Raw genomic sequence first — 144,179 nt, forward strand, 5'->3', positions numbered from 1 at the left:
AACTTAGCTAAAATGGACAAATTCCTTAAAAGACACAAACTAACTGAGCCAAGAAAAAATAGAAAACCTGAAGAGATGTAAACAAGCAAAGAGACTGAACCTGTAATTCAAAAAACTATCCAGAAAATCCATACCCAAATGGCTTCAGTGATGAATTCCAGCCCCACCCTGCAGTTGTACTGAGACATAATTTACATGTAACACTGTATAAGTTTAAGATATACAACATAATGATATCATATATGTATATATTGTGAAATTATTACCATTCACTGGTGAATTCTACCAAATATTTAAAGAAGAATTAACACCAATTCTTCATAAGTTCTTCCAGGAAATAGAAGAGAACTCTCCCCATTTTATTCTCTGAAGCCAATATTACACTGATACCAAAACCAGACAAATACATCTCGAGAAATAAAAACTACACCAACATCTCTTATGAATGTAAATGCAGGAATCCTCAACAAATACTAGTAAACGAAAACCTCTATCTGAAAAAAAAAGACATCTACAAAAAACCCACAGCTAACGTCATACTCAATGGTGAAAGACGGAATGCCTTCTCCTAAGATCATCCATGTAAGACGTCCTCCTAAGATGTCCACTGCTGCCACTTCTAGTCAATATTGCACTGGAGGGTCTTAGGTAAATAAATAAATAAATAAATAACATTCAGATTGCAAAGGAAAGAAGTAAAACCATCACTATTTGCAAGTAACATAATCTTGTTATGTTGAAAATCCTAAGGAATCCACTAAAAAACTATTAGAACTAATGAATGAGCTCAGCAAGGTTGCAGGACAGAAGCTCAATATACAGAAACAAATATTTCCATACAGTAGCACTGAGCAAACAAAAACATGAAATTCAGAACATAATTCCATTTACAATGGAATACAAAGTTACTTAAGAATAATTTTAGCAAAATGCAAAATACATACTCCAAAAATTGAAAACACTCTTGAAAGAAATGAAAGAAAACCTAAATAAATGAAAAGATAACCCATGCTCTTGAATTGGAAGACTTAATATTGTTAAAATGGAAATGCTCCCCAAATTAATCTACAGATTCAACACCATCCCTACCAGAATGCCAGCTGAATTTTCTGTAGAAATTGACAAACAGATCCTAAAATTCATATGGAAACTCCAGGGACACAGAATAGCCAAAATAATCTTGAAAAAGAAGAACAAAGTTGGATGACTCACACCTCCTGATTTCAAAACTTACCACAAAGCAAGAGAAATCAAGACATTGTGTTGCTGGCATAAAGCTAGTCATGTAGATCCATGGAAAGTCCAGAAATAAACCCATGTATACATGGTCAATGGAGTTTTCAACAGGAGGCCAAAACAATTCAATGAGGAAACAAAAGTCTTTTCAACAAATGGTGGTGGGACAACTGAATAGCCACACACAAAAGAATACAGTTGGATCTTTACCTCATATCACATAGAAAAATTAACTCAAAATTGATGAAAGAGTTAATGTAAGAGCCAAAACTACAATGCCCTTAGAAGAAAACATAGGGGTAACTCTTCATGACCTTGATTTGGCAATGGAGTCTTAGATATGACACCAAAAGCACAAACAACAAAAGAAATAGATAAATTGGGCTTCATCTAAATTTAGAAATTTTGTACTTCAACAGACACTATTAAGAAAGTTAAGGAAGACAACCAAGATGGCACAGTAGGTAAACACTGTGCTTACCTTTTCTCACAACCACATCAAAATTACGACTAATCTACAAAACCCCCATTGTTGAGAATTGTCTAAAATCAAGCTGAACTGGAGCCTTTCAACTAGGGACTTGCAGAAGAAGCCACCTCCAGACTAGTAGGAAGCGCAGAGACGGAACGGGCTGGTCCCAAACCCACATGTGACCATTAAAGATCGGGAGGGCTATTTTGGCTATAGGGATCCTCCAACCCCCTAAATGGGCGAAAGATCCCAGCCTCACCCCAGCCCAGGGTTCCAGTGCTGGGGACAGAAGTCCCCATAATTTTTGGTTCTGAAAAACAGCGGACTTGTGACTAAGTGAGACAGTGTGGCTGCACTCACAGGGGCTCCCCTTAAAGGAACTGTGCGTGTGGACTTACCCACCAAAGGAATCACTCGCTCTGAGCTCCAGCACTGGAGCAGCAGCTGGAAAGGTGGCAAGGACATGTGGAGGGAAATTGAGTTGTCTGGCTTGGGATAGGGGCTGGAGAGGTGGCTTTCTCCTGGACGGGAGAGCTGGTGGAGGCCATTGTTTCTTTGTTGAACCCTCCCCCTTCCCAGCATGCAAACACAGGTAGCCACCATTTCTGAGTCTCCATCATTTGTTCATCCTACCCTGGCAATTTGAGACCTGGTCCCACCCAACTTTCGGGCATATCCAGACTGCTTCCAGTGGCCGCTTGTCTTGGCTCAAGCTGCACTTTCCTAGGGTCTCTCAAAGGTTTGCGAACCCAGACAAGCAGCATTTGACTTGAGCGTGTCCTGTACTTCATGATGAGCAGCCCAAAGCTGGCACTAGCCGCAGCCGGCCTTGGTTTGTGGCTTGGCCTCTCAAAGGCACTTCCAAATACAGCACAGGTGGCAGCCATCTGCGGATTTCTTTCCGGCTCCCGTTAGGTGGCCCTGGGTGTAGCATGGGCTGTGGCTGAAGTAGACCTACAGTGGATCCCCTCCAAGGTGGTCCTAGGTCTGGCATCCCAGTGGCCAGCTTCAAAATGAGCTGGGGCATTACCTAGCTGTCTCCAAGTATGACACACCCAAGGGGAGGATTGGGCAGACACCAGAGTCCTGCTGAGGCAGATCCTGCTCTGTAGGATCAGCCCCTGCACAGCCATCCTTCCACTGTAGTCAAGGCCAGTCCTCACAACCAGTAAGCCCAAGGGTCAGTCCCTCACACTGATGTACAAACATCAATCAAGGCTCAACTACAAGAAGAGGGCACACACAACCCACACAAGGGACACACCTACAGCACGTGGCTCAGGTGACCAGAAAGACTGCGTCACTGAATCCCACAGCACACCTACTACATAAGGCCACTCTACTAAGATCGGAAGACATAGCAGCCCTACCTAATACATAGAAACAAACACAGGGAGGCAGCCAAAATAGGAAGACAAAGAAACATGTCCCAAATGAAAGAACAGAACAAAGCTCCAGAAAAAGAACTACGCGAAACAGAGATAAGCACTCTCTCAGACACAGGGTTCCAAACACTGGTTATAAGAATGCTCAATGTTCTCATAAAAATGGAGATGGAAACCATGAAAAAGAACCAGTCAGAAATAAAGGATACAATAATGGAAACGAAGAATACATTACAGGGAATTAACAGTAGATTAGATGATGCAGAGGATCCAACCAGCAATGTAGAAGACAAGGTAGCAGAAAACACCCAACCAGAACAGCAAAAAGAAAAAAAGAATCCAAAAAATTGAGGAGAGGTTGAGGGGCCTCCAGGACAATATCAAGCATACCAACATTCACATTATACGGGAGAAAAGAGAGAGCAAAAATTGAAAACCTATTTGAAGAAATAATGACAGAAAATTTCCCTAACCTGGTGAAGGAAATGGACATACAAGCACAGGGAGCACAGAGAGTCCCAAATAAGACAAACCCAAAGAGGCCCACACCAAGACACATCATAATTAAAATGCCAAAGGTTAAATACAAAGAGAGAATCTTAAAAGCAGGAAGAGAAAAGCAGTTAGTTATCTACAAGGGAGCCCCCACATGACTGTCAGTTGATTTCTCAACAGAAACTTTTCAGGCAAGAAGGGAGTGGCAGGCAATATTCCAGATGATGAAAAGCAAGGACCTACAACCAAGATTGCTCTACCCAGCAAGGCTGTCATTCAGAATTGAAGGACAGATAAGGAGCTTCCCAGACAAGAAAAAGCTGAAGGAGTTCATCACCACCAAACCAGTATTACAAGGACTCTTAGAGGGACTTCTTTCAGATGGGAGGGGGGTTAAGGATGGGTGAAAGGGGAAGGGATTAAGAAGTACAGTGGTCATGGGGATGCAGGTTATAGCATAAGGAATATAGTTAACAATATTGTAATAACTAGGTACGGTGCCAGATAGGTACTAGATCTATCAGGTGATAGATGGGAATGGGGTTGGGGGCAGGGTGAAAAAGGTGAAGGCATTAAGAAATACAAATTGATAGTTAATACAGTATGGGGAATATAATCAACAATGTTGTAAAGATCATGTAAGGTGCCAGATGGGCACTGGACTTAACAGGGGAATCATGTCATAAACTGTGTAGATGCCTGACCAATGTGCTATACACCTGAAGAGCTGAAGTAGAATAATATTGAATGTCAATTATAACTAAATATATAGGTATATATAGTCACGGGATGTGGAGTACAACATCAGGAAGACAGTCAATGGTATCGTAACAGCTATATAAGATGTCAGAGGGGTAGTAGCGGGGGGGGGTTGGGTTATCACTTTATGAGGGGTTTAAATGTCTATTACGTTGCTTTGTACACCTGAAACTAATAAAAAAAAGTTTTAAAAAAAGAGAGTTAAAAAGACACACAGACAGGGAGAAAATATTTGCAAATCGTATTTCTGATAAAGAACTCGTATCTAGAATTATATAAAGAACTCTTACAACTCAATAATAAAATTAAGTGACTCAATTTTTTAATGGACAAAAGAGATCTTATAAAAATAAAGAGATCTTACCAAAAGAGATCTTACCAAAATAAAATAAAAATAAGCAAGGGATCTGCACAGATATTTCATCAAAGAAGATGTACAGAATCCAATAAGCCCATGAAAATCATTAGCCATCAGGGAAATGCAAATGAAAACCACAATGAGATACCACTTCACATCCACTAGTATAACTAGAATCAAAAAGACAATAATAACAAATGTTGATTAGGTTGTAGAGAAATTGGAACCCTCATACACTGCTGGTGAGAAAGTGCAGCCACTTTGGAAAACAATCTGGCAGTCCTCAAAAAATTAAACATGGAGTTACCATTTGACAAAGCAATTCTACTCCTAGGCATAGATCCAAGAGAAATGGAAGCATACGTCAAAACAACAACTTCTACACAAATGTTCATACCAGCATTATTTTTTTTTATCAATTTTATTCTTTTGTCCCTCCATTTTTAATTCCCATACCCAGCCCCTCCCCTTCAGCAACCATCAGCTCGTTCTCTATATCTATGTATTTGTTTCTATTTGTTGTGTTTATTCATGTTTTGTTTTTTTAGGTTCCACATATATGTGAAATCATACAGTATTTGTCTTTCTCTTCCTGGTTTAATTCACTGAGCATAATATCCTCTAAAATCATCCATGTTGTCACAAATGGCAAGATTTCATTCTGTTTATTGCTGAATAATATTTTATTGTGTGTATATATATATATATATATATACATATATATAACCACATCTTTATCCATTCATCTATTGATGGAAATCCAGGTTGCTTTTATATCTGGGCTATTACTAGTAATGCTGCAATAAACATAGGGATGCATATGTCTTTTCGAATTAGTTTTTTTGTTATCTTCGAATAAACACACAGAAGTGGTATTGCTGCGTTGTATGACAGCTTTATTTTTAATTTTTTGAGAAATCTCCATACTGTTTTCCAGAGTAGCTGCACTAATTTGCAATCCCACCAATAGTGTAGGAGGGTTCCCTTTTCTCTACATCTTCTCCAGCACTTATTATTTGTTGATTTATTGATAGCTATTCTGACAAGTGTGAGGTGATATCTCATTGTGGTTTTAATTTACATTTTCTTGATGATTAGTGATGTTGAGCATCTTTTCATATATCTGTTGGCATCTGCATGTATGTCCTCTTTGAAGAAAGGACTATTCAGGTCCTTTGCCGATTTTTTAATTGCACCTTTTTTATGTGTGTGTGTTAAGTTGTGTGAGTTCCTTACATATTTTGGATATTAACCCCTTATCGGATGTATCATTTGCAAATACCTTCTCCCATTCAGTAGGTTGTCTTTTCATTTTGTTGATGGTTCATAGCAGCAGCATTAATAATAGTGAGAGGTGGAAACAACCCAAATCTCCACCAACTCAAGAGTAGATCCACGAAATGTGGTATATCCATATGATGGAATATTGTTCAGCCATGAAAAGAAATGACGTGCTGATACATGCTACAACATGGATGAAGCAAATTACAAAATACTATATATTAAATGATTCCATCTATAGGAAATGTCCATAACAGGCAAATATATTGAGACAAAAAGTAAATTAGTGGTTGGTTTAGGCTATGGAGTGGTGGTGAGTGGTGGCAGATAATTGTGTGGTCATAGTCAAAGAAACTATGTTTCTTTCTGAGATGTACACTCTAAGTGAGTGAATTGTATGGTATGTGTATTATATCTCAATAAAGCTGTTTTGTTTTTTTAAAGCAAATCCTAAAAATCAAAGTCAGAGGGAACAAATGAATGTAACTGTGATTCAAGTTAGTGACATGACCACAGAGAGAAATTTCCAGTGATTTAAAAGCCAGTAACCGGGCGGCCGGTTGGCTCAGTTGGTTAGAGCGTGGTGCTCATAACACCAAGGTCACTGGTTTGATTCCCACACAGGCCAGTGAGCTGCGCTCTCCACAACTACAGTGAAAGACAACAACTTGACTTGGAGCTGATAGGTCCTAGAAAAACACATTGTTCCCCAATATTCCCCAATAAAAATTTTAAAAAATAAAATAAAAGCCAGTAATTTTTGCTAAGTAATAATAACTTTATATCTCTCACGAAATACTGCCTAAAGACAAAAGGAACAGCAAAGGATTTTTTTAAAAAAACAAACTATTTTCAGTAATCATATTGTTAATAAAGTTGTTGTATTTCAAAACTATTATATGCTTAGTAGGATAAAGCAACTAAGTAATTACATTAATGTTGTTAGGAACCAAAATTTTCAATTTAAGAAAAAAGGACTCAAATATAAAGTTCAAGTAATAAGTGAAAATCTGTAATTTCAAATTTGAATTAGAAGTATCAATATAAATTTGATGTATTTTCTCTTAAAAATACTTATTTTCTAATTTTAATCACCAAAAGTCTTAGAAGCAATGAGAACACAGTTGCAATGAGCTCCCTTAGAGTTCAGGCTAAGATCTCTATGAAGTCCACCTCCTGGTAAAAAGAACCACGGCTCCTTGGAAAAAATGGCTGAATCCAAGTCTAAGGGAGAAAATATCTCAGGTAAATCTGGGGCATTTTGTTATGCAAGTTTCCTTTCTATGTGCTTTACTTGTATTCACTCATTTATTTCATTTTATAGCTGAGAAAACAGAATTAAATAGATTGCCCAAGGTCATATAGATACAGAGTGACAAAAAGCAAATACAAACCCAGGCTTCAAGGCTAGCACTTGGAAAGTTGCTCAACCTTGCTAGTAACCAGAGAAATGCATAGTGAAAAAAATGAGACTTTACTTTTTTATTTGGAGGGCAGAAGTAATGGCTGATAAATGATACTATGGTGAGCACTTAAAATTGGAACTCTTACACATTGTTGGTGGCAACTTAATTTTTTTAGAACATTTTTGGATCATGATTTCACCATACTTAATATATTTGAAAATGCATATATCTCATGCCCAGCAGTTCCACTTCCAGAAATTCTATATACATCTATACAATGAAACAATGTATAAACATCCACATTCATTACATTTCAGTTTACCACAGTGAACAAGTAGAAACAGCTTCAGCATCTCTCAGAAGTTTAGATACATAAATGTGCTTATTCATAAAGGGTGTACTGACCATGGCAATTCAAATGAATGAATTCGATCCATTGGAGAAACCTCAAAGTAATGTTGAGTGAAAAGTAAAATTTCCTATGAAAATTAGGAAATGTACAATTTGTACAATTGTACAATTTCAAATGTACAATGAAATGTACAATTTGACACTACCTATGCAAATCTTAAAAGTTCACAAAATACGCATATGTATTGTTTATGAACTTCTGTATGCACAGTAAAAAAATGTGTACCAATGGCCTATACTTACTTCAGAAGGCTAAAAAGGATGTTCTGTCATATCATTAACATTTTATTTACATTTTTAAAAAAGAGATATAAGGCAAATATGGCAAAATTTTAACAACTGTGGCATATAGATGATAGCATGTAGAAATCTCATGTTATTTTGTGTACATTTGAAATTTTTTATAATTAAAATGTTTAGCACAATATCTTATATTAGGCACAATTTCTTCTTCTTATTTTTTAAAATGAAGACTAAATTGCAATGTAGTAGCTTGGATTGGATCCTAAAACAGAAAGATATTAGTGGAAAAACTGGTGAAATGCAAATGAACTCCTAATTTAGTTAATGGTATTGCTGTGGTGTTAATTTCTTTGTTTTGACAAACGTACCTTGGTTATGGAAGATGTTTACATTAGGGGAAGCAGAGTGAAGGGTATAAAGGAACTTTCTGTGTTGTCTTTGCAACTTTGCTCTAAATCTAAGCTTATTTTAAAAATGAATGATGGTAGTATCAAATCAAATTTCATATATTTTCTCTAAATGTTTTGTTTTAACAGGAATCCAAGCCTTTTCAAAAGTAAGTTTTACGAGCCTATATATTTACCTAGTACCCTTTTCATGTCTGAGGAAGGATTATCTGTATGCGTGATCATGGCACTTCACCAGCGATGTAAATTTTGATGTGAGGTAATAGAGGGTGTCAAAAGAGCCTCTGAAGCAGGGATAGGCTCCTGTGGACAGGCAGCCTTTGAGACCAATATACCTCCTGGTTCCTCCTCACTTTTCCAAATACAACAGATTTTCCTTGAGAACCTAGGATATGCAAAGTATTTCGTGGTAGGGGCTAATTAGCTTAATATGAGTCACAGTGCTGTTAAATTTTGAGAAGCAATTCAGACGGCAAAATTTGGGAAAGGTTAAATTATAGTTCAAGATGTATAAATAGCAAGTGATCCTAAGAAAGCTGGTGATTTCCTGCTAAGTCAAATATAGAGGCTACCGTTCCTATTTGTTTTCAGTGAGAAAGGCTTTTCACCCTATCAGAGATCTGTTTTTTGCAGTGCACAAATTTAGTGGAATCTTATTTGCATAGAGCATTTTTAACCTTTCAATGTGCTTTTACCATCATTTAAGTTTCATAACAGTTGTATGAGACAGGAGGTTAGGTGTTTCCTTTTTCTCAGATGACAGAGAATGAAGGCTGGGGAGGTTGGGGATTTAAGGCCCTGTGAGGAGACCTCTTGAACACTTCTGAGAGTTTAATTTGCTTATGAAACACCTGGGGATCCTGTGAAGATGCAAATTCTGATTCAGTGAGGCTTGTGAGAGGCCTGAGATTCTGCATTCCTAACAGGCTTCCAGGTAATTGTTGGTCCCCTGGCTATCCTCCTGAGTAATAGATTAAACCATTGACATGGGCTGGGCATTAAATTCCGATGGTCCCCTTTCCCCGTGTGCACTTGGCAGTGCAGATGGACCTGAAGTTTAGGTTTAGCAAAAGAAACAGATCTCGTCTTGAAAAAACGTCCTGATGTTGTTCTCAAACAAGCAGAAATGACTTTATGGTTTCAGGATGGTTTTCATTCTGTGTCACCTTCCTTATGTAATCCATATGTAATTAACAGGTGGGTTATGCCGGAGTCACCAAGGCTGGAGCTCGGTGGAAACATGCTTGGATACTCCCAGTGTTTATTTATGATTTGGGTTTTGTCGGAAATTATAATCTGTCTTAATCCCAGATGCATTTGCACCTTGGAATCTAGTCCAAGAGCACTCCTGGCTGCCAGGATCTAAGCGTCCTTCCCAAGCTCTGCATGTCTGCATGGATGGCATTTTCTCAGACAGGCCCTGGGAATCTCCTTTGCACAATGTATGAGATCTTGTTTGGTAACCACGCCACATCCTAAATGCTAGTCAATGTCCTGTGGCCTAGCTGTAGAAATGTCCTTTGTGAAGAGAGAACAAGCTATTCCTTCCATGGACTGGATCTGGTCTGGATAGCACAGAGCCATTCTGGTTTCGTGGTCTGGTGTGAAGGGCACAGCATGTGGCATCCGTGCCCCTTCCTGTGCCCTAGGATGGGACTGGGGACAGAGGGCAGCTGACAGACCACAAGCACCTGTTCTAAACAAGCATGGCTATTTGACTTTTCCCTTATAACTGGACAGACTGGTGTGGTGAGTTGTCAGCTTTCTTTATAAAGCACTTTTTGGTTTTCTCAATGACACTTACTATGAAAGGTTCTCAAATATGACTGAAGGACAAATACCACTGTTGATATATTCCAAATGTCAAAACTGTCCTGGAAGAGTTTATTTCTGGGCAGACTGAATTCTGGTGCAGAGCCCAGCCATTAACCAGAGGTTACCAGGATTGGAAGAAGTTGGGATGACTGTTGTATCAAGGGTAGATGATTTTACAGGACATGTTTTGCTTTAAAGATTTTTCTAATATGATAGGGCATTCATTACTCTTTCAACTAAATGGTGAGCTCAACTAAAAAGGTGAGCTCCCCGTGTGTAAAGTTTCATACTAGCCTTGTGGGGTGGTTGACAGTAGATGAAAAAAAGAGTGAAATAGAAAAATATGGCATTACTTCATAAGGATTCCATACTCTGGCTGAGAAACTAAGAAACAAAACAAATAAACATGACAACATAGTAAACGCTACTCAACAATCCCAAAGAGAGTGTTTCCCACGGCAAGGAAAAACTTCACAGAGGAGGTGAAATATAAGCTGGACTTTGAAGGATACACAGTATTATAATGTAGGGAAAAATGAACAAAAACACTTAAAGAAAGCACAAGGTATCTGAAAAATGAAAGTAGACTCTTTGGGTTAGAGCAGGGCTATGGAGGGGAGCAATGGAAGTCAAGGCTGAAAAGGTAGGTTGGGCCGTGTTGTAACATGCCCTGAAAAATCAAAGCACAATTTCAATTTCAATCCCTATGGCAGTGGGAACCCACCGAAGCTCAGGAAATCTTCAGATTTTACCTTCAAGGAACACTCATAGAGTTTCATGAGACTAATATGTAATCTCCTGAAGTAAAAGACGACATTCCTACTGAATCCTAATTCCTTGGCACTCAACATACCAAAGAGCCAGTTTGGTCATCACGAAACTATTCTAATCCTTGCTCTGCCACAGGTTCATTGGTCATGGGAAAGATGACTTCTCCAGGGCATAAATCCCTCAAGTGTAAATTAAAGGAGTTAATCAATATCATTTCTAAAGTTTCTTCTAGCTCTGAAATCAATTATTCTCATTGTCTTGAGACTTTCTCCATAACAGGAAGAAAAACCTGTTATAAGCCACTTAATGATACTGAAATCACAGTTTTAATTATTTCAATGTGTAGGTTTGTTCTATCTGTACTCCAAAGCAGAAATTTGCACAAAGTCACACATGATTTACTTACCGAAACTGTTATAAAAAGCATCATGGAGGACACATGACTGCATTATTTTTGACTACTGAACTATCAAATAAGAATTTTCAACATTACAGACGAAACAATTTAAAACAAAGTACAGTAAAGTGATGGCAAATACTTTTTTAAAAATGTACTCTTCAATGCTACAGTGGATAACATTATTGATCTTTGTATTTTAGGACACTTTGCAATCATTCCTTGATTTCTATAGGGTACACTGGGTCGGGAAACCTTGTTTCTAGTTTCTGCTTCACTTCAACTAGCTCTGTGGGGACAAAGACAGCATTTATCTGGTTTCACTCCTTGGAAATACTCATTACAATTATGATCACTATTATCTTTTCCCCCACTACGGGCCTGAACGATACTTGAGTGCTGGAAGTCTGTATTCACAGCTCTATCTCCATATCCAGCATATAAGTTACTTAATATTCACTGAATAAATGATTTTTTTACATTTACCTGTAAATTGAGGCAGTTGGACAAAATTTCCCATATCCTTTCCATCTTTATAATTCTAATATGAATTTATACTTTGAATGATCTAAGTCCAGTTTAATTTTTCCCTTCAGCTTATTTCTGGCCTTTTACTGCTTACTAGTACTTTTACCAAATTAGGACATTTTCGTCCTAATTCAACTTGAAGATAAAGCAGTACAAAGCAGCTAGAATGGGACTATGTTTGACAAGGAAGGATTCTCTGAGGGAGTGATGTAGAATGTGTTGTTGAGCCCAACTCCTACCTCTTCAAGTCGTGGTTTGTGTCTAAAACAAGTAAATAAACTAAAAAGGGAGGTAAAGGGAAATTGAACTTTAGAATAATTTCTAAGTGTAAAATTTGATGATGTTCCAAATTTTACAGATGCGAAAGCACAATAAAATTCTGTTGACGAACCTCCCAAGAACATAATCCAGCACTACCTGGTAGTCCTTTGTGCCAACAACACTCCAGGAACCTCAGTGAGAAGAGCCACGGCCCTGCAGTGAGTATGTACATTTCTTTAATGTAAGTCACAGCCATTACAATGCATCCTGTTACAATGAAAATCTTTACTTATTTTGGAAGCCCACTCAATTATTTTGAGCAACATTATTCACAATGCAACACATACAATGAAATCACTGACAACTCATTGAAATATTATAGCTAAATTACAAAGAGTAATTGGATAAGGTAGACAACCCCAATAAAGCATTTCTTCTCATACTGTGCATTAGATGAGATAAAATTCAATTGGGAAAGGGAGATCAAAAGAACTGTGCTTCTTTCTTGAACCAGACTCAGATAATAATGAAATGAGGGTAAAGCCTAGGTGGGGAAGTATGTAATTCGTTGTGCTTTATATATTTTTCTTGCTACCTCTTCCCAGTTATAAACCTTACATCTGTGCGTCTGGATACTATTTACCTCAAGTACATCATAATACTAGGCATTCTTTAAAATCATTTTCTATTAACTGTAAGAGGTACACTCAGATAAGAACTCCGTAAAATCATTTTCTTTTAGAAGGCATCAAATATTCAGGGAAATTTATTTTTAAAGAATAAATCAAATAAGACATAACTTTCATTGACCCAAACATGCATAATCCATCCTTAATATAAAATGCTCTCAACTGGAAAATTACATATGAAATACAAAGGGAATGAACTTTACATATGTAAAACGATTGTTAGCTATGGCAACTTAACAGTCAGATTAATAGACATTGTATATTAGAAACACCCAACATCTTAAAGCCAATTATCTATAGTACACCAACGGAAACCGATATGGAATGGTTTGACTCAAAGCAAGGAATAAGGCACCTGCTATGAATTTAGAACAATAACTTTCATTTTTAAAGTTACAATAAAATAGAATTAGTTAACCAGGACACTTGTTTCAAAGAGGGAAACAAGTATAGAGATTGACTTCCTGGGTGAGAAAGGCAGGTAACAATGAAGACAAAAACCTGCTGGGCCCAGGTTGGCTGATTCTTTTCCTATTCTAAAGTAGTCAGATTCCTAAGTGTCCTAAACCACTCCTCCCCCTCACTCTCCCCCATACTTTGGGGTACCAGAAACTCTGAGGTTCACACTGTGTATAGACTAGGTAGCAGATTTCCCTTCTGTTCCTCTTAAAACAGCTTATTTTAAAAAGAAATATCCTGAGGCAATTAACAAAGCAAACGAGCAGCTTTCTTTCCAATTCATTAACACATAGACGCCGCTCAGGCTTTTTTCATCAAGTTATGATTCAGTATTTCAAAATAGCCAATACTTGCAATTTTCAACAGTACCAGAAAACCCAAAACCTGCCTTCTCACTCACCCTTACCATTAGTAAAAAGAAAGTCTGATCAACCATAACCTATAAAATCATGTAACAAAGGGAAGACTAAAGACTGATCCTTATCAGTAAAACCATTTAATTCCAGATGACACTTTACTATGACGTATCTAGAACCCTAACAGAATTTTAGTCTTAAACCTAGAAAAAGCATTTCCAAACTAAGTGTAACTTTTTAAGTTGATGTGCCTTTTTTGGTATTAAAAGTGCTACTAACATGCTGTCTTATGGCACATTGGACGCAACAATATGTCCCAATGAGGCATCCATTTTTAGTAGTATTTTTCCCTAAAATGTTATCTAGCATAGTAGACCCCTTTGATATATTAAAGTAATTCTGGTGAAATCAATGGTGACATAAACAAAACTTCCCTGACTTTACTCCACCATGATAGCTTTCAGTGAAACTGAAGTGACTAAGTTATAAAATGCTCAAACAAGTTGTCCTCTTATGGAATATTAGGTTAGTATATTCATTCATGCAAAATCCAAGGTACAATAACAGAAATAATGTTGTTAAAATAGACATTGTGGCTATAAGCGTCTCCCTTTACATTGAGCACTCAGAAGCTTTAAAATTTTTTCAGGTGCTAAAGATTGTGGGAAAACTAGGCTAACTGTGTAGTTGTTCCATTTATAAGCACCTTTATTACAGGACAGTTACATGACCCTATATGGGAGTGTGCTTTCAAGATATTGTAATAAAGTGCCTAGCTATATAAAAACCGTAAGATTTTGAATTTTAAATTAAGCTAATTGCATTTACACATTAGGGTTAACAAAATCTAGACCCTGCCTACACAGACTTAGTCTAATTATCTACATGGTACACTGTATTAATAACCACATTAAAAAACTTACTCTTAAATGACTGAATAAGTAGGGTCCACTACTGTAGCTTAAGAATCAAATTTTATTGCTTTATTCATGTGGTGCTTTTGCAAGGCACTGTGGTATGGACTAGAAAACTTGGAATGACTCGTGAAGAAACCTTGGAATGACACATGAAGGATGATATGAAAAGTCATTCTGAGGCAGGATGCATTACTGAATTGTTTTTAACCAGGGTATCAAACATCAGGAATGAGTTCAAGTTAAAATTCACAGGAGAATGAAAACATCTTAAGGTCAGTCACTTCACATGCCCATCCTGATACTTTGAATAATCTGGAAAATTGCTGTAAGAGAAAGAGCAAATATTAAAACATGTTTTGAATAAAATAGGTCTGGTAAGTGATAGATATTAAGTAGTTTGAGTCCAAGAGTACCCTTAAACAATTGCTTGCAAATGCCATGTAACTTCATTGTAATAAGAAATGAAGACAGGCCCACCTTAACAAAATGAGTAAATAAATATCCATTGTTGTTTTTTAAAATCTCAGCTTCTCTGAGATCCATGTCTAAATGTCCGAGTTTGAAGATATGTAATCATTTTAGAAAGAACTTAAACGGTGCCAAACCTAGTTTTTCGAGCACAGAATTAGTTAGGTTTATCACTAAGTATTAAATGTCCTTTGGAGGCCTGGCCTACAATATATATGCATGTTTCCTCATTCTCACAAAGCTGAAATTCAGTAATCTTTAGCTTATATAAATTGCTTGGCTCTTTGCCATTTATCTGGAAAGCTTCCAACTGGTACGTTCAGGAGACAGGCAAAGCGAAATGTTTAGGAGAAACCTCAATAACTGGAAGGTCAGAATGTGGAAAACTGAAACATGTACTTCAATATCAACAGCTTATATAATAAATGAAGAGAGGAAAGGCATTCTGTAATCCATTTGCAGAGGCAAGAGTCTATTACTCTAACAGCAGGCTGCTCTGATAACTAATTTTTCTTACCATATGTCAAACATTTCTTTTATTAATCTAAAAAATATTTGTCATATATTTAAAAATTACCAATCAGGCACGTTTTCTCTATAGTGAATCAATCCCTTGTATTACTTTACTTTTTAAAATATACCCAGTTTTGACATAAGAAGTTAGATTCTGGGACATGTTAAATTAAGTTCGAACATCCATATGCACAAGATGTTCATAAGCTTCTATTTTGCAAAGGAATTGATAATGCGGTTGCAAAAACAGTCTATCTCCTTCCATGAGGTGTTTTTGTTTTTTGTTTTGGTTTAAATTTCTTCCAACTTGATAATTACTAAGGACCTGACCTCCTTTTCTGATCTCCTGTGCGCACAAATCAAACTGGGAGAAGTTTCTGGAGCACCACCCTCTGTGCATATGTGGGACAAGCAAATTGGTTCAGATGAACAGAATTAAGTGGAGCTCCCGGCAGGTGGGCTGAGAACTACGCGGTTAAGATTCACCACTGAAGGGTTACCACGTCATCCCGAACCCGTCATCCAACACCCTACTCGACGGTCGCCCCCAAAACACTTACCAGAACCACAAACAACAAAAATGAAGAGAGCCAATAACCAGGGTCCTACAGACGCCTTCTCTTCGGGTGCATTTCTCTGCAAAAAGGAAAATCCACCGTTTCAAATGCAAAAAAAAACCCTCCGAACCAGGGCTCCCACAGACTGCACTCCGGGCCAAGTCTCCCCTCTGTTCCCGAGCCGCCCAGCTCCGGCACCCACCTCCCAGAGCCCCCCAACTTAGCGTCCACCTCGCGACCTCGGGCCCCCGGAGTCGGCGGGTCTGGGGAGCAGAACTCGACGCGGCCCGAGGGCTCGGGCCTCAGCCCCGGCTGCAGAACAGAGGAGGGTCCGCTCTTTCCTTACCGAGGTCTTGGCGACGTTGCCGCGCTGGGTGATGTTCTTGCTGTGCTTCTCGTTGGCCATACGGATCCGCTGCTTGGCGACCATCTTCGCGACGCTACCACCTGCCCAGCCACCCCTTGGACTCGCTCGCTCGCTTCCCGTCCGGCCGCTGCAACGCTCCGCTCCTGGTGCCCGTGTCGCCGGAGCGAGGTGGTTCTCAGGCGGGGCGCTAGCTCCGGTCGCTGGGCCTGGGCGCGGCGAGCGCGGGGGCTGAGCGCTAGCGGGGCGCGGGCCGCCGATTGACTGAGGACGCCGGGCTGACCGGCCGAGGGAGGCGGGCGCTCACGGAAGAGAGCAGGCCGCCGGGATACTCCTCAGACCGCCGTCGCCGCCGCCGCCGCCGGGAGCGTGGAGTGAAAGAGGATGGAAACGCAACGCAACAAGCGGACCGTGCAGCTCTTCGCCTCGAACTACTTCGGGTTCGGCTGCCAACGTCAGCACTGAGCCGACTCCACCCCGCGGAAGTGCGGGCTCCGCCTGCTTAAGAAGAGGGAGAGGGAGGGCAAGGCGGGCTCAGGGGCTCTAGCCCAACCCTCCCAAGCTCTATTAAGTGTGGCCCCAGAGCTGCGCGTGCGCGTTAGGGCTCCTTTACTGCCGCGCTCTCCAACCGGAAGTGAATTGGCCCCGAGGCTGGTGGCTCCGGAAACGCCAAGTCGCGGTCTCCACGCCTGAGGATACGTGTAGGGGCCGGGTTGGCCCTTGTGAACTCTGACCCGAGTACACGGGTTTCTTTTTCCGGGACAACATGGCGCCGTCCACGCCGCTCCTGACAGGTGAGTTCTGAACGAGCAAGGGACTGTCTCTTAAGAGCAGTTTCTTTTTGTGTCTTTGTCTTTGGGGACTACCCGAGAAGCCTTGGAGTCTGATCGGCCTTTTCTTGTTGATTGCGGAAGAGCCCGGGGGCCTTTCGGGTTTCTTGGTGTAGCGTGGCAATCGGAAGTCAGGCCCCCGGCCTCTGAGCCTGCATTTCCCCCTCCCTTTTGCCATCCATCATTCTTCCCTGCCGCTTCAAGTTCTACAGAAATAAGGAAGGGAGGTAAGAACAGAAAGTGCTACTTGAATTTGTTACCCTGGGTTTGCAATACTAGTGTTGCATGAACCCTTGTGTTTTGACAGACCTTGTTGACACTATGAAGTCATTTAGCTCTGTAATAAGGAAAAAATGTAAACCTGACCCAGTCAATTAGAATGACCACACAATAAAAACACCTCAGTTTAAGTATTGCTAAATTCTGTACTTCTTGCTTTAATGAAATTTGTAGGACTGAATAGAAAGAATAGAGCTTTGGCAGTGATGAAAGTGGTCTGGGATAGTAGCAGTGAACATCATTGAGATAATCTAGGAACCTTTGATGTTAAAATGGTTATGAGCATTTTAGAATTAGAACATTAGAGGATTCTTGAGATTTTGAAACAGTCAGAGTTTATAATGTTAGAGAAGGTAATTAATTACCTTAGTCTTGGACAATGTCAGGGAAGACTCTGGACTGGGGTAATGGCTGGGAGTCTCATATAGTGAGTAAGGAGGGGGAAGTTGGGAGGGAAAAGAAGGCTTTGATTAAGTCACTGGTAACTTAATAACTTATGTAGAAGGAAAAAAGAAGTCATTAAGAAAGATTGTTTACTTTCCAGGAAAGAGGTTTTTCTCCCCCCCCCCAACTTGAAATGAACTTTTAGCTTTGCACTTTTTGTCATTCTACATTTTAAGATCTTTGTTATTAAGCACCATGCCCACTCACATTCAGTCTGGCTACCACAGTTTATTCATCAGACATTTTATCAAATATTGACTATAATTTGTTAGATAATATGCCAGGCAGATACTATTTAAAAGTCATAATCACATAATTAAGTGAAAGTTTTTCTCTAGCTTCATAAAGGTCACTTGTATGCTATTTACAGTTTTGGAATGCTAACTGCGTATTTCAACTTTAATTAAAAAACAGTATATTTAAAATCTGATAAATGTTCTCCCCTTTTAAAATCTGTACAGTGGCTCCTCACTGCTTACAGATTTTAGCCTGTGGAACGCTTTATAATCCTTGAATAGCTCTTGACATTTATTTCCTTGCCACTCCATCGTATTTTGTACTCCTTCTGTATTGAACTGCTTATAAAACTCTTGAACAAACTATTTCTTCAGTCTAGGAGTATCCTGTTTCTCTTTATTTGGCTAACTTCTTTTAATCTTTTAAAATTCACTTCAGGCATCATTGCTTCGTAAGGGCTTTCCTCACTCTTCCCGGATATATTTTCCCAGGCCATTTTTGTACCTCATAAATTATTTGAATTTTTTTCTCACTTATAATTTAAGAAAATTATCTAGTTATTTAGATGCTTTTCTCCCTTGCTAGACTGTGTGAACTCCTTGATTGTGGGGTGGAGTCTTATTCATTCCTATCTTTTCAGTATAAGTACAGTGCCTGGTAAACAGTAGACACTCTTACGTGTTTAATGGAGGAATAAATTAATGAAAAATAATCACTTCATTTATAGTCAAATTAACCAAGAATGACAATTTTCTTACAATGTTTATAATCAAGGACTTTGTAAGAGCTTACAGGTTATCTAGTAAATCTACCTATGAATATTTTTATATTCATAGGTGCCCAGAGAAATTAAGTGGTCAGATTCACATGGCAAATTGGCAGAGTCAGGATTACATCCAGTCTTCCCACTTCATGTTCCTTCATTTTCCCAAAACTGGAACATACTGATTCATCTTTTTAGCATTCTTAGTATAGATATTTTAGTTAACAATAGATTATTTTACTTCCAGAATCTTTTTTAAACTTAGACTCATGGGATTTTGGAGTTGTGAAAATTTGGAGATCATCCAGTAAATTTTATTAGTCACGACTTTTAATTAGAAATGACAAAAAAAAACAAAGCAGGTGAAAAGGGAATTTTTATAGGAAACTTCATTTAAACCTTAAAGCTTCAGTACGGCTGCACGCAAGTATTCACATGACTCCAAAAATCTGTTTTCTTCCCTCCCCAGGCTCTTGCTTTCTTCTTGATTAAATTCATTCTCAAGCTAACATTCTGCATGGGAGCTCCAGGTTTGCATTCAACCAGTTCAGCAGCTGCAAAGGAAAGAGCACATTTTTGCCCGTCTCAAGGCTGGCTGTCATTGGCTTGGCTTGGCTCTAGCTCATCTTTGAATCAGTCAAATTTTAATCACATCACCAGGACTAAAGTGTACTCTCACCCTTGGATAGTTCCCAAAGGAAAATTAGAGTCCCCTAAAAAAAGGGGCCTGGATTCTGGGCATGTAAAACAACAATGGACTTACATGAAATCCATATTGTCTAATCATCTGGCCTAGTTGAAACCATTGAGATAATTTATTCAAAGTTGAATCATTTTCCTAAATTGATATGTATTTCAGTGGATATAAAGTTTGGAAAGAATATCATGATGATCACCATATCCCTAGCATAGGACTCTTGTTTGCTGAAGCCTAGTAGTTTTCTCAAATTAACTCATAATTTCAGGCCTAGAGCAATAAATTGTGAGTTTGTGGAGAGGCTAAGTTTTAAAAAGATATTACATATGTACAATATATAATGTAATTACTGTTTTCAAACAGTTATTCTGTGTGAAACCCTGGCATTTATTTGTTGCTTTAATGAAAAGAATTATTTGCATTCTAGATTTTTCTTTCTAATAGAACATGTTGCCAGATCCCTTTTGATTAAAAAGAGAAATCATTAAAATCAAGGAATCGTATCACGTCTCAATACACTGTATTAAGCTTGCTTCACGTTCTATTCACTATTTCACATTCAGTCACTTCTAATTAAAATGAATTCCTCATTACAAAGTCCTACGTAGAAAATATTGTTTCAGTTATTGAAAAGAGTTTGTTTTGAGTCCATATTTATTTTTGCTTTTAACTTGTAATACAGTTTCTGTTGTGTTACAAACCTGATTTTGTGTTTCTTCTAATAAACTTTGTATATCCATTTATTCAAATTTGTATAAAAAATTTCTCAAACTGATTAAATCCAGTAAAGTATCTTTATCGGTTCCAAAATGTCTTGCAGGTCTTTCAATAGTTATGCTTCTATGAAGGGAGACATGAAGTAAAATATTTGTTTTAAATAGTAGTTTATATGTATGAACAATACTATAATGACTTAATATGATTTTTACGATAAATTCAATTGTTGGTTCCCTAAAATAGGCGTATCATTTGTAAAACATCATATACAAAGACAGTTGTCTAATTTACTAGAAACCAATGGTATCAGTCTTTAAAGTAGTTATGTATGATGTGTACTTTTGTCTCGTGGGAAGTCTTTTCCTTTGTACAAAAATCTTGTTCTATTCAACTTTTGATTTTTATTTATCATTTTTGTCCAGTATTCCCATTCTTGAGAAATGTTGAAAAACTTTTAAACCAATTAAATTGGTTTAATTTTTTGCCACATTGTGAACAAAGCATTACACAAAATGATAGGCTTTTTAAAGGCCCTTAATTTTGATATAATTTAAGACTATAAGAAGTTGCAAAAACTGTGGAGCGTTTCCATGTACCCTGTACCTACCTTTCCCAGATGACATATACATTATTAAAACTAAGAAATTGACACTGGTACAGTAGCATTGACTGTATTTTGCCCTGTATAATGCTCACTTTTTTACCCAAATTTATGAGGGAAAAATAAGGATATGAGTTATACATGGGTAGTACTAATCCGTCTCTTTATAAATGTTTTTAAGTCTTTTATTTATACTTATGAGTTAAAAGTGTAACTCTAGAAATCGATAGTGATATCCGTATGCAAAAATACCCTGGAATACGATAATCAGTTTTGTTGAACTTACGATGAACTTGCAACGACAAAGAGTTCTTGGCCTTCTATGATGGCTAAATATCGTGAATTTATTACTAGTACATAAAATTTCTTGGGTTTTGTAATTATTCGTTGCATAAAATTTCTTATTCCATAATATGTCAAAAAATAAACGCTAAAATTCCTTTATAATACAAAAAACAAGTACCTAAATATAAACAAATAAAAATTTGAATTAAAAAATTAAAATAAAAGATTTTTTCCCCTGAAAGTTTGGGCCCAAAATGTGGGTGCGTGTTATACACAGCAAAATATGGTACTAAATTACAGTCCTTATTTGGATTTCGTGTGTGTGTGACTAAGAAAATGTATCACATGAGTAGATTCATGTAATCACCACTATCAAAGCGTAGAACTGCTTCATCACCACAAAAAAGACACAAACCTTCCAACTGTGGTCGTATGTGTATGTTACCCTCTTTCCAATTCTAACCTTTAGCAACCACTAATCAGTCCTCCGTAATGATAATTTTGTCATTTCAAGAGTGTTATACAAATGGAATCAGAATAGGTAACCTTTGGGTTTTTGTTTTTAAAGTGTTCTTTATTTAGAATGTGAACATGTGCATGTTGAAAAGCAGTTGTTAAGTTGAATCAAGATTTTTGCTTCTCCAAAACATACTAAAACCAGGAATTGAAAACCACATGAGACTGAATCTACTCGATCAGGAAAGACATGACACTTTTCACATTCAGTTTTCGGTCAAGTGTTGCCTTCTAAGATTTTGGGTCGATAATCTACATGAAAGAGTGTGGGTTAAATGGGATTCCCCACACACACACTTCTGTCTTAGTCCATTCGGGTTCCTATAACGAAATACCACAGGCTGGGTGGCTCACAAACAACAGAAATTTCTCACAGTTCTGGAGGCTGGGAAGCCCAAGATCAAGGCACTGACAGATTCAGTGTCCGGTAAGCGCCCGCTTCCTGTTTTCATACACAGCTGTCTTCCTCTGTATCCTTACATGGCATAAGGGGCAAGGGAGCTCCCCGAGAGCCTCTCTTATCAGGGCACCAATCCCATTCATGAGGGCTCTGCCCTCATGACCTGATCACCTCTCAAAGGCCCCACCTCCAAATTCCATCACCTTGGGGATTAAGTTTCAACATATGAATTTGGGGGGTGGGATAAACAAACATCAGTCTAGCAACTCCTTTGGGGTCTTTCACCTATCTTAGTTTGGGGTATAGGTATGAAACAGAAATTTTAGAAAAGGAAATCCTTGTAGTGGTTGCCCCAGATACCCTGAAAGTTCCCACTGCTGTGGCCAGGAGGCTTATCTTCATGGGTTCTGAGGTACAGCTGCCACTTTCGTGTATTGTACAAAAACTGAATTTTCCCCAAGTAAGCATTGTGGTCGGTGATAATGGCAAAATCAAGTGTAGAGGACCAAGGTCACTAGGTACAAGTGTCATGAGAATGCAAGAAGCTGAGATGAGTTGGAGGAAGCTTTTTTCTTTTTCTTTTTTGCAGTCACCTCAAGCATATGTTCATGGGCTAAGTTATGGCAGTAGAACGTGGTTGGATTGTATCATCCTATGGCATGTTTTCTAATACACTGCAGCTTCGTTGGGACTACACTGACAATGCACCATTCTGTTTTCCTGCGCTTCTATGTGAATATTGAAAGAGAGCTCTTAGTGTGTTCAGTTGCCACTGTAGCTTGTGGGAGGGGCCTCATTAAGCTGACAAAATTTTGTGTAACCTAGGAATAAAGGGAACTCCTCTAACTACTCCCTAGTTTGGGAAATTCATTTTTTAATAATCCCTCAAAGTAAATGTTTGTTAAACTTCAATTACAATATGAAGAAAAGAATGGCCTCTTCTAAATCATAATGGATTGTACGTGGTATTGCAGCAGATGATTTATTTGGTGATGAAAAATAGTACTGTTTTGCCTATACTGGAGAACAGTCAGAAGGCCAAGAAGGAATTGAGAATTTTGATGCTAATGAATTAAACTTCATAGTTTTAAAATCTTCTAAAAAACATTTTCTGGCACAAAACATTTTCTAAATGTCATTATATTTTTAGAATAGGTATTTTTAGTGTTTCATTTAAGGTGTAGCAATAAACTGAGCTTCTTTGAAGTCATTATCTTGAGTGCAGTGATGGATTCTTTTTTTTTTTTTTTTTTTTTTTTTTAAATCCAATGCCTATCTCGTGGAGCTAGGCAGGGACCAGACTGTATAAAGAGAGCCTCGTAAGCCGTGGTGTCAGGAATTTAGATTTTGATATATGCAGAATACTTTGCAAGGCTCCATTCTGTTCAAGGGCAAACTACCCTCAACAGTTTGGCCACTCAGCCCAGTGCTCTGCAGATGAGGAAATATCGTATCCAGTTGTATAATTTATTTGTGGATGTCTAACAAGAAAGTGATCGTTCAATTATGTGTTTACTTACCTTCATCTCTCCACTAGATTGGAAGGTCCGTGAGGGCACATGTTGTTCATCAGTGGTTCTTTTATTTTCATTCTAACTATAAAATACTTACTTTGAGACCGTACATTATATTACTTTCAATCTCTGAAAGCTGCACGAGTTAATTCTCAGATGGAATATTAGTGTTCTGAGAACTATCCCTGGAGAAAGGAAAGAAAATGTGGATCAGAGTTGGAGCCAAGAGTGGCCCCTGTCTACCAGTTTTTGCTGTTTTCCCAGGAACCAAGAGAAGGGTAGATTTGTGAACAGCTGGCAGAAAGCAGCTATAATCGTGGCCGTGGACCTCCGTACAATTTTTCTTCTTTTCATCTCTTATTGCTACTAGCAAGAACTCTAGCTGATAAAATAGTAACTCGTCACCTAGTCCTGTCAGTTTTATCTCCTAAATACTGAACACTCATTCTCCACTTTCCATGTTCACTGCCCCACCTTAGTCCGTTTCCTTAATCTCTCCTGTGGGATTACTGCAGAATCATCTTGAATAGTCTCTTCACATCCACTCTTACTCCCTTTCAGGTCATTCTCTACAGTGTATCAGATTGACCTTTTGAAAATGCAAATCTAGTTTTAGAAATTTGCTTAAAACCCTTTTGAAGTTTCCCACCATTCTTAGGCGACAGACCAGTATTGCCTAACTTAGGCCATGAGATTCTGCTTGGTCTGTGCCGTTTTCTTCTCCAGCTGTGTCGCCTTCCAGCCACACAAGCCTTATTTACATTCTTCTGATGCTTCCTCACCTCTCTTGCCATGGAGTTTTTGCACTTGTTACTGTTCTCTCCGCTTGGTAACTCCTGTTCATCATGCAGATCTTAGCACACAAATGACTTACTCAAGGACACATTCCATAACCTTCCATTTTTAGATCAAAACTCTGTTATTCACTCTGTTAGCCCCCTATATCTTTCCTTTGTAGCACTAAACACAGTTAGAGAATTCCATATATTTGACTAATTATTTGATTAATAAGGCCAGGGACAAGGCGAATTTTCCTCCCTATTGTATCTCCGTTACTCAACGTAGGATCTGGGAGGTAGTTTTTCCAACTAAGTATTTGTTGACTAGATGAATTGAGTTGGTTAAGCCTTAGAAGCTTCTAATTCAGCCACTTTCAAAAGTATACTCTGGGTGGTAAGCACACGAGTGATATATAGATGATATAGCATTGTACGCGTAAACCTATGTAATTTTACTAAGCAGTGTCACCCCAATAAATTTAGTTAAAACAATAAAAATAAAATAAAAATAATTTAAAAAGTATAATCTAGTTCTATAGATATTTTTGCTTATTTAATCTTGAATTTTATTCCCATTTAATATTTCAGGATATTAGTGTCATCGGGGGCTTTGTAAATAAATGTGTCGAATCCCACTTGCTCTCTTAGTTTGATAAATTATAAATATATTAATAATGCCCTACATTTTTTAAGAACTTTGAATACATACTACATTTTCATGTCATTATTTTATATGAAGCACACAGCCACTCTGTGTTCTAATGTTTCCATTTTACAGACTAGGGCACAGATACAGTGATGCAGCCAAGGTTCCACAGCCTTAGGAATGAAAGTCTGCCTTTGAGTTCAAGTCCTTTCTATTGCAGCACCAACTACCTTTCACTGATGGCAGTTAACATTTTGAGTTTTTATTTATAAAAGTTGCTTGAGAGAGTAAGCAGATGCAACCAAGATTGAATTTAGGCGCAGCTTTTAATTCTGTTTCCAACATCCATACATTCTGAAAATGAGGTTAAAATAACGTGAAAACATAATACTGAGATCACTTTGTTTTTCCATTTGAATGAAGGAATGTAAATATGAATGTTGTATCTCAGTGCACACACATAGATTTCTTGTAAAATAGATAAACGTGGGTGTATTGAAATAGTCTTACAGACTAAATGAATGTGCTTTATTGAAAAAGAAATAAGGGGTATTACCTGTCTTAGTTTGGGCTGCTATACCAAAGTACCATAGCATATAAACAACAGAACTTTATTTCTCACAGATCTGGAGTCTGGAGGGCTGAGATCAGGGTGCCAGCCTGGTCACGCTCCGGTGAGGGCCCTTTGCCAGATTGCAGATTGCCAACTTCTTACTGGATCGTCACATGGCAGAGAGAGCGAGCTAGTTCTCTGAGCTCTTTTAAGGGCACTAATCCCATTCGTGGGCGCTCCATTCTCACATCTAATTAGCTCCAAAATAATATCCCACTGGGATTCGGGTTTTAGCATAAGGATTTGGGGAAGATTTATTTCTCAGCAGTTATGTGATTTCATGCAATAGGGTAAGAAAACATCCTTTTTAATGCTAACATCCTGTAATTCTAAGACATGTTTAATCCTGTAGCGTTTTTAACGCTAACATCCTGTAATTCTAAGACATGTTTAATAATTTCATTAATATTTTGACTGAAAGCTTTTTAAGACATATGTGATAACTGAGTATTAACAGAGTCGTGGTTCTCTCCATTTCATTTCTTTAGTCCGAGGATCAGAAGGCCTGTACATGGTGAACGGACCACCACATTTTACAGAAAGCACAGTGTTTCCAAGGTATGGTTTGTTTTGTTGAGTGATGTTACAGGGGACTATATAATACTTTGTAAATTATGTTGTTGTTGTTACAGAACAAGAAAGAAAAAGTTCGGGTAGGTTCTAGGAACATATTGTAATTAATCGACGGTGGATAGAATGCATATTCTCTATCAAGAAAAATAAGCTTTAGATTTGAAAATAATAGCCTAAATAAGCATGTTTAGAAGAAAAGGTATAGACAATCGTATAATTGAGTTCAAGCCTCTAGCTTGGAAGAATTTTATCTTAGGAAATAAAAAACTTGCAAATATGATAGCCAAACCACTGCCTCTATTTTCATGAAATCACAAAGTGAAAAGGGTAACAAGAAAGGAAGGAAATATGGGAAAAATATATAAAATATAAAGCTAGACAGATATATATTTCTCAAAAAGAATCAATGAATTGGTAAACCAAAAATGAATCAAAGTGATTATCTATAGAGGGAGAGAGAGTTACAGAATGCAGGGGACATGTCTGTGAATGAACGTTGGTATATATAGTTTTGACTTTTGACCATGTTATTTTAAATTTTAAAACAAAATGGAAGCAGGTGAACCTAGCTTTATATTAAGTTGAAGGCATAACCATATGATGACCTGCAAAATTCTTAAATGCATTCAATAATTTTATTGTTAACAGAAAATTGATACTGTCATTTTTAAATCTACTTTAGGATAAAACAAATAAATAATTATAATAATGTCATTAGGAACCAAGATTTTCAGCATAACAGTGAAGGGATAGACTTACATATATCAATATGAACTCATGTTTTTGTTTTTTGTGGGGTTTTTTGTTGTTGTTGTTATCATAAAATCACTAGTACTTCCTAGTTCTGTCCATTGAAAAGGTCTAGAAGCAGTGATAACCTAATAATAGTGAATACCTCTGCCTCACAGATTGTGATCTCTGAACACCATTCTTCACTCTTACTTGCCAAGAGTAAGAAAAGAATTAACAGGAACCAGTTTCTTAGAGAAGTGGTCGATTCCAGGTCTGGGACAGAAAATGTACAAGTTGAGCTAGAGACAGACATGTGGTGGCAGCAAACAAGGAAGCTATAAAAGACTAACAGAGTTTTGTTAAGGAATCACAGGAGTCAACTTGAAGAGTTCACACCAGCTTATTGGGAAAGTCTGAGCATTAGAAAGAATTATGAATAAAAGGATTAAGATATAGCAAGTTTATAAACACTCCCCCCAAAGTCCCCCTTCTTCTAAATTTTATTGGTCACTATTAAAGGTTGATGTAGTCCTTGGTCATTTCCTTGAAAATTCATCAAGAAAAGGGAGGAATCAGCATTTATCTTGCCTTTCCCATACAGACTTTTTCAAAGTAACCAAATTGTTGGTGAGGAAAGCTATTTTATAGAATTCCAGTTAACAAAAGAGAAGGAATGATGGCACTAGACCAGGGGTGTCCAAACTGCGGCCCGCAATCCATTGTTAATTGGCCCGCAGCAAATTCCAAAAATATATTTAGTTTACTTCAATAAATCAGGTGAGGCAATACGTACTTCACCTCGAGTGAGTGGCCCGGCTGTTTGTGTATTTTACCACATATGGGCCTTGGTGAAAAACGTTGAAAAAAGTTTGGACACCCCCGGACTAGATAATCCTTATTTTATGATCCTCAAGAAGACAGGTATCAGTGGTTCTCAAACTTTAGCATGCGTCACAATCATCTGAGAGCTTTTTAAAACACAGGTTGCTGTTTTCTCCCCAGATTTTCTGATTCATTAAATCTGGGGTGGGCCCAAGAATTGGAATTTTGAACAAATTCCCAGGTGATGCTAATGCTCTGAGTCTGAGGACCCCACTTGGAGAAGCACTGACCTAGGCTAATGCTCATCAGAAGCTACTGAAACTGGGGGTGGACTGTTGGTAGGGAGCTCTATAATCAGGCTGACGTCACCTGACTCTATGGACCAATTTCTTATTAGACCCAGTTCTCTAAAACCTTGTTACAGGAGGTGTGGGCCATACTGGGATCACCTTGAGCCAGCGCAGAATGTAGCATCTCAGTCTCTAACCAGAATCAGAATATTAACCAGACACTCAGGGGATTTGTATGTACATTAATGTTTGAAAAGTACTGCTCTAGAAAACAAGAAGTGTGTCAAAGCTTTTGTGCTGCACTTCATTGAGGTATGCAATCCCAAGACAGTAAGAAAGAAGAGACAAGGGAATGAGGCAAAGAAATGAAAGTGAATATAACATGAGATGCACTGAGCTGCCCGTAGATTCCTGGAATACAGCCAGGCTCCAGGTTGCTGGCTGATGCAGAATGTCTCAGAGAGGCTATATGGAACCACTGTGTCTCCAAACAATCTGTGGTGGAGAAGAAGGGTAAGATATTTATGTTCTGCCACAGTGTATCTTGGTCTGTTCGGGTTGAATCTGAATGCCAGAGCTTCTTCCTGCTACTGCGGTAGGCATAGTGGGAGCCATGCTGAAATGGGGTCCTCACTCCTGGAGAGTCTGAGACAACAGTGGTGGTGGGAGATGAGGTAGCCAGGCCTCTTCACTGATAGCTGACACGTGGGACAGGGAGGCCCAGGGACTCTGAGGAGGCACATAACGAGTCCAGTGCAATCTAAGCATCACTAAGAGTAGAACAAGGAGACATTCATTCTGTGTCTCCTGGTGAGTTGGCAGTAGGAGCTACATGGTACTTACCATCTATGAAGATTTAAAAAAAACTAAAACAAAAACTGGTTCTAATCAAGCTTTTAGATGAATGGTTCTCATACTTGGCTGTACATTAGAATGACGCGGGGAGCTTTTAAAAACCCACACATCCAAGTACTGGGTATTAAAAGATAGTAAGGAATTATTGTTAATTTTTTGAAATGAAGTGGCACAGTGGTGATTGTTTTTTTAAAATGTCCTCATCAGTTAGAGATGCATACTGAAGTAGAGAATAAAATGATATACCATCTGGTTTTGCTCTAAAATATTCTGGCATTAAATTAAAAGAAGGGAGTAGATTAAACAAATTTGGCCATGAGTTAATAATTATTTAAGCTTGGTGATGGGTTCATAGGTGGCTTATTCTTTTTGTCTATTTTTGTCTATATTTGAAATATTTTATTTAAAAGATTGTACCACAAGGAAATAGACAAAACTTCCCATTGCCAAGAATAAGAAAAGAATTAAATTCTGGATACTATAGTCTAGTCAGCTTACCCTCAATCTTAAACACAATTCTAGAATGAGTTACTGAAAGGACAATTTAAAATCATTGCGATAAAGGGGTGATTATTAGAATCAAAATGAGCTTGCTAAGAACAAATTGTGTTAAGCTTATCTCATTTCCTTTCTGAGTAGAATTTCCATACACATCAGAATAGAACTATGAACATGATTTTAACAAAGTACTGAGAAATGACAACGTCTTTTGGTTGGATGACGATAATGACAGAGTTGTCATTGGTTAAGAGCTGTGAAATCAGCTGATTAGTAAGTTGATTTTAGTTTGAGACACGGACTAGTGGATCTTGTCCAGAGCTCATTCAACACTCGTATAATTTATTTAGATGATAGCTTACGATAATGTTTTATAATGTATACAGTCCATAAATCTGTAAAAAATGACTATTGTTTTATTTTATTTATTTATTTGTTTATTTTCCGGGGGAATGACTAATGTTTTAAAAGAGAAAATCAAGATGTAAATAGATCTCAGTAGGCTGGAATAATGAGCCAAAACCTGGGTGGAATTTAATATGATAATTGTAAAGTTCTGCTTTAAGGTTCAAAAATGAGTTGGGGCAGCCGGATGGCTCAGTTGGTTAGAGCGTGAGCTCTCAACAACAAGGTTGCCAGTTCAATTGCTGCATGGAATGGTGGGCTGTGCCTCCTGCAACTAAGATTGAAAATGGCGACTGGACTTGGAGCTGAGCTGTGCCCTCCACAATTAGATTGAAAGACAATGACTTGGAACTGATGGGCCCTGGAGAAACACACTGTTCCCCAATATTCCCCAATTAAAAAAAAAAATTTTTTTTTTTTTAATCAAAAAAACAACCACCATGAGTTGCACAAGTATAGGGTGGAGGACATTTTGCTCAAAGCTGTTTATTATTAGGGTGGTGCAAAATAATTGCGGTTTTTGCAATTATTTTTAACCTTTTAAACCACAGTTACTTTTGCACCAACCAAATATGAGGAGAATAATAATATTGCAGTAACCAGAAACTGAGTATAAGCCACCATTATTGCGTGATTGCAGAAACACAAATGTCATCTTCAGATGAATTAATGCAAAGATAGCAAGTATCTAGTCTAAGAGGGGTTACTGGTCAGTTCTCAAGCACTGTTATTTAATAATTCAAATATTTATTAGCCATGAAGTTCTGATCTAATGTTGTAACTATACATATGGACACTACATGTACACACATACACATTTCTGTTTGGGTCTTCATTAGTTGTTATCTCCAATTCAGAGAAACAGTACTTAGAGTTTTGATCATTTGATAGAATATTGCCAAGAAGTCCGATTTTCACGTCTGTTTTATACAGAATCCTGCATCTGCATAATTATTTAATGGGAAGATCCTCTTGTTACACATTCTGTCTACACATGAGAAACTGATGGAAGGTGTTTGCCCTTCAAATCCAGGAACACTTCTTGGCCACCATTGTTTTGTTATGCAGATGGTTTGGGTCATTCTTCACAAAGTATCCATTTTGAAATCCTTCAGCCCTCTCAGTACCCAGGCTGAAGGCTGGTAACTTGCACATTCATTCACTTCCGTTTTTGGGTTGTCACACATACTAGATATTCACCCAAAGGGCTGTTTTTCTTTCTTAAGATTGATCTGTTGACATAAAATCAATTTCTAGTTTACTTTCCAGTAGTTGCATTTTAAGAGAGAAAGTATTTTGGTAGACTAAAATATTTTGAATTATTTTCTAAAATTTATGTAAGTTCTTAGTCATTAAATTGTAGTAAAATTGTGGATTTTTAGAGAAGTATTAATGCTTATTAATTTAAACTTTTTTTTCTTGTCCTTTTCAGGGAATCTGGGAAAAATTGCAAAGTCTATACCTTTAGTAAGGATGGGACCTTGTTTGCCTGGGGCAACGGAGAAAAGTTAGTGTCCATTTATGTAACAGTTTATGTATGTCACGAGTTTAAAGCATAACTGGCATTGTTTGAATATGTATTTGGGTCTTATTAATAAAGTTCATCTTTTAATGTCATGATGCAGTTAGGTATTATGTCCAACATAGTTTCCAAAGTTGTTAGTTTCTGTGTATGTGCCATGACTTGTTTGAATTATTTAGTTACTTCGAATTAAAAAGTAATATATGATAAAGGGCATTAATTTAATGCTGAAGAAGCTGAGAGGTTGTTTTAAATAGTGTTCTAAGTTATTGGTTAGGGTTACTTAAGTTCTGCACTAACATTTAGAGAATAATTCTTTGCTTGTATACTTTGGATTTAAATACTTTATATCTTTGCTGTTAAACTAATAACAGTTATCTACAGTTATTAGTTTTATTGTATATAAAAGTATATCATCTAAGTATCTGCAAGTTATTCAAAAGTATGTTTAGTATAGCGTATTTTACATAAAATAACCATATTACACAATTGGTCTGCAAAAAAATAAGTTTTGATTAAATGCTCATCAAGAAATCCAGTCCTTGTTAATTTTTCCATAGTCACTATAACATTTCATTTCACAGAACTAGGAAAATGCCCGAATATTTGTTGCTTGATTTAAAGTTATTTTTATTGTTGTTTTTACCCAATGTTTTTCACCTACTGTGGTAATGTATTCTGAAGTCTTTCAACTATCAGGTCAGATTGGATCAAACACATGATTTTTTTAAAATTAGTGCTAAAAAGATTACATTGAATTGATTTACTTTGTGACTATAAATAGCTGGCAGATTGGCTTTTATGGTTAAATATATTGTTTTATTTTATATTTTTAAGTTATTAAATCCAACCAATAAACTACTACTCTTAAATTACTAAGTATATAATCATATTGGGGCTTATCCATGTTGACTATCTTAATCTCAGCCGAAAAGAAAGGATGTACTCAAATTTTCTTTTTGTGTGTGTGTGTATGTGTGGAGGGTAACCTATTGTGGGTATTTGGGTTTTATTTTTTAAAATCCATATTTTAGTTTATACTATTTGAGTAACGAGTTAATAGAAATTTACTGTCTAATGGGACATGCCATACTTCTTTTCATTGCCTCTTACCTTTTTGAGGTATCTCTGTTCTACTAGCTAAGATTTGTTGAGTAAGTCTGTTTTTACCTTGGCAATTATTATTAATTATTTTGTATACTTTATTCATATCCCCACTTGGCTATCTATTGGATTCAACTCTGAATCCTTCTAATATGTCCGCAAATGCTGTATCTTTTTAATACGTGTTTTCTATACCTGGTTCTAGCATTTATTTCCTTAACGTGCTGTAGCCACAATGATATGTAATGTTCCTGGGGCAAGAGAAACAGTTGTAATGTATTGATTGTGATCTTTGCTGAGTTCATAGTTAACTAAGCCAGAAACTTTAATTGATTTTTCATTAAATATGTGGTTTTTTAAATTAAAATAAGTACCCTTCGTTAAACTAACAGTAACTCTTAAAAGTTATCAAAAACAAAAAAGAAAACTTCATGTAATTCTAAAGTGTGTAATTTACAGTAAGTTGTAAAAAAATCTCGTGTGTGTGTGTGTGTGTGTGTGTGTGTGTGTGTTAAAACAGTCTGCAGTAATCATTTGTTACCAATTTCTGCTTATCCTAACCCAGTGTCCTCAAACTTTAGTAGAACAAAGTAAGTTTAAGCAATTTTTGGAATAAGATGGAATATCTTTTTTTTCTTTAACCCCAAAGAGTACATAAGAGCAAGTCAGCCAAGCTAGTTTTAAAGCTTGACTCTGGCATTTATCCATAATATGATCTTGGGTAAATCATCAAATCATTTCATTTTTCTGAGCCTCAGTTTCACCATTTGTAAAATGGAGGTGATGATGCCTATCTTATAGGACTGTTGTGAGGATTAAATCAGAAAATGTACGTAAAGTGGTTAGACCATGGTACATAGCAAGCATCCAAAACAATGGAAATTGCTTTTATTATACAATTGTGATTTTGTTATTATCATACCACAATGATTCTTACAGTTCCATCTTTTGGAGACTGCGTCTGAGATTTTAATAGACATCAAAAGTCTCTTTGCTGACTTCCTCAGCTACTACAGCTTCCATTTACTCAAATTTTAAAATATACTTTTGTTTTAGCACCTCTTTTCTCTGGTTTGATATACCTCAGCTTTTCTGTAGGTTAGCTCTGTTCACTTAAAAGCCTATTGTTTCCTTTTCAGCTGAAGGTAGAATTATCTTTTGTGTCTTTCTACTAATTTGATATTATTTCTCAACACCAGCCTTATCTAGGGGCCTTTTGGTAAAATGTACACTGTTTTTTTTTCATTAAGGTGTTTATTGGGTATTTTCTAGAACTAACCGAAAATTGATTTTCATGAAAAATGAACACATATGAGTGATCTGTATTTAAAAAGGGGTATGAATGTCTCGGGTAGTGCTGGCTATTGTAAAACTGTATTCCGTTGCTGAAGTAATTTCTTTTGAAACCAGAATAAATATTTTCAATGTCACTAACAAGGGACTGCTGCACTCCTTCGACCTCCCAAAGGCAGTTTGCCTTGAGTTCTCGCCAAAAAACACTGTCCTGGCAACGTGGCAGCCTTACACTAGTAAGTATTTTCCAATTATAACAACATTCGAACAGGACCAGTTCAATTCAGTGGGAGAAAAGAGTTTACAACCTTGTAGGAAAGTATTCTAATCTTTATGATAGTAAATAGTGTGTGAATATTTTAAACCGACAATGAATCTTGTATTCCCCAAATACAATGGACTTGAAATAATTTCAAAGTATAGTAAGTGAAAAGACCCATCATGAGCTAGAGGAAAAGAAAAAGCCAAAATTTAGAAAGTAAATAACCACTGAATAGAGAAGATCTCAAATATTAAGAGTAATAATAACCTTTAAAATAAAAAACATTTTAAATAATCATCATAAATGAAAGAGGAAGTACAGTAGACACAACATCTAAAAAATGTGTATGTTATGGCAAAGAATTGGAAATGGTGTGTCATTTTCTAACACATTTAGAGATATAATAATACATTATATGAACATTTTATATAGCTGTGCTTCATAAATGAGTAATAAAATATTGGGGATTGACATAAGGGTTTATTTGAAGAAACATTTTCAAATTATGTGTGGATATTGTTGAGTAAATATATGATCATTATTCCTTGTTGGGTTATAAACCTGAGTTCTTCTCGTAGGCATGGACTCTAATAATCTTATTTTTCCAAATAAAAGGGAAATTGAAAAGCAGCTGAGAATCTTGAGTGGTTTCATATAACTGTGTGCATGTGTGTGTGTGTCTTATACATACAAGCTTTCATAGTAAGACAAATTAATCCATTTAACAGCAAACCATGTCTAACTTGATAAACAAGAAATCTCTTAAGTATTCTTAAAATCTGTAGTAATTAACTCATTTCAGAAATGCTGAACTTTTGCTCAGACAGCTGCCATATTGTCATGGCTTTAGGAATGGGAAATTAAATCCATAATTAAAGCTAATGGGGAAAGTTGATTTAAAGCAACTCTCACACTTGATAGTTTATGATCTTGTTCAAATTTTTTCAAAGAATGAAAATTTTTTTACTAGTGTTAGGAGACAATTATTGTAAAAAGAAAATATTGTTTTTATTGCAGCTTCTAAAGATGGCACAGCTGGGACTCCCAACCTACAACTTTATGATGTGAAAACTGGGACATGTTTAAAGTCTTTCATCCAGAAAAAAGGGCAAAATTGGTAAATAAATGCTTTAAATATTAATTATTTAGAAAATATTTTAAATATCTTCATTGTATAATGTTTATTTCTTTGGTATTGGTTTAGAATGTAACTTGTCAGATCAAAATCTAGATCTGAGGATTTTGTATGTAGGAATGTAATAAACACTTGATCTTTTGTTTAGTATTTGATTGAAAAAGAACACTATTTTTCTTATTACATGTGGTAACTAAAACTATTAGTAATTGACTTAACATCATATTATAAGTATTGTTCCTTAAATAGTAAACAATATCGCAAACTTTTACATGATAACATGTGATGTTGCAATCTGTCTACATGTTTTTTTATATTCTTTCTTTCAATGTAGGTGTCCATCCTGGTCAGACGATGAAATTATTTGTGCCCGAAATGTTAGCAATGAAGTTCACTTCTTTGAAAACAACAATTTCAGTATGGAAAGATTTATGAAATAATTTTATTATTTACTATAAACATAGAATTTTCCAAAATACTCAATATTAATACATTGCTATATGTTAATATATAATATAAATAATTGTTATATTAATTCATTTGAATAACTTGTCAATCTAAATGCTAGTGAAATTTTATAACACGAAGATTTTCTTTTATAACTTTTTAGTATCTAATAATTTCTGTTAAATTAAAACATTTAAATATCTCTTTCTGAATTTATTTGCTATTGAAATTCTGTGATACAAATTTTTTGATGTTTTACTGTGTAGAATTTCAAACACAAAAGTAGACACCTAGTCCCAATAACCATCAAACCGATCCTACTTCGTCCACCTATCTTCCATCTCTCTTATTCTGCTATAGCAAATTCTAAAGATCATATAATTTTACCTGTAAATATTTCAGTATCTCTGAAGGTTAGGACTCTTTAATTTTTTAAATTTAGACAGAAGACCATTATCACAGATTATAAATTACCTGTCCAGTGTTTAAATTCCTAATAATTGCAAACATTATATATTTTTTTAAAATTCAGGATCCAGGGGATGGCCAGTAGCTCAATTGGTTAGAGCGCGAGCTCTTAATGAGGTTGCCAGTTCGATCCCTGCATGGGCCACTGTGAGCTGCACCCTCCACAAGTAGATTGAAACAACTACTTGACTTGGAGCTGATGGGTCCTGGAGAAACACACTTAAATAAATAAATAAAAATTAAAAAAACAACAAAAAAACTCAGGATCCAAAACAAATTCCTCACTTTGCAATTGATTGATAACATCTTTTAAGTTTTTTTTTAAGCTATAGGTTACCTCTCCATCTCCTCCCCTTGCAGTTTATTAGTTAAACAAGGTTACTTATCCGATACATCTTCTCATGGTTTGAATTTTGCTATTGTATTCCATCTTATAATTTAAAACGTTCATCTGTCCTCTGTTAGTAGCTAATTTGAATCTAGAATTGGTCAGCTTCAAGTTCTTTTTTGGGAAGATGAGGGCAAGGCTGTATCATGAGCCAGTATTCAATTCTTTTATCATGAAGCACATACTGTCTTACTGTCTTTAAGTTTTTAGGATTAGCTGACATTAATGTTCACTGCCTAGATCCATTATTTCATGAGTGGTTGCAAATTGGTGATATTCTGATTACCCTCCTCCCCTCTCGTTTATTAGGTGTACTACTTCTACAAAGAGAAATTCCCCCATCTACTGTTTGGTTACCTAGTGGTACCATTTACATAGGAAAGGCAGGATAATATTCTTTTCCTTTATCACTTTTAATATGATGAGTTCTTTCTCTAGCAATCTTCATTGCAACCACCCCCCTTTTCCCTACACCCCCATTATCATGAACTGTAGATTTAAACGTATATGATATGTTTCAATCCATTGCAATTATTATTCTTATTGATGCTCAAATTATCCTAGCCGTGGTCAATTAGTCTTTAATGACTTCTTTGCTATATGGTAACCGAAGGTGTTCTAGGATTATCTTGTATATTTTCCACTGTACACCTAGAATCAGCCAATTCTTCAAGATACTCTGATTCCTTTTAGTGAGAAATGGCATTTAGAGACTACAGTCTGGGTGTAGGAGGTTCTTATTGCTACTGGGTTAATCATTGTTTCTAGGCCTTTTTTTTTTTTTTTTTTAAAGATTTTATTGGAGAAGGGGAACAGGACTTTATTGGGGAATAGTGTGTACTTCCAGGACTTTCTTTTTTTCTTCCAAGTCAAGTTGTTGGCCTTTCAATCTTAGTTGTGGAGGGTGCCATTCAGCTTCAAGTTGTTGTCCTTTCAGTTTTAGTTGTGGAGGGCGCAGCTCAGCTCCAGGTCCAGTTGCCGTTGCTAGTTGCAGGGGGCGCAGCCCACCATCCCTTGTGGGAGTCGAACTGGCAACCTTGTGGTTGAGAGGATGCACTCCAACCAACTGAGTCATTCGGGAGCTCAACGGCAGCTCAGCTCAAGGTGCCATGTTCAATCTTAGTTGCAGGGGGCGCTGCCCACCATCCCTTGCGGGACTCGAGGAATCGAACTGGCAACCTTGTGGTTGAGAAGACGCACTCCAACCAACTGAGCCATTCGGGAGCTCAGCGGCAGCTCAGCTCAAGGTGCCGTGTTTCATCTTAGTTGCAGGGGGCGCTGCCCACCATCCCTTGCGGGACTCGAGGAATTGAACTGGCAACCTTGTGGTTGAGAGCCCAGGCTCCAACCAACTGAGCCATCCGGGAGGCAACTCAGCTCAAGGTGCTGTGTTCAATCTTAGTTGCAGGGGGCGGAGCCCACCATCCCTTGCGGGACTGGAGGAATTGAACTGGCAACCTTGTGGTTGAGAGCCCATTGGCCCATGTGGGAATCAAACCAGCAGCCTTTGGAGTTAGGAGCATGGAGCTCTAACCGCCTGAGCCACCGGGCCACCCTCTAGGCCTTTTTTTTTTGTTTTTGTTTTTTTATCTTATCTCTATTGCCTTTTGCCGACACCAGAAACCTGGTTCTCTCGGATACCAGGGGTGAGAGTTTGAGAATATCACATTCACATAATTACTCATTTGCTTTGTTCCACATTAACCACACAGTGTTCTGAGAATGACAATACCAATAACATGATTACTGAAAATGATTGAAAGAAAAAGTTTGGCAGTTCCTTTTGTTCTTAGCCCATTAATGACTGTACACTTTTGAGTATATTAAAGAAGAATAGGAGTTCATAACTCTGTTCACATGTACCAAAGATGGCATACAGGCTGATTTGAAGTATTATTCAATCATTATAGCCATACACTTCGTTTTCCTGGTTTTGAGACTCATTTCTGCCCCATTGATTTTGTGCTCGCTTACTTGCTTATCTTACTTGCCTCTTTGTGAGCATGGCCAAAGGAGGGAAACTGCTATTTGGGCAGTTTGGTATGCTGCTTTGAACAGCTATGGATCTCTGACTTTGAAAAAAAGAAAGAGTAATAGCTCTTGATCCCATTAACGAGGGGAGCAGTATTGTTTATAACATGGGTTCTGACTGCCTGGCGCAGAGTTAGCACTCAATAAATAGCAACCATTTTTACTCGTGTTGTGATCTTCATTATCATGTAATTAGTTACAGAACTTCCATATCCACATTCTGCAGTAGCAGGCTAGAGTCCTCTTTCCCATCTAATGGGCTTTATTTCAGAGGTTGAAGAGAACAGGCATTTATTGAATACCTACTATGTGTCTGGCACTGTGCTCTTAAAAATCAATCACTGGGAGTTAGGTATATAATCCCATTACTTGCCCAGGGTCACGCAGCTAGGAAGTGACTGAGTAGGAATTGAAGTGTAGGTCTGTTTTGCTTCCAGCCCGTGCTTTTCCCAGTATGTTGCTCTTTCTCACCTACATGAGGCTACAATGAGCAGTATTAGTGTATAGTTATATTAACCTTTTATAACACATTCAGAATTTAACATAATACTATTAACTTCTCTCATTAATCTAAAACCATTTACTTTTTTTTAGATACAATTACAAATAAATTGCATTTGCAAAAAATTAATGATTTTGTGTTATCACCTGGACCCCAACCATACAAGGTAATCAGCTATGTTTTTGTCTGCTCATGTGGAATATTATGAGATTAAACTTTTTTTTAGTCTTTAGTGACTGTAAAAAAAAAAGTCCATCTTAGATTAAATACTTCAGGAAATTAAATAACGATTTACATCTATGTATCTTAGGTGGCCGTCTATGTTCCAGGAAGTAAGGGTGCACCTTCATTTGTTAGATTATATCAGTACCCCAACTTTGATGGACCTCATGCAGCTTTAGCCAATAAAAGTTTCTTTAAGGCAGATAAAGTTACAATGCTATGGAACAAAAAAGGTATGATAAATATATTTTATCCCTCATTTGTTAATCAAGTATTGATTTAGACTTGTATTCCTGTATTCCTGTGTGTATAGGAAAAAAAGTACCAATGCTTATGTAATGAAAACTTACATGGCTCTGTTACATTTTTTCATGTATTTTTTTTTTAATCGCCATTAGGTTAATTTGTGTTTTAAATCTAATTAAAGATTTTCCTGTTACAGCTACTGCTGTGTTGGTAATAGCCAGTACAGAAGTTGACAAGACAGGAGCTTCCTACTATGGGGAACAAACGCTGCACTACATTGCAACCAATGGGGAGAGTGCTGTAGTGCAATTACGTGAGTATTTCAGCAGTCTTCCTGTGATAAAAATGATGGTAAGAAATACTGTGCCATAAAAGTGATGTCACCGAAATTCTTGATCAAGTGCTAAAACTCACATATCTTATAACCTTTGAGATAAACTTCCTCTTAAGAAACTTAAAATCATCTCCAAACAGACCTTATTTTGACAGGATTTAGTTCTGCTAGCACTTAATTAGAGAGCTTGCTGAGTGAGGTGATTCCATTATAGTTGTTCTCTTGGGACTTATTTAACTTGTTAGGACAGTAAGTTCATCTAGTAAGGTTAGCACTGTCTTCACAACTGAAGAATATGGTACTGCATTTTTTGTTTTGATGAGCTAAATGATTAGGTTGGTGCAAAAGTAATTGCAGTTTTTGCAATTATTTTTAACCTTTTAAACCACAATTAGTTTTGCACCAACCTAATAACTGTAAAATAATACAGTCTTAAAATTCTGGCAACTTCCTAATTTTTTTATTTTGAATAAAACGTGTAAAAGGTAACCTTCCTTACAAAAAACTATGTATTCCATTGAAGTTAGAAACAAAACAAGGTTGACTCCCCGTTCTACTATTATTTAACATTTTGAAAGACCTAGTCAATGTAACTGATCAAAAGATAAAGTATATAGTTAGTTGTACAATGAGAAATCAAAATCATCCCTGCTCATCTAGATGAAGTCACAGTATAAACAACAGCCACTTAAAACCCATACTGGAAGGAAAGATTCCATATTGCAGCAACAAAAACAAGAAATATATAGAGCTGATGGGAAGAAAACTTAAACTGAGGGACAAACTGTGACCTTTAACAAGAATTTTATAAACATGTCATTTCTCTCCAAACTGATCTATAATTAAATTAAAATGCCAGCAAATTGTTGTTGTTTTTTTAAAATTTTTTTTTGACTGGGTAGGCTTGTTCAAAAGTTGATACTGAAAAATAAACATGCAAGAATGTTTTGAAAATTGCAAAAGAAGAGTAGGGCAGGGGGAGTTCTGACACAACTAGATATTAAAATATAAGACAGTTGTAATTAAGACAGTTTGGTTCTGGCTTATGGATAGACAGATAAATCAGTGGAACAGAACAGAATCCAGAAATAGATCCAGACTTGTGTAACTTCTGATACATAATAAAGTCAGCATTTGAATCAGTGGGGGAAATATTGATTATGTAATATATGGTATGGGGACAGCTAGCTAGCTATTTGGAATAAAAAGTTAATAATGCTGCCTCTTCACCAAAATAAATTTCAATTGGACCAAAAAAATATAGTTAAAACTATGGAACTAGAAAAAAATATTTGAGAATTTGTTTTTTCTAATTTTAAAGTGGAGAAAGACTTTCTAAACAAGGCATAAGTCATAAGGGAAACGTGATAAATTTGAATGTGTAAAAATTATAGATTTCTGCTTGGGAGAAGAAAAGAAAGTTAAGCAAAACAAACAAAAAATTGGGGAAAACGTTTTTTAGACAGGCAAAGAATAAGTGTGAGAAAAGGTGAACTCTGTTAATATATCAAGTAAATCAATAAAAGTCCAATAACTGGAGAGAAAAAATAGGCATGAGACAGTAAAAAGTAGTCCACAGAAAAAGAAATGAAATTATGTGTAAATATATTAAAAGGTGCTTAGCTTATAATAAAAGAAATAGGAAGGAGAACAAGACACAGTTTTTCACCTTAGTAGGCTGGCAAAGATAAAATATGAAACTACACAGCATGAGTAAGAGTGAGGGGGAAATCTGTACTATCAAACACTATTGATAGTATAAATTGGTACAACTTCTTTGAAGGGCCTCTTGATGGTATGTTTTCAAGTAAATGTATACGCCCTTTGACCAGGCAGTTTCACTCCTAAAGATAGATGTATTTGAACACTCACAGTGGAGTATATGCAGCAAGGTTAGTAATAGAATACAGTGCAACTGAAAAAGAATGAGGTATCAATAAATGATTGATTGAATGAATGAATGAATAAATGAGGCAGATCTTAATGTGCTTATACGGAAAAATCTCTAAGCTAGAGTATTAAATGCAACAACAAGGTTTAGAACTTTGGGGGTTTGTGTGTGCGCGCGCTCTCTTAAGAGATACTTAATTTCAACGATAACATTCTGAAAGGACATCCAAGAAATCTAATCTCGCCTTTATGTAGAGGGACTTATTTTTGTGGCTTGTCTTTTTATATAGTTTATGTTTTTACTACTATGTGCATATATTACTATCTCTTTGAATAAAAACTGTTTATTAATAGTAGTAATAATGCTGCTATGAACCCACATTGCCAAAGTGTAAAAGAAATAATTAAGATTCATTTCTGGTTCTTAAATAAATTTATGGTTACATATTACTGTATTTCCCCAAAAATAAGACTGGGTCTTATGTTAATTTTTGTTCCAAAAGTCCAAAAGACGCATTAGAGCTTATTTTCAGGGGATGTCTTATTTTTTCATGTACAACAATCTACATTTATTCAAGTATAACAGTCTACATTTATTCATGTACAAAAATCTACATTTATTCAAATACAGTCATGTCGTCTTTTTCTGGAACGTCATAACTCTCCAAACCCCGAATTCCGGCTTGAATTTCTTGCGACTCCATTTCCTGTAGAACCATTGTCCCCAATCACTCATGTCCAGCAATAGAGCTCCCCTTAAATGAGCACTTCTTGTCCATGTAGCCTGATCATAGTGCATTGACAACATAGCTGTCAGTGAGTTTATCCCATGAATTCTTCACCCAAGTCACGACCTCTTGCAGGCTAGGCTTCACAAAGTTTCTACACTGATTTCTCTCTATTCTATTTTCAGTGTAGTCATTGATTTCCATGTGCAAGTGGTCCTTAAATGGCTTGTTTATTGACATATCAAGAGTCTGGAGACAGGCAGTCATTCCTGCAGGAATCATAATTTGATCTATTCTTCTCTCTGCAAGGAAGTTCTTCATGTCTTTAGTGCTGTGAGTGCTGGCTGAATCCCAGACTAGCAGACCGCTTTGGCCACCTCGCAAAACAAGTGGCAGCATTAAATTGACCCACTTCCTTATAACTGCTGTGTGCACCACGCTTTTTTGTTTTTAAGAACATAAATGCCTAAAACACGTTCAACTTTATCTTTCTTGCCCTTAGTGATGATTAGAGGTGGGGCTTTCTTTCCATCCAGACGAATTGCCAAAATACAGGTAACACATGCACTTTTGTAACCAGTGGAGGGTATGTAGATTGACAAGGCACCCCTCTGATTAATTGTCGTTTGAGATACTTGGTCCATAAACACTGCAGTTTCATCCGTAGCAATCATGTTGGAAAGTTGGCATTTAGAAAAGTCGATGCCATCAACAAAGGACTTGAATGCAAATGCACGTTTTATAACTTATAACTTCAGTATCTTCCAGCTCGAACAGTGTTCTCGATCTTAGAGACAGTTCATATCACTGAAGGAAGCCATCTAGCCAGTGTTGTGATGCTTTGAGTTCTTCTGGGGATATTTCTAACTGTAGTGCCATTGCAAAAGCAAATGCTTGAATATCAGCCCTGCACACAACCAAAGCCTTTGCTCTCCTGTGAGCAATCCATTCCCAGATGATTTCTTCCAGTTCAGGAAATAATGGTTGCCGACCTGATCCACACTTGGGCTTCTTAGCATTTCCCTCGTCCACCTGTTGACTGAGGTTATCATACTCTGCTCACCATTTTCAGACCATTTGGAGATCCAACTTCTTCTCTTTGCAGAAAGCCATAAGATTCTTGCCCCGGGAGTCCTCCACAAGTCCTTTCTTGTACTTGATGGAATGGCGTTTTCATTTTGCAGTCATCTTGTCTGGGGGTCAAATATTATTCCATTTAAATCTGCCGTTAAATCAAGTGTTAATTGAGGATGTATGAGACAGTAGTGGCACCAAAAATTATGACAATTAAAAATGATGGTCTACACAAAAGCGACGAAAAATTGCAGGCACCAAAATTCAGAAAACATTTTTTTATTTCACACGAGTGCATTAAGTACATCGTTACAACACACGACGTACTGAATTATGAAAATTCATATTAGACACAACCACATCGGTTCGTTATCAAGTGTGCACATTATTCATGCCTTGTGTCTGTACTCCGAGTGGTCATTCGGCAATAAGTCTCGAGTTCATCTGTTTACATAGGCGTTTGCCTCTCGTCCAAAGGCGCCCACTTGGGTATTTACAAATACTTAATTATAATTTGTTACCATTTATTTTAAGTATTAATGTCAATATTATTTATATTTAATTATATATTAATATTATTATTTTATAATTCAATACGTCCGTCATGTGTTGCAACGGACATACTAAATGCATCTGTCTGGCTGATGATCTTAACTGGGGCTTATTTTTGGGGTAGGGCTTATATTACGAGCATCCTGAAAAATCATGCTAGGGCTTACTTTCTGGTTAGATCTTATTTTCGGGGAAATACAGTAATCTCTAGTATATTACAGAAAAATATTTTAATTTTTGACATACCATGAAATTTTTTTATTTTTTTACTGTCTGACATGTTTATGAGTGTCATATGATTATAGTTTGTGCTAATAAATATATTCATGTAATTGTTTATTGCTAATTTGAGTTTTGTATTCTTTTTCTAGCAAAAAACGGCCCCATTTATGATGTAGTTTGGAATTCTAGTTCTACTGAGTTCTGTGCTGTTTATGGTTTTATGCCTGCCAAAGCAACAATTTTCAACTTGAAATGTGACCCTGTGTTTGACTTTGGAACTGGTCCTCGTAATGCAGCCTACTATAGCCCTCATGGACATATATTAGTTCTAGCTGGATTTGGAAATCTGAGGGGACAAATGGAAGTGTGGGACGTTAAAAACTACAAACTTATTTCTAAACCAGTGGCCTCTGATTCTACATTTTTTGCTTGGTGCCCAGATGGTGAGCATATTTTAACAGCCACATGTGCTCCCAGACTACGTGTTAATAATGGGTACAAGATTTGGCATTATACCGGCTCTGTCTTACACAAGTATGATGTGCCATCAAATGCAGAATTATGGCAGATTTCTTGGCAGCCATTTTTAGATGGAATATTTCCAAAAAAAGCAATAACTTACCAAGCAGTTCCAAGTGACTTACCCAGTGAAGAACCTAAAACTGCAACAGCTTATAGACCCCCAGCTTTGAGAAATAAACCAATCACCAATTCCAAACTGGTAAGTAAAGTCTTAGTGCTTTGGTAGGAAAAGCTTTTTCAGTGTGTGGAGTTCTCTAGATTGTTTCCTCATGCAGGTTCTTGTGTTATTTGGCACCTGATTGGAATATACACTCTAGGGGTGGAAACAGTGGAGAACCTATTGCTGAAAAGGGTGGACAACTCATATTGTTAAGTTGAAAAAGTAGTTAGTTTAAAACAAGTAACTGAATATGTCATATTGGTTTGTAGATCGTTGGCTCAAATTGAAATGCCTGTCAGGCCAGGTTGGTGATGTAAGGCAATGATGTCTGGGAGAGAATGGCAACAGGGAGAGAATGTGCCATCTTTGAAGGCCATGGCTACCCCACAGCAGTAGCTGCTTGTTTCCATAGGAGATTTGAGGCCCAACTTGCCAAAATGTTTGATTTCTTTTTTTTAAGACAAGAAGTCTGGATGCTTATGTGAAATTTATCAATTTCTAAAAATGCTGTTGTTCAAAGAAAACACTTGTTTTCCTTAGGCCATCAGCCCACCTCTATTGTAAAGTTATGACCAGAATATTGGTCAGATTCTTATCTGCTTTAAAATGGTAGCATTTCAGAGCTCAGGAGAAAGCATTTATAAATGACCTGGGTTTCCGTGATGATGTTAAGAAATAAAGTTGCTCTGTAAGTCTTTCTGTTATTAGAAAAGTGACGGTATTGTAGGTATAAACTGGGGCTTCCAAGTAAATGGGGATATGTAGTTCCTTAATTATTAGGCTCTCGGGAAAGTAAATACTTTTCCAAGGTACAGATACTCCTGTGCCTCCCTTGTATAATACCACTTCTAACCCTCTCGAAAAAACAAAAGAACAACCTGTCCTCATGAAATGTAGTGGTGATCTCTAACTTCTTGACTTCACTGAAATGTTCCGTTTAAACATTTTTGTCATATTAAGTTATTTTGTAAATATATATAAACTTATATAACAAATTAAGCCCTATTTATGATATTTGTATTAGATCAGAAAAGAAAGTATATTGTATGCTTTAGATTTGTCCCATCAGTGTACTGAAATTTTCGTTACCTAAGATAAAAACAGGAGTAACTTACCGCAGCCTATCCTGCAATCTAAATATGTGTAAATTAGCACAAAAGAAACTTTGAATTGGTGTATATTTTAATTCTCTGATCCATAAAACTAATTTTTTTTTTTTTATGAGAACATTTGCATTCTACTCTCAGCAAATTTCGGTTATTCCATACAGTATAATTCCCATGTTCTATATTACATCCTCCTTGATCCTGTACTTAATTCACCTTCCTGTTGTGGAACGTAGTTGATAGATGGTTGTATAAATATCTGATGATGGAATCAATTGTCTGGTTTCATAAAGTCTGACAAGTTACTTAGGTTTTTGTAGGCCTCTTTATTATGTTAATCCTGGATTAATAATTATGCAGTTATCCCTATTTCATCTATTTTCTAATAGTCTGTTTCAGTGTTTCTATTTGCTTTTGTTTTTAAATTCTGGTATCTGATTTTGCAAGTCAAGGTCTAGCAAATAATTCTTTGTGCAAAGAAAACAAATGAGGGAACTGGGTTTCTGTTGGCAGTAGTCAGATCCAAAAAGATTGCAGAAGAAGCTGTTGTTGATGTCTAACTTTATAAGAATCATGTGTCAGTGGTAATACTAAGAAAAGTTCCATTGTTTCAACAACACCAAAGTGAATTTTGCCAGCTCTTATTTGCCAGGTAAATAATCTGAAAGATAACTATCAACTAATAGGAAGTACATCATTAAATCCATGCTGACAGTTGGAGTGTGTCCACTACTAATCAGAGTTTTGAAATATTTGCCAGTGATTTTAAAATAAATTGGTAAAATAAGTTTATCTGTATAATTTGTAATATATGTTTTTGAAAACATGGACTCTATTTCAAAATTGTTTATTTTACATTTTCCGTAGCACGAGGAGGAACCACCTCAGAATATGAAACCACAACCAGGAAATGATAAGCCGTTATCAAAAACAGCCCTTAAAAATCAAAGGAAGCATGAGGCTAAGAAAGCTGCAAAGCAGGTATTTGGGGCACTAATCCCTTCAAAACAAAACAAACAAAATCAGTTAAATTAGCGTTAAGCCTGAAAGTCTTGAAGTCCGAAAGATTTGACTGTTATAAAATGTGGTTGGAATTAGACTTAGTCAGAATGTCTTTCTTTTGTGTTTGCCTATGATTTTTTAAGTATTCCTGTGTATATAATGTGAAATTAAGGAAACTGGACATGACTTTAAAACCTGAAACCCTAATGGGATTATAGAGTATGTTATTTTCTATAGACCTTTTTGATGGAGACTTTGTGAAGTGTTTGCTTTCTTGAAAACATGTTTTTGTTAAGAGAGAACAAAAAGTACATGACTATAAAGCCATTTTGTCACGCAATATTGTGTTACTATAGGAAATTATTCAATTAGAAATCTAAGCACCAGAAGTACCCAAACAATGGAATTGTTCTAAACTGATTTTTATATGATTTTGTAGTTGAAAAACCACACTAGTGTAATACTTGACAAATTGTGATGGTGTGATAGTGAGATTAGCTGGGCTGGGAATATCTGATTAGCGGTGACGACATATTTGAGATTCAAACAATGTGGTTGTGCGGGTAATGCTTGATTCTGACAGTTTAGGTTGCTTATGTGTTTTGGTAGACAGTTGTTTTAAGGTGTAGAATTGCATTATGTAACCATATTCTGCTAAAATCTGGGTTTAAAAAAATCAGTGTGCTCTTTTGTAGTTAATATATTTTATCTCCAGAAATATCTTTAACATAGCTCAAGTTAGGTCATTCTGAGTAAAATGATCCACTCCATGTATTACACCTGTGTAAAAATAGAACTTGTCCTTTCCTCATTGTGGTTAGAGACCTCTGTGGGCCCTGTGTGTTACCTTATAATTACTAGTAGGTAAGAGTCCGTTGTTTTTTTCCCAAGCTATTTTTTTTATAGCTGATATTTTTTCTAATATAATTAACAAAGAAAAGTTTTAACGTGTACAATGTGATGATTTGATACACATATACATTGCGAAAGGATTCCCCCAACCAGGTTAATACATCCATCACCTCACACATTTATCTTTTTTGGGGGCTGAGAGCACTTAAGTTCTACTCTCAGCAAATTTCATTGATACACTGCAGTACTATCAACTGCAGTGTTATACACTATATATACCGTGTTATACACTATATACTCAGACTTTATTCATCTTATAACTGAAAGTTTGTATTAACCTCTCCCCACTTCACCCACCCCCCAGCCCCTTGCAACACCGTTCTACTCTGTTTCTATGAGTTTGACTTCTTTTATTTGGATTCCACATATAAAGTGATACCATGCCATATTTTATCTTTCTCTCTCTGGCTTGTTTCATTTAGGATAATGCCCCTGGTTCATCTATGTTGATGCAAATGGCAGGATCTCTCCTTTTTTAATAGTTGAATAATATTTCACTGTGTGTATAGATATATTATCTTTATCCATTCATCCGTTGATGAACACTTAGGTTGTTTCCATACTTTGGCTATTATGAATAATACTGCAATGAACATGGGAGTTCAGATATCTTGAGATTATAATTTTGTTTCCTTTAGGTATATACCCAAAAGTGGGTTGGTAGGCCATATGGTAGCTCTATTTTTAATATCTTGAGGAACCGTCATACTGTTTTCCAGAGTGGCTATACAAAATTCCTTCTAATAGAGATTTAAGGGCCTTCTAAAACCCACTCATCTTAGAATCCTGTTTATAAGTGATAATTCTTCCTTTTATCAGATCTTTTTAGTATGACCATCACTGGTATTGAGCTAAGGTCCCTTTGTAATAAAATATTAGTTGTTTATTTTGTATGTTTTTCTGGTATTTGAGCACATAAAATTTGGGTCAGTGTTCATAGAATTAGTATTTCTTATTTAGAAAAATCAATATTAAAATATTTGGACTTTAAGAGAGAGAGAGCCCTTATGGTTGGTTTCTTTTTTTTATTTTGCTTTTTTTAATATTTTATTGGGGAATATTGGGGAACAGTGTGTTTCTCCAGGGCCCATCAGCTCCAAGTTGTCCTTCAATCTGGTTGTGGAGGGCACAGCTCAGCTCCAAGTCCAGTCACCGTTTTCAATCTTAGTTGCAGGGGGCACAGCCCACCATCCCATGTGGGAATTAAACCGGCAACCTTGTCATTCAGGGCCCGCGCTCTAACCACCCGAGCTATCCGGCCACCCTTCTGGTTGTTTTGAAAAAATAATCTATGCCATTATTGTAAACCATAATGATTACAAAAACAACCAACCATGCAATTACCCATGTGTGTTACTTACTAAAGATGATATTACTGACCCGTTATTTATGGAGTCGCTCTTTTCGTGTTTTCCCAGTGGTGGCAAAGGTTTTCTTTTCTTTTTTTTTTTTTTTAAGATTTTATTGGGGAATGGGACTTTATTGGGGAACAGTGTATACTTCCAGGACTTTTTTCCAAGTCAAGCTGTTGTCCTTTCAGTCTTAGTTGTGGAGGGCGCAGCTCAGCTCCAGGTCCAGTTGCCGTTGCTAGTTGCAGGGGGCACAGCCCACCATCCCTTGCGGGACTCCAGAAATTGAACGGGCAGCCTTGTGGTTGAGAGCCCACTGGCCCATGTGGGAATCGAACCGGCAGCCTTCGGAATTAGGAGCATGGAGCTCTAACCGCCTGAGCCACCGGGCCGGCGCCGGCAAAGATTTTCTACTTGCAAGATAATCCTTTCACTGTGCACTTTGAGACAACTGGCTGGAATTAGTAAAAATTTTGGTTGTGTGATAGAACACAGGTAAAGGGTCCATGACAGTATCTCACCTTGACCACACCTTCTCAGCCCTGACTCTGACGTAAGTAACCAAGGATAAAGAAGTCAGATGTACATAATCTAACCAAGCACTTTTATAAACTGGTGATGGTTTTATAAGCTTGTCAGCTGTACCAAAACGAACTGAAACTAAGAATTTAATCTTACCATATACATATTCTTTCCAGAGAATGGCCAGAATTTACGTATAATAATGCAGACATTTTAACTTATTCTCGGTTATTTACAATATGGTAGAAAATTAATTTTGGGGGGTGGCTGGTTAGCTTAGTTGGTTAGAGCATGGTGCTAATAACACCAAGGTTGCCGGTTCGGTCCCCGCATGGTCTACTTTGAGTTGCGCCCTCCTTAAAAAAAAAAAGAAAGAAAAATAAATTTTATACTTCACTTAACTTTAATAGTTTTTCACATTTGTAACATTAACCTTCTTCCTTCCTAATAGAAAAATTAAGATCCCCAATTCATTACAAACAACTAAATTTAAAAAACTTTTAAATCTGATGTCAAAAGTAAATTTTGATAGGTAAAGTATCTCTTCTGCTTTTATCCACTCTTCTTTAATTTTATGAAGAATACAAAACGACATTATCAGTACTTATAAGCTCCTTAAGAGTAGAAACTAAATAGTTTCTTTCTGAATACTCTGTTAAAGCACTCAGTAATGTGCTTTCACATAGAATTAAGGTTTGTTGCATTGGAGTATACAAAAAAAAGTATAACCAACATGACTTTAAAAAGAAAAGGTGACTCTAATTTATACTCTCTAAACACTCTCAAGCAGACATTTTTAGATTTGGATTATCTAGGAGCGATACCCTGTACCATGTTCCCCTGGGATGCTTTGGGAATTCAGAGTATTCCACCCAGAATTCTGAGTAAGAGGTTTTGAATTCTTGGGGTTCCATGTATTCCACTGGGAACTCTATGAAGAAGAGGTAGAAGCTCTATCTCTAGGCCAATAAAGACTTAACTCCCCCCCCACCCTTGTCAAAACATACATCTTGTCATAATTACAAAAGGAGAGTCAGTCTTTGCTCTTTCATTTATTTAGCATGTGCAGTAAAGCGTGTATTATGCTGGGGGCACAAGTAGAACAGGAATAAGGAAACCTCAGGTACTATCTAATGGGGGATAGTGCAGTGTCGTGTTGCAATAGGGATACATACCACACGTACAACTAATCTGGTCTCTTGGGAGGTGGGGTCATTTGCTGGGAGGCCTAAAGGATAAGTAGGGTCAGCCAGGTGACCGGAAGGGATTCAAGGCACAAGGAACAGTAAAAAAGAGTTGTAAGTGCAAAGGCCGGGAAACAAGAGTTCACAGCACCTTAGCGGAAATCAGAGTGGTTCAGAATCAGTGGTTCCTCGGTGAGGAGGGATGAGGCTAGAAAGGTCATCAGAGGTCTGATCACATGGAGAGCAATGTACTTTCAGGACAAAAGTTTTCCATGGCACTTTGTTGCAGAGCTGAGTCGATCTGGTTATAAATAAGTCTCTGTAGGACTTATCCTGTGGCATCATCCGTTACCTGGACTTGACCATACACACTTGTAGTTTGGAAGGATATCAGAGGAGTGAAACTTCACATACCTTAATTGGAAGAGCTTCTCACGGGCCGGCCTGGTGGCTCAGGCGGTTGGAGCTTTGTGCTCCTAACTCCGAAGGCTGCCGGCTCGATTCCCACGTGAGCCAGTGGGCTCTCAACCACAAGGTTGCCAGTTCAACTCCTCGAGTCCCGCTAGGGGTGGTGGGCTGCGCCCCCTGCATTAAACAACAGCAGCTGGACCTGGAGCTGAGCTGCGCCCTCCACAACTAAGACTGAAAGGACAACTTGAAGCTGAACGGCACCACCACAACTAAGATTGAAAGGACAACAACTTGACCTGGAAAAAAGTCCTATAAGTACACACTGTTCCCCAATAAAAGTCCTGTTCCCCTTCCCCAATCTTTAAAAAAAAAAAAGCCTCTCACATTTCCAAAACATTCATATAATCTCCCAAAAGATCCAGAAATTTTGAATGCTCATTGGCTGATACAGAAATCTCCTAGTTTATTCTGCTAAGGTCATTTCATTTCTTTTCATTTGTATTTTCATTATACTACTAACATATTACTAAATACTAAATTACTAATTACTAAATTACTAATTTATACTAAAATATTACTAACATAATATTTTTAAAAAATTTATTGTTAGGTTACTTTAAATTCTAGATCTAACAAAGTGTTCTCAATAACAATTATAGAGTAAAAATCTTTTGTCTCATACTGTGATTTTGTTTTTTAAACTGCATTGTATTTATTATGGAACAATGTAGCATACTTTATGAGACCTTCAGTTTAGATCCTTTCTTTATATAAATTGTAGTATAAAACATAAAATGACATTTTGGGTCCGCATTTTATATACCAAGGCTTTTTTGGTAGAAGTACTTTAATGTTTTCATTTTAGAAAATTGAATGTTTGAAAATATTTCCTGTAGGAAGCAAGAAGTGACAAGAGCTCACCAGATTCAGCACCTACCCCTGCCCCAGAGAGCTCAGCACAAAAGACTGTGCCTCAGTCAACTTCCGGAGACCCTGAGAGAGACAAAAAAATCAAGAACCTAAAGAAGGTGAGCGATTTAAATGAAAATAAGACATGTTTATTGAAAGAAATACGTGAGAATCATATAAAACAATATTTAAATACCTAAAGACAGGAATCTAAGACTTTTGTAGCAGCTCTCATCATTGCTTTCTACAAAATACTCTAACTCGGGAATGGTGCTGATTTAATTTCTATCCACAAAATGTTTAGTGGCTCTTAGTCTTTTTATTACTGATTTTTGGAGTAATAAGAAATAATGTACATTTGTACAGAAATATGCTGAACACTTTTATACTCAGTATTTCACTAGACAGTGTAAGATAGGTGGGAACAGATCTTTATCCCAGTTTTAAAGATGAGGAAACAGAGACAAAAAGAAGTTTATCAACTTGTCAAATTACAACCAGTTTGTGGAGGTAAAACCAGGTCTCTAGAGCTTTCCCTGGGCTGCACTATGAAGTTTCTTTTAAAACTAAAGATATCATCCAGGTACAATGAGGTGCTAAAATAAATGGTGAAATTGGTGATATAGTTACACATATATATATATGTATGTATGTATACATATTGACACGTATATGTATATACACATACGTATACATAAACTCATAACAATTACAAGCTTGAAAAATATTTTACTAAATCCCGTATTTTTTTATTTTCAGAGTTGGAGCATATTTTATTTATTTTTAAAATTTTCAATTAATTTTACAAAATAATTCACCTTAGCATTTTAACAAACTATTTTTGATACAAATGTAAGATAATTGATTCTCCTTATTCAGAAGATTGAGTTGTTAATAAGAAAATTTGCATTCCAAAATAACATTGTTCCTTCCTCTTGACTCATAACATATTTGATGTTTGCAGAAACTGAAAGCAATCGAACAGCTGAAAGAACAAGCAGCAACTGGAAAACAGCTGGAAAAAAATCAGGTCTTTTCTGCATTTTTCATTTGGGCTCATAATCACTACTACCCTTCCCTTTTTCTTACAAGCAATTGTTTAATTGGGTAAGGGAGCACATAGATTTAAACTTCTTTTGAAAATCACGTGCCATATATTTTTTAAAGTTTTTACTCTTAAACAGGGATGGATAGGAGGAGACATAATGTAGATCATGGTTAATGAGACAGTTGCTATTCCAAACAGGCGCTATTGCTGCTGAAAATCAAGGCAATTTATTATGTTAGACAAATACAAGATTTTCTTCCTTCCTATATCTCAGATTGCACTACCCTGTTTGCACCTTTTCCTCCTCCTTTCCTCAGCACTTTTAAGCCCAAGTGTAGAATGGAAAATTTACTGGACCTAAAGGAATGTAGTAAGACAGCTTCTGTCCTTTGCCCCCTTGATTCATACCAGATAACAATTTAGAACTTGTTTCTAATATGCATTTTTAAATTTGGGTTTACCAGTGGGTCTTATAAAGTGTCAGAAATACTCTCTAAATGTTTTCTTCTTTGCTATTTTGACTATAGATCCAGTAATTATTTTATTTCCTGTTGAATAACTTTATTGTCTTAAACTTTTCTAGTTGGAGAAAATTCAGAAAGAGAAAGCCCTTCTCCAGGAGCTGGAAAATTTGGAATTGGGTATTTAAAGATTCACAGAAAGCAAGTTGGTTACCAGAAATCACTGTAAACATCTTCTGTTAAGTTCATTGGCGTGTACGGAATATCCATGTGCCCACATTTTATGTTCACCTATAATTTTAACCATTTATCTAAGATTCTGCGTATGTATGAAATTATTTAATGATGCCTATTATATTGATTTTTGCATCCTGCATCCTCTACCATTTCAACATATGATATAAAAAAGAGACACATGGATTTTTCTAGCTAAGCTTGATCTATTGAAAGACAGATGTCATTATTTTTTAGTAAGGGATGGTATTTACCATATAAATGAATAAAGACTTTTTAAATTTAATCGATTTTGGTTTTGTTACGAGTTCCTCACTCAAGAAGTCCTTTATTAATTTACAAGGCAAGTTTCGGAAAATTGTCCTTTGAGTGCTTAGTTCAACTGCAACAAAATACCATAGACTGAGTGGCTTATTAACAGCAGAGATTTATTTCTCACAGTTGTAGAGGCTGGGAAGTCCAAGATCAAGACACCTGCAGATTTGGTGTCTGGTGAGAGCCCACTTCCTGGTTCATAGATGGCCATCTTGCTGTGCCAGCAAGAAGGGGCAGGGAGCTCTCTGGGTTCTCTTATAAAGGGCACTAGTCCCTTTATTAGGGCTCGGCCCTGATGACCTAATCACCTCCCAGAGGCCCCACCTCCAAATACCATCATCTGGGAAATTAAGTTTCAGCATAAATTTTGGCGTGACAGAAAACATTCAGTCTTTAGCACCAAGGGAAATCATTAAGTATTCAATATAGATTTTAAAAAGATGGCAGATACTACTCTGATATTTTTGTTTTGCATTTCCTGGGCATGTGGGAGAATTGTACTAACCCATCCTCTTGAAGTAAGGCATGGCTAAGTGACTTGCTTTGGCCGATGAAATGTTAGGGAGAAGTGAAGTGTGTCATTTCTGAGCAAAAACATGTAAGAGCCAATGCATGATTCTTCATGCCTCCCCCTGCTGTGATGGACCCTGAGGCCTGGAGTTGAGAAAGCGCTGTCGTACCTGGTAGGTCTCTTCATGTTGGACTTGTAGTATGAATGAGAAATAAACTTTCTTTTTTTTTAAGCCACTGAGAGTTTGGAGATGCTTTTTATCCCCCAGGATAACTTAATCCAGTGACTCCCAAATTTTGTTGCACATTAGAATCATCTGGGGAGCTTTTACAACACCCAAAGATCAAGTCCCCCTTCACGCCAATTAAATAACAATGTCTGGTTGTGGAAATCAAGCATCAGTATTCTTTAAAGATTTCCCATGTGATTCCAGTGTGTTAGCAAAGTTTGGGAACCACAGACCTAGCCTGTGCTATTCAGTATTAATACAGTCATGAAAATATGTGTGAAAGTCAAGTGATTCTTTTTTCCTATTGTAGGGTGTGTTCATCTCTGTAGAGCTTAAAATATTAATGTTTTACGTCTTACCCAATGACATACTACTCACTATATAATATTTCATATGATTTTCATGTACTTTTTTATTTACATTTGAACAAATCAACAAATCTGTGGGCATCTGATGCTAAGTATTTTCCACTTTTGGCACACCTAATAAATTCCATCTTTTCTTAGTGTTAAGTTGGTTTCTTTTTAAATGTATTGGGGTAACATTGGTTAATAACATATAAATTTTAGGTGTACAACTATAATATACCATCTATGTACTCTGTTGTATGCTCACTACCTGAAATCTGTCACCATTTATTTGACTTTTTACTCTCTTCATCCTCCCCCCACCCCCCTCCCCCTCGTAACCATCATTCTGTTTGTATCTATGAGGTTTTTTGGTTTGTTTTGTTTGTTCATTTGTTGCTTTGTTTTATATCCCACATATGAGTGAAATAATACGGTTTTTGTCCTCCATCTAACTGACTTTACCTAGCAGAAATGTGCTATACACGTATAACAAAATCACATTTTGGGTCTGCATTTTATATACCAAGGCTTTTTTGAGAGGTAATTAGGGTTAGATGAGGTCATGAAGATGGGGCCCCCATCAGGGGATATATTGTGCCCTTGTAAGTGGAGACACGAGAAAGCTTGTTCTCTATCTCTCTCTGCCATGTGACCACTCAGAAGGCCATTGTCTTCTAGCCAGAAAGAGACGTCTCCCCAGACCCTCACTGTTCTGGCACCCTGATCTTGGACTTTCAGCCTTGAGAACTGTGAGAAAAGAATTTCTATTGTTTAAGACACCCGGCCTGTGGTGTTTTGTTACAGCAGCCTAGGCAGACTAATACAGGGTGGCTGTATACATTTCAGGTTGTTTTCAAGGATGACCAATTAATCAGGGAAGTTTTCATGGGGAAAAAAAACAAAACAAAACTAAGATTTAATGTGCATCTGTTTGGGGTGCTCTATATAGGAAGTAGTTTACTTTGTGGTTTATCATGTTTATCATGGTCGGCAGCAAAGCAGAGGACAAGCCCAGTCCAGACAGAATCTAACATTTAAGCTTTCCTTCCTTATAAACGGTGATGGAAACATTTACAGTCCTGTTGTTTGCTCTTTCATTTGTGTGTCATTATAACATCTGTATTCTGCCAATCCAGTGCACTCACACTGAGTCGAGTAATTCATCTTTCATTGTAAACTCAGTGAAAGTAGGGAAAGCAACACCATCAACTCTACAGGCTTTCTCAGCTTCAGTTGAGTAGGTGCGACAAAATCATTTGGGTCAATCACACGTCCACTGGCCTGGTATGTAAAAAGAGAAGGCAAAAGAGGTAAATCGAAAGAACTAAAACTGAAAGAGGATGAAATAGAAAGTGGAAGAAGTGAAGAAAAGACAAGGGAGATAAGAAAAGTCAAAGAAAGTGTTGCTTAGAATTTGGCATGTCTTTTTGACCCAGTATTTGACTCTGGTATTATATTATATTACATGATATTATATCATATTATATTTATATTATATAAGACCCGGTCTTATTTTATTATAAGACCGGGTCTTATATTACTTTTTGCTCCAAAAGACGCATTAGAGCTGATTGTCCGGCTAGGTCTTATTTTCGGGGAAACAATAATTCACCTTTAGATATTTGTCCTCTAAGAAAACAGGGATTTGTATAAAACTACTACAAAAACAAAATGTTCATGCTAGTGATGTTTATAATAGGGCAATATTTTAATGATAGAATGGGATACGGTGCAGCCTCACAAAAGAGGGTGCTATGGACCAGTACTCAGCAGATGACAGCTCATGGGCTAATCTTGTGCAACACAGATCAGTGTTTACACATTTAAATGGTTGCAAATAAAGCAACTATTTGGTGATGTAAAAACTGAATGAAACTCACATTTCTGTATCCGTGAAGTTTTATTGGAATGTAGCCATTGCTGCTTTTGAGCTTCAACTTCAGAGTTGAGTAGTTACAGCAGACCATGTGCCTTGCAAAGTCTAAAATATTTATTCTTTGGCCCTTTACAGAAAAGGTTTGCTAACCCCTACTATACAGAATACAAAATAACAAGGAAATAATCATAATATATAGGTATTTCGCTTTTTATATTTGCTACTATATAAATGTTTAGAAGTGGAATTGCTGGGTCACATATTAAAATTTTTAAATGCTCCTTTTATTATTTCCTTCACCAACCTCTCCTGCTTCTTTCTTTTTTCCACTCAATCTGTTTTCACATCTATTACTGTTTCTACTCTGAGACCATTGTTTTTATTTGATGGAAGTATAGTACAATCAAATAAGTGAGTCTTCAAATTGGCATTTTAACTCCTAAACTTATTTTTAAAGGAAAAAGGTAATGGGCCAATTGATTTTCACATAGCTTGAACCATGGAAACATTCATTGCTTAACAGGTTAATGAAAGAAGTTCATGGGCCAACCTACTTCCAATAAAATACTATGTCACTTTTTATAAACTAAATTGTACACTTCCTGAATTTATACCCCCTGCCATGTAAAAAATAATATAAGTTCCAAAAGAAATTTTATGCCAGAAAGTCTATGAAATGTGAAAAAAGTAAAATGTTGAGTTTTCAAAAAGTAAATTAAAAGGTAAGTATGTTACTCTTGGCTCTTCGGCTGTCTACCTAAAGACATAATCCAGTAACAGCTGTGGTCCGGCTGAGACTGTAACCTCTCCATCCCACAGGGGACAGTCCCAGGCCCCAGCAATAAGATTCCCATTCCATGGGGACAGCTCAGCTCTGTAGCGGCAACGAGCTTAGGTGTCTGCATGGATGCTGCTGCAGGTGGGGAGAGCAGTCTACACTGAACGCCTCTTCTAAAAGGGGGCCGTCTAATTCGCTACTTGAGTTGCTGCTGCATAACCCATTCCTTCCCTTTATATTGCTTTATTTGTCTTGGAGCCTCTCAAGGGCTTCGCCAGCTTCTGTCTTCACCTTTTTCCTGGTGTGTTGTGGAAATGATTGGTAAGCAAATTGGTATGGTTCCATGTACTTTCTGTTTCTAGAGTTTCTACAGTCTCTGGTCAACTGCCTTCTTCCCAATGTTGCCCTTGCTGTACCACATTACTGTCCGTTTTTCTGAGATCCTGAGAAAGGGGAGAAGCAAATGCAGGTGCTTATTTTGCTATTTTAAATTGGAAGTCAGAAAAGAACACTTCTAAAGGTTGTTTTCAGGACTTTATTGGGGAACAGTGATTTTTTTCTTTTTATTGGGGAAGGGGAACAGGACTTTATTGAGGAATAGTGTGTACTTCCAGGACTTTTCCAAGTCAAGTTGTTGTCCTTTCAATTTTTAGTTGTGGAGAGCGCAGCTCAGCTCCAGGTCCAGTTGCCATTGTTAGTTGCAGGGAGCGCAGCCCACCATCCCTTGTGGGAGTCGAGGAACCGAACCGACAACCTTGTGGTTGAGAGCCCGTGCTCCAACCAACTGAGCCATCTGGCCACCCTGGAGCTGAGTGGCAGCTCATTGACTTCATTCTAGTTGCGGATGGTGCAGCTCACTGGCCTATGTGGGAATCGAACTGGCTCCGTTGCCCAGAGCCCGCGCTCTAACCAACTGAGCCACCCGTCCAATATTAAAACATGTTAAGGTTATTTTTTAATATTTTATGATGTATAACCTTTTTATATTTTAAATGAATTTGAAAATTAAAAACGCTTAATCAGCTCACCTAAAACACAGTTCCTGATATGGCCACAAGATGGTTCCAAAGATCTGAGTATATGGAAATTAATAAGGATTTAGAAATTTTAGAACTTACCTGGAAAATATGTTCAAGCACTTAAAACCTGCTATTTTAATAGCCTGGGTTGCTACTCTTTTTTATTGCCAAACTTCTTGAATTAATCTGCGTTAGCCCTTTAACCATCAGACTTATTCCTACCATTTCTCAGGTTCTGTCACTGATCTCCTATTGGCTGCAAATGAACAAAAGAGTTTGTAGGTTAACTGTTTACAAAATGGAGTGCGGTTTTCCCGTAGAAGTAACCATTTTACTGGTTTATGGTACTGTGGTGATTGGTATTGGTTTTCCTCATGAAAACCTTAAATGGAAGAACTGGTTATAGATTGATTTTTTTTTAAGCAGTTTAAAAATTAATTTTGAAAAATTAATGTCAGAATAAGAAATACAAGAAAATAAAATTCTTTTTTAAAGTTTGAATACAAACTTTTTTAAGTTTGTTTTTTTAAAAAAACATTTAAATGAAGGAAGGAAATAGTAGAATAAAAGAATTCCCATCCTTAGGAAATTCCTAAGGATGTTTTTGGTAATTTTTGTGTGCTTTAGATACTGGATTTTTACTACATACAAATTAATTTATGTTCCCTTTTGCTTGATATAAATTTTCACTGTTCTTAACCACAATTGAGGTCATTCGGTGTTTACAAGGTCTGACAATTAAGTTCACGAACTCGCCACTGGACACTTACATTGGCAGCACTGTACAAAAAGCTCAGTGAGGTTTCATAACCTTGGTATATCAGTGTCTCACAGCTGTGTTTGTGACGATGTGTGGCGGTGTCTTACTGAGTGGCGTTCATTGTTGTGGCATATTTTTGTGTGCCATCATGAGAATGTCTTGAGCTTGAATTAGAGCAACGAACAAACATTAAATTTCTTGTTAAACTTAGCAAGAGTGAAAGTGAAATCAGGGACATGTTAGTCCAAGTTTATGGGGATAATGCCATGAAGAAAACGGCAGTGTACAAATGGATTAAATGTTTTTCTGAGGGGAGAGAACATGTCATTGATGAAGAGAGGTTAGGGCGTCCAGTAATGAGCAGAACTAATGAAAACATTGCAAAAATTCATCAAATTGTGCATCAAAATCATCGACTGACTTAGCATAGCAGACTAAGTAAACATCAACAGAGAAACAATTAGGAAAATCTTAGCTGAAAATCTTGGCATGAGAAAGATGTGCGCAAAAATGTTCCCAAAGGAGCTCACCAATGAACAATAGCAAAGGAGAGTTGACATTTGCCAAGACCTTTGGGAAAGGCAAGACGATGTTTTGGGCTGTGTTATCACTGATGATGAAACAAAGCATCCAAGTGCACAATGGAAGTCAGCCAATTCTCCATGACCAAAAAAGTTCCCGCAGTCTAAATCAAGAGTCAAAACAATGTTGCTAACTTTTTTTGGTATCAGAGGATTATTCATTAGAATGTGTACCAACTGGACAAACAGTTAACCAAAATTTACTATTTGGAAGTGCTGAAAAGGCTGCATGAAAAAGTTAAGACGAAAATGACCTGAACTTTTCACCAACAATTCATGGCTCTTGCATCACAACAATGCACCAGCTCACACGGCACTGTTTGTCAGGGAGTTTTTAGCCAGTAAACAAATAACTCTCTCCCTACTCGCCTGATTTGGCCCCCAAATTTCTATCTTTACCCGAAGATAAAGGAAATTTTGAAAGGAAAATATTAGGATGACATTCAGGACACCAAGGGTAATACGATGACAGCTCTGATGGCCATTCCAGAAAAAGAGTTCCAAAATTGCTTTGAAGGGTGGGCTAGATGCTGGTGTCACTGCATAGCTTCCCAAAGGGAGTACTTCAAAGATGACCATAGTGATATTCAGCAATGAGGTGTGTAGCACTTTTTCTAGGATGAGTTCACGAAATTGTCAGACCTCATATATCATCAATTTGGCTTAAATAAATGCTATAAAAATTCTCTACAGGTTTGGACATTTCATACATTGACACTATACATGGATGTTCTTTATTTTAGCTACCACATGCACTTACATGATTCCCAAATACATATGTGTGCATTCTATGTATCTTTCTACTCCCACATTGCCAGTTATCTTCAGCATGAGTTTACTTGACTATGCAGTCAAAGCTGAAGTTTAACATACTAACCATATTATCTTCTTTTACCACTTACCAATTACCCCATTACCATTCATTGCAATAAAAGGTCAAGTAACTTCCATGTTTTCAGTAATTTGCTGGGTTCTCTGGGAATTTGAAAACAAGACATCAGTCTGTACCCTAAGAAATTTCAAGTCTAGTGCACCAGACTTGGCTGCAAAGTGGAATTACATGAGGAAACTTCAATATATGGACGCCTAGGTCCCATCCTAGATTAATTAAATGAGAAGAACACCTGAGCTAGAGACATGATTACTGATCCTTCACTGTCTTAGCTCAGGCGGCTATAACAAAATAACTATAGGCATTGTGACTTAAACAACAGACATTTATTTCTCACAGTTCTGGAGTCTGGGAAGTACAAGAACAAGGTGCTGACCAACTTGGTTCTTAGTGAGGACCCACTTCCTGGCTAGCAGATGGTCGCCATCTCATTATGTGTTTACATGAGCTTGGGGGGGAGGAAAACGTTTTATCTACCCTTCTAGGTTCTTTTGGCTTGACAAGAGGAAAATTCTGAGATGTCCTAAATTTATTACAGGAGGCTGCTTGATAGAAGGAAGAGACAAGAAAGGTTAATATGACACCTTCTAAGATTTTACCACCCTAAGGAGAACAAATAGTCTTTCTTAACTATCCTGTAACCCAGTCCCCGCCTTGCTTAAAAGAAACTGCAAAACTGTCATTCTCCTGTGCATTTGAAATCTTGCTCCCTGGCATATGTCAATTAGTTTAGCTCAAATAAACTCAAAAAATTCGGTATAGGTTTGGTTCTTACATTGACAGCTTCAATATATAAATTGGGGGATGGGGGTGTGGCAAACATTCAGCCCATAATATTCACTCTCTAGATCACTGTTACGCAGGGTGTCAGGTAGGGTCTCTGGTCTCGCTCCCCACACAAGAATGCAGGACATGGTGAGGCCAAAAAAGATCACCAATGGATAGGGGATCCATACCATGGATAAGGGAGTCATACCACTATAGTCTCGCTGGTGGCTGGGTTGGAGACACAGGAAGCAGGAGCCACACTATCCGCAACCTGCCATCCACTTGTCTGTAATCTGCAACCTGCACTCAGCCATGCTAACTGCAATCCACACTTGCCAGCCACCATCTTCTTGCTAGCCCCCATTTGCTGCTAGCGTAGCCACAGCAGTTATATTAGTGGCCAATGGCTCACTGGTTACAGCTGACGACCAACTAGCTACAGCTGATGGCCATCCAATCACATTTGATGGCCATTTACTACCCGAGTCAGCACCTTTCCACGTGAGGCCGTGAGCCTGGAAACTGCACTCCTGGCTCTGTCCCCACGATCACCCATTGGCAATCACCAAATTCGCCAATATTTCCTCTGGAAAAATTTCTTAGCTGTGTCTCTTTTTCTTTACATTTATCATCCCATATTCAAAGCCCTTATTACTTTAAACAAGCAATACTGTCACTACCACTTCTTGAGGCGCCAGACTATACCTATTTACATATATCATTTTATTTAATCCTTGCTGAAACTCTGTGAGGAAATTCACTGTTACATAGCCAGCAAGAGAAAAGAGGCTCAGACTTCAAAACCAGTAATCATCATCCCTATGCTCTACTGTCTGTTCTGTCTTTTTTTCGGTCCATCTTAATACTCAGTCCCCAGAATGAACTTCAGAAACCTGTAACACTTTTTTTCCTGCTCAAGAACTTGTAGTATCTGCTAGTGTCTTCTGAATTCATTCTTTATTTTTCAGTATGCCTTTCAAGGTCATCTACCTTCTGACCCTTTGTTATATTAATTGTATTAATGGTATTCTCCAAGGAAACTTCCAGGCCAGTTCTGCTGATCTTTTTATGGAAAAGGGCTACTACTTCGTAACCTGAATTTTGCACCAAACTACAAGTCTCTGAGAATAAATGAAGTAACATTAATAATACCAATTCACAGGTCAGTGACTCATACTGTCACGCGGGGCGGCCTGCAGGGTCTCTTCTGGGGTCCCGCTCCCCACATAAGAACACAGGATATGGTGAGGCCAAAAAGGAACACCCACGGAGCCATAGATAGGGGAGTCACACCACTATATTCTCGCTGGAGGCTGGGTTGGACACACAGGAAGCAGGAGCTACACTATCCACAACCCGCCGTCCACTTCTTTCTGCCAACCAACCCCACTTGCTAACTACAATTCGCTCTTGCTAGCTCAGCCACCGTCTTCTTGCTAGCCCCCATTTGCTGCTAGCGTAGCCATGGCAGTTATATTAGTGGCCAACGGCTCAGTGGTTACAGCTGACGGCCAACCAGCCACAGCTGATGGCCATCTACTACCCGAGTGAGCACCTTTCCACGTGAGGCCGAGAGCCTGATAACTGCACTCCTGGCTCTGTCCCCGACACATACATATCTTACATATTAATGCCCCACCCCCATACACACACACTTCCAAATATGTCTGGTAGGTTCCAGGGAATGTCTGGCTTATATTCGGTAAATGAATTCACCATTATCAAGTTTGCCAGTGCTCCCTGTGAGAGAGAAAGAAACTTTCCTCTGTCCTAGGTTCTTTCAGCTGGTTTAATAATTAAATCTACATTAGACAGATCAGATTAACAACAGAAAATAACAAAATTTAATTACATGTGTATGTGTGGGAATCCTACGTACACGAGAGCGTCAGGTTCAGAAACAGAAAGGGAAAATGAGGTAGTCATGACATTCTGAGCAAGCACTGAGGTAAGGAACCTTGGGGCTTCAAAAGGGAGGAAGGTCATTCAGAGGATGATAAGGAAAACAGATGTTCAGTAATTAGAGGTTCTCCCTGGCCTATAGATAGGTCATAAAATGTTATCTCTGGTAATTACTCTGATTATGGGCAAAGTCTAAATTTAAATTCTTTAAGGGAGAGGTAAGAGTTTCTTTTGAGCCCACAGGGTCTCAAGTGCCTTCAGCTCAAAATAATTCACAGGCCAAAGCGGCACATGTTGGGGAGGCCTATTCTGAACCCTTTCACCCCACTTGTCCATAGGTCTGATGAGTGCTACCTGTGCTGTGCTGGGTATCCCACCCTCTGTGGACACCTAGGGCTGCTCCACTGAGCACTGGGGTGTCTTTCAATATCTCGTTACGTTTTTGCACATCACAGCCCTGATATGCTATAGCCTTCACTGTGCCATAGAGTGTGTCTCTTGATAAGAGGGAGAACGTCTCTCTTCCCTCTGCATTATATTATTTGTTGGGGAAGGGTTGAAAAATGTGCTTCTGGTGTTCCAATGTTGTGCCACATTTGTAGACTTTCAGACCTGTCACTGTTTTGAGTCTAATTAGACTGGGATGGGGACACAATCTGAATGCCAGTTTCCATGCTGGGGTTGGAATCGTCTTTTCCCCAGAGACCTGTGCTCTGTTGCTGCCTAGGCTTTTGTTGCTTGGCCCGTGCTTCTATGCCTATGCATTATTTACCAGAAACATTCATTTCAAGTTCCCTCACCTCTGCCCAGATGCACATCTAACTGCCAGCCACATGGCACACTTCTGAGCTCCAGCTGTGGAAACCTTCTAGGCTTGCTTAATGAGAGTCTCCACTTGTCTACTTTTGCACATCTTATGGGTCCTACTGGAAATATTTTCTTATCCTGTAGTGATCTACTTTAAGAAGTCTTTTCTCAAGAACTCACCAAATCTAATTATTCCATGTGCCCTGGTTTTGCACTATGCCAAGTGGTTCCAATGACTGTTCTGTGGTAATGGTCTCCCTGTTATATATGATTCCCTACCTTTAGACACTTTACTTCAATCTTTGTGCACACACTTACTACCTCAGTTTTACTAAAATAGTGCTTTGATAATGCCATCAATCTTCAATGGCTCCCATTTTCTATAGGAAAAAAAAATTCAAACTGTTTAGCCTGGTATTGAAGGTCTTCCACAATCTGTCCCACCTACATTCCCAATCTGGTTTCCCATTCTTCTGCTAGAGGAACCACTCCTCCAGAACAGCAGTCATGCAGCAACTCCTGGCCTTTGCTTGTGTTCTCTCCTTTCTTCTCTGATTACCCGTCCATGACATGCGTCTTACCCGTCCATGACATGCATACATTCAAACATTTGGTCTGTGTCAGAAATGAATAAACTAAAACAAAATACATAAAGGCCTATCAGCACCTTGTATATAGTAGGCACTCAATAAATAATAGCCAATATTATTAGTTCTCATTTTATTCTCGCTGTATTCTCATGCAAGAACTCCATGGTCACCTGAGCTACAGGGATGAATGACAATCTCTGTCCTTACCAAGCTCAGCTAAGAGCAGAGGAGACTGAGATAGTAATAACTGGTTATGAAGAAATTTGATGACTAAATAGGGAATTTAGTGCTGAGTGCTTCAGGGGCACAGTGCAGGGCGGCAAGACTTCACTGAAGAAACAGTGAATTGGCCTTGAAAAGTGAGTAGAAAAGTATATATATATATATATATATACATATATATGTATATATATATACACTTTTGGCACCTTTTGTATACATTTATATATATAAAGGGTTTATATATTTTTGGCACCTTTTGTATGCATTTATATATATATATATATAAAGGGTTTATTCTAGGAAATATTAAGGAATACCTCTTTAAAATTACATTTTCTCATTATTGATGAAAGATAACTATTGATTTTTGTAAATTGAGCTTGTACTAGCAATCTTACTGTACTCAAAGTTTGTACTCTTTTTGGTTTTCTATGCAAATAATATTTGCAAACAATGGCAGTTTTGTGTCATTCTTTGCAGTCCTTACATGTTTTATTCTTTTTCTTATCTTACCAAACTTGCTAGGTACAGTGCACAATTAATTGTACAATTCAGCACAGTGCTGAATAGGAGCAGTGAGAGTTAACTGTTTCTGACTGAATGTTCAACTGTTTCTCCTACTCATACCTGATCTGGTTAGTGATTGCAATATCTGGGTTAAATGATCCAGAATGACTTATATTTATTAACACTGAGACTTTATTTTAAAGGTATGATCAACTTTTTCATTGCCACCACCAACCCTCTTGCCCAAATCATGCAAAGTCCAGATACTATAATAGTGTTTAGAACACCCTGGTACTGAGACTCCCTTGGTTCCTCGCGGTGTATGTTCCCCTTTGCTGCAATGAATACTAAAAGAAACTTACTCAATTCCTGGTGTTAAAGGCTTTGACAGGACCAAAAGACCTATCAACTAATGGCAATATATTCATTTTATTTTGGTCCTGATTTGAATAAATGAAAAATAGAAAAATAAATATTTATTAAAACAGGAGAAATTTGAACACTGACTGGATATTTGATATTAAGCAATAACTTTTTTTTAAGGGGGGATTAATGGTACTATGGTCAGGATTTTGTTTTTGTTTTTAAAGAATAGTTGTTTTTGAGAAATACATGCTTAGATATCTATAGATGCAATAATGGTGTCTGATACTTGCTTCCCTGGGGAGGAAAGTGGTTAGAGCCATACACAACCATGATTGTCAAAATGCTGATAATTGTAAAAGGTCGTTAATGAGTAAAGTAATTATTGTTCTTGCATATGATTGAGATTTTCCAAAGGTCTTTAAAAAAAAAAAACATTTTACGAGAAAGTAATATAAGGTCAAGTAAAAGGTCATAACAAGGCAGCCCTAAAGAGTTATGCATTACTGTTTGTTATGAGGGTGGGAGCTTTCTCTTTTATCTCCCACACTGAATCAAGGCTGTTCAATAGGTGTTCCTAAGTGTCACAGGCAGATAAATGAATTAATGAAATTCTACGTAGAACCCAGGTGTGCCGGAGCTACAATTAACAGGCTACTCTGACATCCCCTCTACTGCTTCTTCCCTGCTCCGCTTCCCTCGCTGCTGCCCCGTCTCCGCACACAACCAACATGGTGGCTTAGGACAGTGAAAACAGGTCACGCTGCCTGCCGGAGCATGCGCAGGCGCCGGGCTGCGCAGGGCCATTCCTGCCTCCCTGCCCGACCTTGGCGGATCGCGCCTGCGCGCTGGGGAGCAGCTCGGGCTCGGGCTCGGCCTTGGGCTGGCTGCAGTGTCAGTGTGAGGGCGGCGGAAGTGCCGGGTGGGTTGAGATGAGGCTTTTGCTACTGCTCCTGGTGGCGGCGTCGGCGGTGGTCCGGAGCGATGCCTCGACCAACCTGGGTGGCGTGCCGAGCAAGAGATTAAAGATGCAGTACGCCACGGGGCCGCTGCTCAAGTTCCAGATTTGGTGAGTCGTGCGCCGCGCCCCGGGCGTCCCGCAGCGCCTCCGCTCGGAGCCTCTCGCTACGCGAGGCCCAGGCTTCACGGCCTAGCGGGCTGAGCCTTTGGCCCATGAAGAACGGCGCGAGCAGCCTTCCGCAGCCTGCCTTTTCCGGGGCCCCTTTCCCGGGACTGCCAGGCCTCCTTGGTTTCCTCCAAACACGACCGCTCACTTCTTTTTTGAGAATGGTGGGAATGGGGGAGGAGGGCACGAGAAGGTTAAACACTGAAAGGCGAGGACCTGGGGCCACGCGTCAGTACGGAAGACCGGTCGGCCGTGTCACGCTATGGCTCCCCGGCTGCCTGCGGAGGTGGGCATGAGTCGGCGCAGCGTCGGCGGAACAGCTCCCGGCGTTTGCACCCAGTGCACTCATCCTCTCGTCTTGGCCGGGGTTGTGCCAGGCAGTCCCGCTGCCCCGCTAGGTGAAGATTAATGCGGGTGGGTGAGGGGACTGTGGAATGAGAGAATGGAGCTTCTGACAGCCCGTAGGCGTGGAGAGATCTGGGGAGGGTGATTCTCAGTTTGCATTTTCGAAAGTGTCTCTGAAAAAGGAGTACGTTGTTCTTCCGACAACCGTTCGCGCCCGACAAGTGGATCTTCTCCCCCATTCCCCCTACATCCGCTTCCCAGGAGTTACCTGCCTTGGCATCTCTTTTTCCCTTTCAGATCTCCTTGTGCGTTCAGAGAAAGAGATAGAGGGGAAGATTTCGATAATGTACTTTAAGTGATTTTTTTTGTTGTTACCTGGTTAAATATTAGAAGCAAAGCAGTAATAACATGTAGTAAGGTTAAGTGGTGTTGGGAAAGGTTTGAAAGTCTTAGATCAAAAAAACAACACCAAAATTGTAAAATTGCAGAAATTAGAATCCTGTATTGCAAAAGATGACGGCTTTTTTCAAGATAGGATGGTCAGATTAGTAAATCTTGAGTCCTCATACTTAGGAATACTGGTTTAGACCATAAGGCATTTAAAATCAGCTTTCTTAACTTCATGTATTAACATAAGTGTACTAAAGTTTAATTTCCTACTTACCCAACTAGCTTTTTGCTTAATCTTTAAAGACGAAGCAAATCCTTAAAAAAAGAAAAAATTAGTAAGTGACCCTTAAGTCAGAAAATACTACGGTGAGACTTTATTTTCGGAGTGAAAACTAAAAACCTTGCGATTTTCCTTGATTTTTTTTTTTAAAAAAAAAGCTGTGCTGCTTACTGTGTGCCTGGCATGTATCATCTTTTATATAATACTGCAAGTGGGAGTTACAGCTTGACCATTCTGATTTTTTTCCCCATAATTTTTTTTAAAAATTAGAAATTGGCAATCATTTTACCAACCCATAAATATTGTAATATTGTTAAGGTTTAATGTGATACTTTTGGCTATAAGTAGTTAAAAAAAAAGACTGCAGCTTCCACTTTATATAGTTTTTCTATTTCCCTTGTTTTCACTTGTGCTTTTCGTAAAATATTCATCTTTTACAGGTGCTTTCATTGAGATACTTGTCACAGTAGCTAGTGTACTAGTGCACTAAGGATATTCGTAACAAAGTTTTCAAAATGTGTAGAACAAATGTAGGGAAGAGCTTCATTCCTTCCAATTAAACTTTTTAAAAAGTCTTAAGTACTTCACTGAACTTTTGATACTTAGTTTTTGTTTCTTTTTTTGATTTAAGTATAAACTTGTTCCAAAAGTCTAATAAGAGTTTTCTTTTCCCATCACTGAGCCTCTTACATACAGTTTTTTCTTTTTTAAATCTGTAGATGAGAAATAACTATTAATATGTCCTACTGAATACAGGTAAATTTAGCCTGTTGTTTGTTACTTTTCTCCCTAGAGATTAATCTGTATATAGTAAGGTGAATATTGGGTTCCTGGTTTTGATAGAATCTCTTGGACATTCATTTGCAAGTTTGAGAAAGGAAAGAAAGCTAAGACAGTTTAAGATAAATATGTGAAAATTCTTTTAGTTCCACATGGAATCTGAGTACTTAAGATGAAATTTTTCATTAATTGCATTCAAAGGAAAGAACTATGTTTACCTTCCTTTCAATTGCTTTTGTCCGTTATTATTTTATATTTATTATGAGTACTCTTTCTTAAACTTTAGCTCCATATATCATCTGTTTATTGTACCACTTTTGTACTTGCTGATAGAAAAAGTAGCAACACAACACACAAATGGAACTGAAGGGAGAAAGATCAAGCATCCAAAATAGCTTAAAACAAACTTTTCTATTCTACGTTCATGTATTTTTTCAATAAATATTCATTCAGTACTTGCTTGTGCCAGGGACTAATGATACCATGTGAACAAGACAGATATGACTTCTACAAAAATTGCACAGTATTACTTTACATACCTGAGTGTTTGGTTAATTATGTCAATTGAGCAATAGAATTGGGTAAGTATGATGACATTGATTTTGTTTTCAGGAAAAAATTATCTTTCTTATTTGGATGTTTAAACATTGAACATAAAAAAAGGAAGTTCTCTAATCAGAACTTAAAAGTTCCCTTGTCACATTTTCCTTTGTTGTGATTTTTATGTGTAAATGTATTCTGACGGGTACTGTTTGGCATGATGTTTGTATGCATGTTTTATTTTCCCATATATGTGACTTATTAGGTTGGTGGAAAAGTAATTGTGGTTTAAACAGTTAAAAATAATTGCAAAAACTGCAATTACTTTTGCACCAACCTAATAACATGTAATGAGATGTACAGCATTTAGTTAGTTTTTGTTGTTTAAAGAGGTTACTGGCTACAACTCTTTACTGTTAATACTTGAACATGTGACATATGAACATTGATTTACAAAGAATATTAGATTAAATAAAGTTAATATTTCAAAACATAAGCAGAATATAGCAGAATTTTTCAATTTTTGTTAAGAATCCACTGCTATAGTTTTAGGACAAACTGTAAATGGAGTTTTAAGAGGTAAATGAAGCAACTAGTATAAGAACAGTTTTATTCAAATTTATATCAGGTCAGCCTTTGCTTTCATGGTATAGAGGCAAGATAATAAAGACCTGAAACTGATTTGGATATTGATACTGGTCAAGATAATAAAATGCTGGATTAAAGAAATCTGAGCAATTGTGAGTTGCAGAGATCATGTCAGTTACTGTAGACTAAATAGTTGCATATTCAACAAATATTTGAGCACCTACTCTGTGAAGGCACTTAACTTGGTGCTGGGAATTCAACTCAGTGTTCTCATAGATGTCCCAGGACAGGAAAGAGCAGAAGGCTCATTCATCATGGACACCACAAACAGAATTACAACTGTGTTACGTGCTATGAAGGAAAGTTACACGGCATGAGAGAGTTCATTTCATGAAGAAATGAACTTTGAACTGATACTTAAAGGATCAGATTTATTTAGAGAGAGCTTACCAGCAATGGGAATAACATGTTCAATGACCTTATAAGTGGGAGAGAGATAATTTCTTAGGGAGGTCAAAGGTACTGACCAAAGAAAAGGTGAAATGGACCCTTGAGGGTCTGGCAGGCCATGTTAAAGAGAAATCAGCTAGACTCACTGTGGAAAAGACGTTGATTACATGGGACAAATAGATGTAGGGAAACCATTCAGGACGACTGTTGGAGTTGCCCAGGTAAGAGATGATGGAGCTTGGACTAGAAAGGTGATAGTGGAAGGAAGAGAGTAAAAGCAAGTTTGAGAGATCTTTAGAAAATAAATTTAGTTCTAGGTGATGGATTACATATTTGGGGGAAGAAGAGAAGTGTCAAAGATGACTTTTGAGTTCAGGAGCAATGCTGTGCCATTCACTTGAATGATAAACGAAGGAGACAGATTTTGTTTTTTTATATTTTTGGTGGAAGAGAAAGAGAGGAATCCTGAATTTTTAAATCTGAAACATAGTAGCCAGGGGAAAACCCTACAAAGAAATTTTCATTTCCCCAAAATAGCTGCAGTAACTATAACTAAAAATTTAAATAACAGTTAACTGTGTTACACTAAACCTAAGATATGATGGTTTGTAAAATACACCATTATTTTATATACCACTCAGAAGGAAAAAACTACTGCCATTTAAACTGATACACTCATGATTATATGATAAATCCTGATTTTTTAAATAGATGCTAAGTAGGGAATAACGTACTTGGAATCAGTGAGTTAAAGGAGCAGTAAGAAGTTGATCCAGATAGTAGAGTAATGGTAGAGTGTTCATAGGGAACAAATAAAAAGGTGGCTACTGCATGTACTATGTTAGATTGTTAAAGTTCCATGTTTACATGGAATTGAATCATTTTGGTTTTTGTTTTTTTTTGTTTTTTACCATTTTAAACAAATCACTGCAGTGTGTAACTGAATACTGTGCACATAATAGTTGTTTCTATTTAATAATGAGCGAAGTACTTTAGTTCAAAGCTTTTAGGTGTATGTAAAATATGAATGGTTTTAAAGGTTTTATCTCCTGTTACAGAAAATTGAAACATTCTTTCCTTACAGTTTGCCATTAAGGTAAGTGGTAGAAATCAAATTGAAGATATCATTTAGAAATACCAAGATAACCTCATAAATTTTGAATTAGGATAGTTAACGGGAAACTGCACATTTACTGGACTGGCGGTTTGGAGTTCCAGGTTCTTATTCCATCTGCCTCTTACGTTTTGAATGACTTTCAGGCAATTATTTAATCTCTTTAGCTCTCAGCTTGTTCATCTTTAAAATTAGGATGTTGGTTGCATTCCAGTAACCTCTAATATTTGACTCTATTTTGTACTGTTAGGAACTTAAATAAAAACAGTGAAAGCATGCATGTGTTTCATTTCTATTTTTGTCACTTAAGAGTGCTGTTGGAGCCCTCAGGTTCCTCTGAGAGTCATTTTCCCAGCTTTCCAAAAATGGAAATCATGCTGTCACATGCCTTACCCTGAGTGTAGCCTCGGGTCTGTGAAAAAGACACCTTGCCACATAGGTTTTAGCAAGAACTGCTTTAAGTCCTCGTTTTTTATGTCCTTTTTCCCATGTCCAGTTTTTAGAAAGATAGGAATTTGTTTTAAACAGTAACATTTGAAAACCAGTTGTCTGGTGGGAGGGACAGACATATGTAAAACACTCTGTTCTGAGTGTTCTAAAGGAGGGCATAACAAAGGGCTTGAAAAATCCAGAGGAAAATAAGATCATCTATTCAGGGTAGCTGGAAGGCTTTGCAGAGGAGGAAATGAAACCTTGAAAGGTATGGGGAACGCCACCAGGAGATACAGAGAGAGAGAGAGAGAGATTTACAGGCTAAAGGAAGAGTGTATGCAAATGAAGCCTTACTCAGCATAGAGGAGGGGAGGGGACCGGAAATGAGAAAAGCTGGGGTCAGATAAACAGTTAAAAACACAGCCCAGTGTACATACTACCATTTGTCAATTGCCATTATTGTAACTTGTTTTTATTGTCTCTAAGGCTATGATGAGAATGTCAGTAAATAAACCTATGAAACTTTACTCTTTGACTTTCAGCTTTGAAAAAAATGAAAATAGCTTTCTGGCTATGAAAGTAATACATATTTGTTGTAAAAATAATAAAAAAGAAGTCTGTGGAAGAAACTGAAAAATCTTGTAACTCATTAACATTTTGAAGAACCTCTTTCAAGCTGATTCTTTACAAGGACACATACTACATTACGTAATTTTATAAACATGAGTTCATAGTTGTATGATTTTTTTGAAATTTGCTTCCCCTCCATCACTTATCTCTTTTGTCAGTAAATACAATTCTGCATCAGCAGGCATAGTATTCCATAAGGTCTGTATCCTTTAATTTATTTAACCAGTAAATCTTTATTTAACATTTAGGTAGGTCCTAATTTTTCACATAATTACTTTGCTAAAATGAATATCCTCATATATCTTATGTACTTGTCCAATTATTTCCATAAAGTAAGTCCATAGAAGTGAAATGATCGTCATAGGCCATCACATTTTAAATTTTGACATAGTTAAATTAGTTAATACTAGAAGATTTTAAAGTGGGTTAGGTTTTTAAAACTGTCTAGCTTATTGCACTGTAATCAGAATGTGGCATTTGCAGTTTCTACTTACTGGGCTTTCTCGTGACCTAACTATAGATGGTCAGTTGTTGTAAATGTTCTGTGGGCTGTCAGAGGGTGTTTACTGTAGAGAAAAAAACTGATGTGTCTGTGAGATCTGTCTATTAATGGTGCTATTACAGAGTACCTGTAATTTTTTGTTTGTTCATCTCCTATCACTGATTCAGTTTTCTACCCATCAGTTTTCTTCTTGAGGGCCTCAAAATATTTTTAAATTCTGCTTTTTGGTGTTGCGATTTTGTGCAGTCCTTCCTTATTTCTTACCATCCTTCTGCTTCTTGCAGAATATGTTTGAATGTAGGCTCTTATTTTTAATCTTCTGTTTGCTGTTTCTGCTCTTTCTATTTGTGACATTTTTTCTGTAGTCCCTCCCGTGTTTTATTTTTTGGTTTCTCCTCCCTGTTTGTCTAAAGCAAGACAAGAGAAACAGCTTAAGATACTGTCAATTGATGAACTGTATTCTCTCCATTAGACTGTTACCAGTTCACTCCTCTTTTCATTAGAACTTTGCCAGTGCCAGAAAGGCATAGACTTTTCTCTCTGTTGCTTGCTGCTTTATCTCTAGAGCCTAGGCCAGTACCTATCATCAGTCAGGATTTATTGAAAAATGAGTACAACCTGTTGTACTTCATTGTGGTTGGCCCTGAGATAACCTATTTAAAATTCCTAACGAGTATAGATTGAGAGATTTGGAGATGGATGCTTATTATAAATAAAGGGGGAAGATAACTTTAAGAGATACTAAAATTAGAAATTAGAAGTCTTTATTTCATTATAGTAAATATCTGAGGTTTTGCTTTTTTTTGCTTTTAATGTGAGAGGTTGGGTTTGTGACAGGCTCAGGTTTGATATCAGTAAGCATTTGACTACAGTTAGGTGCAGATGTAGTATAGGAAAGGGAAAAGTCGGAAGGTTGGCACCGTGAATTAGGAAACTGAAAACACGTTGGACTTTAAAAAGCACAAAATCTATTTGAAATAGCATGGGCAAGGGATTTTTCTGTACTTCCTAAATTTCCTTTCTATTTATTACACACAGGTCATCTAATTTATATGCAAGTTCGTTCTTTTAGAGAACTATTATGTGAAAATATTTTAAATTGAGCAGTTGCAAAAGTTGACTCCATAAGTAAGATATTTCTATATTACTAGAAAGAGATTTGCAAAGTGATTAGGACTTAAATTTAAGATTTCTTTTCAGAGTTGAAATTTACTTCTTAAGGACCTTTGGTTTAGGAGCAGAAGGAACAGGCAGCTGCAGCAACATATTTTTAGCATATTCAGATATTTATTTGTTGGAAGTATACTGGAAATCATAGTTTTACTTACATTCTTACCCAGCAAGAATGGAGTAAGTTGAAAGAACTGGGTGTAGTGGTAGAGGTGGAATGATTACGGCCTCCTTACCACGTATGCCTTTAATTTAACATGTTGCACACTTTGATAAACATTAGGTATGTTTTATTTTCTGTCAGTAGTGTGATTGCTGCTTCAAAACAGAAAAAAATGTTTTGGGGAAAACAATTATATAGGAAAAAAGTTTTTTGGTTTTCCTCACAAGTCTGGAGGCAAATATAAAGAGGAAGGTTTACTTACATAGAAATAAACTTGTCTGTGTTGTGTGTCTTATAAACTTTCATTTTTCAGAAATAAGGAAGGTACAGTTTTAAAGTCTTTTTTGGATTTCAAGATTATGGGCTGATTCTTTTTGGAGTTTGGAGATCTGAGACTAAACTGAAGGCTTGGGACTGGAAGAACCTAGGATAGAGTTAGGCTTTTGAGTACAGTAGCCAGAAAAATGGGTGACTGAGGAATCTGACCGAGAGTATTGCCTGCGCATAGACACACCTCTCCAGCTGGACCTTTTGGGCTTCCCTTGGTGAAGGGTTGGAACTCCTACAGCTCATATAAGGGACTTCTGGGGGCCCACAGGCTTAGATCTCCTAGAGGGAGAACCTCAGAGATCTCCGCCACCAGGAGGCCAACTAGATGAGTATTGATTGTGGCTTTGTGGGCAGAGAGAGCTTATTTCCTGGCGTTCTCTAACTGTTCTATAGAGGTTTAGTGGGAGGGGCCTAGGATCTCATATCATAAAGTCTGTGTTCTAGGCTCAGCCCTGACGAAGGGCAGGGACGGGATCTGTCATGTCACCACTACATACCTGCCGCCTATGCTTGATGCATAGTAGGCATTCAATAAATATTTGAGTGAATTACTAAATAATACATGAATATATAACCATGGAAAAGTCACTTGATCTCTCTGGGTTTCATGTTTCCCTTCATCTATAAAAAAAGTATCAACTCAGTTAATTAGGTCTCTAGTTCTCAAAATGTTGCATTAAAAGAGACTTTCATTTTAGATAATCAGCTCCATTGTAAACACCAGTGCAAATTTGGGCATTGAAATCTGTTTGGCATTTGTTGGTTTCAGGGTAAGTAGGTATATAGGTAATCTAGATTATTTTTATATCTTCAAAGCAAAAACATCATTAAACATTTCTTATAGAAAAAGCAGTTGTGGCAAACTGTTAATACTTGACGAATCTAACAACAGTATTAATAAAATATTGGATAAGGTGAATGTTTAGTAAAGATAAAGTATCTAGAGATTTATAAATTCTTTTAAGTATTTAGCTAAAGAGAGTTGTGTCCCTTTGAGAAAATTTCCTACTTTTTAGGGATGTAATCTTTTGTGACATTTTTATTCTAAATGTAGCGGAGGTATTAATTGTAAAGAAATACTGGTGAATCTCTCTTTTTTTTAAAGTGAGTTTTCTTAAATTAGATCTACAAATATTTGGACTGTTTCACCCTGTTGGATATAAACTTGATGCTGTTCCCTTCAGTTGATGGCTGGTATTTTTTTCCTTGATGACAGTGTAATTCACAAAGCTGGCACCTCCGGTGTCACTCTACTATAACTTAATTACTGATTCTGCTTTCTCTCTATCAAGTGGTACCTTCATTGCTTTATATTTATGTGTTCCTTAACTTAGAACTTAATGTATTTAAGTGCTTGGCAATCTTACCTGAATGTATAGGCTGCTCCATTGATATGGTAGTACCACTTCCTTCCTCCCTCCCAGTTTTATTGAAGAAGGATTGACAAATAGAAAGTGTATATATTTAAGGCAGTGATTTGATAATATGTGTGTATTGTGAAATGATTACAACAGTAAGATTAGTTTGCATAGCCATCACCTCATATAATTACCTTCTCTGTGGTGAGAACATTTAAGATCTATTCTTTTAGCAACTTTCAGGTATACATTACAGTATTGTTAACAAGCCACCACGCTGTACATTAGATTCCCAGAATTTATTCATTTTAAAACTAGAAGTTTGTATCCTTTGACCAGCATTATCCCACTTCCCCCACCCCAGTCCCTGGCCACCACCAACGTACTCTCTGTGTCTGAGTTCAGCCTTTTTAGATTTCACATATACCCTACTTTGTATAATGCACACTTTTTTGCCCAAAGTTGTGAGGGAAAAATAAGGATGTGCATTATACATGGGTAGTACTAATTCCATATTTATATAAATGTTTTTAATTATTTTATTTATGCTTATGAGTTAAAGTCTAACTTGAGAAATCAGTAATGATATCTGTATGCAGAATAATACCCTGGAATACGATAATTGGTTTTGTTGAACTTACTACGGAGAGTTCTGGCCTTCTATGATGTGTAAATGTTGTAAATTTGTTACGGTACATAAAATTTCTTGTGCCTTGTGTCTGTTCTTGTGTTTTGTAATTATTTGTTACATAAAAGTTCTTGCACCATAATATGTTAAAAAGTAAATGCTAAAATTCCTTTATAATACAAAAAACAAGTACCTAAAATAAATAAAAATTTGAATTAAAAAATTAAAATGAAAGATTTTTTTTCCCGCTGATAATTTGGGCCCAAAACGAGGGTGCATATTATATACAGCAAAATACAGTAAGTGAATAATTGTGTTTCTCTGACTTATTTCACTTAGCATAATGCTAACTAGGTCCATCCATGTTGTTTCAAAAGCCAGGATTTCCGTCTTTTTTTTTTTTTTTTTCCTGGATAATGTTCCATTGTATTATATGTACCATGTTTTCTTCATTCATCTGTCAATAAATAGATGATGCATGATTGTTTCTATGTCTTGGCGATTGTAAATAATACTGCAATGAACATGGAGGTACAGATATCTCTTTGAGATAGTGATTTCACTTTCTAGGGTTATATACCCAGAAGTGGGGTTGCTAGATCAAATGGTAATGTTATTTTTAATATTTTAAGGAATCCCCATGCTGTTTCCCATAGTGGCTGTACCAATTTACATTCCCACTAGCGGTGCACAAGGGTTCCCTTTTCTCCACATCCTCATCAAACTTGTTATCTCTTGTCTTTTTGATGATAGACACCCTAACAGGTGTGAGGTAATAGCTCATTGTGGTTTTGATTTGCATTTCCCTCATGATTAGCCATGTTGAGCACTTTTTCATGTACATGTTGGCCATCTGTATATCCTCTTTGGAAAAATGTCTGTTCAGGTCCTTTGCCCAGTTTTTAAATGGATTATTAATTTTTTGGTTATTGAGTTGTATGATCCTTACATTTTTGGGGGCTATTAACCACTTATCAGATGATTTGCAAATATTTTCTCCCATTCAGTAGGTTGCCTTTTCTTTTTGTTTATTTCCTTTGCTGTGCAGGAGCTTTTTAGTTCAATGTAGTCCCACTTGATTATTTTTGCTTTTGGTGTCAAATCCAAAAATGATTGCCAGGACTGTTGTCAAGGAGTTTACCTCTTATGTTTTCTTCTAGGAATTTTATGGTTTCAGGTCTTGCATTTAAGTCTTTACTCCATTTTTAGTTGATTTTCGTGTGTAGTGTAAGATAGGGGTCCAGTTTCATACTCTGCATGTGGCTGTCCCGTTTCCCCAACGCCATTTATTGAAGAGACCGTCCTTTCCCTATTGTGTATTCTTGTCTCCTTTGTTTTGAATTAATTGATCGTGTATGTGTTAGTTTATTTCTGGACTCTCTATTCTGTCCCGTTGATCTGTGTCTATTTTTATGCAACTACCATACTGGTTTCATTACTGTAGCTTTGTCATATAGTTTGAAATCAGGAAGTGTGATACCTGCAGCTTTGTTCTTTCTGAAAATTGCTTTGGCTATTCAGGGTCTTTTGTGGTTCCATAAAACTTTTAGCATTGTTTGTTCTATTTCTGTGAAAAATGCCATTTGAATTTTGATAGGGATTGCATTGAATCTGTAGATTGCTTTGGGTAATAAGAATATTTTAACAGCATTAATTCTTCCAATTCATGAACATGAGATACCTTTTCATACATTTGTGTCTTTGATTGCTTTGATCAGTATACTTTCCTTTTTCTCCAAAAAATGCACTCTGGTGTTACATTTCCCTTTTCTTGCTGGGGATGTGTGTGTGTGTGTGTGTGTGTGTGTGTGTGTGTATGTGTGTGTATATGTATGTATGTATGTATGTATATGCATGTATGCATGTATATATGTATGTATGTATGTACATGTGTACGTGTATTGAGTATTACAATTTAAAAGAAAACTTCCTCTCTTAAAATGTATATACTTTTTTTGGCACCCTCTGTATATCTCCACAGTTTAGTTGTTCAGAGATTTTAATGAAGATGATTGGATGCTGTTGGCTTAATTTCTGGAGTAATGGTATGGGTTCCTGTCATTGCTGAAAATTATCTTCCCAGTCTTTGTTTTCCTTTGCAAAGTAGGATCAAATTTTAGAGTCAGAGGGGATCTAAGAATTAGTTAAGTTCCTCTTGATTGAACAGGCATGTTTGCCCAGTTAGGAGCAGAGTGGGAATAAGAACCAGAGTTTTATGTCTCATGCCTTGGCATTTTTTAAAGCTGTTTATGCCCCAATTTTGAAAGTCCCTATTGCAGATGAATAAGAGTTTTTTTCATTTCAGTGTTTGCATAGTTATTGTTTAAAAAAGAAGAGAAAAAGGCAAATTTGTTTTGAGAGCTCAAAATACACTGATATATGTGAATAGGTACCATATTTTGCTGTGTATAATGCACATTTTTTCCCCAAATTTGTGAGGGAAAAATAAGGATGCACATTATACATGGGTAGTACTACTTCCATACTTATATACATGTTTTTAATTCTTTTATTTATGCTTATGAATTAGAGTATAACTTTAGAAATCAATAACGATATCCATATGCAAAATAATACCTGGAATACAATAATCGGTTTTGTTGAACTTACAACGAACTTGCAACGACGAAGAGTTCCTGGCCTTCCGTGATGCATAAATATTGTAAAGTTGTTACTGGTACATAAAATTTCTTGTACCTTGTATCTGTCCTTGTGTTTTGTAATTATTTGTTACATAAAATTTCTTGTACCATACTATGTTAAAAAATAAATGCTAAAATTTCTTTATAATATAAAAAGCAAGTACCTAAATGTAAATAAATAAAAATTTGCTTTAAAAATTTTAAATGAAACATTTTTTACTCTGAAAGTTTGGGCCCAAAACGTGGGTGTGCATTATACACAGGAGCACATTATACTCAACAAAATACGGTATTTGCTGCTGTCCAACAAAAACCCAAATCTATAAAGTTTAATATTCTAATGGGAGGATTTACTTGCGGGTGAGGTAGCTTAAATATGTGAAATTTGTAGGGGGAAAACAAATCCTCTATATACCCATCAGTATCAATTGTATTAACTTGTGGCTATTCTTGAGATACACTTTTAATCTTGGTAATAATTTTTAGGCTTTGGCTAACTGCAGAATAAGTCTAGGCATATTATAAACCGCTTACCCGAAGCACTTTTGTTTTTCTGCAGTGTTTCCTGAGGTTATAGGCGGGTGTTTGAGGAGTACATGCGGGTTATTAGCCAGCGGTACCCAGACATCCGCATTGAAGGAGAGAATTACCTCCCTCAACCAATATATAGGTGAGTAAATTTCACTAACTTAAAAGGGAAATAATTTGACTTCGTAAACTTTTGTGAATTGGTCAGTTAACTTTCCTTGGTTATTATAACTTCTTAGCTGGTTGTAATAATATACAGAGAACACTTTCATAAAAGCAAATTCAGAAGAATTTTTTTTCTGTAAGAAAGTAAAGAGGAGGAGGATCTTTTCCTAGATAACAACGCTTCTGAAAATGTATTTTCTTACGTAATTTGTATTGTGGAAATAGACCAGGAACTCCCAAATTTTTATAGTCAGTCAATGGTATAAAATTTTGTACTGTTAAAATATTTTTTAAAGGCCAATGCTATATAATCTTATAAGTTAATTTTTGATTGATTTAAAAAATATAAAACATTTTTGTTTTAAAACTACAATAAACTAGTTACTAACTTTTAGATTTGATGTCTGGAAAATGTCTATATACATACACTTGAGTTATGAAATTCTAAAGTAAACAAGAAATTGTGGCTTCTGATGAATTTGTTTCTTTTCTTTTTTTTTTTGATAGACACATAGCATCTTTCCTGTCAGTCTTCAAACTAGTATTAATAGGCTTAATAATTGTTGGCAAGGATCCTTTTGCTTTCTTTGGCATGCAAGCTCCTAGCATCTGGCAGTGGGGCCAAGAAAATAAGGTATGTAATTTAATAGCTTTTGTAGCTGTAAGTTTTTAGGTGTCAATGAATATATTTTAATATTTTTTTCTTTTTAAGTACTTGTTGCTGATTCACCTGTTTACGTATTTTTTTTCAATTTGAACCACTTTTTATCTCTTTTTTTATCTCTGGCCTCCCTTAGCCTTAATTTCCATATTTATGTAAGAATGATTCAGTCTTACCTTTTTATTATGTGAAGATAGGGAGGTGTTACTTTAGTAGATCCTGGGCACAAAGTAATGTAATACCTGATTTTGATTATATGGGCTTAAAACGTACCTAGCAAAACATGATATAAACATAACTTGGGCCTTTCTTTTATACCAGCTGATATGGGAGTTAATGGGTTTATTCACATTAAAAACAGGATTTCCACTGAGTTGTTCTTATCAATACACACAAACTCACAAAGTCTCTCTCACTCTGTTTTTATTGTTTGTCCCTTGACTCTTATGTTCATGGAGAATCTGTTTAGCAAATTACCTGAAACAATCAATATAAATATAAGAATATTGTGCTATTTCTTTTTTCTTTTGTAGGGTCCTGCTGCAGCATACATTCTTTCTAGATGTTTTTTTCATCTGTTTTCCTTAAAGTCATCTTTTCCGGAGGGTCTACCTTTCTGCTGTGATAAATGGGACTAATCTTTATTTCTGTCTTGGATGAGATTGCCTTCTAAGAAGCTTCTCTTTTGGAGTCCTCTGGTCTTGTCCTGTACTTCCAGGCTGAGACTGCCTTTGGTGGGCTCCCCCATAGCTGTACTTCCTTTTCTTAGGGCACCTCGTTTGTCCAATGACAGGCCAGGCTTCTTAACACATAAACCTCCTCAGGGGCCACCTCTAATTGAAGTGTGTATACTCTGTGATTAAGAAATGTTCATTTGTATAGGGTTAAGTATTGGAAGTTAAGTACATATCGGTAATGTTTTATTTTTATTCTATTGATTTTAACATATCTTTAGTGCATTTTGCTTCTATAGACATATGGATTGTTGATCTACCATAGGAGAGGCGTGTAATTGAAAACTAGCTTACATGGTACTTCCTTGTGTACTGTTCCTGTGAAAGTAGACTTACGTGCCCAGGTAACCTCTATGTAATCAGTGCCCACTTTGCTCAAGGGAGAGGTGAGCAGGGAAAGCTCTTTCTCATTTGCTGTGGGCATTTTGATTTATTTTTCTTAAACAACTTGTGAATTGAAATCCTCAATACATCCTGCTTTTAGTCAGGTGATTTTAAATTAAAATCTTTCTGTCCATCAAGGAGCTTCCAGTCTCTTTTGGGAGGGTATAGATTTGCCTTCAAAAGGTGAATGAGTGTAATTTATTATTACCAGTGCTTCCTAACCTACTTTTTTTCTTGTCTGTTGAGTTCCTGGACCCAATTTAAACCTGTGTGTGGTTGGAGGAGGGTTCCCACCAACAAACAGTTATTAGACATCAGCAGAGCATCCGAGAATTCAGCTCGGTTCTGACGCCTGACTTTCTGGAGACAGCATCAGATTCCAGATTCCAGGGTTCAGTCCTGCAAGACGGCCTCCTCCCCAGTCAGACTCCAGTTGCAAATCCAGGCTGTTATTTGTGCTTCTGACCAACTGGCTTCAGATTGGAGGTTTTCACAACCTCCTCCATGAACCCATTTGTTTAATTTGCCAGAGCAGTTCACAGAACTCAGAGCAACATTATAACGTATAGCAGATTTCCAGTTTATTGTAAAAGGATATAACTCAAACAGCCAGGTGGAAGGGATGCTCAGGGCAAGGGACGTGGGAAGAGACGCGGCGCTCCCGTGCCCTCTCCAGGGGCACCATCTCCTTTCCTCTTCACAGGGTCCCCAACCGGGGAGCTCTCCAGTCCCAGCCCTTTGGGATTTGTAGGGAGACCCTATTACCTAGGGCTTGGAGGATTAAATCATTGGCCATTGGCAACTAATTCAACCTTCCTTTCCCCAAACTGAAAGTTTTCTCTAATCACATGATTGGTTTTCCTGGCAACCAGCCTCCCATCCTTAGGTCAGGTTCAAAAGTCACATCATTAATTTAACAAAACACATAAACTTTTAGGCTCCCATCACTTAGGAACTTCCAAGGGTTTTAGGTGCTCTGTGCCAGAAACTGGGATGAAGACCAGATAGTATTTTTGACTTCAAATGGTACGTTTGGAACCTAGACAGGTTATATTGAATACACGGAGTTGCTGATTATTGCATCAGTAGTCTCTTGTGAATTCATAAATTATATTTTAAAATTGGTAAGATGAACCTTTCTTATGCTGGGATTCTTTTGTTTAACATATTAAAGCTCTTAAGAGACCTCTAGAAATTCCATCTCTACATTATGAATATCATATGTAAGTTCTTCAGCATGTATAGAGCTATGAATTAATGTATTTTTCTTTTCTGTGTATGTTCTCTGAACATATGGAATAGCACTAATAGTTTGTATAGAAACTTCTGAAGTAGATTAAAAAAAGAGTAGTTACCAAGTAAAGATGAGACTAAAGGTTACTGTCTTAAGTTACCATGTTTTAATTTCAAAATGACTTCACTTGTTGTACTTAATTATGTTTTCTTTTAGGTTTATGCATGTATGATGGTTTTCTTCTTGAGCAACATGATTGAAAACCAGTGTATGTCGACAGGTGCATTTGAGATCACTTTGAATGGTGGGTTCTGAATATTTCCATTCTGTGATAAATTTTAAGTGATTTTTAATGAGCACTAGGCTTTTCTGTTTATCATAGTATGCTAAATGATCTCGTAATATGGTCTTCATCTGCTCTCATGGCTTTAAAGTAATGTCTTTATGGTGACCCCTGAATGTATAGCTCCCGAGAGCTCTAGACCCCATTTCTGTGCTTAACTCCTGTTCCCAAACTGTTGACCACCTCTGGTTGCTGCAGTTTCTGTATACTTCAGTTTGCTCCTTTCCTGGCATTTCTCATTCATTTCATGGCAGTTTTCATTCTACCCAGTCGCCCCTGTCAGAAGCCTAGGATAACATTCCTTTCTTCCTTATTCGCTATATCCAATGGATTACTAAGTCTTCTCAGGACCGCCTGTTACATTTCTCAAAAATCGACTTCTCTTTATCTCCATTGGCACCACGCTGTCCAAGCCACAATTACCTTCTTACCCTCTAATACATACCCTAAACCAGAGGTCGGCAAACAATGAGCTAACAAGGATTTTTACATTTTTTTATGGGTAAAAAAATCAAAAGAATATAATTGTGACACACGGAAGTTATATGAAATTCAAATTTCAGTCTCTGTACCTAAAGTTTTGAGTTCCATCAATGAAAAAATTTTGGAAATTTATTCTCAAGTTATGTAAGTATCTATATAATATCCTTGATTTTGTCTCTTGGTCCATAAAGCCTAAAATATTTACTATCTGGCTTCTTACAGAGAAAATTTGCTGACATCAGCTCCAAACTGATTTTTTTTTTACATGACGTTTCATCTTGTTGCTTCACTGCCTCAAATTCATTCAATGCCTTTAGTTTGTTCTCCAGAAAAAGACCAGAACGTTTAGCATGGCCCAAGGCCGTGTGTGATGTAGCCCAGGGATCGGCACACAGGGCCTTGTGGACCATATCCCCTGCTGCCTGTTCTGTAAATAAAGTTTTATTGGAACGCGGCCATTCTTATGTGTATTGCCTCTTCTGCTTTCAGGCTACTTTGCGAGTTGAGAAGTGGTGACAGATTGTATATATTTTCGAGCTGCAGATGCTTACTGCCTGGCCCTTTACAATTTGTTGACCCCCGATCTAGTCCCTGCCCCCTTCTCCAGCCTCCCTTGTACCACTCTTCTATATTTCAGCTCTCTGACTTTTAGTAATAGTAAGTTTAAAGGCTCCTTTCCAGCCTCTCATATGTCCCTCTCATAATATCTACTAGTTTTAATTCTTAGTACACAGTTGTGATTTTGTAGTATTTGTATTGTTCTTTTTGTATTTACCCTACTAGAACGTAAAGTCCATAAGAGCAAGAAGCTTAATTCTTTTGCTCACTTTTGTATTCCCAGCTACCCTGTTTCTCCGAAAATAAGACCTAGCCAGACAATCAGTTCTAATGCGTCTTTTGGAGCAAAAATTAATATAAGACCCGGTCTTATTTTACTGGAATGTAAGACTGGATATAATATAGTAGTATAACGTAAAATATAATATAGTGGGTCTTATATTAATTTTTGCTCCAAAAGACGCATTAGAGCTGATTGTCCGGCTAGGTCTTATTTTCGGGGAAACACGGTATGTACAGACAATAAATATTTGTGGAATGAATGTTTATTACAGAATCATATTTAATTGGGGGGGCCGGTATCATTTATTTTTATAGATGTACCTGTGTGGTCTAAGCTGGAATCTGGTCATCTTCCATCCATGCAACAGCTTGTTCAAATTCTTGACAATGAAATGAAGCTCAATGTGCATATGGATTCAATCCCACATCATCGATCATAGCCCCACCTATCAGCACTGAAAACTCTTTTGTAAGTAGTTTAAAAATATAAGAACTGTGTAGATATCAGTTAATTCTCATGAATCTGCAAGATACTAGATACTACGTATATTATTACTTGAGTTTCCAACTTAGGATTTAACAGATGGATGTTTTCTTCATTAAAATTTCTAAGAGAGTTTGGGCCTGCCAAAATAAAGTAAGGTTATATTAATAAATTTATCTCCGAGGCTTAATAATTGGGTTTGTAATATCATTTTTTTGACTGTGAACTAATGGCCAGAATTGATATATTATACTAGGATGTTTATATACATATCCTCTCTGAACCTTCAAATAACTAGTTCCTAAGAGTATGCAAGAATATTATCTTAACATGCTCAAGATAGAGAATAAATAAACAAATGTGTTTGTACATGAAGAAGTGTTAGTTAACTTTTGCTTAGCAGAGATGTTCTTGATTCTTTCCTGAAAAAGGAGTTGATTTTACAAGAGTGAAGTTTGAAGTCAAATATTCTTTTGTTGTGTGTGTCTTTCAGACATTAAGGGATTTTTGCAAGAGCAGCGTGGCTGACATAATGAAGGCCTGTACTGAAGACAGCAAGCTGTTAGTACAGACCAGATGCTTTCCTGGCAGGCGCGTTGGACCTCTTGGAAAACCTCAATGCAAGACAGTTTTTCAGCGCTGGCACACTTCGGAATTCTGCACATTCGTGGAGTGCAATAATACTGTATAGTTTTTTTTTTTTTCTTCCCCAAATCCACTCAGTTAATAGTTTTTTAAAAATGTGGACATTACTACTTGTACTTTTTTTTCTTAGTCACATTTGAAAAAAGTAGAAAAATGAGTTACAGTTTGATTTTTTTCAAAGATGTCTGTTAAATCTGTTGTGATTTTATATGAATTTTCTTTTTTTATAGTTTAAAATTGATCTTTTTGCGAATACAGCTGAAGTTCTCAAATACTTTATAAGAGTTTTTCAGGCATCTCTAATTTGGTCATGTTCAATTTGTATAGTTTTCAGAATACTGTAGCTTGTGACACTTTTGTCAGTGCATTATACAAGATTATGAGGGGAAATCCTATATGCAGAGTACTCTACCGATTTGTGTGTATGTGCGTGTGTGCGTGTGTGATTACCAGAGAACTACTAAAAGACCAACTGCTTTTTAAATCCTGTTATAGTTCGTGTCTTGCCTTGACCAATCTAATGAGTTGATTAACTGGGCCTTTATACTCAATAAAAAACTAAGCAGATGTAAGTTAAAAACTCTGAATTTATTGCCCAGCGTACCTGTTAACATTATATCTAATAGTTGTCTGCTTAAATTTTTCTGACTTACAGATAATTTTATAAGGGACATACTTTAGATTTCACATACAAATAATCATTTACCATTTTCAGGATCATTGAAACTCTCCTCATTCAAGTTTAGTTTAACCTCTCAACATTAATGTTAGGTGAACGGAGATCACTTGTCTAATAATTTAATTTGCCTAACATCATATATCAGAATTTTATTATATTTGAGCAACAAAATTGAAAATTTTTTTATTCAGTGAATTTAATCTTTCCAGAGTTCTAAAAAGACTAAGTGTAATTTAGCAGAAATGGGACCATAATGTAGAAAAATTGTCATATAGCAATATCATGACGTACTTCAGCTTCCACATAGGAGTAGAAGTGGTAGGTCTAAATTTGTTAGTAAAGAGACTTATGGAAAAGTTATGAGATAATTCAACATTGGGTCCACCAAAACACTTAGTACAACTACATACTTTGTCTCTGACTATTTGTTGAATGCATGTCTGGTACGGATCATTGTGACAGCCTCAGGTGGAACATACTGTCATCTTTAGCTGACAAGAAGTTGGTCTGCGGGAAATTGATTAAGTGGCGTATCCTTTTAGTTAAGACTGCAGAACTGTTAACCCAAGTTCATATAGTGGCAAGAGTCAATACAATTTAAGCTGGGAAGTTACAGGTTATTATTATTCAGGAGTAAGAAAATTTTATCTTTGACTAGGGCGTAAAACCTTGTTAATTTGATTTGTACCAGGTCAAACTTCTTATCTTCTGCAAGTGGAACACACTGCTGGGCACGTCTAGGGTTTTTCTTCAGCTGATGGACATTCCACTAGTGACACAGTTAACCTTTTGGCATTTAGACCTTTCAAACCGGAGCCTACGATGTCCCATGTGTCTGACCAGGGACTAACCAGGAAGAACCTAAGATTTGATTCTAACTTTTTCCAGGTTTGCCTTGGGTGAATAAATTGTCTTTTAGAGAATAGCTTTAGGTGGCTTAGACAACGGTAAACTCAGCTATTTTGTTGACACTCATCTCAATATTGTTATTTTATCTTTGGCCATATTTAAATCTAGGATTTAATGGAATCTAGTGAAAAAAATAATGGGAAGTATGAGTACATAAAGAAAAAGGAAAGTTAAAATGAAACTATTTAGAACGTAGTTTTAATATATTCCTAACATTTCAGAATTTATTAGTTGCTTACAAATTTGTGTGGCTGTGTAGTTCATAAATGTCTATGTACTATATTAATTAGAAGACCATAGAAAATGACAGCAGGTTGGCTAATGTTACTGTGGTTTTTACCACAGTTGCTGTTGTGGAAGAAATTGTTAGATTAATAAAAAGATGTTGGCAAATATGGGTTTATACTTCAGTATCAAGATATTCAAGACAAATATGCTTCAGAATATAAGCATTATTTCCTCCCAGCACTGACATTAACGACAACAGTTGATCAGCCTTTACTACTATCAAAATATAAGAGGGTCCCAATGATGACTCTTAGTTTGAATGTTTTTAGTTCGGGACTTTGATTGTTGGCATTTTATCATTTTCATAATTTTAAATAATTCAGATTTTTTAAAAAGCCTACAGAGTTCTTAATCATGACTTGGTATTTATAAGCTTTTTTTAAATCTTTTGAGTAAAATCTGAGGGATTGTAAAGCTTGGGGGCTTACCTCTCTATCGTTGTGAAAATAAACTTTTATTAAGCTGATGTGAAAGAAACCCCTCCTTTGTGGAACTAAATCTGTGCTAGAGCACTTTATATGTAACTGTATTTGGAAAATTTTGCACTGTTTAAGACTTCGTGTCATCAAATAATGTGTACTTTCTAATGGCTTCCTAAACCACCCAAAATCTGGCTGGCACTCAGGTCTTGCCACTCGTGGACCCTAAGCTCCTCTTGGTCTACTTGTGCTTCCGTGTTGCTGAAGTATCAACAGCTGTGTGATGATTCTGTGCCGGGCGGGAACAGAAAGGAGCCGTTTACATCACTATCTGTCTTTACCCCCAACCTCCACAATTCCTGAGAAAGTCATACTGACATCTCCACATCTAGAGAGGAATAAAATGAGGACGTTTCCTCTTGACTGGTGTAGACAATTTAACAACCTCAAAATAGAACAAAGTTCAGATGTTATTTAAAAATCCAGCTGAGCCTTTTTCTTCATAGTCCGTGGCTTCTTTTCTCTAGGCTATAAAAAAAAAAATAGAACTAGACCTAGCTCTGAACTGTATCCTGAAGAAAAACATAAACTGGTCTCAGCCATAGTGGGGTGAGTGTTAGGTCAGCCACTCTCGATCAAGGCTTGTAGAATATCTTCTGGCTAAAGTAAGCATGAGCAAACTGAAAAGAAACAACATGATAACTAACGCACCACAGCAGTGCTTCTAAAACTCAGAATTATTGGGACAAACCCCTAGAACTCATCCTTAGAGAGTCTGACTCATTTGGTCTGAGACGTGACCCACCAATGGGCGTTTCAGCCAAGCTTCCAAATAATGTCGCTGTCAGTCTGGTCTGCACGGAAGAGCACTGTACACAGCAGAATGCAGGACTCGTGACTCACCCTGGAAGAAGATAGCTCCTGGAGCAGAAGAAGAGTCAGCACACGTGCTCCACGTTTATAGAATAGAATGACTTAGTAACACGAATTCAGTAAAATGGGCACTCGAGAGAGAAATAGTGAGATGAGGGAAATTATGTTTCTAAGGAACTAAATTGAGACCTTAATTGTCCCAATTAATCTAATAATGCAACATGTTTGTTATCGTTTGTTAAAGGAAATGTTAAATCTGAGTATAAATAACTGGTTTGAATTGCTAGATTTTCTCAGAGTAAAGCAGGCAATATGCCTGCATTATGCTTATATTTTATAGTGACAACTGATCATGATATTCACATAAAACTTTAAGTTTGTATAATTCTAAGTAGAGAAAATGCTGACTTCTAGTTTTATTGTAATAATCATAATAGAACTCTTTAAATCACTAGGGAAACCCAATCTGAACCTAATTAAGCATCCTCCCCACACACACAAAGTGAAGGATTTATTGGTTCATGCAACTGAACAATGCAGTGCAGAGCTCGTTGGCTTCAGGGATTCCAATGTGATGATCAGAACTCTTCATCTACGTTGGCGGCCGTTCTCCGTAAGCCTCCACCATAACGGGGGAGAAGATTGTGTGGGGGGGTGGGGTACGGGGGGGCCAGGAAGGGTGGGAGAGCAATGAGCATGGATGAAGTCCCAGAAATGTACTCTGGTGCAACTGGGGTCACATTCCTATTTTGGGATTCTATTTCTTGATACCCACCCTAATAATTTTGTCATCTGTTAACTCTTAGTTTCCCCTATTTGCTCCCTTCACGCAGCCTCCTTCCTATCTAGGATCATAATGTGTGAAGACACGTTTATGGCTTTGCGGTTATAAGCTGCTCAGATCAAGTCCTTAGCTCTTTCGGAATTACCTGGAATGGAGGGAGCTGGCATCGGGTTGCTTGGCTTGGTTAATAAAGAAAAGTGTCAGAACCTGGCCAGCAGGGTGCTACCACAGTCCCTTGGGCCACCAGCTATACTCATTTAGTTTGTGTACTAGCAACTCTTACTAGAGAAAAAAACAATTATTGTTCCTTTGTTTATTGTTACTCTTGTGTTGCTAAGAGCAGAGAAATGTGCTGATGACACTTTCCCCTAAACATTTAAAAAAATATTAGAAAATGCTGCTGGATTTCATCTTTTAATAACCCATAGGATCTAGAGATGAGACACTATTTTTAAGGTATTAAAATACAGATTATTTTATGCACCTGCCCCACTGCTGGAGCGCAACCCTTTTTCCACCAAGAAGGACGTTCGTTGGTGTTGAGAATATAACTGCCATGCCTTCCAGTGCTTTGACAAAACCTCAGATGCATGGATCGCCTGTGGCCAAGCATCTGTGATTTATAATTCCATGAAAGGTTTTGAGATGAGGAAGGCTGGTATCTTTCAGAATGCAGTGATTTTGGAATGTAAAGAATTTCTTTGGGTTGAGTTCCATGGAAGTTTGTCACTGACTATGAAATATTAGTAAGAATATTTGGTCTAAGGAATAGTTTCTCTTGATAAATAAATACTGTGGGCAGTATATATATGTGTGTGTATTTGTAGTTAAACAGGTTATTTATAAATGTGATTCTGCCAGTAAAATTCTATATTATAGAATGTGTTGTGAAAGATTTTAATACCTACTTCAGTATTCTGAAGAAAAGTCTGAGAGAGAGGTTAAGTGTCTTGCTCTGATTCTACAGCTTGTAGCAGTGCTAAAAAAACCCCAAAAAAACCCCGAAGCCTACACCCCTGGTGGGGCTTGGAGAAGAAGGAGTAAAAGCAAAGAGGGCTTTGTCAGCAATTCAGGTGTGAAGAGAAGAGACAATAATAAAAATTTAATCTCGATTTCACTTCACAACTTTTTTTTTTTTTAACTTTAGCTAAAATGGACTGGAATTTCTCAAATCAACTAAACTGAAAGAAAAAAAAAAAGGCGTGGGAGTACAGGAGACACCAGGAGAGAAGGCAAATTTATATGACAAATTCTTGTCCTAACATCTAAATTCAAGGTACAGATTGACTCAGCCTGTTTCCACTCCCCAAAGTTGATTTACGCACTGCAGTTTTCCTGACCACTTACTCTCCTGTTTCCATGATGAGAATTGCGAAGCACATACAGAAATTACCAGTTAGTTACATGTCCTAGGCAAGACAGTTCCTTCATCCTTAAAATTGTTTAAAAATACCACACGTGTCTCTGAGCTAGAGTTTGGATTAGAGGATCTCTTGAAGTTCCTGCAGTTTTAATTCAGTGAAGATGTTCCTAAGGCTTCTTGATGTTTCTGTTGAAGCCCAGCTCTACCTGGGACCGTGGCTTGATGTGACCCATTGCAAAACACAATTTTGTTGACGTCTCTTAAAATTCATGCAAAAAATTCATTTCACTCCAAATTGTTCATGTCTTAGCATAAAATTTTTGTTTTATTCTTAATGACTCCCCCTAAATCTTCAAGCAAAATTTATACTCCAGGAAGTTGTGTTTCTCCTAAGGCTGTAACCCCTGCTCCATTGCATCTTATTCCTCGTGTGTGTGTGTGTGTGTGTGTGTGTGTGTGTGTGTACATACCATCTTAGGAAACATCTACTTTATAGAATTGTTTAAACTTATGTAAATTTTCTATATAATCTGCAGTAGAGCACAGTAACTGAAGAGGCTGTGTTCCTGGAAACTTGTATCTAGAAGATGCATGTGGAAAGATAAATGAGAGGCATAATTAGGAGTTTTAAAATGTGATATTAAGAGTTACAATACCCAAAACACTAAATACTGTATAGAGGAAAATAATGACAAACTTGCTGAAGACCTAGCCTGTGAAAGTTTTGAGGAAGGCTAAAAGGGTGGTCCTATAAATGTTACTTGTGGATGGATGGATGGATGGGTTTGGTTAAGGCAGTGGTTCTCCACTGGGGGTTTTACTTTCTAGGGGACACTGGTGATGAGACATTTTTGATTGTCATGATTGGGAGGGAGAGGTGTATAGCTCCTGGCATCTAAGTGGATAGAGCTAGAGATGCTGTGAAATATCCTGCAATGTCCAAACAACTTCCCACAACAAAGAATAATCTGCTCCAATATGTTGATAGGCCGCTGTTGAGAATACTGGGTCAAGGGGAGGAGTGTTGGAGAAGGGTGCCAGGAAAGAGGAAAAAGATGGGGAGACAGACCAGTCAACAGACACATGCAGAGTGGCCTCTCGGGGTCCCAGAATGGAGCCTCGTAATTGCAGCCTGTCGTCCAGACCTGGGACGGACGAGCCTTAGCTTGATCAGCCCATTGTGTGGGAGAGGGCAGCTCTTTTCCAGCCACACTTGAAAGGGATTTACTGTGTTTCCCCGAAAATAAGACCTAGTCGGACCATCAGCTCTAATGCGTCTTTTGGAGCAAAAATTAATATAAGACCCGGTCTTGTAATGTAATATAACATAATTATGATATAAGACCGGGTCTTATATTAATTTTTGCTCCAAAAGACGCATTAGAGCTAACGGTCCGGCTAGGTCTTATTTTCAGGGAAACATGGTATGAGGAGAACCTGTGTGGTTTCAAAGGGTCTCCTTTACCTCCCTGGGTAATCTTTCTATGTTTATGTTGAAAATTAACAGAAGATGCCTTTCATTTAATTAATGAAATAAAAAACTAAATTGAAGGTGACAAACATTTTCATGGGAAAGATGTAATTGTTACTGTCAAATGTAACAATCCAATAACAAAGAGAAATGGCTCTTGTTAAGTCCTTTCTCTGTTTGATTAGGGAAAACAGAACTTGGAGGGCTTGAAGTTGGTAGTGGGTCACACCAGAGGACAGAAAGGAATACAAAAGAGGCTTTATTTACAGTGTTTTCTGGGTAAGTGCCTGTTTCCTTGGAACTTTTGTGGGAAAGTGAAGCTATGATCAGAAGCAGCTTTGAAATACATAACTTAAAAAGACTAGCTTTGATGTAGCATTTTTTTTCCTCCTTGAGGCATTTGTATTAATGAGTTAGATGATAAGAGTTGATGAACATTCTGGACCATAGAGTTCAAAATGTCTTCCCACAATTAATGTGTTTTAATCCTCTGGGCTCCCATCTTTCCTTAGGTTGACTGGGGAGTGTGGGGGACGGCTTTGGAGTCTGCACTGAGGGGCAAGCAAATCCACAACTTGAAACTCAGACCTATTCTTGGAATGTTCCAAAATCAGAATAATGTTTCCATTTAGCATCTGGAAAGCATTTTTTGAGGGGTTTCTATATGCTATGTAACGGGGAGATAGTGATTGTGAAGATGTATAATACAATTCCTGTGTTCAAGGAGCTTATAGTATTGCAGAACAGACAACCACGCAAAAGTGTTAACTACATCAAAACATGATACATCCTGGTAAAAGAAGCCTGACAGGGCTACAGGAGCAGAGGGATGAGGCATTAGATCTAAACCCCTGAAAATAGAATTTCAATAGATTAGAGTCGGAGGTGGGGGGAGGCACAGAAGGAACAGCATTTTAAAAATGAGAAAACAGACCCAGGTTCTTTGATAATCCCTGCAGGGGAAGGGGGCTGGACCAAAGAGTATGGGGAGGAGCCGGCAGATACAGGGATGGGGAATGTGCTGAGAAATCAGCTGGAAAGGCAGGTCGGGGAAAGATGGTTGAGGGCATTGATTGCTGAGGAATTGGGTACCACTCTATGGATGATAGCCAAGAGATGCTGTGGAAGATGGTTTTTTGTTTGTTTGTTTGTTTTGCTTTCTTAATTTTTTTTATTAGTTTCAGGTGTACAGAACAATGTAATAGATATTTACACCCCTCACAAAGTGATTACCTCCGCAATGTACTACCCCTCTGACACCGTATAGTACATTTCCATTACTCTATTCCCTATGCTGTACTCCACATCCTGTGACCATATATATATATATATATATATATATATATATATATATATATATATATATAAAATTATAGTTGATATTCATTATTATTCAGCTTCAGATGTACAGTGCAGTGGTCAGGAAGGATTTTGTGCAGATGAGCAGCAGAACCAGATGTGGGTTTTAAGAGATGCTTCTGGCTGCAGGAAGATATTGGGGTGAGTGGGTAGCAGTGGAGGGGAGGCAGAGGGTCCAGAAGAGACGGCCAGAAGTTCTAAGAAGAACATTATTGTGGCATCTTGATAGCATCTCACTCTTCAGACATCTTTGACCTCGGATATATATCCAGTAATTTATTAAATTAAAAACAAAACTGTTAGCTTTTGTGGTCACGATTGCTTTGTAGTCTATTTATTGTTATTCTAGGGTTCAGTGTCATGCTGAAACTTAGAATTATCCTCCTTAAATCTAAAGTCTCTTAGAATTATCCTCCTTAAATCTAAAGTCTCATGTTTACAATTTAGCTTTTAACCCCTGGGTATCATTGAAATTCCTCTTGGTATCTATTTTCTGCTCATTGGCTAAGGAGCTTCCCTTCTTGCCCTAAGAGCATGAAATTCACTATAAGTAAAGTGCCTAGTGGTTTAGTGTGATTATTCTTTCTTGTTCTTCTGAGAAGTCATTCCTGCCCTTTGTGGCACAGTCCAGCATATAATCTTGGCTTTAATTTCCAGGGGTAATATTCTGTATGTCCTGTGAGTATTGATTTCAGGAAGGACACTGAGCCTAGGTATTCACTTAGGGGACTGATTTTTATTCCAAGGAAAAGTATATGATGGAAATTAAACTGATTACCTTCTTGGACTGAACGGGAACTCCATGTCGATACAAGTATGAATAGGACCTGGAACTCTTATTTTGCTGAAATCTGAAATCTTGTTAGGCCTGCGCTGGGCTACGTGATACGTGTAGGATCCTCACTCCCACCCCAGTCCAGATGGGAAAATGCACTTGCTTTTCTCTGGAGAAGAGGGAGCAGTAAAGATATCTCAAGGGTACCTCATGATGGCGTGTGACTCTCCACCTTTTCCAACTCTCAGAAATTTCTAAAAATAATTTAGTTAAGACATAAGAAACATGTTGCAATGGGACTCGTGTTTTTGATCATGATGGAATAACTGGTATCCAAGCCTGAATAGACAACTAGCAGTAAATGAAATATGTGAAATAACTACTTTCAAGTCATTGTTTCAAGTACAGGACCTTGATCCCCAAGAGAAAGGAAAATAGAAAAGAACTACATAGAGTGGTCCAGGCTTCCTCCTGGAAGCTGTCTTAGTCGTCTTGGGCTAACCACAGACTAGCTGGCTTAAACAATAGAAATTTCTGTTCTCACAGTTCTGGAGACGAGCAGGCCCAAACTAAGGTGCTCTCAAAATCGGCCTCTGGTGAGGCCTGTCTTCCTGGCTTGTGCATAGCCTGTGTGCACACATGGGCTTTCTTCTGTGCTCACATGGAGAGAAGGAGGTGGGGAGAGAGAGAGGAGAAAGAGATGGATCTGGAACCACTTATAAGCACGCCAGTCCTGTGGGATTAGGGCCCCACCTTTATGACCTCATTTAGCTTTAATCACCTCCCTCAAGGCCCTATTCTCCAAATACAGTCACAATGAGGGTTAGCGCTTCAACGTAAGGATTTGGGGGGAACACAATTCACTCAATAACAGGCACTTTTCAGACTGAGGTGCAGAGAGGGGAATCCCAAGCAGAGCACAGTCGTCTTACTAAGTTGAGGTGCCAGATTAGAGTTCAAGGAGGTGGCTAGAATTTGAAGGGCAGACACCAAAGAGGAGGGAGCTGTGCAAACAAAGACACCCAGAAGTCTCCATAGGCGTTCCTTTGAGTGTATTGCTGAAACCCCATGAGGCCGGGCACAGAATGGGGAGTTGTGAACTGAACAACTCCCAGAGTTCAAAAGGGCTGGGTAACATACGTGTTCTGAGCTCCAGAATGGAGAGTTATACATTTAGAGCATGCAGTAGAGACCCCAGGAGGGTCACACCTTGGCAGTAGGGCTAAACTAGCCCAGAGGGAAGACTACACCAAACGCACACATACAAGACTAATAACAAGACTTAAAAGGCTCAACATGATCCCAAACGTAACAACTACTTCACAGAAGAGTTTGCATGCTTTGGAGGAAACAACAAAGTTCAACACTCCCCAATAGAGAGTCAATAAAAAATTACTACACATGGAAAGAAACAGGAAAATGTGAACCATAGCCAGGAGAAAAACCAATAAATAGAAACCACCCAGAAATGATTGAAATGATAGAAATAGCAGACACAGATTTTAAAAGATTTTACACATATGCTCACATATATAAAGGAAAACACGAATACAATGATGAGAGAAATTGAAAGTATAAAAAAAGAACCAAATGGAACTTATAGCAATAAAACAATACAATATGTTACATACCAATTCACTGGAAGGCTTAAAAGAAGATTAGACACTGATGAAAAGGTTGGTGAACTTGAAGATGTAGCAAAAGAAATAAACTGAAGAAAGAAAAAAGGCTGAAAAAAATCAGAGCATCAGTGGGACAACATTCTGAGATAAAATTTTTGAGTAACGAGAATCTCAGAGGAGGCAAGGAGAAGCAAGTATTTGAAAAATAATGCTGAAAAATGTTCCAGATTTTTTAAAAGTTTGAGGTATAATTCACATGCCATACAATTAACCCATTTAAAGTATACGATTGTTTTTTAGTAATATTCACAGGCTTGTGCAACAATCACCACAACCTAATCTTAGAACATTTTTGTCCTGCCTAAAACAAAGCCCTCCCGTGACCACAGTCAATTTTAGAATACTTCCATAAAAAGGAAAGCCTATGCCCTTTAGCTATCACCCCCTTATTTTGGCATCCCCCAGCACTAAGCAGCCACTAACCTATGTTGTATCCATATGGATTTGCAAATTCTGGACAGTTCATATAAATGAAATCATACAATATGTGGTGTTTTGTGACTAGTTTCTTTCACTTAGCACAATATTTTTCAGGTTCATCCATGTTGTAGCATGAGTCAGCATTTAATTTCTTTTTATTGCTGAATAATAATCCAGCAATAGTTGTATAGATACACTATTGTATCTTGTAGTTGTATAGATAACACTACATCTTATTGCATCAGCAGAAAGGACATTGGTGTAGTTTCCTCTTGGCTATTGAGAATAATATTACTATAAACATTTATGTACAAGATTTTTGTAGGAAATATGTTTTCAATTCTCATAGGTATATACCTAAGAGTGGAATTACTGAGTCATATGGTAACTTTATGTTGAATATTTTGAGGAACTGGCAGACATTTTTCCAAAGTGGCTGTGCAGTTTACATTCCCGCCAGCAGTATATGTTTCAATTCTACACTTCTTATTTTATTTGACTTTTAGATTGTAGCCATCCTAGTGGTTATGAAGTGATATTTCATTTTGGAATTTTTTTTAAAGATTTTTATTAAAAACATAGCTAACATACAATATTATATCAGTTTCAGCTGTACACCATAGTTGTTCAACATTTATATACCTAAAGAAGTGATCACTATGATAAGTCCAGCAACCATCTGACACTGTACCACGCTATCACAGTATTATTGACTATATTCCCCGTGCTGTACATTACATCGCCATGACTTGTTTGTTTTGTACCTGGAAATTTGAACCTCTTATTCCCCTTCACTTTCCCTCCTCTTTTTAATTTTTCAATTGCAGTTAACATTCAATACTATTTTGTATTAATTTCAGGTGTGCAGCATTGGGGTTAGACATTTATATAATTTAAGAAGTGATCCCCCTGACTAATCTAGTACCCACCTGGCCCTATACATAGTTATTACCATATCATTGACTATATTCCCTATACTTTACACCCCCATGACTATTTTGTAACTACCAATTTGTACTTCTTAATCCCTTCACCTTTTTCATCCTGTCCCCCAACCTCCCTCCCATCTATCACTCCTATAAATCTAGAACACATCTGACACCATAGTTATTACTGATTATTGATTATAGTCTTTCTGCTATACCCTACATCCCCATGACTACTTTGTAACACCAATTTGTGCTTCTTAATCCCTTCCCATTTTTCACCCACCCCGTCAACCCCCCTCCCATCTGGCAACCATCAAAATGTTCTTCATATCTATGAGTATGTTACTGTTTTGTTTGTTCTTTAGATTCCACATATAAGTGAAATCACATTGCATCTGTCTTTCTCTGTCTGATATGCTCCTCTCAGAACAATATCTTCCAGGTCCATTCATGCCAGCGAGGATGTAAAGAACCCATTCCCTTCCCTGGCCGAGCAATAGTCCATTGTATATATGTACCACCTCCTCTTTATCCATTTTTCCATCGACTGACACCCAGGCTGCCTCCACATCTTGGCCATTGTAAACAATGCTGCAATGAACATATGGATGCACATGTCCCCTAGAAGTAGCCTTTGGGTTTCTTCAGGTAAATACCGAGGAGTGGGATTACTGGGTCCTTCTTTGTCTCTTGTTATAGCCTTGGTTTTAAAGTCTATTTTGTTTGGTATAAGTATTACTACATCAGCTTTTTCAGTTTTTTTCCATTTTCATGAAATATTTTTTCCATTTCTTTACTTTCAGTCTATGTGAGTCTTTCAATCTGTAGGGAGTCTCTTGTTGGCAGCATATATAAGGGTTTTGTTTTCTTATTTATTCAGCCACCCTGTTTTTGATCGAAACATTTAATCCATTTACATTGAAAGTAATTGTTGATAGATATGTAACTATTGCCATTTTATTATTCATATTTTTAATTTTATTTCTTTTTTGTCTTAAAGAAGTTCCTCTAACATTCCTTGTAATACTGGCTTGGTGGTGATGAACTCCTTTAGCTTTTTCTTCTCTGGGAAGTACTTTATCTGTCCTTCGATTTTAAATGATATCCTTCCTGGGTAGAGTAATCTTTGTTGTAGGTCCATGCTTTTTGTCACTTTGAATATTTCCTGCCACTCCCTTCTGGCAAAGTTTCTGTTGAGAAATCAGCTGACAGTCTTTTGGGAGCTCTATTGTAGGTAACTAACTGCTTTTCTCTTGCTGCTTTTAGGATTCTCTCTGTCTTTAACTTTTCCCATTTTAATTATAATGTGTCTAGGTGTGGGCCTGTTTGGGTTCATCTTGTCTGGGACTTTCTGCACCACCTGGGCTTGTGTGTCTATTTCTTTTGCCAGGTTAGGAAAGTTTTCAGTCATTATTTCTTCCATTATATTCTCAATGCCTTGCTTTCTCTCTTCTCCTTCTGGTACACCTATGATGTGAATGTTGCTATGCTCAATGTTGTCCCAAAGGTCTCTTAAAGTCTCATTTTTTTTTTTGCTGTTCCAATTGGGTGTGTTCTGCTACATTGTCTTTCAAGTCTCTGATTCGATCCTCTGCTTCATCTAGTCTGCTGGTGATTCCTTCTAGTGCACTCCTCATTTCAGTTACTGTATTCTTCACTCCTGACTGGTTCTTTTTATGGTTTCTGTGCCCTGTTTTATGCTTGCAATCTCTTTGTTGAAATTCTCACTAAGTTCCTTGAACATCCTTATAACCAGTGTTTTGAACTCTGTCTCTGGTAGGTTGCCTGCCTCCATTTTGTTAGTTCTTTTTCTGGAGTTTTCTCCTGTTCTTTCATTTGGGAGGTAGTTCTTTGTTTCTTCATTTTGGCTGCTTCTCTGTTTGTTTCTATATATTAGGTAGGGCTGCTATATTTTTTTGCTAAGTGGCCTTATGTAGTAAGTGCCCTATGGGGCTGTACTACAGTCTCCCTGGTCACCTGCTCTGTGTGCTCCAGGAGTGTCACTTGTGTGGGTTGTGTGTGCCCTCCTGTTATAGTTGAGCCTTGATTGCTATTGGCACATCAGTGGGTGGGATTGGCCCTCAGGCTGACTGCCTGTAGGGTTTGGCCACATCCATAGTTTATGGGCTGCTGTGTGTGGGGTTTACTACATGGAGTAGGATTCAGCCCAGCAGGCTCTGGTGCCTGTTCAGACCGTTTGTGCCACTAGTGGGGCTAATTGGGTGGTGCTCTGCTGTCATCTGAGCCAACCTTCAAGTATGTTGGTTCTGGGGCCTCTTGGGAGGGGGTCCATTGCAGGCCCAGGTCAGACACTGCCTGAGACTGGCCAGGAATTTCCTAGTAGGAGCTACAAAGCAATCCACTGTTGGTTGCTGTCTGTGCTGGACCTGGAGGCATGTGGGAGAGGCCATATTGTGAACTGAGAATGCTGCCACCAGTATCAGGTCTGGGGTAGCTCTGCAAAATGCTAGGACACACTGAAGCATGCTGCTGCCTGGGGCTGGTTACCAGCTCCCGTAAGGTTCAACCACCAATCAAGCCTCCTGCCATATGGAATTGGGTGTGGTGGGGTCTCAGTGAGTCAGCAGGGCAGAGCTGCAGAGCTCACCAGACCAAACAGATTCAGATTAGGCCATAAGCGTAGTGGGTGGGCTTAACACAGGAAAGATGGCACTTGCCTGCTAGTTGCATGGGGCGAGAGGAGGATCTCACACAGGGAAATTGCCAGCTGTCCTCCAGGCTGCCCCTCAGTCCGCCCCCCGTATGCCTCTGATGCTCCCCCAAGGCACCATCCCTCTGCCAGATCCCAGGGTGAGTACCTGTGAGTGAGTGAATCTGTGTGTGGGCCCTTTAAGAGGACATCTGGGTTTCCCTCAACCTTCCATCACACCTAAAGTGTCAGAATCCCCACTGTTTTTCACAGCCAGATGTTGTGGGGGCTCCTATTTCCAGCACCAGTATTCCTGGGTGGGAAGCCTTGTGTGAGGCTGGGATCTCTTGCTCCTCCCTGTGGAATCTCTGTAGCCGAGATATCACTCCCAATTTTCATCCACCACATGACAGATGTTTGGGACCAGCCCATTTTGTGTCTCTGCCTCTCCTACCAGTCTGAATGAGGCTTCTTCTTTGTATCCTTTGTTATAAAACTTCTGTTCAGCTAGACTTCGGATAGTTTTCCAGGTTGATTGTTCTATAATTTAGTTGTAATTTTAATGTGTTCACAGAAGGGTGCAAGCACAGTGTGTATCCACTCCACCGTCTTGGATCATTCAGCTCATTTTGGCTTTTATTTACATTTTGTTTTTTTGATAGCTAATAATGTTGAGCATCTTTTCATGTACTTATTGACCATTTGTATATCTCCTTGGAGAATGTCTATTCAGATCTTTTGCTCACTTTTAATTGGGTTGTCTTGTTATTTATTGAGTTGTAAGAGCTTTGTATATATTCTGCATACTAGAATTTTATCAGATATGCAAGTATTTTCTCCTATTCTGTGGGTTGTCTTTTTACTTTCTTAATGGTTCCTTTGAAGCACAAACATTTTTAGTATTAATGAAGTTCAATTTATCTTTTTTGGGGATCACTTTTGCTTTTGGTGTTTTATCTGAGAAACCATTGCCTAATTCAAGGTCATCAAGATTTATGCCTGTGTTTTTCTCTGAGTTTTAGTTCTTACAGTTAGGTCTTTGATCCATTTTGCATTAATTTTTTTTTTATATATAATAAGAGGAGGGGTCCAACTTTATTTTATGCAGGTAGCCATCCAGTTGTCCCAACACCATTTTTGAAAAAGACTATTTTCTCCTTGTTGGAAAATCAACTGATCATAAATGTGAGGGTTTATATCTGAATTCCCAATTCTCCATTGATCTACGTGTCTAGCTTTATGCCAGTATGACACTGTCTTGATCACTGTAGTTTTGCAGTAGGTTTTGAAATAGGAATGTCTGAGTCTTCCAACTCTGTTCTTCTTTTTCAAGATTGTTTGGGCTATTCTGGGTCCCTTGCATTTCCATATGAATTTTAGGATCATCTTGCCAATTTCTGCAAAAAAGCAGCAAGTATTTTGATAGAAATTATGTCAAATCGGTAGATCAGTTTGGAGAGTATTACCTGCCATCTTAACAATTTTACGTCTTTTGATCCATGAACATGGGTGTCATTCCATTTATTTAGGTCTTCTTTAATATCTTTCAACAATGTTTTGTATGTTTCAGTGTACGAGTCTTTACTTCTTTTGTTAAAATTGTACCTAGGTATTTTATTTTTTGATGCTATCGTAAATGAAATTGTTAATTTCATTTCAGAATGTTCATTGCTTGTGTGTAGAAATACAGCTTATTTTTATATATTAATCTAGTATTCATTCTGTAACTTTGTTGAACTCATTTATTAGTTCTAATATTTGTGTGTATATATGAATTACTTAGGATTTTTTCAATATATAAGATCATTCCGTCTGCAAAGAGAGAGTTTTACTTCTTTCCGATCTGGACGCCTTTTATTTCTTTTTCTTGCTCTGACCAGAACCTCCATTTCAATAAGCAGAAGTGGCGAGAGCAGACTGCTTCTTCTACTGCTTCTACTGCAAGGAGCATGCAAGCAGACTCCTTGCATGTTCCTGATCTTGGTGGAAAGCATTCAGTCTTTGATCATTAAGTATCATGTTAACTGTGAAGTTTTCATAGATGTCCTTTTTCACGATGAGGAAATGCCCTGCTTTTTCTGCATTTATTGAAATGATCGTCTTTCCCCCCTTTATTCTGTACTATTGTCTATTAAATTAATATATTTTTTCAGATGTTAAACCAACCTTGTATTCTGGGATAAATTTCACTTGCTTAGGGTGTATAATCATTTTTATATGTTGCTGGATTTGGTTTGCTAACACTGGTTGAGAACTTTTACATCTATATTCATCAGCTATATAGATATTTAGTTTCTTGTCTTGTGCTATCTTTGTCTGGTTTGGTATCAGGGTAATACTGACCTCATAGAATGGGTTGGGACATGTTCACTCTTCTATTTTTGTAACAATTTGTGAAGAATTAACATTAATTATTCTCTATATTTGGTAAAATTCACCAGTAAAGCCATCTCCAGGCCTGGGCTCTTCTTTGTGGAAATTTTAAAATTACTAACTTGATCTCTTTACTTATTATAGGCTGAATCACATTTTTCATTTCTTTTTATGTCAGTTTCTGTAATTGGGATATTCCTAGGAATTTGTCCATTCCATTTAAATTATCTAATTTGTTAGCACACAATTGTTCATAGTATTCCCTTATAATCCTTTTTATTTCTGTAAGCTTGGTAATGAATTATGTCCCCTCTTTTATTCCTGTTTTAAGTAATTGGAATCTTCTTTCTTTTTTCCTTTCGCCAGGGCTTTCCTAACTAAGGGCTTGTCAATTTTGTTGTTCTTTTCAAGGAATGAACGTTTGGTTTTTTTGTTGATTTTTTTCCCTGTTTTTCTATCTACTGAAAACTAAAAATAAAGAGAAAAATCTTTAAAACAGCCAGAGTAAAACAAGACACATTGCTCATAGAGGGAGAGGAAATGCTGCAATACAGGAGATAATGGACTGATGCTACACTTACAACAGATGAATTGATTATTTTTAAAAGTTGATTAAGAAAACCATACTTTCTTTGAGTCTAAGGCTGCCAGTTTGATGTCTCCACAAGACAGTCTGCTTTACCAGGAAGAACTCTTTCCCTGTTCTTGAATTCCCAACCACCATGTCCCAGAGTTTTTCATGGTAGAGGTGATTGTTTATCCTTCAAGCATAAAGGGAAAAAACATCCAAAAAAGCAGTGCTGATCCCAGTGTAGGCAGGAGTCTGTGCTGATTATGATGTTTTTAGGGAAATATTGTTTTTCTCCCTTATTTTGGTCCTAATCCAGTCGTAAACAACCTTGTCTGCATTTTAGAATCAGCTGTGGGAGCTTTAAAAAGCTGCCGAAATCCCTCTACATCCCAGACCAATTTAAATTTAGAATCCAGTGGTGAAACCAGGCAATCTGAGAATGTGTGTGTATAAATATAAAATATATGTATGTGTGTTAATATAAAACGTATGTATGTTGTGGTTTCTTTTTTTACTTATGTGGAAATTTAAAAATATGTACTATAGTGGAGAGAATAGTGATCTTCAAACAGGGGGTATGAGAACCCCCAGGGGTGAAGGCTTCTCCACGGGATCAACGTCAGCTGAATAGCCAGGGTAGAATTGACTCCCCAAATATGCTTTGTTCAGCTTCCCCGCCCATGTGAGGTGCAAAATGAATGTGGTTCTTGGTCATGAAGCAGATACCATTACGCACGCACGCACGCACGCACGCACGCACGCGCGCTGCTGTGAAGAAAACTTTTCCTGTATGAATTTACGTCCTAGTGGTTGGAGACCTACGAGTTAACTGACAACTGCCAGTTTAGAGATGACTGTCTGGTGATTTGCAATTCTTTGCTTTCAACCAAATTTTAAAATGATGAGCCAAATTTCCACTAAAATTTTACTTTCAATTTACCAAAATTTGTCATGTTGTTGAGATCAATTATGTGGTACTAATAATTGTAATGTTAAGTCAATCAAAATAATTTTTTTGAACACTTAGAGGCTTAAGGTCATAAGAAGTAAAGTTTTAAAATTTTAAAATAAATACGTACTTTTGTGGTCAAGAAGGATTACGAGGTAATCAGTAATATGATCTTCAAGCATAAAAATATATCATAGTCCAACAAACTTCCTTGGAGGAAGTAGAAATGAAAGTATACATTCAAAAAGAAAAAAAATGTTAAAGAACTATTTTATAAATTTTTTAAATAGATAATGCTGGATAGCATTGCTATGGTATTTAGATTCCACTTGATTCATGTTAGAAAATAGTGTTTTAAACATGGTGGACCTAGAGGATATTATGCTGAGTGGAATAAGTCAGACAGAGAAAGACAAATACCATATGGTTTCACTTATATGTGGAATCTAAAGAACAAAATAAACAAAACTGAAACAAACTCATAGATGCAGAGAACATTTTGATGGCTTCCAGTTTGAAAGAGGGTTGAGGGGGTGCGTGAAAAAGGGGAAGGGATTCAGAAATACAAATTGGTTGTTATACAGTAGTCATGGGGATCTAGGGGATAGCGAAAGGAATATAGTCAGTAATATTGTAATAACTATGTATGGTGTCAGATGGGTACTAGATCTATTGGGTGATCACCTCGTAAGGTATATAAATATCTAATCACTATGTGGTACACGTGAAACTAATATAATATTGTATGTCAACTGTAATTGAAAAATAAAACAAAAAAAAGAATGTTATTCCAAAGTGTCAACATTCACAATACATTGGAAATTACATTCTTCACAATTGCTTAAACTTAGGAATCACTGTAAATGTCAACTGAAAAATGTGCACGGGAGAACATGCATTAAAAATAACTTTTAAAAAATTTTAAAGGTATGAGAAGGGGATAGTTTGAAGGTCACTGGTCTAGATGGATTGCTTTGTTTCCTTTTGGAGGGAGGGCCAAGGGCCATTCATTAGAATGTAACTTATTTTAAACCTTGTCGTTGTAGTTTAATGAAGCAGAAATTGATCCATACTTTCATCTGTTTTAGGATGCATAAATAATAAATGTTGCAAAAATTTACATGTGTGCTTATGGAGATTAGGTGGGAGTGTTTTGTATAACAATTTTGATCTATTCTCTGTAAGTAAAGGAGAAACAAAATGTTGATATGGTACAGTTACTTTTACTACTTCTAATACTTAATAATATAGCTTATTTTATAGTAATAATTAAGTCATTCCGTTCAGTCATCAGCTTTTAGTTTCTGTTGATTATTTAATCTAGTTATCTAGCCTAACTCTATAATCTATTTCTATGTCCAGGAGAAAGGTGAGTCCATCCCCTAGTTTGGTTAGGACTTGTGAATGCGAGGCTAGGGTCTCTGCACAAGCTTGGCTGGGCTCTGTAATAATCACAGTTGTTTCCATCACTGAGCACAGCTTACCGCAGGCCGGGCACTGTACATATATTCTCTCTACTGGTCACTACCACCAGGCAAAGTTGATGTTCTCTTTTTCGGCTTTGATCAGTTTACAGCTGAAAGAACTGAGGCTCCCGGAGGTTCAATAACTGGCCGAAGGACACACAGGTAGTTAGTTGGTGGAGAGCTGGGACTTGCCCCAGGACTGTCTGATGGTTTCCACTTCATGCTGGCCCTGGGCAAAGAGCCCACAGGCGAGAAATGAGGGAAGAGCCCTGGATGCAGGGTCCTCAGACCTGGGCTCGTTTCCTGCTCCCTGGTTAGCTGTGAGGCCTAAGAATGCACTTACTGTCTTTCAGTTTTAGTGTCGGGAATTTGTAGGATTATGTAAGACATCAACTGTAAGCAACGTAAGAGTACGAAGGAGGATTATTTTACTCTGTCTCCTAACTCTTGTTCTAGAATTAATGTAAAGCTATCATACCACTTGTTGGTCTCAGAAGTGTTTGTAAAACATCATTTGATTTCTGTGGCATTGGGAATTAAGTTGTGTTTTTCCATCTGTGGAATGCTACAGTAAATGGATTATCAAAGTTTAGGAGTGTGTGGCCGTGCACAGTATCTCCACCTAATTCTGGCACTGGGGAAAGAAGTCAGGTAGTGTGGGCGCCGGACAATGGAAATATTGCCTGTGTGAATTCCTGATCATCCGGAATTGAAAGAACTTGGGTAGAAAACGTCTAAGGGATTCACGTTAAACTCTGAATCTGGTCTCTCTCTCTCTGGAGAATTATATATGTAAGCGGAGAGTTCAAAAGCAAGAACACAGTTGGTATTAAAGGAACATTTGGGATCAGGAGAAAAGACATTTTTAAGTTCCAACCTTCATGGCCCGATTCCCTACTCTACTTTTAAGGATTCAGTGAAAGCCTCTGCTGACTCACAGAATTGTTGCTTCTCCCCGGTAACTGCTTCAAAAGTCCTTTCTATGTTTGCTTGTCTGCTTCTGGCTAATCTTTTAAAAAACAACAATTTAGGATATTAAAAATATATGAAGAATAATTAATGAAGGCCCGTAAACTTACCACCTTGCTTAAGAAGTCGTCAAAGCCCCCTGCTTCCTGCTCCCAATCACATGCACGGCCAGGGGAAAGGACCAGTCTGGAGTTGGTATCCATTCCCATACCTTTCTTTATGCTTTTCCTGCATAGGTACGTCTAACGAAATGATACACAGGGTTGTTTTGCATGTTTTAAAACTATATAAATAGAATAATACTAAACGTACTTCTCTGCTCTCTTGATTTTTTCATTCAAAGTGAAAATGGTTTTGGGGGTTGTTCATATTGATTTAGGTAGTTCATTCCTTTTCACTGCTGTATGGAATTCCACTGTTTGCACACCATGTCTTAGTTCAGACTGTTATAACAAAGTACCACAGGCTGGGTGGCTTATCAACCACAGAACTGTATTTCTCACCGTTCTGGAGGCTGGGAATCTGAGATCAGGGAGCCGGCAGGGTCGGGTTCCAGCAAGAAGCCTCTCCCAGGTTTCAGACTGCTGGCTTCTCCTTGTGTGGAGGACAGAGTGAGCTAGCTCTCTGCTCTCTTCTTATAGGGGCACTAATTCCATTCTTAAGGGCATCTTTATGACCTAATTACCTCCCAAATGCCTCACCTCCAAATCCTACCATGTTGGGATTAGATTTCAACGTATGAGTTTTGGAGGGACGCAAACATTTGGTGCATAGCACACCCCAATTTACCGACTCTTCTGCTGAAGGCCATTTTGTTGTTTTGCTATTGCATCAGTGCTGCAGTGAACAAGCTTGTTTTTGTCTGTGTACATGTGGGATTCTCTAGGATTTATCTGTGTAGGAATGGAACTTTCGTGTGTTGGGCGAGCACATCCTCAGTTTTACTAGATAAGGCGAATGGCTCTCCAAAGATGGTGCCAATTTATAATTTCTCCAAAGCTACTTCAGCATTCCCATTGCTTTCCATCCTTGCTCCCAGCTCTCATTATTGAGTTAGAACAAAGAAAAAAACACAAGGTGATGAGCAGTCACCTCTGCAGGCTTTTGAAATTGGCACCTCTTGAAGAGAAAGACAAACGTCTGTGGAGTAGAACCCAAGCTCCTTACCATGGCGCCTACAGTCCTGCTTTCTGTGGCTTCCTCCTTCCTGGCCAGCTTCACCTGGCACCACACTCCCCGCCCTCACAGTGGCCTTCTTCTATCACTGGAACATGCAGGCACTCATTCCCGCCTCAGCACTTGATGTTCTCTCTGCCCGGACTCCCCTTTTCTCAGCTTATTGTATGACTGCTTTCTTCTCAACCTTCACATACCAGCCCCTCCACGAGGCCTTCTCTGACCACACAATATAAAGTCTTATATTATCTTCCTACTTACCCCATGACACTCATTCACGTTACTCTGGCTTTTTATTGCTTGATCACAATCTGAAATGATGGACTTTGCTGTCTCTCGCTGGAAGGTAGACTCCCTGAGAGCCATGTACAACGCCTTGCATGTGTTACATCTTCAATGAAGGAAGGTTGTTACCCTTTCCTGTGCTTCTATTCACCGTCCCAGCATTTTGCTGACCACTGGTGTATAGATTAGGCAGATAGGTTCCCAAATAGATACGCTGTGCAATTCTCTCTATTTCCTTCTGAGCTGTCCCAAGATCTCTTACATTGACTCTATCCACACTTGAACCTTCTTCTTTGGACTGAAGCCACGTCATACCCCTCTATCCTCCATGCCTGGAATGATATACACACACATATATATTTCCTCTAAAAAAGATGATCATTTTATCTGTCCAATTATACATAAAACCTAAAATATGTATAAGCAAAATAAAAATAAAAGTCATATTTCTGAAATCAGGAATAAGAGGAAACAAGGATTTTTTGTACTACTTTAAGTTTTAGGTACAGCAATGATTTTGTTAATATTTACATCTGGAAAACCTTACACTTTTAAAGTGTTTTCTTCTTCCCTAAGCCACTTTTGGTACATATAGGTGCTCAAAATAAGATATTGTTATTTTTAACAACTCAAACCATTAAATAAATAAATATAACTGCCTTGAAATATGACCTTAATAGATAGATAGTAAATAGATATAAGTATTTTTCACTAGGAAACATTTTCTTTTTAATACATTTTAAGAGACACAACATATATTTATTACATGTAATAAATTATGATTGTTTTAAAAGTAAAGATCATTCTACATAACCTTCTGGTTAATGCAACATGGTGTAAGATGGAACAGCATGGTGTGACAGGAAGCAACGTGGTGTAAGATGCCGTCTCATTATTCTGCCTGTGTCCAATTAATCAGGCCTCATTCAGTGCCTACTGTGGGCTAAGCACTCCAAAAATCATTTTTACTGACGTGCAAAAACAGATTCAGTTAAGGCCTTGCTGTGATCATTACTTGTTGTACTGTTATGTGCTCCACTTCAGAGATATGCTGATACATATTAGCTCAATGAATTTAATATTTCTATCTCACTTGATAGAAACGAAAAGATTCTCTCATCAATGAAAAGGAGGAGGCAAAAGGCAAAAATAAAAAAGAGACGTAGCATTGATCTAGATGTAAGTCTAGCAACCTTATTTTCACAAAGACAGTGGTGGAGATTAGCAAGAGTAAAAATGACAAAATAATAAAACTGAATCTTTTCAGTGTTAACGCAGTTCCTGTAAAGCAAGCTGGCTAACGGCAACAACATAAAAGGTGGTGAATGGGTTAATATCAGGACAGGAGCCGTCTCCCAGTAGCTCAGCTACTTCCTTATTAGTCCTACTTCCTAATCGGTGCCCCAAGCTTCCACTGACTCCTTTCCCTTCCATTCCCTGCTTGTACTTCCTCAGTTGGCTCTTAGGAGGAAAACAATATGATTCAATACTTCACACTAAGTGGTGAATGGTAGATAGGCTTAATCCCTCTTGTGCATTACACCGAATTTGGAATTCACTGTAAGGAATGGCCCTCTCAAACTACATTTCACCCTCTCCCAAAGAAAAGTTGGGCGGAAAAGGGGTACAAACTCCCAGTTACAAAATAAGTCACAGGGATGTAAGGTACAGCATAGGGAAGAGAGTCAGTAATATAATAACCACGTATGGTGACAAATGGTTACTAGACTTATTGTGGTGATCACTTTGTAAGGTATGTTAATATTGAATCACTATGTTGTACACCTGAAACTAATATTGTGTATCAACTATAATTAAAAATATATTTAAAAATAGTGGTGAATGACAGCTTTAGGCTATATGTGGCCATTCCATTTCAAAAAAACGATTACAAAATTACAAAAAAAAAAAAAAAAAAAGAAAAGAAAAAGAACAGGGAACCAAGAAGTCTGGGCAAGCCCAGGAGACCCAGTGTTCGGGTGCTCCAGGGACCTCTTTAGGGTTGTCCACCTCCAGCTCTCAACTCTGCTTTCTGCTCTAAAGCGACTTTATCACTGAGCAGGAGAAACTGCTGGGCTGTCCTTGCAGATTGAGCAACATCTGTCCCCTCTCCCCTTGGAAGGGAAAAGAAAACATGTCCCACTGTCCTTTGCCAGCCCGTTCCAGTTACGATTCCCCCTGAGAGATGCCTGCCTGAATTATGTGAGGTGGGAGAGGAGCTGCAGCCATCGTTCGTTTTTGGCAGGAGGGCGGTGGATATTCAGCTGGATGGCAGTTCCTTGTTATTCCCTCACTCTAATGTGAGCTGCAGCTCTTCCCGCAGAGCGCAGAGCTCAGGCCACTTTCTCACTTTGGTGCTCGTGGCTTCCTGGCTTCCTGAGATTCCTTCACTTCCAGATTTCCTGAAAGCCAGCAGGGTTTTCCTTGGCCTTCACTTCCCCAGTCTTTTGCATGGTTTTGGAAGCGTCTAATCCCTCCCTGCTGTTTTCCTCACGGAACTCTAACTGATCGGGACACTTCTGATGATTTACTCATTCTCTGCTGTCCTGAAAGTGAGTTGTTTAGTTTTCTGAGCCAGAATGTAAGTAAACCTGTGATGACTCAAGATGTGTTCTAAATTGATAAAAAAGCCTATGTCTTCGTCTTTCCTGGTCATTTTATACACTTTTCTTGAACTCTCCCACACCCCACCCCCTAAAAAAAATCAACAAAACAAACGAAAGCACCATCATTCTTAAATTTTTTCATTTATTATAGCTGCTATTGTTGTTATTGTATCTTGCTTTATACCGGAATTGTTACAAAGGGCAATTAGTTTTAGAGTAAGTGAAGAAAGGTAGGAAGGTTGCTTAAATTTTTCCCAAACCTGGCTGGAGGGAAAACTTACACATCCTTCAAGTTTATGAAACAGCCGTCGAATCTTTATTAAACTGGCCAGCAGAAGAAGGTCGTCCCCATTCACGTATCGGAGAACTGGAATCTCCTCAGGGTTTGCTAGCTTTTCAGCAAAGAAAGAGAAGGAAAGCTCAGGGTCCCGTAGTGGCAGTGGTGCCTGTGGAACCAAGGAGGTCGAGGAGGCAGCGCTAATTTGGAGCTGGATTCCCTCTTGAGTCTAATTATCTATGAACCGCGGGGGTGTTATTCGAATCTGAACAAGGAATGAGCTGAAATGCTGCGGAGACTTGAGAGAGGAGAGCAGGCCAGAGCAAACAGAAATTGGACTTGTCCAAATGCTTACAATGTATTCAAGTAATTGAACTAGCATATCCTGAGTGGAACACAAAGATGCCTTCCTGGGAAGTGCCCAGTCGGGGGAGCGTGGTAGGTGCTGGCCTGAGGCTGGGAGGGCACTGCGGGGAGAGGCTTTGTCAGAGAAGGCAGCACCTGAGCCGATATTTTCAAGAAGCACCTGGGCAACTAAAATTCCTTTCCTTCTCCTAAAAGTGACCTTGCCTCCAGGAGGCCATTCCACGTTAACCTCTCCATGACCCTTGGCCTCTGTGTCCCCCACTTCCTCACAGCCTTTGGTGATTCAGGCTAATCTCCTTGCAGCTGCCGGAAGGTGAATAGATCTGCTAGGACCGTCTTGCCTAAGGAGTTTCCAGTTTGCGGCTTAGGACCAGCCTGGGAGTGCTGGGTAGCCGTAGTGGGACAGGCTAAATAAAAGCTGAACTGCCTCCTGTCAGCAGTGACTACTTACCTGCAACAGACGAGGGAACTCGCAGGATCTGTCTGCCTTTTCATCCCCCCATGGGAAGAAAGGAAGGAAGGTAGGAAGAGGAGGGAAGGAAGGAAGGAAGAGGAGGGAGGGGCATGAAATGGATGAATAATGAACAGATCAGCATTTATCCCCCTGCAGCCAGAAGCATCTCTTAAAACCCACATCTGGTCCTGCTGCTCATCTGCACAAAAACCTTCCTGACCACTGCACTGTACACCTGAAGCTGAATAATAATGAATGTCAACTGTAATTTTATATATATCTATATATGGTCACAGGATGTAGAGTACAGCATAGCGAATAGAGTAATGAAATTGTAACAGCTATATACGATGTCAGAGGGGTAATGGGTTGGGGGAGGGGGTTATCACTTTGTGAGGGGTATAAATGTCTATTACATTGTTTTGTACACCTGAAACTAATTTAAAAAAAAAAAAGTAGATGGGACCATATCCAGAGCGATAAATGACCAAATGAAACCACTAACCCAAAACACACACATCCTGAGCTCAAAGTCAACAGAAATGAGACGCGCAGGAAAGACCCTGAGATAAATACTAGGATAATGTTTGGGAGGCCGCCCCTCCCTCCCCTCTGTGTGGAGCCCCGATTGGGTCTAAAGCCCGGTGCTGCGGCTAGCCAGTATTACCACTTCTCTGCAGTTACCAGAAGCAAACGTCAGTAAGCAGAACGTGCAGGAAAACAGGGATTCTCACATACAAAAATGAACACACAACCAAGAAGCACTGAACATCTGAGGAAATCTGAGGTCATGAAACAGAGGCATCAGATTCACCCATCAGAGACACTATACTTAGACTCTAGAAAATAGAATTGGTAGCCAGTGGAAGACTTTAGAATAGACATAGTTAATATTTTCTGAGAGAGTTGAAAGAATTATTGTTGTCAAGGAAAACAGAAAAACTACAGGACTTGGAAGTTTATTCTACACACGTTAAAAAAAAAAAGATAGTTAACAATTTTACAGTAACCATTGTAATATTATGTAACAATTAAAAATAAAATAGACAAATATGTTTGGAAATACGATATGGAAAAACCTTTAATACCTGTTAAGTGGAAAACAAAAAACAAATAGAATCCCCCAACAATATAATCAGTATGGTACAATCCAATTTTTATTTTAAGAAGATATATGTGAATAATTTAAAATACATAGAAAAGAGAAATACACACCAAATTTTGGGTGGTGGTTACCTTTGGGAAGGGCGTTAGAATAGAAAAAAGGATAAAGGGGGAATCTCATTTTTTACTTTCTACATGTCTATGTTATTTGAATCTTCAAATATGAGAATGTATTCACAGGTCCCTTTTGTATTTTTAAAACATCTAAAGAAAGGAGGATCATGAGAAAAGTAAAACCTTTTAATATCAAGTTCTTTCTTTTGCATGAGAATGTCTCTTTTTTCTGATTGGAATTCATTTCTGAAGGGGGGGGGGTGCATTTTTTACATTTTTGGTAAGAACGCACTTGCCATGAATGTAATGTACCAAAAGGAGGCTGTGCCGTACATTTCTCACCAAGAAAGCTTGTCTGGAGCCCCGTCAGCTGGCTGTGGCAGCGAGACTGACAGAAGCAGCCGGAACAGTGAGGCGCGCATTGCAGGCCTTCACCGTACGTTGGCTGAATCGGAAGTTTCCCTTCTGTTTGGTGTTTATGAGATATTTCTGCCCGTGCTGAATATTGAGGTCTTATTTCCACTTACTGAAAAGGATTGACTTTTTCGAGGCTGAAGACACCTTTGAAGTTTGGAGCGATCTCTCCCAATAATTGATGAAACGAAGTCAGAGTTTAAGGGGCTGTTCAAAGTCACATGTGACATATGCTACATGTGTATAGAGATACACGTAGATCTCTATGCCGTCTCTACACCTGTGTGTCTATTTCAGCTTTACTGAGGCATGATTGACAAACTCTGCATTTGTGTGGAGCTCTCAGTGACTGAGTATTAGGGCCAAGCCCTGTGCATAGTGCTTTGCGTTCTCATTGAGTCTCCACCACAATCTACCAGGTAGGAATCATTATCCCCATCTTATAGGTGAGGTGTGGAGGAGAGACTGTCCCCTGTGTGACCACTGCCGGACCCGTGAGCTAGACTTGTGCCAGAACAGATAGCTTTGCGTAAATCCCCTCAGAGACTGTCTGATTGTAATCGGTACTTTCCTTCTGACAAACCAGTCCCTCTCCTCTGTGTTTCATGAGTGCTGGTTCCTGGAACAGGCTGTTGTGCTGACCCGAGCAAGAACGTAAGGCATTTTTCCTTACCTGGGGATGGGTCACATACCAGAGTCCCTATCCATCCTGCCTGTTCTATGTAATTCTCTGGGGCTTGCCAAGCAGTGCAGAGGGTATGCACTTCACTTAGCAGCTGCCCAAGGTGCACCTTGTACGTTAAGTTTCCCCTACTCATCGTGGTTAATTGCCAGACTGGAATGGCCAGCTTCTTTCTTCACTGTTTCCCTGCCCATTACTTATGGAGGTAGATGTTCAATTTCAGAGCTTCTCCCTGGGTCTGCATGTACAAACATGGGGGAACTGAAGCTCAAGTTCACCCACTTAGCTGAGTGGCAGAGCTGAGGTTTGAAACAATGTCTCTGTAACCCGAAGTCCTTAATGTTCTGAATCATTGTGCAGTATTGCCAGTTACTGAGGGTGTGAGTGCTCGGGCCACAGCCTGGGTGGGACAGAGGAATCAGTGAGATAGAGTCTGTTCTTCGGGAGCTCGCCATCCAGTAGGAAAGGCAGCCAGGAGGACCAGTACGGCAGCATGGCTCGGCAAGCCCCGGGACAGAGGTGAGAACATGTACCAAAAGGAGGCTGTGCTGTACATTTCTCACCAAGAAAGCTTGTCTGGAGCCCCCGTCAGCTGACTGTAGCAGCGAGACTGACAGAAGCAGCCAGAACAGTGAGGAGCACATTGCAGGCCTCCCAGAGCAGGACGTGACTGACCCTCCCTGGGCCAAGGGCTAGGGGGTCTGGGAAGTGTCTCCAAGGAGATGGGGCTTCTGCTTGATCTTGAACATGGTGAGAACCCAGGTCTCCTGACGTAGCGCAGGGCTTTCTACTACAGCACAGAGAAAAGCACACATCATACGAAATCCTAAAACCAAACTCCCAAAGCGGCCCTACGCAGCCACAGAGCAAACACTCAGTAAATGTTGCTTGGATCCAAGTCCAAAACAAAAGGAATTTCTGAGAAAGAAGAAACAATTAATTAGGCTGCCCCAATTCCATATGAAACTTTCACCATGTGTCTTTTCATTGAATTCTAAAATTCTTAGTGGACAGTAGATTACACACAAGTATAATTTATCAGTAATAACACCAATAAAAGTTATTTTACTCTTATTATTCTAAATGCTTTAATTGTTTTTAAAAACATGCTTACCTTCACTTTGGTTCCAACACTGATTTTTGCCTGTTGGCCCATTGCTAGAAAAGTGATTGAAATCTTGTCTTGTTCTAAGATGCGAACTCCAACATAATGGTTCAAAGCCAAAAAAACAGGCTTAAATGAAACAAAGGGTGAGGAAGAGCCAGAACTTGACCAATTCCAAGCCCTTACTCTGTTGCCAGCTGGATCTGAATATTGACCTCCCACGATATTGATGTATACCCTGGGCAGAAAGGAAATAAAAAAATCATACACAGTAGCATAGTAATTCCACCCTGAAATGAGCCCTGTCGTTTGCTAACCAGAGAGTAGCAGTTTATGGTAGCCAGTAGCATAAAATGACGGAAAACCTCAGGTAATCCTAGGAGTCATAAGACTGTGACTGAATTCTATATTAATTTGAAGTACTGGGCCCAACTCAAGATCTACTGATGAACCAAAATGGGTCCAAAGGATGTAACCAGGATGGTAAAGCAATTTGGAGAATTTTGTGCTGGGAGGCATGAAAAGGGAACAGTTAAGATTTAGTCTGGACCAGAAGAAATACCGGAGAGCAACCTATGTGCAAGGGGAGAAGGCCAGTACTCAGATTTTCCTCGACAAAAATGAAGACCGGGGGATGTAAATTCTGGGGAAGGCCAAATTGGCCACAGTGCAAGAGAGCGGTTTTCTAACGGCATCCAGCAACTGGGAGCCAGGAGACTTTCTAGGAGACCTCCCATCAGGCTGGGTGTGGGCAGGAGGGAGCGGTGTCTGCGGAGGAGAAGAGCTCTGGAGCAGAGCAGAAGGTGGAGCTCACACTCTCCGGGCTCCCCAGTCTCAGTGTCGCCAACGCCACAGTTTACTATACACACAACTTAGCGCTGCACAGTCTGCAATCTAGTGGTGCTAATGACTTCCGTTCTACTTGGTTATCTCCTTCTCCTGCTCTCACCTTCTTCCAGCTTGGATCACCATTCCTTTCTTGAGCAGACAGAATTGTTCGAGTTCTGGGTACTTAGAAAGTTGGCTTAATTGGATAATGAATTATGTTTTAAAAACCAGATGAATTGGCCACGAGGACCCCCTAAGTAAAATGACTAATCTTATCCCCCCAGTATTGATTAGTGGCAGTAACCTAATAGCAAAAGTACAAGTGAGAAATTGAGGTTATATTATATCTGGAAAGGATGATGCCAAATTATCTAGATAAATTATTTAATCAACATTCTTTGAGTCTATACCATGTACAGATACATGCTATGTAGTGGCAAAGGTCCAGGGTGTGTCTTTAAGGAACATGAGTCCAGCAGGGAGGGCAGGCTTGCTTCATAAGAGGCAGCTAGAAGCGGCTAGGAGAGTACCAGGGAGTCCCATCAGAGGGTCCAGGAGAGCTGGTGGGTGACATGGCTGCACTGGCAACAATAAAGTCCTAGGAGCTAATGACTATCTGGTGACAATAACATCCTGCCCCCACCCAGTGTAATACACAGCTGCTATTGAACCCTGAAGGATAAGTAGAAATTCTCCAATATACAGGGAGGTAGTGCATTGACTACTCATTTGGACTAAGAACACAAATAGCTCTCTGCGTCCTAACTTTCTCAAGTCCTGGCAGTGTCCCAACTTTGTCAATTATTGGCAGAGTTTATCAAGATGAGATGGTTATACCTTTAAAAAATTTAAAGGGAGGGAATATCTCTATCTGAAAAGCTCAAGGAGTTTAAATTGTTTTTGCAGTTCGAACCTGAATTTCACTTTCTCAGGCCAAATGAAATGATATGAAGTCAGAGTATATCAGTTAGTAGATCAAAATGGGATCGGGATTTTAATTTTTCTGGAGATTTTGTTTGTATGTTGTTGTTGTTGGGTGTGGCTGCGGGAAGCTTACTAGTTACAAATACATCACAAATAATGCCGCCATGGGGCACCTGTGCACTGTGAATTATTTCCATGGATGAGGCAGGGTAGCATTATGGGGGCACAGGCTGTATAGAGACCGTCTGGGTTCATATCCCAAATCCCTACGGTGACCATATAATTTACTTAGACGCTTTTTCCTAATATTGAAATTGTATGCTTCGTATTCTCTTGCTGTTTATAGAAAGAATATGGTGAGCTTTGTTTTACATAGTTACCTAGGAGTTTTCCACTGAGAACCATATGGAAAGGCATACACCAAATATTTCTCTGAGTTGAACATTATTGTCTAAAGACCACTAGCTTAAATAAATTTTCTTAAAGCCATTTTTATCATTAAAAAGGAAAAAGAAAACTTCCAGTTATAAGATGAGTAAGTTCTGTATAATACTGTGTTATACAAGGTCAGACAGTTAAGTTCGCGAACTTTTTGCAACGATGTTGCTAACCTTTTTTGATATCAGAGGGATTGTTCATTATGAATTTGTACCAACTGGTCAAACAGTTAACCAAGTTTACTATTTGGAAATGCTGAAAAGGCTGCATGAGAAAGTTAGACAACCTGAACTTTTCGCCAACAATTCATGGCTCTTGCATCACGCCAATATACCAGCTCACACTGTACTGTCTGTGAGGGAGGTTTTAGCCAGTGAACAAATAACTGTTTTGGAACACCCTCCCTACTCACTTGATCTGGCCCACAATGACTTCTTTCTTTACCTGAAGATAAAGGAAATATTGAAAGGAAGACATTTTGATGACATTCAGGACATGAAGGGAAATACGATGACAGGTCTGATGGCCATTCCAGGAAAAGAGTCCCAAAATTGTTTTGAAGGGTAGACTAGGTGCTGACATCAGTGCATAGCTTCCCAAGGGGAGTACTTCGAAGGTGATTGTAGTGATATTCAGCAATGAGGTATGCAGCACTTTCAGCAATGAGGTATGTAGCACTTTTCTAGGATGAGTTCGCAACTTAATTGTCGGATCTTGTATACTTAAAAGTTGCTAACAGAGTATATCTTAAATGTTCTCAACAAGAAAAAAGAAATGGTAATTATGTGGCATGATACGGGTATTAGCTAATGCTATGGTGGTAATCATTTGCAATTTATAAGTGCAAATCAAAACAGTTGTACACTTTTAACTTACACAATGTTATGTCAATTATATGTCAATCAAGTTAGAAAAAAATAAAAGGAAAAATAAAATTTCACAAACCCAAAAAACACAATGACAGCAGGAGGAACCTCGGAGCCTACCAGACATTTCCATTTGGATGGTAGCAGGAACTTCTGCCAGAAGAATCCAGCACCGCCAGGATTGCGGGGTTAGTGGGCACGTCTTCTTGGACTATACACATGAAGCCATTTATCTTGTTGGGCACTCGGATGATGGCGAGGTTTCCAGATGGGTAGCTGAGATCAGATAAGGTCATTCGGGTGTTCTAATTAATGGTCCTGGGCTATTCTGGGAATAAATTCAATTTATGAGAGAGCCCTTTGAAACTGTAAAGCATTCTGAAAATGGGAGGTTCTGTTATTACAAAAGGATTTTATGTGGATCAAAATATATTTCTGAGACACAAGAAACCTCAACAAAACACTAGCAAATGGAATCTAACAACATATAAAAAGGATTATATATCAGGACAAAGTGGAGTTTATTCCAGGAATGCAAGGTTTAACATCTGAAAATCAATTAATGAATATATTATATTAATAGAATAAAGAGTAAAAAACATAAACAGAAAAAACATGATAAAGAGTGTTTTTCTTCTAAGATCAGGAATTAGACAAAAATGTCCACTTTCCCCACTTCTATTCAACATTGTACTGGAGGTTCTAGTCAGGGAAATTTTATTAAAGAAGAAATGAAGGACATTCAGATTGGAAATGGAAGAAGTAAAACGAACCCTGTTTGCAGCTGACGTGCTCTTTTACATATAAAATCACTAAGGAATTTGCAAAACAATATATTAGAACTAACAAACGAGTTCAGCAGAGTTGTAGGCTACAAGATCAATATATAAAAAATTGTATTTCTGTACACTAGCAGTGAACATTCTGAAAATGAAATTAAGAAAACAATTCCATTTCTAACAGCAAAAAGAATAAAATACACTGAAGACAATTCACTAACTGTTAATACTCAGTCCTATCTAAGCTGAGCAGAAGTCCAGAGATGAAGTGAACACAAGATTGATTCAGAATCATTTTGAAAATCATCCACAGCCTTCAAGAGACTCAAGAATCAAAGCCTGGGTGTGAAGTGATAACTGAAAATAAAAGTTCGGGAAGTTATTTAAAATTTATTGATATAATTAAAATAAAACCTATATACTCTTTCTCATAAGGTCTAGGGAACTAAAACTTCATTACACTTCCTGTATGGTGAAAAGTCCTTTTTCTGATTTATTACTGTGGTTTGACTAAACATTTAGGGAACTATGACTAAAAATGACTTTCTCCTATAAGGTGAGGCCTTCAGTTCACCAAAACGACCTCTTCCTTGCATAGATTTAAAAAAAATTATTTAAAAAAAATACTATTTTAAAAAAATTGTTTTTAACTTTCCTTAAGATATTAAATTAAATAGACTTGATGTTAAAATACCAAAAGGCCTGGCCATCCATCTGGCAGAAGTTCATGTGGTCAATAACTCAGAGTTCCATAAAATTAATATTGAATTTTTGTATTAAAAATAACACGCTGCTCATGGATGCGTAAACTGGTACACAGTTTCGGGGGTGGGGGGTGGCAAAATCTATCAAAGTTTTAAAATGTCCATAATTTCTTGCCCAGAATTTTTATCCCTAGGTATTTAATTCTAAGGAATAAGTAATAAGTATGCAATGAAATATGCACAAAGCTGTTCGTTTAGTGGTTGTACATAATAGCACAAGATTGCAAAACCACCTTTGTTCAGTAATAGGGGATAGGTTAAATTAATATAGTACATCCTATAATGAAATACATTGTGGTTATAAAAATGGTGTTGTATCTCTATATTTATTGTACATTATATACTCAAACATTATTTATTATATGTGTAAAGGGAGCAAGTTATAAAATATAAATAGTTGAAAAACGGATTTAAAAAATTACATATATGCTCACTCAGAAAAAAGTAAGACAAGATGTATGAAAAGATGTTAGCTTTTCTTTGGATGGTAGGATTTGGGGGTAATATATTTTTTTTAAATATTTTTCTTTTTCTTTATCTGTCTTTTTGTGAAGAAATAAAGCTAATAAAAATAATTTGTTGCAAGAAAGGATACAATATTTGTGTTGTCCCATCTGGAAACGAAGTCAGAAATTTGCTCCCATGTTTGTAGTGCTTCTCTAAAAGCTCATTCCTCATGATCTATAAACCCCAGAAAATAAAAGGACTCTTAACAGTTCGTCGTTTCAGATAGCACGCATTAAGTATTGTAACAACAGACATCCTTTGCTTGTTAGACAGTGATACAAACCATTTATTAATTTAAGTTTTTGGCCTTGCTTCAAAAACAGGGAACAATTCTTAGGAATCATTAAAGATTGTCCCTAACCCCTTGAGATAATTTGATAAAATCTTTCTGGCAAAAATATGACATTACATACCTGTTTGAAGGGTTTTTGTTTTACTTTATACACATATTACTAGAAAAACAAAACAAAACAGAAGATAAAAGCCAGCCCTACCACGATGTAAATATTCTATACCTGATTATAGTGGTGGTTGCCTAACTGTCAAAACTTATAGAGCTGTATACCTAAAAATGGTGAATTTTACTCTATGTAAATTATACTACAATAAACTGACTTTAAACCGCAGTAAAAGCTGTAGCATCTGGCATCTCTTCAAGGATGACCTCGACATGCATCTGAACAAAACACTAGTGGAGTATGGGAAGTTGAAGAAATACAGGGAGATATTCCTTATTATATCTCTAGGTTTAACTCTTTTATAGGCAATACAAAATAGGGAGATGAATTTGACCCCGACAATATTTTATAATAAATAATAGATTTAATTTGATTCTATTTATTCCCAATCTTGAATTATAATAAAATGGATACAAGAATTCCTAAGGCTGAACAGTGCAGCAATCTAAATTTTCATGTAAATGTTAGTTAGATACTTTAGAAGACAATACATTTTTCACTTTTAAAAATATGAAATGAAATAAATTCGTGTAAATGCTAAAATATGCAGTTTTGTTAATGAGTAATTATAAAGTGAATAGCCATGTTATCACTGCTTGGGTGAAGAAACAGAACAATGCTGAGACTCTAGGAGCCCACTGTATGTCTGTCCCAAAATCAATATCCTTCCTTTCTAGACATAACCACTAGTCTGATTTCACAGTAATTTCTTTGCACTTTTATAATTTCTAAACAATATAGTTTAATTTTTCCCATTTTGAATTTTACACAAATGGAATCATACATTATATATTTTTAATTTTTTATTTCTTTCTGTCAACATTGTTTATGAGATTCATACAGTCCAATGACTTTCGTTTGTGTATAGTATTCCATTGTATGAATTTATCACTATCCATTCTATTGTTAATGGATAGTTGGGTTGTTCCCAGTTTTTGGCTGTTATAAACAATACTATGAACATTCTTATGTGCATGTATGCTGGTACCCAGTTTCTCTCAGATATTACGTCCAGAGGTGGCATTGCTGAATCCCAAGATATGCCTGTCTTCCACTTTACTAGATAATGTCAAAATTATTTTCTAAGTTATACAACTTACATTCCCACTAGAGGCAAATAATAACGACTTTAGCTCTGTATCCTTTCCAACACACAGTAATATCAGACTTTATATTTTTTGCAAATGTGATAGTGTGTACTGATCTCTAACTGTGATTTTAATTTTCCTTTCCCAGCTTACTAATGAGATTGAGCATCTTTTTATAAGTTTATTGACCATTTGAATTTTCTCCGTTGAGAAGTGTGCAAGTTTTCTTGGCCCATTTTCTATTAGGTAGACTTTTTCCCCATGTCCTTTTACATTTAGGATATAAGCCCTTTGCATATCATGTGTGCTGCATATATTTATCTCTTCTTGGCTTGTCTTTCACAACTTTAATTTTAATTTATCAAATCCTTTATGGACACTGCTGTTTTTCATCAGTTAGTAAATCTTTCCCTAACCTGAGGTAATAAAGCTATTCTCCCTTATAAAATAAATCTTTGTAGTTTTGTATTTCACATTTAAATCTTTAATCTACTTGGAATTGATTTTTAAATATTATGTGAAATAGTGGCTCCAATTTCACTAAAAAGAGTATAGATGCCTGATTGTCCCAGCACTATGTATTGAAAAGATTTTTCTTTGTCTATCATTGAGCATTGCCACTGCTGTAATAAATAAGATGTTTATGTACGCATGAGTCTGATTCTGGACTCTTTATTCTTTGTCATGGGCTTCTTTGTTTATCCTGCCCTGACACTACACTGTCTTAATTACTATATTTTGTAATGTATCTTAATACCTGGTAGAGCATATTCCCCTGCCTCCAAACCTTCTTCAAGAATGTCTTGGCTATTCTAGATTCTTTATATTTCCATGTAAATTTTAGAATCAATTTGTCAAGACCTCCCTTCCCCCAAAACACACAAACATACAATCCTGTTAGAATTTGAAATTTGGGAAGAATGTCATCTTTAAAATATTTAATCTTCCAATCCATGAACAAATTTGTTAAATGGGTTTTTTGAATATTCTATTGTATTATTGCTTCTTTTTTGGTGTAATAGCCCTCTTAGTTATTGGGAGACGTAGGCTAAAGTATCCCCTTTACATATTTTTAGACAATGTTAATATGGGGAAAATATTTTGTATTTTATATCTTCTTGGTGGATGAAAACTTTTATCATTACGAAGGGCATCATTATGAAGTGATCCTCTTTATCTTGAGCAATGCTCTTTAGTGTTTTTATGATATATCATTTTTTCTTTATTTATATTTAATCTTTTTATATCCTTATATTTTAGATGTGTCTCTTATAAACAGTAGACGGTTGAATTTTCTTCTTTTTAAAAATATTCTCTGACAGCCTTAGTCTTTTAACTGGAGTATGTAGTCTATTTACATTTAGTTACTGACATTCCTTGATGTTTTCTATTTGTCCCCTATTATGTGTTTTTCTCTCCCCTTATTCTTGTCGTTTTGGGAGATATTTAAAATAAATTATTCTATTTTTTTGCTTTACTTCTACTGGCTGGGAATTTATACTCTTTGCTTCTGTTAGTTTTCTGGCTATTCTAGAAATTTCAGCAAGCAAACTTAATTTACCAAAGTCTGAAGTTCAGTTATGTATTTGTCCTTTTTTCAAATGAAGAATTTTAGTGCACTGTAACTGCATTTAGCCTTCTTCCAAAATCACGTACTATTTGTCATGCATTTTTATTCTATAACTGTTTTTTGAAACTCCATGAGCCATTATTTATTATTATTATTATTATTTTATCAGCCATTTTTTAGTTTTATTCATATATACCATATATCAGTTTTTTGCTTCTCATTTTTCTTAAAACTCAGACCACCCAACTACACAAATAATATTCTTTGGAATTTCCTTTAGTGAGGGGCTACTACTGACAAACTCTCTTTGTTTTTCCAGACAATGTCTTTCAGGGGTACATTTTCTTGAAAGTTATTTTAACTGGGTATAGACTTCTAGATTGATTATTATTTTCTTTCAGCATACTGAAGACATTCCACTGACTTCTGGCATCCATTGTTGCTATTGGAGCATCATCTGATGGCCTTACTGTTCTCCTTTAAATGTAAGTGAAACTGTTTCTTTATTTTCTGTTTTTAAGATTTTCCTTTTGTCTTTGGTGTTCTACAATTTCACTATGAAGTGTCTAGGATTTTTTAAAAATCGATCCTGCTTGGGATTCATTGGGCTTCTTAATTATGTTGATCAGTCTCTTTTATAAGTTCTGGAAAATTGTCATCTCTTTAAATACTGCCTCTGTCTGATTATCTTTCTCCTCTCCTTCTGGGATTTTGAATAAATACATTTTAGATCTCTCATTTTATTTGTGTATCCTACACTCTCTTCTGTATTCCTTGCCTTTTTTCCATCCCCATGGTGAATTTTGATAAATTTTTAATGTCTTGTCCAGGTCATTAGTTCTCTCTTTAGTTGGATCTACCTGCATTTAACTCTCATCGTTTAAGTTTTTAATTCCCAATAGTTGTTTTTTATGTCTATAAGTTCATTTTTTTTCTTTTTAAAACTGTTATGTCACTTTATAGTTTTCTGTTCCCTCTATATATCTCCAACCTGATCTTTCATTTTCATGAACATAGTTAGATTACTTCAATTTCCAAAATCTTTGCAGATCTTTTATTATTGGATATTATTCCTCTGGATTTTCAATTGTGGTACTGAGTTTCCTTGTGTTCTTGATTCTTTTTCACGTGTGCTGGTAATTGAACTTGAAAGATCATCTATAGGAGTAATTTGAGGGCTGGATGAATGATGTTTCCCCAGACAGAATTTGGATTTGATTTTGTCAGTCACCTCTGTTCACTGCCTCCCCTCCTATGTCACCCAAGACAAACAAACCTGGTCTCAGTGATTTAATTTCTAGGAATCTATTCTGAGGAACTATACTTATATAAAAAACTCATACACAAAGATATTTGAAGCAATGTTATTTAGGATAACAAAGATATTGTTAATAACTTGTATGTCCAATAACAAGGGAATGGCTAGATAAACAATATGAAAAAGCACATAGATATTAAAATGATGTTAATATGAGCTATATAATATCATGGAACATATTTTTTATAATTCAGTTTAAAAAGAGATAAAATTACATATATAATATAATTACAAGTACATTAACAAAACCTATGTATAAAAAAGTCTTGAAGAGTGTTGTCTAATAGCACTTTTGGTGATTATAAAATGTTCTGTATCTGTACTGCAATTTGGCAGCCATTAGTCATATACAGCTATTTAGCACTTGAAATGTAGCTAGTGTGACTAAAGAATTACATTTTAAACTTTAACTTAATTTTAATTATTTTAAATTTAGCCATATGTAGTATTCGCTACTATATTGGGTAGTGCAGATCTAGAAAATATTCAAATATTAATAATGATTTTTGGGAAGTGGTTGAGAGCTTTGTTGATTTTCTCCCCTTCATTTTAGTTTTCTAAGGTTTCCAAATGTTCCTTAATGTACAATAACCACATTTTAAAGTAAAAAGGCTTTAACCAAAAGGGCCCCCTATAATACATATGTAAAGCACTGTTGCAAAGTCTAGTAGAAGTTAAAAGGCCAAGTCTATACCAATTCTTTTTGACAATAGTTAAAAGTGCCATGTGCCAAGCTGCTATATTCATCATGACAGCATTTATAATTTTAGGTAAAATTGGTTTTTAAAGCGTATCAAGTAAAATAAAAATCAAAGCTAATTACCTTTCCACATGCTGTCCTAGAATCACAACAAACAATGGATATGTTTCTTTCATCTAGTTGAAAATCAAATGGTTTGTCATCAGTTAGATCTTTTTCTGGAATATCCATGGAAAGTTGGTAAGAAATTGTTTTCAAGTGCTTTGAATCTAATGGGAAAAGGATCACATGAAAGTACATACATGTTTTAAATTTTCCAAAATCGCTATTCTAACATGAAATTTCAAATACAAATGCATTGATTCATCAGACTATTTTTTAATGGAAGGAAAATGAGACCCTTCATTAAGTTAAAGTGGGGGCCTTCTTTTGTTAAAAAATGAGATCATTTCTTTGTTAAAAGAAGAAAAACGATGATTTTTATTAAGTGGAATTTTCTGGCACTAGATTTAGTAGGAAACAGTTGAATATCAAGGCACTTTATATGTGAGATTTAATTTAAAAACAACCAAAAATGTATCTTCTCTAAGTATCTTTGTAATAGCTCAGAGTGGTAGAGGAGGAGCCTGATGTTCAGAACGATTAAGTAATTTACCTAAACTCAGACAGCCTAAGAGGAGAAAAGCAAGGATACAAATCCAGAACTCTGATTCTAAAATCAGCGCGCCTTTAACTGTCCCAGCACTATAACTATACTGGCCCGCTGACTGATGGAAACCACAGATGAGGCAAGGAATCTGATTTATTTTTGACAGATTTTACATACCCCACCTTGAAAACAAAATAGAATGTGTTCTTAATAAAACAAGAGACAATGAACTCAGAAGCTCTTTGCAGATATCCGTAAAGTGCTCTATAGATCTTGCTAATTTATTTCAATCAGTAACGAGAGGAAGACTAAAACCTTCAAAAGCCAGCTGACTTCAAATATCAGATTTTTCTGAGCCATTTTGACTGAAGCATTGACTGAAATTAAAATGTTAAATATTGTTTTTTAAATATGCCAATTTTAGTTTTTGGTCAAACATATGAGCTTTCTAATGTACAACTGATATATAATATCAGTGTTGATGAACTCACCATCTTCAGAGGAAGTAGTGTGTTCATTTGTTATTATCGCCAAATGTTTGGCTATTTTTTCCTCCTGTTTTCTACAAGATAAAAAAACAAACAAACATGTAAATCTGAAATATGTTTCAAGCTTAAAACTGTATACTACTGTTTAAAACTGTTTAAATGCCATCCCTTGTTATTTTTATCTGTTATTACTTGTAAGTCCAGTCATTTAATCAGAGTACATGGGTCTCTGTTTTGTGCACACATTTCTCCAATATAGCAATTCTGAATTGCCCTGACAATTTGGGATTGGTAAATTTCTACTTTAAATCAGCAAGTTCACTGAGTTTCTTGGAGCGTCTGAATCTCATAACATCCATCAGGAATTGTAATAGGTTTGCTTTGGCCAATTTTTAGTTCTTCACTAGAAATACCTCTTTGAAATTATATATTTTGAAGAACAACGTTCGCTTTACAAAAAGCTGTCTAATTAAGAGGGTCTCTCTGAGTTTCAGTAGCAATGGCCCCATGCTACCTCTGCAGGGCTTTCTCCTTTGCTTTGAGTCTGTCAACTTCACTGCCATAGGCTGCATGAGGGTTGATAGAGATTAATTCAGCTTTAGACCTTTGCACTTTTTGATTTTCCTCATAGATGTGGTCAAGCAGACTTTGGAAATAACTACAACAGGGGGCCTGGAAAACAAAGAGGTCACTTTCATCTCATCAGTCCTAGATAAAGATAATTAGAGGGGGGAAAAACAAAAATGGCTAATGGAGTTTGAATCTGTCATAATCTTTTTGGTAACAGCTTTATTGGGATATAATTCATACACCTTATAATCCATCCATTTAAAGTGTACAATGCAGTAGTTTTTAGTATATTCAGAGCTGTGCAATCATCATCACAATCAATTTTGGAACATGAAGCCTGTACCCAGTAACAGTTATACTCCATATCCTTCTCTCCTCTCGGCCCCTGGCAACCCCTAATCTATTTTCTGTCTCTGTAGATTTGCCTATTCTGAACAATTCATATAAATGAAATCATACAATACGTGGTATTTTGTGACTGGCTTCTTTCACTTAGTATCATGTTTTCAAGGTTCATCTATGTCATAGCATGCATTAATACTTCAATTCTTTTTATGGCTGAATAATATTTGATTTACGGATACACCACATTTACTTGCCCATTCATCAGTTGGAGGGCATCGGATTGTTTGCACCTTTTGGCTGTTATAAATCATGCTGCTGTAAACATTTGTGTACAAGTTTTTGTGTGGACATACGTTGTCAATTTTCTTGGGGATGTATCTACGAATTGAATTGCTGGTTTATGTGGTGTTTATATGTTTACCTTTTGAGGAACTACAAGACTGTTTTCCCAGGCAGCTGCACCATTCCCCTTTGGCAGTGTACAAGGGTTCCACTTTCTCTACATCCTTGTCAACACTTGCTATTATCTGTCTTTTTGATTCCAGCCATCTGAGTGGGTGTGGAATGCTATCTCACTATGGTTATTCATGATTTGTGTTTCCTGGATGGCTAACACTTAACTTTTAAGAATGGCAATGCAGGAGAAAATACTGCATATGTTTAAAAGTGGTATTTAAAAATAACATTATTTCCCAGTAAACCTGCTTTAGAACTTACATGTCCTACTGGTTGAGAGCTGCTGTTGTCAGAGTCAACATCCACACTGGAAAGAAACATTCTTAGATCGCTGCCACAAAATTCACACTTGGGCAATATCTCCTCCTCTTCTTCCTTCAGAGAGGGCAGAGAAAGTAAAGACGTGCTCACAAGAGCCCCTGAGAGCACTAGGAGCAAGGGCTCTGGGCAGGGCCAGCGAATGTCCAGGAGGAAAGCAGGGGTGGTGGGATGTGTAACCTACGAGAGGACTTCTGTCAGGCACCCTGCGGACTCCCAGAAATAGTTGGTGGGCTGATCCTATACTAGAAGCACCAAGCCAGCAAGATCTGCATATTCCAGTAATGAGACATCACCTCTGTTTAAGAGCTGGTGAGAACTGAGGAGGCTGAGGTGGTGTTTTGCCGGCCTGTCTGGAACAGGCCACCAGAGCAGAGCTGGGCCCATCAGGAGCGACTCGGTGGGACCTTGAGAGGCCACCTCAGTGTAAGAAGACATTTGCAGAATGACTTTGACATCAGAGTCCCTTGTTGGGGAGGGGGATGTACAGTGTGTAACTAGATGCGAGAGACGAGGATAACACATACCGGATTTTAGGCAAATGGTCTAAGGAGTTTGAAATACCATAAACTCTTTCAAGAAGTGTCAGGTAAGAAAAAGCCTTGACATTACTGTGTAGACCACCATTTACAGTGATCAGCTTTTTGAAATAGAGTCCTTTTTCAAGGGAAAGCCCAGGTTGAGGCCCTGAATTCTCCTGTCTGGGCTCTGAAGGTAATTCAGGAGGGGGCGGGGCGACCAGGTGAAGCAAAAGGGAGAGCTGGAGAGAGAGGCTCAGGCCTGAGGAGTTGATGCACTACGGTGATCTGAGGTCCGACAACGAGCAGCTGAGCCTCCGCACGGGCCTCCAGGAGAAGACCCAGATCATGACTCGCGGTCATGAACACCACCAGGGCATCTGTATGGGCCGTAGGACCCTTCTCCGGGGCTGGCAAAATGGCCATTGTGGGGCCAAAGGGCAACTGAGGGGGCCTGTGCAGCCAGGGATTCACCACCCCAGAGTAATGTGCAACATCTTCAGGCCACTGAAACCACACAATAGTACAGCTGGAAGCAGAACACTCTGGTTGGGGGCTGATAAAAATCTCGGATGGCTACCAAATGATGGGGCAGGGCAGAAAGAGAGCTTGACAATGCCAGGCCATCTGCAGCCTGTTCCATTCGAGGGTTTTAGCAGTGAACTTCTCAGCCCGTGGTCCCTTTACCCTTTACCAAGGATGAAGCAAGGTGGCAGTGCTTCAAAAGACCACGCGTGAGGCTGTAATCTGCACCCGCAGAGGGTATGGCTGCAGAGGAGAGCGGGCAAGCCAGCTGCTGCTGCTGCTGCTCCTGAACCAGGCGAGTAGTGAAGCCCCGTCTCAAAGGTCTGTCTGAAGAGCAGGAGTCAGCTCTGCCCAGGTGCCAGAGAGGGCACAACCTCCTGGAAGAAAGGCCACAGGCCTCCCTCGTGTTCAGGCCCACCTCTGGATGTCAGGGGAAGAAAGCTCAAGACGCTTCCTGGATACAAGCCTTTGCAATTCCGAAAGAGGAAGGTGCTATGTTTGAATAAAGAATTCACCCAAATTGTCTATAGGGTGACCATAAAGTTCAGAAACCTGGGCAAATATGAACAATAAATGTTGACTGGTATTAAATGATATGCTACAGTTAATGTGTTTGTTGCCCTCATCGGAACCGCACAGCTCCACGTGCTGCTCGGAAGGGCGGTGAGCCCCGCGTCCCGGAGTGCACCCAGGCGCGTTCCAGCGACCCCTGCACACACATCGGCGCGCTCTCACACGGGTGGCCTCTGGCTTTCCGTGACTAAGCCTGCACTGTAGTGCACCCAGAGGAAGTAATCAAAGGGGCTCGATAGGGGGCCGGTGGGGGGGGGGGACGTGCAGCTCTCTCCACGTGGCCATAACATACAAGTTTGCAAATAATCATTCCACCAGTCAGCCCCTCACACTCTGGTGAAGCAGGTGGTGTCCCATCCTGTTGGAATTACTAAGGTGACCTGTCCCTTGCCTATCAAGCACAGGCATTAATTGGTCACTTAACCTGATGAAATATGGCAAACCGATGTTCTACCTATGTTTCCAGGCTTTATGGCCACTGTTACGGGTTGAATTGTGTCCACCCCCAAAAGCCATATTGAAGTCCTAACCCCTGGTACCTGTGGGTGTGGCCTCCTTTAGGAATGGGCTCCTTAAAGATGTAATCTAGTTTGGATGAGATCATTAGGGTGGGCCCTAATCCAATATGATTGGTGTCCTTGGAGAAGAGACACAGTTGGACATTTGGACACAACCACACAAAGAACACCAGGACAGCTAGACAGAGACTGGAGTGATGCAGCCACGGAGTGAGGACTGACAACCACAACCGGAAGTTCCAAGAGGCGAAGAAGGATTCTCTCTCCTAAGGTCGGACTTGCTGACGCCTGGAGTTTGGATTTCTAACCTTCACAACTGTGAGATAGTAAGTTTTTATCATTTTAAGCTACCTAGTTTACAGTGATACTTTGTTACAGCACCCTAAGAACCTAGTAGAGCCGTCCTACTAGCCGTCCTACTAGTAGAGTGTTAGTCAAGTAAATGGGCTCTTTACCTGTTCTTTTTAAAAGCATGTTCACTGTCTTCTGTGCAAATTATCATGTGGCTTTTCACATCATTTATTACAGTAAAAAAAAAAAAAAAAGAATTAAAATCACCTTGAAGGTAATGCCTAAATTGTAACTCTCACGTTTGAATGCCAGAATGGATGGTGGCCCGATGCTGGGTAGCGTTCTCAGAGAAGGCTCAAACAGTGTTAGGAAGTCTTCCTCAAACTGAATTTTAAAAAGAGAGAGAGAAAATAGAAGATAAATGATTTTTACCATGAGCATAGCATACTAGTTGGACTGATAAACATTTCTTACCTCTAGCTCACATAAAATATTTAGTTTGGGTTCCTCTGGATTAATTACCCATTTTTCTGAAGAGAAAAGGAGAGATTTAGAAGGAAAGTTTTTTCTTTTGTGCAGCGTATCCCATTTTCTCTAGTTAGGTGATCCTAGCCCATCACCCACACTGTGTAAATGCCCTGAAACCCTGCCTGTCCACCACCTTCTTGCGTATGTTCTCAGGGGGAGGGCTTTTCTAAGGGGTGTGGGTACCGCCCAGGCCAAGGGGGGTTCCTAACAGCAGTTTGCCTTCGACAGCAGAGGGGATGACTCTGCACATCCATTCACCTCTTAACTCAGAAGCCAGATTTACAGGTTCAGTTGTCTTCGTTACAGAGGATACTTTCTTCTCTGTAAAAAGAGTGTACATTTGTCATTAATCCTGACAAGGTGGGAAAGAAGTATAATATAAAAGAAAATATGCCTCTTGGAAAAATAAGTACCCTTAATGTATTTTATTTTTTTTTGTCTTTTTCCAAATAATATTTTACCAGCAATAAGGAACAAACAGAAAATTCATCACTCTAGTGTATCCCATTTTTAAATGTTCTGTTCCTTTCCAGTCCTAGAACACTATACAGATGCATATTTTACTTGATTATAATCATGTTTTTCAGACCTTATTATTTTCTGCTTCTCTTAAGTACGATTTTGTCTACTTTATGTTGGCTGTTCTATAAAAGATTTTTCAGGTACATGGGTGCTGGGGTGAGGGGGTCCAGTGCAACAGTGAGCTAAGCCATCAGGATTATTTCCTCCACGATTCCAGGGCAATACTGGGAGTGGGGAAGGCGGCCACCAACAAGCCAGCAACTGTGACTAAATGTCTAGAAGTTTAAGCAGATAGGATTGGAATGATGAAAAACCAGTCAGAACAACCTACAGTGGGAAGAGCTTAAGGGGACAGCAAGGACTGCTGTTGGAGAAAAGATCGGCTTCAGAAGATGACTCATTTCCTATGTGAAGGAACTGGAAAAAATTAAAATATGTTTTAGTTGTTCTCTCCAACAGAAATGTAAGTGCAGGTACAGTAAGTCCTCACTTAAGTCGTCAACAGGTTCTGCGACTTTAAGTGAAATGATGTATAACAAAATCAATTTTAGCATAGGCTAATTGATGCACAAGAGGTAAGTTCCTGCGGTGTCTCATCAATGTCATAATGAAATTATGTTATTCAAGAACCTACTGTATAAACATGAATGCACCAAGATTTTCACTAAGGCATTACTTGCTGTTGGGAAGAGCTCAAAAAAACCCAAACCAAACCAAACCAAACCAAACCAAACCAAGACAACCTGGAAATATCTAGCAATCATATTTATTACATAAGTCACAATAACTGTATATACAGGAATACTGTACAGTCATTTCAAAGAATTAGATCAATCTTTCTTGACATGGAAAGATGTCCATGACACACTGCTAAGTAAAAAAAAATTAAAGAAGAGGTAAAACTGATGTTATTTATAGGAAATGTAATTGTCTAATAGACTTTCAACTGACAAATCATTAGAATTAATAATAAGAGGGTCAGAGCAAGTGGGGCAGAGATCCAAGATTAATACATAGAAATCAATAGCTTTCTTATACAGTGACAATAACCATTTAGAAAATAGAAAAGATTGTTCTATTATAGAAAAAAATTTCCAATTGTTACATCAATAAAAAAGACTAAAAGTACCTAGAAATAAACTAAGAGCTGCATCTGAGTCCTCTATGAAAAAAAGAAACAAACTGTAAAAGAAGATTTGCCCGAAATAGGCGGTACACTGCTGTTAATGTACTTTAATAATGTAGGTCCCTGCTGTTAAACTAATCAATCAAGGAGGTCATTAGAGGTGGCACCGATGCCTTGGTAGCCTGTGTCAGCAAATTGAAACCTAAGCCAGAGTCAATTCCTGTAAATGCCTCAGTAGGATACAGCCAATCAGATAAGTTCCGTGCTTTGCTCCCATGTCTTCTCTATAAAAACCTCTCCTCCAGTTCTTGTCAGTGGAGAGCTTCTAAACACATCTGGTCTGGTGCTGCACAATTTTCATCAATGTTTGCTCAAATAAACTCTTAAACATTTGAAAATGCTTCCGTTTATCTTTTAACACTGCCAAACAAGATCAAAGACTCAACTTGTCAGATTCCATTGAAAAATCCCATCAGAATTACTTTGACCACAGAGATTCATTTGGTAATAATTAACATCTTTTTAATATTTGGTCCATTTTTATGCTAGGTTGTATCACTCCTTTGTGCAAACCCTCCCATGACGTCCCGCTTCATTGCCACAGAGAAAGATTTGGTCTTCATTGTCTCTGTGACCTTGTACCCTAGGATTCTCCTCCTTATTCTCTCCGCTGCAGACACACTGGCTGCCTCCTTGTTCCAGGAGGCACTTGCTGTTTGCTGTGCCAGGAACACTCTTCCCCCAGAGGTCAACGTGGCTCACTCACTCACCTTTTTGAGGTCTTTGCTCAAATATTTCGGCTTCTCAGTGAATATTGCCCTGAGCACCCCGTATAAGCTTGCACCCCATTCCTTCCAACATTTTCTTTTCCTTTACCTGCTTGACTTTGTTTTCCTTAGCACATACATCACCTAATGTATTATGTATTTACTTATTTTCTGTGTTATTTATCTCACCATCACCTCCACCTTTCACACTTCAACAGAAGATCACCAAGATGGGGGTTTTATTTGTTTTGTTCATTGCTGTTTCCCTGGAACAGGACTTGGCCTATGCTAGGTGCTCAATAAGCATCTGATGAATAAGTGATATAACACAAAAATATAAAACTTGAAAGGAAAGGCTATTCATAAAGATTACTTCTGAGGAATATATTGGGATAAGTTAAAATTTTAATTTTTACATTATACACACTGGGGTTGCCAAAAATATATATACAAGTGGACACTTTGGTCAGCGTTGCTCAAGCAGCAGTTCGCCGTAATCAGAAGTGTCTGGACACTGATTGGTAACCATTTTGAGCACCTCTTGTCATTGCAGAAGTCAAACGTGACTTGTATTCATCTTTTGTTATCGGTATATATTGAATAATACAATTTTAGTACTATTTTCCTTTCTTAAAATGTGTATACATTTTTTTGGCGTCCTCTGTATTTCTTAATGGTTTGACATTGGAAAACCAGTGTGCATATGTTACTTCTATAATGAAATATAAAGATATGTATCAAAATATAATGGCAGACTATTTCTTGATGTGAACATAAATGCCACCATTTCTTAAAGACTAAGTGCCAACGAGTGTAAATATTGAGCCGCATTTTGATCTTCGTAACAGTCCTGTGACAGCAGTATTATTATTGCCAACACGTGAAGAAACACACTGACTGAGGTTAGGTACCTCGCCCAACCATCACAGTGTTAGTTGTTGGGGCTGCGATTCAAACGCAGATCTGCTGGCCTCCGACACCGTGCTCTTCCCAGTGTGCCACCACAAGCTTAGAAATCAAACCACTCACTAAGCTGCTTTTTGTGAGACAAGTCTCGAAGCCAACTTTCTTCTGTTTGTACTGATTTTGGAGCTCCTGGATACAAACTGTGATAGAGCATCCTGCAATTTAGACAAAATGTTAGTTTTGAGTATACCTGTATAGTTGTTAGCCGTTCCTCTAAAGATAGTACATTTAACAACCAAATAACAAATGCACGTAGAAGATCTTGAATTCTACTTTCTTTGAAATGTTTTCTTCTATTTTTATCTCTTCAGTGAAGTCAGGGACCATGTGTTTGCATCATATCTGTTCTTTGGAAAGGACTCCTTTCTAAATCCCAGAGGCTCCCAGTACTATATTATTTCCCTCAGGGAGTAAATTACTACCACTCTGTCTGTGCATGTGTGCTGCCAGTGGTGGTGGCAGTTATGGTGTGTGTGTCTAAACATTTCCTTGACTTTAAATGAGAACATATCACTATTTTAAGTAGTTTAAAAACAATCCAAACTCTTTCTAAAAGGCTGAAGTTAAATGCATTGTAACTAAACAATCTTCATTCTTTCTACAAGTAGTTTAATCAGTTAACTTGAGTTATCTTGACTTGATAGGAAGGCAGGAATTTGTCGACTTTTACTAGATAAAAGGACTGTTACTGATAAAAATAACTATTACTTTTCAAGTTCCTTTGCCTCTTTGAATTTTGTTGTTTGTAATAATTTACTGCATCTTCTAAAATTATCAAATTATTTTCCAAATCATTTACTCAATTTTAGGATTGTCCCCTTTTCACCTTTCTCCATTCTCTTATGTTGCTACCTTCCTTTTTTTTTTAATGCTTTGTTCCTTGGCATACTGCATCAGTGGGGTGTTTTGTCTCAATTCTGAAATGACTGTGTCCTGTAATAGGCAAAGTACTCCTCTGCTGAAGCCATCTGTGCAAATCTCTGAGAAGTTCTGTTTATATAACCCCCCAGAGAAACAAGTTCTAGGGACCAGGAGTACAGAGACACTGAAGAGCAATCCGAGACCATATCTAATGACTGGATTTTTTTCCAATGCAACAGTTAACTAAATCAATACATTATTCATCTAGGTCTCTTTGTCTTCCTTAAACCAACATCAAAGATTGTTTGAAATTCTGTGGCAAGATGGCAGAGGACCAAGGAGAATACCAAAATTAACGTTTTCTAAGAACTTACTATATAGTCATATATACATAGTAGTTGCTTTCTCACATCAGTTCATTCATCTTTGCTAAAACCAGTCAAGGCAGGTACTAATACCCTTTCTACAGGCAAGGAAGCTGGCTCTAGGGAACTCCGAAATTATGTGTGGCAGAAGCAGCTGGGGACTTAGACCTGTTTGGCTCCAAAATCTGTGTTTCTGCACACTCATCAGCTGCTAAAGTTTGCCCCATTTTCAACCAGAAGAGTAAAAGGGCAATTAAAAATAGAAATTGAGCCAATATTGGTTGTATTTTTATGACTCTTTAGGACAGATATACTTAAAAACACAATCTAACCAAATTCACCAGAGAATTCTTTAAAATGTAAAAGAAGTATTTTCTTAGGAAGATTGAAGAGATAATTAAGAATTTGATATAGGAAAGAGAGGTTCCCATACTGAAAGTCCAGGTCAAGATGGCACCTGAGCATACATTTCTGCCCTTGCTTTCGGAGATAACAAATACTTACAAACAAACAAAAAACAGCCCTGGAGAACAAGAAAGCTGCCATCAGTAGACAAGGACTATTGAAGTCCATATAAGAAAGTAAATAAGTGGCCTCAGGTAGATGGAAAACTAAAGCGGAGCACATCACAGCTCAAGACAAGAGGGCAAGAGAGTAAGTAAGTGAAGTTCTTCCAAAGGGAATTCCCAACAAGCTCCTAGCATAGACTCAACCAAATGCAGAGAGGAGGGGGTTGGGGCCGTTATCCAAGTAGTTCAAAGAATGAACTTGGAAGAGCTGGCCCCTTCCTGTCCCCTTATTCAGGACATGTGGCAGCAGTTGCTTTTATTTCCACATGAAGCCCAAAGAACTGCTTTCTAAAAAGAGTGGGCAGCCTGCCTGAGGGGTGTTTAGGCCTGAAAGAGAAGCCCAGTGCAGTATGTGGTTATTAAGGACCTGCCCAACGGGCTTGGGTGAAGGGACAGGGACATTTCACCCATAAAGAACTCCAACCACACGGTAAAGTGTCCTTATGCTATCTCTAGTAATAGTGGGGTTATCCAGATTGCCGGGTGCTGCTGACACTCCACAGGACGCTGGCTCTGACATACCCCATCACCTACATAGGACTCAGTCACGCTTCCTCTACAAGCCGTGTTAGAAAACAGAACTACTCAGCTGCTGAAGGAGTCCATTTTAGCTACCTACCAGTCATTCATTTACAAATACAAATGGATAACCAAGGATTACCAGTCACTAGCACCAAGATAAACAGAACAACTGATCCGGAAAAAAAAGGAATACAAAGAACAAAGAAGACCTTTAGTATAAGAGTACCCCCTCAAAGAAATTAAATACACACACACACACACACACACACACACACAAACACACACACACACACACACACACTCACCTATTTGAACAGCAACAGAACAAGAACCAGTTCTTGGAAATTACAAATACGAATTCTGAAATAAGTTCTGTGCGAGGGCTGCATAGCACCACAGAAACACTGAAAATCTTGAAGATATCCAAAGGCCCAACAGCCATCCATTAGGAATTCTGAAGGAAAGAACAGGCTCAGTGAAGAAGAGGAAATGATCAAATATCAGAAGGGTTTGAGAATCAGATTGATCAGCCACACTGGATACTAGAAGGCAATGAAGCAATGTCTTCAGAGTGCTGAGGAAAAATGGTTTATTCTTTTATGCCAGGTTATATGATTAGTAAAGTATGAGGGCATAATGAAGAGATTTCAAGACAGGCAAGAACTCAGAAATTTGGCTACCCATGAGATCTATATGAAATAATTACTGAGGAGTTTCTCCAGCAGAAAGAAAAAGAATAAAAGAAAGAAAGCAATATGGGAATCAAGAAAGTGTGGTCACTGAGCCCAAGTCAGAAAAATTGAAGACAATGAAAAACAACTGAGAGTTGAGAAGTTCTCCTTTTAGGAGCCAAGTTTTACATAGGATTTCATTTTCTTATGCATAAATCCAGTCACATTATTGGGCTCTCAGCATGAAATCATGGGTATTGTTCATCAGTTTTCAATTTTTAGAATCATCCTGTACCCAAAGCACTAAGAGTTAATTATAATTACAAAACATAATACAAACATAATAAAGCCTGGCAAAGTTATATGACTTTATAGAAATACATAAGTTTCAATATAATTTGTTGTTAATTAGGAGAGGAAAGGATGAGATAGAAGTAGTACATTAATGTGTTAATTTTTCATAATAGAGTTAGTTCTCACTAAAATAGATAAATCAGAAAGTAGAGGTTAAAGTCCTAAAGGTCGGAAAAACTAAAAATAATTTAACGACCAAAAATGGAGAGGCGGGAAGTAGTAGAAGTTACATTTATCATCTTTCATGGTGGGATTTTATGTCATGGTGGGAATTTATGTCAAAAATTGATAAATCAAGGAATGCAAAATGCTACTTAAAATTATACTGGAAGCAAAACAAACTGTTACAGTATGTTAATTCTGGTGAGTGAGAATGGGGGGTGAAGAAGGGAACAAAGATTTTTAATTTTATACCTTTGTATACTTTAATCCTTTAACCATATACATATATTATCTTTTATTAAAATGTTGAATTAAAGGGGGTAAATAGAAATACGTATGTGGAACAAAACAATTCTCCCATACTTAAGAATTTAAAAGTTGCTTGTAAAAGCAAAACTTAGGTGAATATTAAGTACTTCAAGATTGTGGATTCAAGTTTGGTGTGAGATTTCAGGGAAGATTTACAAAGATATTCCACAACGTGTTTCTCTGGTGTCTTCCTATTATAGTTCAAGTGCTTGAAGATTAATAGCAACAAGAAGAAAAAAGAGAGAGAATCAAAGGAAAGATCATTTCCACTCTCTTCCATAGATGTACCTGATCATTCTCAATGTTAGCCAGTACAGGCCTATGCTGTCAACTTTCATAGCACTAACTATTGTACACATGGCATACAGTTATTACATCATATCAACCAGCGCACATGTCATCTCTACAGGTAGGTAATAAGTTGGAGGTGTGCATGGACCTTTTCTCTATCTCCTCCAACACGTCTAACAGTGTAGATGAAAAAACTTAGTTGTAAATGTTCTGGATGATTTTACTCCACTTCCTGACATGTCTGTCTATCCAAAAAAAGTAAACATAATCAGCTTCACAAAATAATAATAATATGAAAACTGAAAACATTCTCTTACCTATCTGGTTTTATTTCAGACACGTCTTTCCTAAATCTCTGAAATATTTTAGGAAAACCTGTCAAATGAAACATTAAAATTTTTAGCCATTCCCTCTAAATCAGTGGTTCTCAAAAGGGCAATTTTGCCCTCCAGGAGACATTTGGCAATGTCTGAAAATATTAAGTTAGTGCAAAAGTAATTGCGGTTTAAAAGGTTCAATTGCAAAAGGCGCAATTACTTTTGCACCAACTTAATATTTTTGACGGTCACAACATGGGGTAGGGGCCAATGGCACAGCGCGGGATGCTACTAAAAATCCTATAATGGAGAGAACCTTCCTGCCCCGCCCCCCCCCCCCCATTCCCCAACAAAGAATCATCCTGACCAAAATGTTTCTAAGGAAGTGGTTTCAGTACAGGAAGGTAAACAGAAAAGGTGAGGTTTTTTGCAGGGCTCTTTTTAGCAGCATAGTACCCTTAAGGCACTACTCCTGCGGGAGTGGCACCTGCCAGAGAGAGTGTGTGCGTGTGCGTGTGCGCGTGTGACGAAGGGGAGGAAAAGAGGGGGGAGAAACACGATCACTGCGTGAACGCGTGCAAAATGTTATAACAACGAGCACTCCGTGGGCTCTGCCCACGTTCCCACTTGTACGAGGCGTTCGCCTGTATCCTGCATTGTGAACCATCACCCCCGCTCGCCAAGATTTCAGTGCCTTTGACAGAGGGGCTGAGAGAGACTGGGGTGTGTGTGTGGTGGTGCCTGGATTTAGATATCAGACACCAGGGTGGACCGAGGCCCAGGAGTCTGTGGGCCAGCTGCCCCCTGGGGCCCGGGAAGCCTGCGAGGAAAGCGCGGGCAGGGCGGTACTTTTCTGGGAGCCGACGCTGGAGGATGAGGTCTTGCTGGGAGTCGGGCTGAGCGTCGGCGTCGGGCTCAGGCTGGGGCTCACGATGCTGGTTAAGCGGGGGCGGAAGGCTTTCAGGTCCTCGGCAGTACTGTCATCGATGTCCATAATCCTCCAGAAGTCATCGCCGAGCGTCCCGGGGGCCTCCAGCCCCTTCTCCCCCTCCTTCACCTCTTCCTCCTCTTCCCCTTCCTCTTCCTCTTCCCCTTCCTCTTCCTCGTCCTCTTCCTCTTCCTCCTCCTCCTCCTCCTCTTCCTCCTCCTCCTCCTCCTCCTCTTCCTCCTCCTCCTCCTCCTCCCCGTCTTGGCCCTCATCCTTCTCCGGCTTTCCGAAGTTGTGACCCGAGTGCAAATCGGCCATGGCGGGCGGGATCCGGGACCGCGCCTGGCGCTGTGGCCGCCGCCGCAGGGGGTCGGGGCCTGGGGCGCGCGCGCGGTTGTGCATCCGTCTCCCTAAGCAACGGCCTGCGGCGCGGCGGAGCCTCTGGCATTTAAAGCAACAGGACCCTCTTAGCCGGTGGAACCGTGGTGCCAGGACAGGGGCTTTGGGACTGGAAGCTGCTGAGGGCAGCTGGGACCACTGCAGGCTTCTTTCGCACCTGCTTTCCGTGGTCTGCTGGGAAACGATCTCCCTTAACTCAGCTCCTTTGGAGCAAGTTTTTTGTGTGTGTGAAGGGGATAGGGGGCGTAGCGACTACCGACGGACACCCATGAGGCCACTTCGTTTTTCTTCTCATTTTCAAATAAATGATATTTTACATTTATAAAGCACCTTATGTAATCAAAGTGCTTTACAAGCATTATTACTTGACAACCATTCATCAATGTAAATAAACATGGTTTACAATCTATCAACAAATCTTGTTTTTTACGGATGTTGGAGTTTGGTTTTTGTGTGTGTGCAAACAGATGCTTATTGGAACTTAGGATAAAATTTTATAAAAACAGGCACTGGCGTTTCGGTCCTAGTTTGCTGATTGGATTTTTTAAAAAATACTGCCTTAAATGTTACCTATCTTGGTTAGTGAGCTGGAGTCCTGTTCGTTGCTTGTTCCACCGTTTATACAGGAGGTGGAAGAGACTGGCATCTAGCCTCTTTCTGGGGCTTTGTTTTCAGTTCATTGTACTTAATAAAAATTTTGTAAAATATTTATGTACACACAGATAGGTATACAGAATAATATAATGGATACCCGTTTACCTACTACCCCGACTGGAACACTCATACACCTTCACTGTAGAGGTCAACTTCCTTTTAAAAGCTTCTCAAGACAGAAATGTTCCTGGTTGAGGGATTTTGTTTTTGATATTTGATTTCACTGATAATATTAAAAAAAAAAAGCAAACTAAGATTCTAGTGGCTGAGGATATCTGGGTGTTGTGAAAACGACCTGGGCAGCCCCTTACATTAAGTGACCAGGGTTAGGACTAGAAGTCCCCTTGTATGATCTCTGAATCACCTGACCTCTTTCAGCCTCAGTTTCTCTGGGTATTGATAATGGAAAAAAATAAAATGGAATAAACAGTGCTAAGAGAGTCACTTACAATAGAGTCAGGAGGCTATTAGGTAGGTGGGCCTATGCAGATCTTGTGCGTCAGTTCTCATAGCTGCTATTAAATTGCTAAACCTGTTACTAGACTCAGTTCAAGGCTGAGCCATAAACATCCTGGAATAAACAACTGCTGTATGGACACATAGAGACTGTACCTCCTCCTTGTAGTTTTCATCCCCTTCATTTGCATATTGGAACTAACCAATCCCTGTTAACCTGGCCAGCGATCCTTCATTTGCATGAAAGAATTAGATTTTGTGGCTTTTGCCTTGATAAACCATGCCTTTCTTTGTTCTCTCCAGAGTGCAGTTTGAGTTACCGGGTTTCCCCAAAAATAAGACCTAGCTGGACCATTGGCTCTAAGGCATCTTTTGGAGCAATAATTAATATAAGACCCGGTCTTATTTTAATGTAAGACCCGGTCTCATATAATAATATAATTAACATAATACTGGGTCTTATATAATATAGTATAATACCAGGTATAATATAATACCGGGTCTTATATTAATTTTTGCTCCAAAACACATTAGAACTGATGGTCCAGTTAGGCCTTATTTTCAGGGAAACACGGTCCTTGAATCTGCATCTATCAGATTGCAGTTCTTTGCTCAAATAAATGCTTTTTGTTTTATTACAGCCTGAATCTCTTCTTTGGTTAACAGTATAAATTGGGAATACTATTACTTACCCCTAATATATTTGTGGATATCAGTGAATGTGAAATGACTGTCGACAATGGACAGTGCATTTCAGCCAAAGACCATTAAGAACACCGGTGCAGTTAAATAAGTTGGTTTATTACTCATTGCAGTAAGATGCCTTAGAAACAGGATGCTGGAAAGAACCTATAGGATTTAGCCTTTGATTAGATGATTTGGGAGAGGATCTAAGAAAGCAGGGTTTTGCTCTGAATTGGGGGCAGTTCTATGATGGGGTATTTTGTAGTGGCACAGTGACCTCAGATTTGTCTGTGCTTGGACAAAATTATGAGGTGGCTTTGTTTTGTTTCTTTTTATCATAGTTTCAGAGTAACCTTGTGTCTATTCTGTTTGGGCTGCTATAACAAAATATCATAAACTGGGTGGTTTATAAACGACAGAAATTTATGTATCACAGTTCTGGAGGCTGGGAAGTCCAAGATCAAGGTTGTGACAGATTTGGTGTCTGGGGAGAGCCTATTTCCTGGTTCATAGACCTCTGTGTTTTAGCTCTGTCCTTACATGGCTGAAGGATCAAAGGAACTCTTGGGGGCCTCTTTTATAAGGGCACTAATCCCATTCATGAGGACTCTGTCCTTATGACCTAATCACCTCCCAAAGTCCCCAGTTCCAAATACCATCACATTGGAGGTTAGGTTTCAACATAAGAATTTTAAAAGGACACAAATATTCACTCTATAGTACCTTGTCTGCGGTCATTATTCTTCATGAATATTTCTGTCCGACAGGAAAATGAAATGGCCTGGCTGTGAGTGTCACACCACATAATATTGAGGTCTAGTTGTGACTATCAGGTCAGTTACTGGCATCAGGGACTGTTACTGCTGTGAGCCTTTCAGTAACAGGGCTCTCAAGGGAGCAGAGAGTGAGACGTTAGGTGTCTAGAATTGCTAAGCAATATTTTATGACTGTCAAAACAAACTAATATTTATTAGCACTGGGAGCCAGCACTCTGCTGGGTGC

At 37.9% G+C, this 144,179-nt stretch overlaps 4 protein-coding genes across 5 annotated transcripts; 2 read left to right on the forward strand and 2 right to left on the reverse strand.

Annotated features, from left to right (window-relative positions):
* Positions 1-12,443: 12,443 nt before the first annotated feature.
* SERP1 (stress associated endoplasmic reticulum protein 1) lies at positions 12,444-17,048 on the reverse strand. The gene is made up of 3 exons (XM_033129152.1): positions 16,531-17,048; positions 16,188-16,263; positions 12,444-14,969 (listed from the first exon to the last, which is right to left on the reverse strand). Exons 1-3 carry the CDS (start codon positions 16,612-16,614, stop codon positions 14,929-14,931), a joined length of 201 nt encoding a protein of 66 aa, XP_032985043.1. The 5' UTR covers positions 16,615-17,048; the 3' UTR covers positions 12,444-14,928.
* A 160-nt stretch (positions 17,049-17,208) lies between these two features.
* Positions 17,209-54,570, forward strand: EIF2A (eukaryotic translation initiation factor 2A). Of its 2 annotated transcripts, none has more exons than XM_033129131.1 (14): positions 17,209-17,342; positions 26,358-26,427; positions 31,477-31,551; positions 34,081-34,199; positions 35,243-35,342; positions 35,695-35,777; positions 39,289-39,362; positions 39,507-39,651; positions 39,861-39,977; positions 44,614-45,185; positions 47,120-47,233; positions 52,529-52,660; positions 53,506-53,571; positions 54,173-54,570. In XM_033129131.1, the coding sequence occupies exons 1-14, from the start codon at positions 17,315-17,317 to the stop codon at positions 54,236-54,238; spliced, it is 1,761 nt and encodes a 586-aa protein (XP_032985022.1). In that variant the 5' UTR covers positions 17,209-17,314; the 3' UTR covers positions 54,239-54,570. The 2 variants fall into 2 exon arrangements, with proteins under 2 accessions (XP_032985022.1, XP_032985029.1); XM_033129138.1 differs by lacking the exon at positions 17,209-17,342 and adding an exon at positions 17,396-17,605.
* A 13,023-nt stretch (positions 54,571-67,593) lies between these two features.
* SELENOT (selenoprotein T) lies at positions 67,594-87,303 on the forward strand. The gene is made up of 6 exons (XM_033132793.1): positions 67,594-67,823; positions 80,782-80,892; positions 81,423-81,549; positions 84,145-84,232; positions 85,910-86,063; positions 86,572-87,303. The coding sequence occupies exons 1-5, from the start codon at positions 67,687-67,689 to the stop codon at positions 86,032-86,034; spliced, it is 588 nt and encodes a 195-aa protein (XP_032988684.1). The 5' UTR covers positions 67,594-67,686; the 3' UTR covers positions 86,035-86,063; positions 86,572-87,303.
* Positions 87,304-111,847: 24,544 nt separating this feature from the next.
* On the reverse strand, positions 111,848-141,302 carry ERICH6 (glutamate rich 6). Its single transcript, XM_033134388.1, has 14 exons — positions 140,906-141,302; positions 140,057-140,114; positions 135,699-135,790; positions 132,513-132,575; positions 132,201-132,256; positions 131,994-132,110; positions 129,245-129,358; positions 128,127-128,284; positions 127,616-127,686; positions 126,599-126,744; positions 121,430-121,515; positions 119,412-119,567; positions 116,245-116,473; positions 111,848-112,111 (listed from the first exon to the last, which is right to left on the reverse strand). Exons 1-14 carry the CDS (start codon positions 141,300-141,302, stop codon positions 111,848-111,850), a joined length of 2,007 nt encoding a protein of 668 aa, XP_032990279.1.
* Positions 141,303-144,179: the final 2,877 nt, after the last annotated feature.

Source organism: Rhinolophus ferrumequinum, chromosome 2 (assembly GCF_004115265.2).
Source record: "Rhinolophus ferrumequinum isolate MPI-CBG mRhiFer1 chromosome 2, mRhiFer1_v1.p, whole genome shotgun sequence".
Lineage (NCBI taxonomy): Eukaryota > Metazoa > Chordata > Mammalia > Chiroptera > Rhinolophidae > Rhinolophus > Rhinolophus ferrumequinum.

What these genes read in the sequence shown, in the direction of transcription:
- EIF2A (XM_033129131.1), top strand. Translation starts at nt 17,315, where the DNA reads ATGGCGCCGTCCACGCCGCTCCTGACAG. An exon ending in CTTTGAAAACAACAATTTCA is followed by an intron (nt 35,778 to 39,288) that starts GTATGGAAAGAT and finishes ACTTTTTTTTAG; the next exon opens with ATACAATTACAAATAAATTG. An exon ending in CTAAGAAAGCTGCAAAGCAG is followed by an intron (nt 47,234 to 52,528) that starts GTATTTGGGGCA and finishes TATTTCCTGTAG; the next exon opens with GAAGCAAGAAGTGACAAGAG.
- ERICH6 (XM_033134388.1), bottom strand. Translation starts at nt 141,302, where the DNA reads ATGGCCGATTTGCACTCGGGTCACAACTTCGGAAAGCCGGAGAAGGAT. An exon ending in GTCTCACAAAAAGCAGCTTA is followed by an intron (nt 132,576 to 135,698) that starts GTGAGTGGTTTG and finishes CTCTTTTTACAG; the next exon opens with AGAAGAAAGTATCCTCTGTA. An exon ending in AAGGAGAAAGCCCTGCAGAG is followed by an intron (nt 127,687 to 128,126) that starts GTAGCATGGGGC and finishes TTTATCTTGTAG; the next exon opens with AAAACAGGAGGAAAAAATAG.
- SERP1 (XM_033129152.1), bottom strand. Translation starts at nt 16,614, where the DNA reads ATGGTCGCCAAGCAGCGGATCCGTATGGCCAACGAGAAGCACAGCAAG. An exon ending in GCAACGTCGCCAAGACCTCG is followed by an intron (nt 16,264 to 16,530) that starts GTAAGGAAAGAG and finishes TCCTTTTTGCAG; the next exon opens with AGAAATGCACCCGAAGAGAA. An exon ending in TTTTGTTGTTTGTGGTTCTG is followed by an intron (nt 14,970 to 16,187) that starts GTAAGTGTTTTG and finishes TTTCTCTTACAG; the next exon opens with CAATTTTCCAGATTATTCAA.